The sequence below is a fragment of the Salmo salar genome, chromosome ssa14, assembly GCF_905237065.1.
Source record: "Salmo salar chromosome ssa14, Ssal_v3.1, whole genome shotgun sequence".
Taxonomy (NCBI): Eukaryota; Metazoa; Chordata; class Actinopteri; order Salmoniformes; family Salmonidae; genus Salmo; species Salmo salar.
The window spans coordinates 12,141,622-12,258,023 of record NC_059455.1 but is presented as its reverse complement, the minus strand read 5'-3'; the positions used below and the strand labels follow the sequence as shown (position 1 = coordinate 12,258,023).

The window sequence follows — 116,402 nt, the reverse complement described above, 5'->3', positions numbered from 1 at the left end:
TCAGTTATCTTGGCCTATAGACTACTTTCAGGGTTGTGGAACCATCTAACATTAAGTTGTAAAATAGTGAACTACTCCTTTAAATGGTTGAAAGCCACAGTGATACAATTGTGTGACAACTAAACCAGAAATCCCACATTGTTTTTTCATTGGAATTTGGTTGTGCTCTTCGATGGTTGAAAGCATAATGATAAACACATTGGAAATTCTAACTTTTAGCTGTCTTTTTGAGTGGGTGAATATAGGTTGTGATGTCATTGATCAACGTCTCAACAAAATATTATCCATTGAATTATACATTTTTGGGGGGTATTTTTTAATATATATATTTTTTACCCCTTCTCCCCAATTCCGTGACATACAACTGGTAGTCCACGTTGAAATGACATGTGTGCACAGTGGGATGTGAGGAACATGATGTTGAGCAAGATGGTTTGGAGAAAAAAGAACGCGGCGCGAGCGAGTGGTCGCGTGATATTTAAAAAAAACATTTTTAGGGAGATTTTCTGAAGTCTGAAGGTCTTCAATTCTGCTAAACTGAGTTCTCGGGATTAACATGATGATGGTCGGTAAAGGAGGGGGGATACGGTGGCGACCTCTTCGTTGTTTAAACTAGTCTAGCCTTTTCTCAACAACGGGCAAATCTGAAAGAGAGGCTGAGGTAACGACCAAAAACGAATCTGTTTTCTTGTAGCCAGCTCGATGTATTAGGGAGAAGGTCCTGTTTTTACACGACGTAGGACATAGGTGAATGTTAGCTAGCGTGTTATTTGAGACAACCGCTATCTTGCCTGGCTTCCAAGCTAAGTGTTTAGCTAGCTAACGTACCTTGGGTAATGTTTTTGTAAATGACTATCGTGAATACAGTTTACAGTGGTGATTGCAATAGCTATATTCAATAACTCATTATGGAACCTCACAAACCCAAGGCAATTTCACTACAGTGTATTTGATTTCACTGTGTAGCTAACGTTAGCTAACAAGCCAAGAGTTAGCTGAAGAAGTTAGCTATCCGTACTAATTTTCTTTTCTGTGGGTTTTGTGGGTGCCAACCCGACTGCTACTAGGGAAAGGTAATTTTATGTCCAACAAGCTGCCTACATAGTTTTTATTGAGAAACGGCTGCATTTCTGCAAATAGAAATTGGAATTAATGGACCGTTATTTTCCTACGTGACGTTACGTGCTAGAACAAACCTTGGATGTAGTAATCGTTAGCCAAACAGTTTCGCAACTAAAACGAGAGTTTCCATGGTGGGACACATTCAGGTAGGTCCCTCCCGTTCCGTTTGCTTCCGTTTTAATACGTTTTTTTGTAACAGAATCGGCGTAATGACTACGGACGGACTGGGACTACAATTCGGCCCTGACATTTTATCCACTCCAGCCCACATCCACTGCCTGCTCCGTACTCCAGCACCCTACACTTGTGAGGAGAAAGACATTAAAAAAAAAAAGTTTTATGCGATTGGAGAACACATTGGGAGGTATCTTAGACCATTCCTCTATACACAATTTTTCCAGATTCTTAATATCCTACCTAGCCTGCGTTTATGGACTGTCCTCTTCAATTCAAACCACAGGTTTTCAATGGCGGAGACTGAGATGGCCATTGCAAAATGTTGATTTTGTGGTCAAGTAACCTTTTCTTTGTGGATTTTGATGTGTGCTTGGTTATTGTCTTGCTGGAAGATCCACTTGCGGCCAAGTGTTCACCTCCTGGCAGAAGCAACCAGGCTTTTGGCTAAAATGTCCTGGTACTATGGGGCTATTTTGCTTCCACTGGTTCTAGGGCCCTTGTTAAGGTCAACGGCATCATGCACTTTACCTAGTACCAGGATATTTTAGCCAAAAACCTGGTTGCCTCTGCCAGTAGGCGGACAGTTGGCCGCAAGTGGGTCTTCCAGCAAGACCGTTACCCCAAGTACTAATCAGTCAACCATTTCTGTACCAGTGACTGGTGAGACATGGTCCTAATCCTGTTTTAAAAAAAAAAAATTATTACCAGCTGATGTTTAAAACCATTGCGATATGTAAAAACACCAACTCACCACTATAACTGTGCTTCTGCTCTAGCCATTTTGTTTGCCTCCTTGTTATGCTGTCTTATTTGTCTCAGCACCTTCTCTGATGTCTCTCTGTTTTCTCTCTGCCAGTCTGCTTAAGCCTTATGTTATAAAAGCCAAGCTAACAACATAGGCTATATTGCAAATTAGTACCTGTCATGTATTCCCCTGAATCAACAGCTACTGTACCCTAACAGCCTGGCCTCATAGCCATACAAAACATAATTTATGTATTTCTGATACCTACTAAAGGTTACTTAAGACAAACAAAAGTAGGGAAGTTGGACACACCAATATCATACCTCCCCTCTTAATGTAATGGTGAGAGGTTAGCATGTCTTGGGAGGTATAACATTTGTGTGTTTAACTTTCTCACATCATTCACGATTCATTGAGGATTATCCGTAATCATGGAAGCATCCACATTAAGTAGCTGACAAGCTGGGTGTGCTTTACCTGTTAAAACAGACTTCTTTATCTTCCCCATGAGCACTGATCTTAGCATAATGGAAAAGTGAAACTAATAGCACTTTCTGGTGATCCACCTTATTGCATAAACACCGCATTGGGTAGTTGTGGTTGTGCAATAAGGTTGTGGCGCCGCTAAGTATGGCCGAGGGGGGCAGAGATTTTTGCGTGTTTGAACACTGTAACTGCCATTTTCTGCAATCTAGAGCAACAAAATTGCCTTATAACAAATGTAAAAAAGCATTGGTCTAGATTACAATGCCTCTCTTACATTCTTTGGGCAGAGCCCAAGAGTAGATTGGGTAAGGTTTGACATAGCCTAAACCAGGGATCATTTTTTTTTTCTTCCCATGAGTGGATGGTGGGGAGCCGGAACAATTTGTACTGCAAATTGACTGCAAGAAGCCTGGACAGATATAATGTTTGACTCAAACGAAGTCATTTCAAACCTTGCTTACCTTTTCATATATGATCACGTGTCTCTTTATTATGTATGAGAATACTTGTACAGTTTTCCAAAATGTAAAATCAATTGGAGCTGATATCCTGGTGTCTTATGTCCAACAATGAAAATGCAAAAAAAAAATATATTTCTTTGTTGCTCAGAACTTTGTGGGGGGGGGGGCGGAGCAAATAAAACACACCAGGTGGGGAACCCTGTCCTAAGCCATTTCTCACAGCCAGACAGCCTATTTGCACACAACATTGACTCCTTCATCCTCAACTCCCTTTTCCTCCTCTGCATCTGTCCTGTAGGCGATGTGCCATGTGAATGACTGAGAACCACCATGAAGCCCTCACACAAGCTGCTGTTCGTCCTGTGCCCCATGCTGGTCCTGGGCTTCATCTACTACTCCTCTGGGAAGCTACACCTGCACATATGGGGCCAGAAGCCACGTGAGTTACACTAGACAACCTACACCTCTCTCCAATCATCCATCCATTCGCCTGTCTATTTGCTAGACTGCTGGTCTGCCTCTTTTTCAATTGACTTTTCAGTCTGTTGATTTACCTGTCTTTGTGTGTCTGTCTCCTTGTCGGTCAAGCTACTGTCTCTCTGTCTGTCAACCTGTGTGCTTGTCAGTCAGTCCGTTGTTCACGGATGGTCTCGTCTGTCAGTTTGTGTGTCAAGTCTTCCTCACTTCCTGTTGCCGTTTTGGACCACAAGCGTATATCTCGATTTGCCCGCTAGTCCCATCAGTCAATGCCTCCCCCGGTCCCCTTGGGAGAGCTTAATTAGAGTTGATGTACAGCCGCTCAGACTCCCTGTCTGACTTCCTGCTACTAGAGAGGATTGCAACAGACCATGCAAGACAGGTCTAGCTGTTAGCTATATACTGTACATGTATTACTATTCCATAGGTAGCCCATTTCTCTCATCCATTTCCTGTAGTTGACGAGGACTACATTTCCACCTGGACGGTACTTCTACAGCAGGGTTTCCTAACTGGCGGCCCGCGGGTTTTATTTTTTTTTATTTCTGAGCAAAAAAAAACATTTTTACAATTTTATTGTTAGACATAAGACTAAGAACACCAGGAAATCATCTCCAAGTGATTTTAATTTTGTAAATCTGTTTACAAATGTAAGCAAGGTTTGATATGTTTGTTTTATGCAAATATTATATCTGTTTGGGTTTCTTGCGGTCAATTTGCCATTGACAAATTATTTGTAATCATGTTCCGGCCCACCGACCATCCGCTGTGGTCAGCGCCCAAACCCACCTGGCATTTTTGGATTTTGGCTGGTTATGAATCAGGGTGATGGAGAGGGTTATGTAACGGTGGAAAATCTGAAACCTGACACGGCGTAGATGGTGGTGTGATGTTTCACTAGTGCGGGTCCCTGAAACTGTTCTTTGTAACCAGTAGAGAGGGCTAAAAGTTTTCCAATTAACATGCCGTGGAAATATTTGAACTGGTAGGTGGAGGTGTGGTTCATATCAGCAGGGAACACTGTATTTGTGCTTCTCAGTGGAAAAAGTTTTCATTTTGTGCTTTAGACTATGGTTGCCTCTGAGAAACATGTAGCCGGAGACGTTGTGTTGAAGAAAGCTTGAGGGGCTACAAGAATATCAGTTTGACACTTCAAGTTTTGGGGTCTTGTCCACCGGAGGGTACAGTAACAGCACAGTGAGACAAGGCGTCCGACGGGACGGCTAGCTTTTGGATGCCATCCTAAGTATCGGACTTCCTCAAGTTATCGCCGCGGCTCCAATAACTTGTCTTACTCTTTGTATACTCCTCCCATTAAATTAGTAATAAACATTGGAATTTTAGATGGGTGTGTTCCTTGAAAGAAACTTATTTGAGTCTTTCATTTTACTCCCTTGAAGTTGTATTTTTTTGTCATTCGAGTTATTCCAAAATGATGAATTGGTTATTTGAAATATATTCAGAAATGATTTATGAGGGTTCCGAAGTCACTGTTTCCAATTATATTTCTCACAACACCAAGGTGGAAAATATTTATTCCAGAAAAATACTTTTTGGGAGTTGGTGCTTTTTGCACGCTGCTGCCAGATGTTGAGGTCCTGATGTTTTGTTTGTCCAAGAGGACAGGTAGCATGTTGACAAGTCCCTTTTGTGTGCTCTCCCAAACTCTGACCTTGTGATCTGTTATTTCACCAGAGAGAATCAAACAGGATAATCCCTGTTCTACACTTTTGAAGTATTCTACTCTGGGAGTCTTTGAGTCACCGTTCAAGGTGCATACCTTTTTAACTACTGTTATGTAAATATGTATCCTTACAATGAATAGGCTACATTTTATTTTGGCGTTTTACAATGTAGGCCTAACACTAAACTGGTGTGTCACAAACCCTGAAATGGTCAACCGAGCAGGTAGGCTATAGGGCTGAGTCCTCATGTTTGAACCCTGATTTGAAGGCTATTTTGGCCTTTGACATGACCTACCTGACCCCTTGAACTTCAAACAAGTTAATATGAATGTTTTCATACCCGCTGTGGCAACTCGAGAGGATGTTTGACACTTCTGAAGTTGCCGTGACAAGACCCCTGTGTGCATCGCCTTACACCGTCAATATTTAGGGTCCCCGGTTTCCCTCTCTGATTTCATTACTCTCAAGGATTAGAGCAATGATGCCCACATTGCCCATATACTACACTTGGTTATAGTGTCAGGAGACTGAGCCCCCTCTCCCAAGTCCAATTGCACGTCACTGACTAAGGGGTCTTTATTCATCTCTCATAAAGATGCCTTGGCTGGATTTGAGTGAGTGCGTCAATTTGACAGTCAGTCTGTATCCGTTTAATATCAGAGCCTCTCGAGGCCTGTAAGGGGTCCTCCACTACAGTCAAATTGAATTAACTGTGACAGCCGGAAACGGCTTGACGGTGTGCAGTAGGAAGTGAGACTATTAGCCCCCGTTGACTTATGTATGATTAAGGCTTAGTTAGCATTGGAGAAGAGGACATCTTGACATGTTATCGTTTCTCCCAGCCCTCATCACTGCTGTCTGCCACCCTCGGCACTGTCACGCAGGTGTGACTCAACTGTGAAAGACCACACCTGTGTTTGAAGTATAACCAGTTTGTAGTTTGCGTCGACGACAATCTATGCAGCACATTAGCCACCTATGGTTTAATAGACGGCTTTTGTTCTTTCTACACAGCTAGGTTTTTATCTAGGCAAGGCAGCAAGCACGCTTGGCTATATGGTTACAATTAGTTCAGCTCCTAATTGGGAATTGTATTTGTTAACACGGACTTGTTGTACCATTTGAGAGAGAGTTTGGTTAAAATGCCAGTTTATGGCATAGGTATGTGCATCTTTCCCTTCTATATACATGCTTTCCAATACCGGAACGATATGTTTTAGTTTGAAACAAATCGATGCGATATGAGGATTTGTTGCATAAACACATTGGGAAATTAATCTAAATTCAAATCTGCTGCTGATGGAGCTCATGAGCTGGGCCTCTGAGCTGGATTTGTCTGAGCTGACTTCTCTCTCTCACTCACAGAGAGAGAAAATTATGTTTGTCTATGGTATGTACTATGTAGAAGCCTGATTTGAGCCATAAATCAGACTAGGCATCTACCACTCCACTGTCAGATTAGGGGACGCAGTAATGTTCCCTCGACCCAAGGTTCTGAAATCCCATCACCCACTAATTAACTTGTCATTTTTGCCAATTTAATTGTTAGCGGTTTGCAGTAACAGATTGAGTTGGAAACGATGATGCATCTTCAACTATCATTCTGAAGACTAAGATGCCTAGTTTATGGCATAGTGTTTTATTTTAAATACGTTTGATCTTTTTCCTGAATTGTGTACATTTTCACCTCAGATTCTTATTACCCAAATGTTTCCAGATTAAATTCTCTGGTAATTTTATCCAATTTTGCATTTAGATTTTTTTTGTTGTTGAATAAAACACTGTTACTGTTGTTTGTCCATAAACCATAATGTTATGCTACTTGAAGTTTACATTAAGCTATAATATTTATTACATAAAAACATTGTCTATGGACATGTTTCTCATTACCGTCATTGCTGTAAAAACTCTATTTTTTAAATAAAGTTGTAGTCACCCATGATGCATCCTCTAGAGCAGGTATTCCCAAACATTTTCAAACAGTCCATTTTATATTTCCCAACGGGCTATACATGTGGGTGAGGTTTTTTTGTTGCCCGAGAAGCCTCATTTTACTGCCAGAAATAAAATGAATCCATCTAGTGTTCAGCGAAATAACAACACAATGTCAAATACATGTAGCCTAGTCAAATAATGAACATCCAATCACATTAACCGTTACTCTCTCGCGGGAATTACACTAACGGTCCGTATGTAGCCAAACGTAGCTGCTGCTCATATTGGTATCTGTACTGATGGCGCAAAAGCCATGACACGGAGACATATTTGAGTGGTAACGCACGTGCAAGCAGTTGCTCCCGACGCCACTTGGGTACACTGCAGCATCCACTGAGAGGCTCTTGCTGCCAAGGGAATACCTGACAGCTTGAAAGACATTTGACACACCAGTGAAAATGGTTAACTTTGTTAAAGCAAGGCCCCTGAACTCTCGTGTATTTTCTGCACTATGCAGTGGTATGGTCAGCGACCATGTAACGCTTTTTCAACATACAGAAGTGCGCTGGTTATCAAGAGGCAAAGTATTGACACACCTTTTTTTGAATTGAGACGAGCTTAGAGTTTTCTTTACTGACCATAATTTTCACTTGTCTGACTGCTTGCATGATGACGAGTTTCTCACACGACTGGCCTATCTGGGTGATGTTTTTTGTCGCCTGAATGATCTGAATCTAGGATTACAGGGACTCTCCGCAACTATATTTAATGTGCGGGACAAAATTGAGGCTATGATTAAGAAGTTGGAGCTCTTCTCTGTCTGCATTAACAAGGACAACACACAGGTCTTTCCATCGTTGTATGATTTTTTTTGTGTGCAAATGAACTCAAGCTTAAGGACAATGTCAAATGTGATATAGCAAAGCACCTGAGTGAGTTGGGTGCACAATTACGCAGGTACTTTCCTGAAACGGATGACACAAACAACTGGATTCATTATCCCTTTCATGCCCTGCCTCCAGTCCACTTACCGATATCTGAACAAGAAAGCCTCATCGAAATTGCAACAAGCGGTTCTGTGGAAATGGAATTTAAATCAGAAGCCACTGCCAGATTTCTGGATTGGGCTGCGCTCAGAGTATCCTGCCTTGGCAAATCGCGCTGTTAAGACACTGATGCCCTTTGCAACCACGTACCTATGTGAGAGTGGATTCTCGACCCTCACTAGCATGAAAACTAAATACAGGCACAGACTGTGTGGAAAATTATTTAAGACTAAGACTCTCTCCAATACAACCCAACATTGCAGAGTTGTGTGCATCCTTTCAATCACACCCTTCTCATTAACCTGTGGTGAGTTATTCTCAATTTTCGATGAACAAATCAGGTTTTATATGTAAGATGGTTTACTAAAGAGCAAAATTATTGATCATTATTATTTGTGCCCTGGTCCTATAAGAGCTCTTTGTCACTTCCCATAGCCGGGTCATTCATTCTTATGTTTAATAAAGGTATCGTATAGTGTGTGTGTGTGTGTGGCAGGCTTACAATGATGGCAAAAAACATTTGAGAGTGCGCTGACCCTGGTGCTAGAGGGGATACGCAGCTGGAGGTTGAATGTTTGAAGTGGTACGGGACTATAAAAAGTTTGGGAACCACTGCCCTAGGGCAGTGTATTGCTTTGACTTGACTGTTTGTCTTTGAGAAACAACAAAAAAGTGTGTGTGTCAGTCACGTTACACCGTTTTATTGAATGTAATCTTTCAATGATTAGTCCTGTCACAGGCGTAGAATCTTCAAGTCCTATAGTATGCCTTTGCTTTTAACCCCTCATCATCTGTTACTTTTTCAGCTGCTCCATCGCTTTTCTAGTGGTCCCTGTAAAGAGAAGTAATGTAATCATATTTCAACACTAATTCAGCTCAGTGCAGTTGCCTCGTCCGCAGTGGTTTTTGAAGACAATTGTTTGCACAAGCCGTTAGCTGTTCTGCGAGACAGAAAAAAGGATAGTGAAATGGAATTTGAATTGTGGCCCAGTTGTACATATCACGCCCAAAATCCACGCTGTGTAATGTGTCTCGACAGGTTCTGTGAGTGGTAACAGTCAACGAAGATTATTGGAATTTGCAGGTGAGACAAAATTTGCATTTTTGTATTATATTTTTTTTAACATTAGGGGCCGGGGTAATTTGGACATGGCACAGTATATTGTAGAAGATATTAAAGGAATGGTTTCATTATCCAGATCCAGCCACTGTTTCTTCGTTCTTCGGTGCTGCGCTCAGATCTCAGGGCATAGTGGCTTTTCCTTTGTCTCAGTGGAAACAAGGGAACCGATGGTAGAGGAAGCCAGTTGGATAATATTACCTCAGTTATGGAGAGAATGAGACAATTTTTTTTTTATGTTTTGGGAAGTTAAAAAACATATGTCTCTCACAAGACTATACTCTATGATTAGCCTAGTTTGGGTGTTGGCTCAGCATAAAATCTTTCTTTAACTACACAGTGTCGACCACTTTCAACCATTGCAGTTTCTTAAGTAGCAGACAAGCAGGGTGTGCTTTGCCTGTTGTTATTAAAACAGACTTCTTTATCTCCCCCCTCCCCATGAGCACTGATCTTAGCATAATGGAAAAGTGAAACTAATAGCACTTTTTGGTGATCCACCTTATTTCATAAACACCGCATTGGGTAGTCTTAGATCGGTTGTCTCTAAAGAGCGTGAAGGGTTCTCCCGAGGATTTTTTTAACAAGGTTGTGGCGCCGCTAAGTATGGCCGAGGGGGGCAGAGATTTTTGCGTGTTTGAACACCTGTATCTGCCATTTCTGCAATCCAGAGCAAACAATGTGCCATATATATATATATATCTATCTCTATCTATATCTCGCTATCTCTATCTATCTATATCATTGCTCTAGATTACAATGCCTCTCTTACATTCTTTGGGCAGAGCCCAAGAGTAGATTGGGTAAGGTTTGACATAGCCTAAACCAGGGATCATTTTTTTTTTCTTCCCATGAGTGGATGGTGGGGAGCCGGAACAATTTGTACTGCAAATTGACTGCAAGAAGCCTGGACAGATATAATGTTTGACTCAAACGAAGTCATTTCAAACCTTGCTTACCTTTTCATATATGATCACGTGTCTCTTTATTATGTATGAGAATACTTGTACAGTTTTCCAAAATGTAAAATCAATTGGAGCTGATATCCTGGTGTCTTATGTCCAACAATGAAAATGCAAAAAAAAAATATATTTCTTTGTTGCTCAGAACTTTGTGGGGGGGGGGAGCAAATAAAACACACCAGGTGGGGAACCCTGTCCTAAGCCATTTCTCACAGCCAGACAGCCTATTTGCACACAACATTGACTCCTTCATCCTCAACTCCCTTTTCCTCCTCTGCATCTGTCCTGTAGGCGATGTGCCATGTGAATGACTGAGAACCACCATGAAGCCCTCACACAAGCTGCTGTTCGTCCTGTGCCCCATGCTGGTCCTGGGCTTCATCTACTACTCCTCTGGGAAGCTACACCTGCACATATGGGGCCAGAAGCCACGTGAGTGACACTAGACAACCTACACCTCTCTCCAATCATCCATCCATTTACCTGTCTATTTGCTAGACTGCTGGTCTGCCTCTTTTTCAATTGACTTTTCAGTCTGTTGATTTACCTGTCTTTGTGTGTCTGTCTCCTTGTCGGTCAAGCTACTGTCTCTCTGTCTGTCAACCTGTGTGCTTGTCAGTCAGTCCGTTGTTCACGGATGGTCTCGTCTGTCAGTTTGTGTGTCAAGTCTTCCTCACTTCCTGTTGCCGTTTCGGACCACAAGCGTATATCTCGATTTGCCCGCTAGTCCCATCAGTCAATGCCTCCCCCGGTCCCCTTGGGAGAGCTTAATTAGAGTTGATGTACAGCCGCTCAGACTCCCTGTCTGACTTCCTGCTACTAGAGAGGATTGCAACAGACCATGCAAGACAGGTCTAGCTGTTAGCTATATACTGTACATGTATTACTATTCCATAGGTAGCCCATTTCTCTCATCCATTTCCTGTAGTTGACGAGGACTACATTTCCACCTGGACGGTACTTCTACAGCAGGGTTTCCTAACTGGCGGGTTTTATTTTTTATTTTTTCTGAGCAAAAAAAAACATTTTTACAATTTTATTGTTAGACATAAGACTAAGAACACCAGGAAATCATCTCCAAGTGATTTTAATTTTGTAAATCTGTTTACAAATGTAAGCAAGGTTTGATATGTTTGTTTTATGCAAATATTATATCTGTTTGGGTTTCTTGCGGTCAATTTGCCATTGACAAATTATTTGTAATCATGTTCCGGCCCACCGACCATCCGCTGTGGTCAGCGCCCAAACCCACCTGGCATTTTGGGATTTTGGCTGGTTATGAATCAGGGTGATGGAGAGGGTTATGTAACGGTGGAAAATCTGAAACCTGACAGGGCGTGGATGGTGGGGTGATGTTTCACTAGTGCGGGTCCCTGAAACTGTTCTTTGTAACCAGTAGAGAGGGCTAAAAGATTTCCAATTAACATGCCGTGGAAATATTTGAACTGGCAGGTGGAGGTGTGGTTCATATCAGCAGGGAACACTGTATTTGTGCTTCTCAGTGGAAAAAGTTTTTATTTTGTGCTTTAGACTATGGTTGCCTCTGAGAAACATGTAGCCGGAGACGTTGTGTTGAAGAAAGCTTGAGGGGCTACAAGAATATCAGTTTGACACTTCAAGTTTTGGGGTCTTGTCCACCGGAGGGTACAGTAACAGCACAGTGAGACAAGGCGTCCGACGGGACGGCTAGCTTTTGGATGCCATCCTAAGTATCGGACTTCCTCAAGTTATCGCCGCGGCTCCAATAACTTGTCTTACTCTTTGTATACTCCTCCCATTAAATTAGTAATAAACATTGGAATTTTAGATGGGTGTGTTCCTTGAAAGAAACTTATTTGAGTCTTTCATTTTACTCCCTTGAAGTTGTATTTTTTGTCATTCGAGTTATTCCAAAATGATGAATTGGTTATTTGAAATATATTCAGAAATGATTTATGAGGGTTCCGAAGTCACTGTTTCCAATTATATTTCTCACAACACCAAGGTGGAAAATATTTATTCCAGAAAAATACTTTTTGGGAGTTGGTGCTTTTTGCACGCTGCTGCCAGATGTTGAGGTCCTGATGTTTTGTTTGTCCAAGAGGACAGGTAGCATGTTGACAAGTCCCTTTTGTGTGCTCTCCCAAACTCTGACCTTGTGATCTGTTATTTCACCAGAGAGAATCAAACAGGATAATCCCTGTTCTACACTTTTGAAGTATTCTACTCTGGGAGTCTTTGAGTCACCGTTCAAGGTGCATACCTTTTAACTACTGTTATGTAAATATGTATCCTTACAATGAATAGGCTACATTTTATTTTGGCGTTTTACAATGTAGGCCTAACACTAAACTGGTGTGTCACAAACCCTGAAATGGTCAACCGAGCAGGTAGGCTATAGGGCTGAGTCCTCATGTTTGAACCCTGATTTGAAGGCTATTTTGGCCTTTGACATGACCTACCTGACCCCTTGAACTTCAAACAAGTTAATATGAATGTTTTCATACCCGCTGTGGCAACTCGAGAGGATGTTTGACACTTCTGAAGTTGCCGTGACAAGACCCCTGTGTGCATCGCCTTACACCGTCAATATTTAGGGTCCCCGGTTTCCCTCTCTGATTTCATTACTCTCAAGGATTAGAGCAATGATGCCCACATTGCCCATATACTACACTTGGTTATAGTGTCAGGAGACTGAGCCCCCTCTCCCAAGTCCAATTGCACGTCACTGACTAAGGGGTCTTTATTCATCTCTCATAAAGATGCCTTGGCTGGATTTGAGTGAGTGCGTCAATTTGACAGTCAGTCTGTATCCGTTTAATATCAGAGCCTCTCGAGGCCTGTAAGGGGTCCTCCACTACAGTCAAATTGAATTAACTGTGACAGCCGGAAACGGCTTGACGGTGTGCAGTAGGAAGTGAGACTATTAGCCCCCGTTGACTTATGTATGATTAAGGCTTAGTTAGCATTGGAGAAGAGGACATCTTGACATGTTATCGTTTCTCCCAGCCCTCATCACTGCTGTCTGCCACCCTCGGCACTGTCACGCAGGTGTGACTCAACTGTGAAAGACCACACCTGTGTTTGAAGTATAACCAGTTTGTAGTTTGCGTCGACGACAATCTATGCAGCACATTAGCCACCTATGGTTTAATAGACGGCTTTTGTTCTTTCTACACAGCTAGGTTTTTATCTAGGCAAGGCAGCAAGCACGCTTGGCTATATGGTTACAATTAGTTCAGCTCCTAATTGGGAATTGTATTTGTTAACACGGACTTGTTGTACCATTTGAGAGAGAGTTTGGTTAAAATGCCAGTTTATGGCATAGGTATGTGCATCTTTCCCTTCTATATACATGCTTTCCAATACCGGAACGATATGTTTTAGTTTGAAACAAATCGATGCGATATGAGGATTTGTTGCATAAACACATTGGGAAATTAATCTAAATTCAAATCTGCTGCTGATGGAGCTCATGAGCTGGGCCTCTGAGCTGGATTTGTCTGAGCTGACTTCTCTCTCTCACTCACAGAGAGAGAAAATTATGTTTGTCTATGGTATGTACTATGTAGAAGCCTGATTTGAGCCATAAATCAGACTAGGCATCTACCACTCCACTGTCAGATTAGGGGACGCAGTAATGTTCCCTCGACCCAAGGTTCTGAAATCCCATCACCCACTAATTAACTTGTCATTTTTGCCAATTTAATTGTTAGCGGTTTGCAGTAACAGATTGAGTTGGAAACGATGATGCATCTTCAACTATCATTCTGAAGACTAAGATGCCTAGTTTATGGCATAGTGTTTTATTTTAAATACGTTTGATCTTTTTTCCTGAATTGTGTACATTTTCACCTCAGATTCTTATTACCCAAATGTTTCCAGATTAAATTCTCTGGTAATTTTATCCAATTTTGCATTTAGATTTTTTTTGTTGTTGAATAAAACACTGTTACTGTTGTTTGTCCATAAACCATAATGTTATGCTACTTGAAGTTTACATTAAGCTATAATATTTATTACATAAAAACATTGTCTATGGACATGTTTCTCATTACCGTCATTGCTGTAAAAACTCTATTTTTTAAATAAAGTTGTAGTCACCCATGATGCATCCTCTAGAGCAGGTATTCCCAAACATTTTCAAACAGTCCATTTTATATTTCCCAACGGGGCTATACATGTGGGTGAGGTTTTTTTTGTTGCCCGAGAAGCCTCATTTTACTGCCAGAAATAAAATGAATCCATCTAGTGTTCAGCGAAATAACAACACAATGTCAAATACAGGTAGCCTAGTCAAATAATGAACATCCAATCACATTAACCGTTACTCTCTCGCGGGAATTCCACTAACGGTCCGTATGTAGCCAAACGTAGCTGCTGCTCATATTGGTATCTGTACTGATGGCGCAAAAGCCATGACACGGAGACATATTTGAGTGGTAACGCACGTGCAAGCAGTTGCTCCCGACGCCACTTGGGTACACTGCAGCATCCACTGAGAGGCTCTTGCTGCCAAGGGAATACCTGACAGCTTGAAAGACATTTGACACACCAGTGAAAATGGTTAACTTTGTTAAAGCAAGGCCCCTGAACTCTCGTGTATTTTCTGCACTATGCAGTGGTATGGTCAGCGACCATGTAACGCTTTTTCAACATACAGAAGTGCGCTGGTTATCAAGAGGCAAAGTATTGACACACCTTTTTTTGAATTGAGACGAGCTTAGAGTTTTCTTTACTGACCATAATTTTCACTTGTCTGACTGCTTGCATGATGACGAGTTTCTCACACGACTGGCCTATCTGGGTGATGTTTTTTGTCGCCTGAATGATCTGAATCTAGGATTACAGGGACTCTCCGCAACTATATTTAATGTGCGGGACAAAATTGAGGCTATGATTAAGAAGTTGGAGCTCTTCTCTGTCTGCATTAACAAGGACAACACACAGGTCTTTCCATCGTTGTATGATTTTTTTGTGTGCAAATGAACTCAAGCTTAAGGACAATGTCAAATGTGATATAGCAAAGCACCTGAGTGAGTTGGGTGCACAATTACGCAGGTACTTTCCTGAAACGGATGACACAAACAACTGGATTCATTATCCCTTTCATGCCCTGCCTCCAGTCCACTTACCGATATCTGAACAAGAAAGCCTCATCGAAATTGCAACAAGCGGTTCTGTGGAAATGGAATTTAAATCAGAAGCCACTGCCAGATTTCTGGATTGGGCTGCGCTCAGAGTATCCTGCCTTGGCAAATCGCGCTGTTAAGACACTGATGCCCTTTGCAACCACGTACCTATGTGAGAGTGGATTCTCGACCCTCACTAGCATGAAAACTAAATACAGGCACAGACTGTGTGGAAAATTATTTAAGACTAAGACTCTCTCCAATACAACCCAACATTGCAGAGTTGTGTGCATCCTTTCAATCACACCCTTCTCATTAACCTGTGGTGAGTTATTCTCAATTTTCGATGAACAAATCAGGTTTTATATGTAAGATGGTTTACTAAAGAGCAAAATTATTGATCATTATTATTTGTGCCCTGGTCCTATAAGAGCTCTTTGTCACTTCCCATAGCCGGGTCATTCATTCTTATGTTTAATAAAGGTATCGTATAGTGTGTGTGTGTGTGTGGCAGGCTTACAATGATGGCAAAAAAACATTTGAGAGTGCGCTGACCCTGGTGCTAGAGGGGATACGCAGCTGGAGGTTGAATGTTTGAAGTGGTACGGGACTATAAAAAGTTTGGGAACCACTGCCCTAGGGCAGTGTATTGCTTTGACTTGACTGTTTGTCTTTGAGAAACAACAAAAAAGTGTGTGTGTCAGTCACGTTACACCGTTTTATTGAATGTAATCTTTCAATGATTAGTCCTGTCACAGGCGTAGAATCTTCAAGTCCTATAGTATGCCTTTGCTTTTAACCCCTCATCATCTGTTACTTTTTCAGCTGCTCCATCGCTTTTCTAGTGGTCCCTGTAAAGAGAAGTAATGTAATCATATTTCAACACTAATTCAGCTCAGTGCAGTTGCCTCGTCCGCAGTGGTTTTTGAAGACAATTGTTTGCACAAGCCGTTAGCTGTTCTGCGAGACAGAAAAAAGGATAGTGAAATGGAATTTGAATTGTGGCCCAGTTGTACATATCACGCCCAAAATCCACGCTGTGTAATGTGTCTCGACAGGTTCTGTGAGTGGTAACAGTCAACGAAGATTATTGGAATTTGCAGGTGAGACAAAATTTGCATTTTTGTATTATATTTTTTTTAACATTAGGGGCCGGGGTAATTTGGACATGGCACAGTATATTGTAGAAGATATTAAAGGAATGGTTTCATTATCCAGATCCAGCCACTGTTTCTTCGTTCTTCGGTGCTGCGCTCAGATCTCAGGGCATAGTGGCTTTTCCTTTGTCTCAGTGGAAACAAGGGAACCGATGGTAGAGGAAGCCAGTTGGATAATATTACCTCAGTTATGGAGAGAATGAGACAATTTTTTTTTTATGTTTTGGGAAGTTAAAAAACATATGTCTCTCACAAGACTATACTCTATGATTAGCCTAGTTTGGGTGTTGGCTCAGCATAAAATCTTTCTTTAACTACACAGTGTCGACCACTTTCAACCATTGCAGTTTCTTAAGTAGCAGACAAGCAGGGTGTGCTTTGCCTGTTGTTATTAAAACAGACTTCTTTATCTCCCCCCCTCCCCATGAGCACTGATCTTAGCATAATGGAAAAGTGAAACTAATAGCACTTTTTGGTGATCCACCTTATTTCATAAACACCGCATTGGGTAGTCTTAGATCGGTTGTCTCTAAAGAGCGTGAAGGGTTCTCCGAGGATTTTTTAACAAGGTTGTGGCGCCGCTAAGTATGGCCGAGGGGGCAGAGATTTTTGCGTGTTTGAACACCTGTATCTGCCATTTCTGCAATCCAGAGCAAACAATGTGCCATATATATCTATCTCTATCTATATTGCTATCTCTATCTATCTATATCATTGCTCTAGATTACAATGCCTCTCTTACATTCTTTGGGCAGAGCCCAAGAGTAGATTGGGTAAGGTTTGACATAGCCTAAACCAGGGATCATTTTTTTCTTCCCATGAGTGGATGGTGGGGAGCCGGAACAATTTGTACTGCAAATTGACTGCAAGAAGCCTGGACAGATATAATGTTTGACTCAAACGAAGTCATTTCAAACCTTGCTTACCTTTTCGTATATGATCACGTGTTTCTTTATTATGTATGGGAATACTTGTACAGTTTTCCAAAATGTAAAATCAATTGGAGCTGATATCCTGGTGTCTTACGTCCAACAATGAAAATGCAAAAAAAAAATATATTTCTTTGTTGCTCAGAACTTTGTGGGGGGCGGAGCAAATAAAACACACCAGGTGGGGAACCCTGTCCTAAGCCATTTCTCACAGCCAGACAGCCTATTTGCACACAACATTGACTCCTTCATCCTCAACTCCCTTTTCCTCCTCTGCATCTGTCCTGTAGGCGATGTGCCATGTGAATGACTGAGAACCACCATGAAGCCCTCACACAAGCTGCTGTTCGTCCTGTGCCCCATGCTGGTCCTGGGCTTCATCTACTACTCCTCTGGGAAGCTACACCTGCACATATGGGGCCAGAAGCCACGTGAGTTACACTAGACAACCTACACCTCTCTCCAATCATCCATCCATTCGCCTGTCTATTTGCTAGACTGCTGGTCTGCCTCTTTTTCAATTGACTTTTCAGTCTGTTGATTTACCTGTCTTTGTGTGTCTGTCTCCTTGTCGGTCAAGCTACTGTCTCTCTGTCTGTCAACCTGTGTGCTTGTCAGTCAGTCCGTTGTTCACGGATGGTCTCGTCTGTCAGTTTGTGTGTCAAGTCTTCCTCACTTCCTGTTGCCGTTTCGGACCACAAGCGTATATCTCGATTTGCCCGCTAGTCCCATCAGTCAATGCCTCCCCGGTCCCCTTGGGAGAGCTTAATTAGAGTTGATGTACAGCCGCTCAGACTCCCTGTCTGACTTCCTGCTACTAGAGAGGATTGCAACAGACCATGCAAGACAGGTCTAGCTGTTAGCTATATACTGTACATGTATTACTATTCCATAGGTAGCCCATTTCTCTCATCCATTTCCTGTAGTTGACGAGGACTACATTTCCACCTGGACGGTACTTCTACAGCAGGGTTTCCTAACTGGCGGGTTTTATTTTTTTTTATTTCTGAGCAAAAAAAAACATTTTTACAATTTTATTGTTAGACATAAGACTAAGAACACCAGGAAATCATCTCCAAGTGATTTTAATTTTGTAAATCTGTTTACAAATGTAAGCAAGGTTTGATATGTTTGTTTTATGCAAATATTATATCTGTTTGGGTTTCTTGCGGTCAATTTGCCATTGACAAATTATTTGTAATCATGTTCCGGCCCACCGACCATCCGCTGTGGTCAGCGCCCAAACCCACCTGGCATTTTGGGATTTTGGCTGGTTATGAATCAGGGTGATGGAGAGGGTTATGTAACGGTGGAAAATCTGAAACCTGACACGGCGTAGATGGTGGTGTGATGTTTCACTAGTGCGGGTCCCTGAAACTGTTCTTTGTAACCAGTAGAGAGGGCTAAAAGATTTCCAATTAACATGCCGTGGAAATATTTGAACTGGCAGGTGGAGGTGTGGTTCATATCAGCAGGGAACACTGTATTTGTGCTTCTCAGTGGAAAAAGTTTTTATTTTGTGCTTTAGACTATGGTTGCCTCTGAGAAACATGTAGCCGGAGACGTTGTGTTGAAGAAAGCTTGAGGGGCTACAAGAATATCAGTTTGACACTTCAAGTTTTGGGGTCTTGTCCACCGGAGGGCACAGTAACAGCACAGTGAGACAAGGCGTCCGACGGGACGGCTAGCTTTTGGATGCCATCCTAAGTATCGGACTTCCTCAAGTTATCGCCGCGGCTCCAATAACTTGTCTTACTCTTTGTATACTCCTCCCATTTAAATTAGTAATAAACATTGGAATTTTAGATGGGTGTGCTCCTTGAAAGAAACTTATTTGAGTCTTTCATTTTACTCCCTTGAAGTTGTATTTTTTTGTCATTCGAGTTATTCCAAAATGATGAATTGGTTATTTGAAATATATTCAGAAATGATTTATGAGGGTTCCGAAGTCACTGTTTCCAATTATATTTCTCACAACACCAAGGTGGAAAATATTTATTCCAGAAAAATACTTTTTGGGAGTTGGCGCTTTTTGCACGCTGCTGCCAGATGTTGAGGTCCTGATGTTTTGTTTGTCCAAGAGGACAGGTAGCATGTTGACAAGTCCCTTTTGTGTGCTCTCCCAAACTCTGACCTTGTGATCTGTTATTTCACCAGAGAGAATCAAACAGGATAATCCCTGTTCTACACTTTTGAGGTATTCTACTCTGGGAGTCTTTGAGTCACCGTTCAAGGTGCATACCTTTTAACTACTGTTATGTAAATATGTATCCTTACAATGAATAGGCTACATTTTATTTTGGCGTTTTACAATGTAGGCCTAACACTAAACTGGTGTGTCACAAACCCTGAAATGGTCAACCGAGCAGGTAGGCTATAGGGCTGAGTCCTCATGTTTGAACCCTGATTTGAAGGCTATTTTGGCCTTTGACATGACCTACCTGACCCCTTGAACTTCAAACAAGTTAATATGAATGTTTTCATACCCGCTGTGGCAACTCGAGAGGATGTTTGACACTTCTGAAGTTGCCGTGACAAGACCCCTGTGTGCATCGCCTTACACCGTCAATATTTAGGGTCCCCGGTTTCCCTTTCTGATTTCATTACTCTCAAGGATTAGAGCAATGATGCCCACATTGCCCATATACTACACTTGGTTATAGTGTCAGGAGACTGAGCCCCCTCTCCCAAGTCCAATTGCACGTCACTGACTAAGGGGTCTTTATTCATCTCTCATAAAGATGCCTTGGCTGGATTTGAGTGAGTGCGTCAATTTGACAGTCAGTCTGTATCCGTTTAATATCAGAGCCTCTCGAGGCCTGTAAGGGGTCCTCCACTACAGTCAAATTGAATTAACCGTGACAGCCGGAAACGGCTTGACGGTGTGCAGTAGGAAGTGAGACTATTAGCCCCCGTTGACTTATGTATGATTAAGGCTTAGTTAGCATTGGAGAAGAGGACATCTTGACATGTTATCGTTTCTCCCAGCCCTCATCACTGCTGTCTGCCACCCTCGGCACTGTCACGCAGGTGTGACTCAACTGTGAAAGACCACACCTGTGTTTGAAGTATAACCAGTTTGTAGTTTGCGTCGACGACAATCTATGCAGCACATTAGCCACCTATGGTTTAATAGACGGCTTTTGTTCTTTCTACACAGCTAGGTTTTTATCTAGGCAAGGCAGCAAGCACGCTTGGCTATATGGTTACAATTAGTTCAGCTCCTAATTGGGAATTGTATTTGTTAACACGGACTTGTTGTACCATTTGAGAGAGAGTTTGGTTAAAATGCCAGTTTATGGCATAGGTATGTGCATCTTTCCCTTCTATATACATGCTTTCCAATACCGGAACGATATGTTTTAGTTTGAAACAAATCGATGCGATATGAGGATTTGTTGCATAAACACATTGGGAAATTAATCTAAATTCAAATCTGCTGCTGATGGAGCTCATGAGCTGGGCCTCTGAGCTGGATTTGTCTGAGCTGACTTCTCTCTCTCACTCACAGAGAGAGAAAATTATGTTTGTCTATGGTATGTACTATGTAGAAGCCTGATTTGAGCCATAAATCAGACTAGGCATCTACCACTCCACTGTCAGATTAGGGGACGCAGTAATGTTCCCTCGACCCAAGGTTCTGAAATCCCATCACCCACTAATTAACTTGTCATTTTTGCCAATTTAATTGTTAGCGGTTTGCAGTAACAGATTGAGTTGGAAACGATGATGCATCTTCAACTATCATTCTGAAGACTAAGATGCCTAGTTTATGGCATAGTGTTTTATTTTAAATACGTTTGATCTTTTTTCCTGAATTGTGTACATTTTCACCTCAGATTCTTATTACCCAAATGTTTCCAGATTAAATTCTCTGGTAATTTTATCCAATTTTGCATTTAGATTTTTTTTTTGTTGAATAAAACACTGTTACTGTTGTTTGTCCATAAACCATAATGTTATGCTACTTGAAGTTTACATTAAACTATAATATTTATTACATAAAAACATTGTCTATGGACATGTTTCTCATTACCGTCATTGCTGTAAAAACTCTATTTTTTAAATAAAGTTGTAGTCATCCATGATGCATCCTCTAGAGCAGGTATTCCCAAACATTTTCAAACAGTCCATTTTATATTTCCCAACGGGGCTATACATGTGGGTGAGGTTTTTTTTGTTGCCCGAGAAGCCTCATTTTACTGCCAGAAATAAAATGAATCCATCTAGTGTTCAGCGAAATAACAACACAATGTCAAATACATGTAGCCTAGTCAAATAATGAACATCCAATCACATTAACCGTTACTCTCTCGCGGGAATTCCACTAACGGTCCGTATGTAGCCAAACGTAGCTGCTGCTCATATTGGTATCTGTACTGATGGCGCAAAAGCCATGACACGGAGACATATTTGAGTGGTAACGCACGTGCAAGCAGTTGCTCCCGACGCCACTTGGGTACACTGCAGCATCCACTGAGAGGCTCTTGCTGCCAAGGGAATACCTGACAGCTTGAAAGACATTTGACACACCAGTGAAAATGGTTAACTTTGTTAAAGCAAGGCCCCTGAACTCTCGTGTATTTTCTACACTATGCAGTGGTATGGTCAGCGACCATGTAACGCTTTTTCAACATACAGAAGTGCGCTGGTTATCAAGAGGCAAAGTATTGACACACCTTTTTTTGAATTGAGACGAGCTTAGAGTTTTCTTTACTGACCATAATTTTCACTTGTCTGACTGCTTGCATGATGACGAGTTTCTCACACGACTGGCCTATCTGGGTGATGTTTTTTGTCGCCTGAATGATCTGAATCTAGGATTACAGGGACTCTCCGCAACTATATTCAATGTGCGGGACAAAATTGAGGCTATGATTAAGAAGTTGGAGCTCTTCTCTGTCTGCATTAAAACCTCTTTGGGCTAGGGGGCACTATTTTCATGTCCAGATGAAAAGTGTGCCCAAAGTAAACTGCCTGCTACTCAGGCCCAGAAGCTAGGATATGCATATAATTGGTAGATTTGGATAGAAAACACTCAAGTTTACCCTGTATATTTATATATTTTTTTACCATATACACTGATTATTTAAAGCAAAACTAAGCTGATGGTGATCCTGAACCATCAAAATAAAATCTATTGTAAGTCTCGTTCAGCAGATATAACCAGATGAGATGTCTCCGGTAGTGTTTATTTTGGTAAACCACAATTTAACAGTGCATAGATAACCTGTTCCGCCAGCGGAACCCCTAGCCAATGGAATCGCATGGCGTGAAATACAAAAACAACTAAAATACCACAATTCAATTTTCTCAAACAATCAACTATTTTACACCATTTTAAAGATAACTCTCGTTAATCTAACCACATTGTCCGATTTCAAAAAGGCTTTACAGCGAAAGCAAAACATTAGATTATTAGGAGAGTACATAGACCAAAATAATCACTCAGCCATTTTCCAAGCAAGCATATATGTCAATAAAACCCAAAACACAGCTAAATGAAGCACTAACCTTTTCATGATCTTCATCAGATGATACTCCTAGGACATTGTTATACAATACATGTATGTTTTGTTATATCAAGTTCATATTTATATCCAAAAACAGCTTTTTACATTGGCGTGTGATGTTCAGAAAATGTATTCCCACCAAAAACCTCCGGTGAATTTACAAAAATACTCATCCTAAACGTTGACAAAATACATAACAATTATTTTAAGAATTATAGATACAGAACTCCTTTATGCAATCACTGTGTCAGATTTTAAAATAGCTTTTCGGCGAAAGCACATGTTGCAATATTCTGAGTACATAGCTCGCCATCATTGCGAGCTATTTTGACACCCGCCAAGTTCGGGGAAAACTAAACTCAGAATTAGTATTAGAAATATTGTATTACCTTTGCAGATCTTCGTCAGAATGCACTCCCAGGACGGCTACTTCCACAAGAAATTTTGTTTTTGTTCAAAATAATCCATATTTATGTCCAAATACCTCCGTTTTGTTCGTGCGTTCAGGTCACTATTCAAAGGGTAACGCGTGAGCGCATTTCGAGAAACAAGAAGTCAAAATGTTCCATTACTGTACTTAGAAGCATGTCAAACGCTGGTTAAAATCAATTTTTATGGTATTTTTCTCGTAAAATAGCGATAATATTCCAACCGGACAATAGTGTATTCATTCAAGGAGGAAAAGAAAAAACAGTGTGCTCGCGGGAACGCGCATATCCAATCCCTTTGTCCTCAGGCAGACCACTCAGAAACGGAGCTACTATACTCTGCCCAGAGACAGGAGACGGCTAAATCCGCTTTCTGAACGCTTTAGACAGCCAATGGAAGCCTTAGAAAGTGCAATGTAACCCCACAGATACTGTAGTTTCGATAGAGAATCAAAAGAAGAGCTACAATTCTCAGACTTTCCACTTCCTGCTTGCAATTTTCTCAGGTTTCTGCCTGCCATATGAGTTCTGTTATACTCACAGACACCATTCAAACAGTGTTAGAAACTTCAGAGTGTTTTCTATCCAAATCTACTAATAATATGCATATTCTCATTTCTGGGCAAGAGAAGTAACCAGTTTAAATCGGGTACGTTTTTTCATCCGGCTGTGAAAATACTGCCCCCTATCCTAAACAGGATAACAGTAACCTGGCAAATTACAAAGGTTGTCACTCAACTAATGAAGCCTAATATCACGCAAGCCATTTCAGAGGTTGAATGCTGAAGGTGCCGCACAGATGTGCAAGATCAGGAACAGTCTGCCTACCTCGCGTTGATCAGCACGCGAATCTGGGCACAGTGTGCAGTTTGACTAGGTTACTGGTATTCCCTGGAGTTGTTCTGCATGCAGAATTACTTGTAGATCAATGACTGTCAACACAGTTACAATGCCTTAAAGTATTCACACCCTTTCATCTACACAAAATACTCATGTCAAAGTGGAAGAAATACTAAAATTTCAATTTTCATTGGTCACATACACATATTTAGCAGATGGTATTGCGGATGTAGCGAAATGTTTGTGTTCCTAAATTCAACAGTGTAGTAGTATCTAACAATACACATATCTAAAAGTAAAAGAATGAATTTAAGAAATATACTGCTCAAAAAAATAAAGGGAACACTTAAACAACACAATGTAACTCCAAGTCAATCACACTTCTGTGAAATCAAACTGTCCACTTAGGAAGCAACATTGATTGACAAATTTCACATGCTATTGTGCAAATGGAATAGACAACAGATGGAAATTATAGGCAATTAGCAAGACACCCCCAATAAAGGAGTGGTTCTGCAGGTGGTAACCACAGACCACTTCTCAGTTCCTATGCTTCCTGGCTGATGTTTTGGTCACTTTTGAATGCTGGCGGTGCTTTCACTCTAGTGGTAGCATGAGACGGAGTCTACAACCCACACAAGTGGCTCAGGTAGTCCAGGAAGGCACATCAATGCGAGCTGTGGCAAGAAGGTTTGCTGTGTCTGTCAGCGTAGTGTCCAGAGCATGGAGGCGCTACCAGGAGACAGGCAAGTACATCAGGAGACGTGGAGGAGGCCGTAGGAGGGCAACAACCCAGCAGCAGGACTGCTACTTCCGCCTTTGTGCAAGTAGGAGCAGGAGGAGCACAGCCAGAGCCCTGCAAAATGACCTCCAGCAGGCCACAAATGTGCATGTGTCTGCTCAAACGGTCAGAAACAGACTCCATGAGGGTGGTATGAGGGCCCAACGTCCACAGGTGGAGGTTGTGCTTACAGCCCAACACCGTGCAGGACGTTTGGCATTTGCCAGAGAACACCAAGATTGGCAAATTGGCCACTGGCACCCTGTGCTCTTCACAGATGAAAGCAGGTTCACACTGAGCACATGTGACAGTCTGGAGACGCCGTGGAGAACGTTCTGCTGCCTGCAACATCCTCCAGCATGACCGGTTTGGCGGTGGGTCAGTCATGGTGTGGGGTGGCATTTCTTTGGGGGGCCTCACAGCCCTCCATGTGCTCGCCAGAGGTAGCCTGACTACCATTAGGTACCGAGATGAGACCATATGCTGGTGCGGTTGGCCCTGGGTTCCTCCTAATGCAAGACAATGCTAGACCTCATGTGGCTGGAGTGTGTCAGCAGTTCCTGCAAGAGGAAGGCATTGATGCTATGGACTGGCCCGCCCGTTCCCCAGACCTGAATCCAATTGAGCACATCTGGGACATCATGTCTCGCTCCATCCACCAACGCCACGTTGCACCACAGACTGTCCAGGAGTTGGCGGATGCTTTAGTCCAGGTCTGGGAGGAGATCCCTCAGGAGACCATCCGCCACCTCATCAGGAGCATGCCCAGGCGTTGTAAGGAGGTCATACAGGCACGTGGAGGCCACACACACTACTGAGCCTCATTTTGACTTGTTTTAAGGACATTACATCAAAGTTGGATCAGCCTGTAGTGTGGTTTTCCACTTTAATTTTGAGTGTGACTCCAAATCCAGACCTCCATGGGTTGATCAATTGGATTTCCATTATTTTTGTGTGATTTTGTTGTCAGCACATTCAACTATGTAAAGAAAAAAGTAGTTAATAAGATTATTTCATTCATTCAGATCTAGGATGTGTTATTTTAGTGTTCCCTTTATTTTTTTGAGCAGTGTATATAAATATTGGGACGAGCCATGTCGGAGTGGCATTGACTAAAATACAGTAGAATTCGGTATATACATATGAAATGAGTAAAACGGTATGTAAACATTATTAAAGTGACTAGTGTCCCATTTATTAGAAAGTGACCAGTGATTCCATGTCTAAGGTGCAGGGTTGAGTAACCCAGTGGTAGTCGGCTAGTGATGGCTATTTTGTCAGTCTGATGGCCTTGAGATGGAAGCTGTTTTTGTCTCTCGGCCCCAGCTTTGATGCACCTGTACTGACCTCGCCTTCTGGATGATAGCGGGGTGAACAGGCCGTGGCTCGGGTGGTTGATGTCCTTGATGATCTTTTTTTGGCCTTGTGACATCGGGTGCTGTAGATGTCCTGGAGGGCAGGAAGTGTGTCCCTGGTGATGCGTTGGGCAGACCGCGCCACCCTCTGGAGAGCCCTGTGGTTGTTGGCGGTGCAGTTGCATCGCCCGCATGGTGGCCCGTCGGAAAGTTCAGTGTGGGGTTCAGACCCAGGGCCCTGAGCTGAATGATGATCTTGGAGGGTCCTATGGTGTTGCAGCCTGAGCTATAGTCCATGAACAGCATTCTTACATAGGTATCCCTCTTGTCCAGATGGGATAGGGCAGCGTGATGGCGACTGCGTCGTCTGGATATCTATTGGGGCGGGATGCAAATTGAAGTGGGTCTAGGGTGTCAGGTAAGGTGGAGGTGACATGATCCTTAACTAGCCTCTCAAGCTACTTCATGATGACAGAAGTGAGTGCTACGGGGTGATAGTCATTTAGTTCAATTGCCTTTGCTTTGCTTTCTTAGGTATAGGAACAATGGTGGACATCTTGAAGCAAGTGGGGACAGCAGACTGCCATAGGGAGACATATGTCCGTAAAGACTCCAGCCAGGGGTTATCACGCTTAAATGTCTTACTCACGTCGGCCACAGCGAACGAGAGCCCACAGTCCTTGGGAGCGGACCTCGTCGGTGGCACTGTGTCATCCTCAAAGCGTGTGAAGGTGTTTGGCTTGTCCGGGAGCAAGACGTCCGCAATGTGGCAGGTTTTCCCTTTGTAATCCGTGATTGTCTGTAGACCCTACCACATTCGTCTCGTGTCTGCGCCGTTGAATTACGACTCCACTTTGTCTCTGTACTGACGTTTTGCCTGTGATTGCCTTACGGAGGGAATAACTACACTGTTTGTATTCAACCATATTCCCAGTCACCTTGCCGTAGTTAAATGCTGTGGTTCGCATTTTCAGTTTTGCGCGAATGCTGTCATCTACCAACGGTTTTTGGTTTGGATAGGGTTTAAGTCACAGTGGGAATAGCATTCCCTGTACATTTCCTGATGAACTCAGTCACCGTGCCTGTGTATAGGTCAATAGTATTCTCAGAGGAATCCCGGAACATATCCCAGTCCGCGTGATCAATCTTGAAGCATGGATTCCGATTGGTCAGACCAGCGTTGAATAGACCTTAGCACGGGTACATCCTGTTTGAGTTTCTGCCTATAGGAAGCGAGAAGCCGAATGGAGTCGTGCTCTGATTTGCCGAAGGGAGAGTCGGGGCAGGGCCTTGTAACTATCCCGGAAGGGAAAGTAACATTAGTCGAGAGTTTTTGAAGCGCGAGTACTAGAGGCAATGTGTTGATAGAACTTCTGTAGCGTTTTCCTCAAATTTGCTTTCAAATCCTCAGCTACTATAAATGCAGCCTCAAGACGTGGTTTCCAGTTTGCACGAAGTCCAATGTAGTTACTTGAGGGCCGTCGTGGTATCTGCTTGAGGGGGAATATACACGGCTGTGACGAAAACCAAATAGAATTCTCTTGGGAGGTTATACGGTCGGCATTTGAGGTATTCTAGGTTGGGTGAACAAAACGACTTGAGTTCCTGTACGTTAGAAAACATTTTTTTTGTGAAACAATTGAGGAAAAATAAAACGCATTCATCTTGATTAGATAGGTATTCAACCCCTTGAGTCAATACCTGTTAGAATTACATTTGGCAGCGATTACAGCTTTGAGTGTTTCTGAGTAAATCTTTCCACACCTGGATTGTGAAACATTTGACCATTATTCTTTTCAAAATTCTTCAAGCCCTGTCAAATTGGTTGTTGATCATTGCTAGACAATGATTTTCAGGGCTTGCCATAGATTTTCAAGTAGAAGACATTCACTGTCTTCTTCTGGTAAGTGTTACAAGCCTTGGTTTTTATATTTTGAGTTTGGTGCACTGATTTGTTGTCACCTCGTTAGTCAGTATGTGTTGCACTTGTGCTGGCATGTCATCTCATTTAGTCAGAAGGTCTTTCACCTGTGATATTTAAGAGCGGCTGGCCCAGTGGTCTTGCGAGATGTGGAGGGTTAACACATTTAATTGTCTCTCCCATTTTGATTGTATTTTTTTTTTTAAAGAACGTTTTTCTGACCTTCCCTGTTTTTGTTTTTCTCCCCCTTTTGGTTTGGACAGGGGTCACCAAAACCTTTTCTGAGTGGTTTTTCTCCCCCTTTTGGTTTGCTCCCTGTCTTTTAAGCTTGGAGTGGGTTTTTATTTTGTTTGCCTGTTCTTGGGAAAATGTAGTAGTTGCTCATGGTGGATGTCTTTTAGGTCCCAGTTGTTGCTAGTCAACTTTCAGAGGACACCCCCATGTGAGTGTCTTTCAGAACACCTCCTAGAACCCCACTGTTAGTTCCCCCTTCTGTTTGAGCGACAATTTTTGGTTTCTTGCTGGGGAACGTAACAGTAAGCAACTTCAGTGTAGGTTTGGCTTTGGGGTTATTGTCCTGCTGAAATTCATCTACCAGTGTCTGGTGGAAAGCACACTGAACCAGGTTTTCCTCTAGGATTTGCCTGTGCTTAGCTCCATTCCGTTTCTTTTTTTTTTTTATCCTGGAAAAACTCCCCAGTACTTAATCATTACGAACATACCCATAACATGTTTAGGACACAAACTGAATTGCTTCACCAATTTTTTTGCAGTATTACTTTAGTGCTTTGTTGCACACAGGATGCCTGTTTTTTGAATATTTTTATACTGTACATGCTTTCTTTTTTTCTCTATTTTAATTAGGTTATAATTGGGGAATAACTACAATGTTGATCCATTCTGTTTTCTCCTCTCAGCCATTAAAATCTAAAGTCCGCATTGGCCTCATGGTGAAATCTCTGAGCGGTTTCCTTCCTCTCCGGCAACTTAGTTAGGAAGGTTGCCTGTATCTTTGTAGTGATGGGGGGGATTGATACACTATCCAAAGTGTAATTAATAGCTGCACCATGCTCAAAGGGATATTCAATGTCTGTATATTTTTTTTTAATAAGTGCCCTTTGAGAGGCATTGGAAAACCTTCTTGGTCTGTGGTTAAATCTGTTTGAAATTCACTGCTCGACTGAGGGACCAGTGGGCTACAGAGATGTAGTTACTCAAAAATCATTATTAATGCACAGAGTGAGTCCATGCAACTTACTATGTGACTCGTTAAGCAAATGTTTTACTCTCGAACCTATTTAGGCTGGCATAGGAGTTGAATACTTTTTGACTCAAGACATTTCAGACTTCATTTTAAAAATTAATTTGCAAAAAAAAAACAACACAAAAAAAACATTCCACTGACATTATGGGGTATTGTGTTTTGTCACTGACCTAAACATCTACATTTAATCCATTTTAAGTTCAGGCTGTAACACAACAAAATGTGGAAAAAGTCAAGGGGTGTGAATACTTTCTGTTGGCACTGTATAAAGGGAATCGGGGATTCTTAACGTTTCAATAAATGGATTTTTTTTTTTGACCGATGCATGGTTAATTTGGTTCGGTTTGGGGTCTGCGGACCGATGCATCTTAAACATTTGAATTGGGGACCGGTGCGTACCGGTGAATCGTTACATCCCTAGTATGGCCGTTTTTGGTGCAGTCTCCACTTCAATACTAGGCTAGTACCAAACAAAACCCAGGGTTTGCCTGCCTAGAATAGCCATGCCTCCTGCTTTGCTTTAATGATCAAACAGAATACAATTCATGACTCCCGTCTCATTGTTCAGCAGAGGTCTGTTGGTTGTGCTTAATCATCAGCAGTTGAATAAAAGAACACGACAGCTGTCCTCTGCTTATTTTGATAGAGGAACATTTTGTTGCTTGTGAAGACATGGGATGGTTCTGTTTGAACCTGATCCTCGGTATGCAAGAGTTGGCCATATTTATCTCTTTGAAATATAAATTAAAAAGACAAATCTTTAAGGGGAAGTGGAAAGGAAATGTGGACCTGTTGCCAACTGCTAAAGATGACAAACCCTCATAAACAGGGCAGGGGGATTCAAAGGTCAGGGTTGGTCCGCAGTTAATTTAATTAAGTTAAACAGTTTTACATGGCCTGATAGGCAATGGTTACATTTATAAGCCCTCTGTAATGGGCCAGTCCAACCTGCCTGAAAGTCACATGGACTTTAGGAGTAGTCTCCTCTGTCTTGAGAATATTTTGTAGGGCAAAAAAAAACAATATGGTCACTTTGAGCCCAAGCTGTGTGTGGCTGTGTCTCTGTTCATTCGTTTTCTATCCGTCTCTGTGCTTGTTTATGTGCTTGTTTATCTGCTCTGTCTCCCAGGCCTACTCTTCCTTTTCCTATCGAGCCCTCTTGGTCTCAGTTGCTCCAACAGCTCACTGGTGATGGCACGAGTGCCATTCTGGCTCCTCTGATGTCCTCTAACCCATTTTGTTTGCAGAGATTGATTCTGAGCCCACTATAATATTCCAGTCTAAAGGTCAAAGCACCACAGGTAGAGGCGCTAGCCCTCTTTCATTGGGTGACAGTGGGAAAGTGGCGCAACCGGGATGCTTAGGGGCTCACGTTGGAACATCAACAACTCTCTGCTAACACTACAACAAAAGCCTTGTTTTATCCTCTCCTTATGTCTTTCTGAAGAGAATGTACTCATTCACTCTTTACTGTGGTCTTTGCATTCAGAAACCACAATAACAAACACTAAAATAAGGTGCATTTCATATATATATACACACACTACCGTTCAAAAGTTTGGGGTCACTTAGAAATGTCTTTGTTTTGAAAGAAAAGCAATTTTTTTGTCCATTTTTAAAATAACATGAAATTGGTCAGAAATACAGTGTAGACATTGATAATGTTGGAAATGACTATTGTAGCTGGAAACGGCTGATTTAAAAAAAATGGAATATCTACATAGGCGTACAGAGACGCATTATCAGCAACCATCACTCCTGTGTTCCAATGGCACGTTGTGTTAGCTAATCCAAGTTTATAATTTTAAAAGGCTAATTGATCATTAGAAAACCCTTTTGCAATTATGTTAGCACAGCTGAAAACTGTTGTCCTGATTACAGAAGCAATAAAACAGGCCTTCTTTACACTAGTTGATTATAGGATAAATAAAATAAGATAAAAGGATATCAAAGTGAAACAGTTCTCTAAAGACACAGGAGACAATAATACAAGAAACAACACTTCTGTAGCTTGTCAACTATGTGTCTGTCTATCCCTGTTCTCTCCTCTCTGCACAGGCCATACAAACGCTTCACACCGCGTGGCCGCTGCCACTCTAACCTGGTGGTCCCAGCGCGCACGACCCACGTGGAGTTCCAGGTCTCCGGCAGCCTCTGGAACTGCCGGTCTGCAGCCAACAAGGCTGCGTTCATCTCAGCCTATGCTACCCTCCAGTCCCTAGACTTCCTGGCGCTGACGGAAACATGGATTACCACAGATAACACTGCTACTCCTACTGCTCTCTCTTCGTCTGCCCACGTGTTCTCGCATACCCCTAGAGCATCGAGCCAGCGGGGTGGTGGCACTGGAATCCTCATCTCTCCCAAGTGGACATTCTCTCTTTCTCCCCTGACCCATCTGTCTATCTCCTCATTTGAATTCCATGCTGTCACAGTTACCAGCCCTTTCAAGCTTAACATCCTTATCATTTATCGCCCTCCAGGTTCCCTTGGAGAGTTCATCAATGAGCTTGACGCCTTGATAAGTTCCTTTCCTGAGGATGGCTCACCTCTCACAGTTCTGGGTGACTTTAACCTCCCCACGTCTACCTTTGACTCATTCCTCTCTGCCTCCTTCTTTCCACTCCTCTCCTCTTTTGACCTCACCCTCTCACCTTCCCCCCCTACTCACAAGGCAGGCAATACGCTTGACCTCATCTTTACTAGATGCTGTTCTTCCACTAATCTCATTGCAACTCCCCTCCAAATCTCCGACCACTACCTTGTATCCTTTTCCCTCTTGCTCTCATCCAACACTTCTCACTCTGCTCCTACTCGGATGGTATTGCGCCGTCCCAACCTTCGCTCTCTCTCTCCCGCTACTCTCTCCTCTTCCATCCTATCATCTCTTCCCTCTGCTCAAACCTTCTCCAACCTATCTCCTGATTCTGCCTCCTCAACCCTCCTCTCCTCCCTTTCTGCATCCTTTGATTTTCTCTGTCCCCTATCCTCCAGGCCGGCTCGGTCCTCCCCTCCTGCTCCGTGGCTCGACGACTCACTACGAGCTCACAGAACAAGGCTCCGGGCAGCCGAGCGGAAATGGAGGAAAACTCGCCTCCCCTGCGGACCTGGCATCCTTTCACTCACTCCTCTCTACATTCTCCTCTTCTGTCTCTGCTGCTAAAGCCACTTTCTACCACTCTAAATTCCAAGCATCTGCCTCTAACCCTAGGAAGCTCTTTGCTACCTTCTCCTCCCTCCTGAATCCTCCTCCCCCTCCCCCTCCTCCCTCTCTGCGGATGACTTCGTCAACCATTTTGAAAAGAAGGTTGACGATATCCGATCCTCGTTTGCTAAGTCAAACGACACCGCTGGTCCTGCTCACACTGCCCTACCCTGTGCTTTGACCTCTTTCTCCCCTCTCTCTCCAGATGAAATCTCGCGTCTTGTGACGGCCGGCCGCCCAACAACCTGCCCACTTGACCCTATCCCCTCCTCTCTTCTCCAGACCATTTCCGGAGACCTTCTCACCTCGCTCATCAACTCATCCTTGACCGCTGGCTACGTCCCTTCCGTCTTCAAGAGAGCGAGAGTTGCACCCCTTCTGAAAAAACCTACACTCGATCCCTCCGATGTCAACAACTACAGACCAGTATCCCTTCTTTCTTTTCTCTCCAAAACTCTTGAACGTGCCGTCCTTGGCCAGCTCTCCTGCTATCTCTCTCAGAATGACCTTCTTGATCCTAATCAGTCAGGTTTCAAGACTGGGCATTCAACTGAGACTGCTCTTCTCTGTGTCACGGAGGCTCTCCGCACTGCTAAAGCTAACTCTCTCTCCTCTGCTCTCATCCTTCTAGACCTATCTGCTGCCTTTGATACTGTGAACCATCAGATCCTCCTCTCCACCCTCTCCGAGTTGGGCATCTCCGGCGCGGCCCACGCTTGGATTGCGTCCTACCTGACAGGTCGCTCCTACCAGGTGGCGTGGCGAGAATCTGTCTCCGCACCATGCGCTCTCACCACTGGTGTCCCCCAGGGCTCTGTTCTAGGCCCTCTCCTATTCTCGCTATACACCAAGTCACTTGGCTCTGTCATATCCTCACATGGTCTCTCCTATCATTGCTATGCAGACGACACACAATTAATCTTCTCCTTTCCCCCTTCTGATAACCAGGCGGCGAATCGCATCTCTGCATGTCTGTCAGACATATCAGTGTGGATGACGGATCACCAGCTCAAGCTGAACCTCGGCAAGACGGAGCTGCTCTTCCTCCCGGGGAAGGACTGCCCGTTCCATGATCTCGCCATCACGGTTGACAACTCCCTTGTGTCCTCCTCCCAGAGTGCTAAGAACCTTGGCGTGATCCTGGACAACACCCTGTCGTTCTCCACTAACATCAAGGCGGTGACCCGATCCTGTAGGTTCATGCTCTACAACATTCGCAGAGTACGACCCTGCCTCACACAGGAAGCGGCGCAGGGCCTAATCCAGGCACTTGTCATCTCCCGTCTGGATTACTGCAACTCGCTGTTGGCTGGGCTCCCTGCCTGTGCCATTAAACCCCTACAACTCATCCAGAACGCCGCAGCCCGTCTGGTGTTCAACCTTCCCAAGTTCTCTCACGTCACCCCGCTCCTCCGCTCTCTCCACTGGCTTCCAGTTGAAGCTCGCATCCGCTACAAGACCATGGTGATTGCCTACAGAGCTGTGAAGGGAACGGCACCTCCATACCTTCAGGCTCTGATCAGGCCCTACACCCAAACAAGGGCACTGCGTTCATCCACCACTGGCCTGCTGGCCCCCCTACCTCTGAGGAAGCACAGTTCCCGCTCAGCCCAGTCAAAACTGTTCGCTGCTCTGGCACCCCAATGGTGGAACAAGCTCCCTCACGACGCCAGGACAGCGGAGTCAATCACCACCTTCCGGAGACACCTGAAACCCCACCTCTTTAAGGAATACCTAGGATAGGATAAAGTAATCCTTCTAACCCCCCCTTTAAAAGATTTAGATGCACTATTGTAATGTGGTTGTTCCACTGGATATCATAAGGTGAATGCACCATTTTGTAAGTCGCTCTGGATAAGAGCGTCTGCTAAATGACTTAAATGTAAATGTAAATGATTATCTGGAGCATCAGCATTTGTGGGTTCGATTTACAGGCTCAAAATGGCCAGAAACAAAGACTTTTCTTCTGAAACTCGTCAGTCTATTCTTGTTCTGAGAAATGAAGGCTATTCCATGCGAGAAATTGCCCAGAAACTGAAGATCTCGTACAGCGCTGTGTACTACTCCCTTCACAGAACAGCGCAAACTGTGCTTTTCTTTAAAAAACAAGGACATTTCTAAGTGACCCCAAACGTTTCAACGGTTGTGTATATATATAAAAACTTTGGGTACTAATGCCACTAACCTCTCCTCCTCCTCCTCCTTCCTCCTTGGCTGCGGACACTTTGCCATGGTAACCCCCACCGACTGGGTCTATCTGACCCTCTTGTGTTTCAGAGTTGGAAGCGGACATTGCTCTCACCGTGGGACAAATAGTAGGCTCAGGTACAAACCTTTCCCCTCTTTCCTCTCACCCCTCTTCAACAATACACTTCCAAGTGCCTCCTGAAAAGCATATTATACCTCAGCAGCCATGTCTGGGGGGGGTTCCTCATCTCTAAAAAGTTCACGCTTCTTTTGTTTCGTGCCAATAGAGCTTCTCTGCAGTCGACATCATCCCAATTAGAAAGTAAAATGCTTACATGGAACATGTCGTGGTATTGAAAGGCAAGCAGGGGAAGATGAAACGATCAGTAAATCTGGTCTTTGATAGACGGTATTACAGAGTAGGACAGTTTTTCATTTGATAGTTGCTGCTCATCGTTATTGGACTGTGTCGCCTCCCAACATCGTGCATGGCCAGACTCCCTGCAGGGCTCTGTGTCGCTGCCCACTGTTTTTACAAAGGCCCCACACTTAGCACCCTTTTCTCTGGAAAGGGCTACTGGACATGCTCCCAAACCGTTTTTGAAAGGCGTCCTATTGAGATGGGATGGCGAGCGAGAAATTCGTTTTACAGGCAAATGTGGCACCATCTCTCTCCAACCTTTTGAACCCAGTCAACAACCACGTATACCTTAGACATTGGATGGACCCCAGACACGGGTGAGTGGGTGAGTTTCAGCCGGCCGGATCCGAAAAGAGCACAACTGAGCTGCACGTAGACTCCTCTCGACTTTGACCACATATCCCCAAACCCAATGTGAATGGAGCAAATAAAGCACAGCTCAATTATTCATGTCGCTTGTATTAAATGTGATTCAACATCGCCCTCTGTTGATCACCAGAATAGTGCCTCTTGATCAGTCATGGAAAAGGGGCATAAAGTAAAGGTTAGGTGGCAACACAGAGTCTGAAGGCATCTGGCGCTTGGTGGTTTCAGTGACCAAGGTTTGTGCTGTACAGGCAGGGTCCCGCTGCTTTCTCCGCTCAGCTCAGGCTACAACGAGCTTCCTTCCACTGACACACATTCATAGCCGCTACATTAAAACCCATGGCCCCATCCACCCGTTCCTCTCTCTCTCTCTTTCTCTCCTCTAGCATCCCTCTGAAGGCGTAGCACAACCACAGGAGTGGTGAGAACTGCTTCCCTTTCGCCCTTTTCTCCCCAATTGCTAATTGTATTGTTTTGATGAGGTGTCATTTATGTAACAGGCATGTTTTTGAAATGGCTGTCCTTCCATGTTTATTGCATCACAGATATAGCCTATAGTATTTACTGGCTTCATTAGAAGATGCTGTTCAGTTGTGAGTAATGGTAAAGATATGGATAATTGAAGAACGGTGTAGCTTTTAGAGATTCACTAGTAATGTACTGTAAGTCTTTGCTGTATTTCAGAGACATGGCAAAATGTCAATACTTCAGTAACAGTTGGTTCCAGAGACCTGGGGCATTCTGTTGGCCTAACGGTTTGACAGAATGACATATAAACGAAGTCAGCATGCCTCGTAGTAGATTGCCGTCATGCCGAGTCACGTCCAGGTCACAATGATGGATACATGTGTACACAAACGGACTGAAGTGGAATTCAAATAACTGTCTTGCGGAATTAATTTCCATGTTGAAGGACACGCTATTACTAAGCTGTTAACAGTTTTCTCTTGTCTCAGGGAAAAACAGCAGGTAGATCTTTTTAAAGGCACATTTGGCTTGTGCTTCTTTCCCCCTCTCTACTGAAAAAGCCTAAACGCCGACTACGCTTGAAACGACACCTATGGACCGACCCCACACGGTCCTCCATAGGTGAAACACAACTGCTGTTTTTAACTTTTTTTTAAATTCACAAGCCATTTTAACTCCTGTATGTTAATTTCAGTTTTCTCTCTTTCTAGTGTATGATAAGCAGGGCTTTCTGCTGAAGCTGGATGGACAGTTGTAAGTAAAACGACGTTTTTGGTAAAGTACAATTTTATCATTTTAAACCATTAGGGTTTGGTTACTCATCTCCGATTGATTGTTGTAGCTGGTTGTCCGAGGCTATTTTTTTTAAGGAATGGGCTTAGCTATAACCAAGACGTCTCCCCTCATAAGAATGGGCCGTATTCAGTTTGAACAAAAACAAATCAGAAACTGAACTGGAGATGGTGTCCTGAATATTAGTTGTATTCTTAGATAGACTCTGATTCTTAGATGACACGTAGCCCAATAGATGAAATCAATGGGATAATTAATCAAATGTGACATTGAACTTGTGACTTATTAATCTCACATCCACCAGTCCATTCAAATAAACATTAATTGGGATTATTTTAGCCAATTTGACACCAAGCAGGTGTGCTGGGTCGAATTGTAATGGCCATATTAATCTCTATATGGCTAATGAGTGTCAAGGTTTGTTTGATGGTTTAAATGGAGGTGTGGGTTCTGGCTTATATGCAAACTTGAGTAATTGTATTTTGTTGGCGTGAGAGCTCAGCTATGTGTGTGTGTGTGTGTTGCACTCCCACTGTAAACTTTCATATGAGGCCTCAGTCCCTCGTCCCCTAGCTCACAGGCCATATTCTCATCACCACTCCGGCCTCTCAGAGGACATATCTGTCCTCACCATACATTCACACTATAAGCACAACTTCAGGACAGGGGTTATGCTGGTTCTTATCTGGGGCTGCTAATACAACTGCCTACAGCAGTGGTCACCAATTCTGATCACTCCCTCTGACCTAGCAAAGATAGCATGTCAGCAAGAGACCCCAGTCCTCTCCAGCTACAGCCTGTCCATCCACGCCCCTCCTCCACCCTGCCATACCCCCCCCCCATCTCATCAACACTGACTTGGTGTGTGACAGATAGGCCTCCCATAACGCTGGGACCTCCCTCCTTTCCCCCTGTTTATTTGAACTTGTCTCATGCCATATAGCAGGTAATTAATGAGTATGATTGCAGTGAGGAGGAGATACAAGGGGCTGGTTTGAACTTGATCTTCTTAGTCCCTACTTTACCTTTTTAAATTGGACAGGAACAGCATAGGGCGGGCTTAAGGGGACATATCAAACTGTTTTTAGTTCTATCTTCCAGGGAGATCTTTGTCTAAATTGGATTATGTGTAGAAGTGCAAACACTGCTTGTTATCAGGTCACGTTGTCCTCAGTCTCATCTAATCCCCTTTATCCTCCCCTCTTGGCGACACTTACAGGCCAGCGGAGTTGGCGTACAAGTATGGCAACCTCAGCGAAGGAGTTTGCAAGCCGGGCTACGCAGCGGCAAAGATGACCGCCATCTATCCCAAGTGAGCAAAACTCCTTCTGTTCTCTCTTCAGGGTTTGATTAAAGCCATTTGGTGCATCTCAAGAGTCTTAACCTCTTGGGGCTATGTGGGACGCTAGCGTGCCACCCGTGGTGCACCCTATCAACAGCAGGTGCATTTCAAGAGCGGCAAATTTGAAACCAAATAAATGTCAAAATTCAAATTTTTCAAACATACAACTATCTTACACCCTTTGAAAGATAAACATCTCCTTAATCTAACCACGTTGTCCGATTTCAAAAAGGTTTTACGGCGAAAGCATAAAGTTAGATTATGTTAGGAGAGTACATTGACAATAGCTGTGTGTAATGTTTTGTCAATTCAAAGACAGGCGTCACCAAAACCATAAAACCAGCTAAAATGATGCACTAACCTTTTACAATCTCCATCAGATGACACTCCTAGGACATTATGTTAGACAATGCATGCATTTTTAGTTCTATCAAGTTCATATTTATATCCAAAAACAGCGTTTTACTATGGCATTGATGTTGAGGAAATCGTTTCCCTCCAATAACCGGCAGTCAAGTCAGCACCACAAATTAAATAATTAAAATTAGAAAACATTGGTAAAATATTATATTGTCATTTAAAGAATTATAGATTTACATCTCTTGAACGCAATCGACTTGCCAGATTTAAAAATAACCTTACTGGGAAATCACACTTTGCAATAATCTGAGCACTGCGCCCAGAAAAATACGCTTTGCTATACAGACAAACGGCCATGTTGGAGAGATCAATCGAAAATACTATGTAAATAATCCATTACCTTTGATTCTCTTCATCAGATGTCACTTCCAGGAATCCCAGGTCCATAACGAATGTAGTTTTGTTCAAAAAAGCTCATCATTTATATCCAAAAAGCTCCGTGTTGTTAGCACATGATCTAAGCCCGCCGGACTTCGCGTCATGAACGAGGGGAAAAAAATATATTTACGTTCGTTCAAACATGTCAAACGTTGTATAGCATAAATCATTAGTGCCTTTTTAACCAGAACATGAATAATATTCAAGGTGGACGAATGCATTCTCTTTTAAAACGTTTTGGAACGAGGGTACCCAACATGACCTCGCGCCAGAGTCTAATCGGCCATCACCGTTCCAAGGCTCTTGTTCGGTCAGATCTCATAGTAGAAGATTCAAAACACTTTGTAAAGGCTGGTGACATCTAGTGGAAGCAATAGGAAGTGCCAAAACATTAATCAGCCCCTGTGTGTTTCAATGGCATTGGCTTAAAGGTAATTCAACACATCAGGTATCCACTTCCTGTCAGAAAATGTCTCAGGGTTTTGCCTGCCAAATGAGTTCTGTTATACTCACAGACACCATTCAAACAGTTTTAGAAACTTTAGGGTGTTTTCTATCCATATATAATAAGTATATGCATATTCTAGTTACTGGGTAGGATTAGTAACCAGATTAAATCGGGTACGTTTTTTTATCCAGCCGTGAAAATACTGCCCCCTAGCCCCAAAAGGTTAAGAGGCTTCCTCTCCTTGTCTCCACCCCTTTTGTACTTTGCACTGACTTGAAAACTTGGGGTGGCAGGTAGCGTTGGGCCAGTAACCGAAAGGTTGCTAGATTAAATCCCCGAGCTGACAAGGTAGAAATCTGTCGTTCTGCCTCTGAACAAGGCAGTTAACCTGTTGGGGCTAGGGGGGCAGTATTTTCACGGCTGGATAAAAAAACGTACCCGATTTAATCTGGTTACTAATCCTACCCAGTAACTAGAATATGCATATACTTATTATATATGGATAGAAAACACCCTAAAGTTTCTAAAACTGTTTGAATGGTGTCTGTGAGTATAACAGAACTCATTTGGCAGGCAAAACCCTGAGACATTTTCTGACAGGAAGTGGATACCTGATGTGTTGAATTACCTTTAAGCCTATGCCATTGAAACACACAGGGGTTGATTAATGTTTTGGCACTTCCTATTGCTTCCACTAGATGTCACCAGCCTTTACAAAGTGTTTTGAGTCTTTTACTGTGAGATCTGACCGAACAAGAGCCATGGAACGGTGATGGCCGATTAGACTCTGGCCGCGAGTTCATGTTGGGTACCCTCGCTCCAATACGTTATAAAAGAGAATGCATTCGTCCCACCTTGAATATTATTCATGTTCTGGTTAAAAGGCACTAATGATTTATGCTATACAACGTTTGATATGTTTGAACGAACGTAAATATATTTTTTCCCCTCGTTCATGACGAAGTCCGGCTGGCTTAGATCATGTGCTAACAACACAGAGCTTTTTGGATATAAATGATGAGCTTTTTTGAACAAAACTACATTCGTTATGGACCTGGGATTCCTGGAAGTGACATCTGATGAAGAGAATCAAAGGTAATGGATTATTTACATAGTATTTTCGATTTTAGATCTCTCCAACATGGCCGTTTGTCTGTATAGCAAAGCGTATTTTTCTGGGCGCAGTGCTCAGATTATTGCAAAGTGTGATTTCCCAGTAAGGTTATTTTTAAATCTGGCAAGTTGATTGCGTTCAAGAGATGTAAATCTATAATTCTTTAAATGACAATATAATATTTTACCAATGTTTTCTAATTTTAATTATTTAATTTGTGGTGCTGACTTGACTGCCGGTTATTGGAGGGAAACGATTTCCTCAACATCAATGCCATAGTAAAACGCTGTTTTTGGATATAAATATGAACTTGATAGAACTAAAAATGCATGCATTGTCTAACATAATGTCCTAGGAGTGTCATCTGATGGAGATTGTAAAAGGTTAGTGCATCATTTTAGCTGGTTTTATGGTTTTGGTGACCCTGTCTTTGAATTGACAAAACATTACACACAGCTATTGTCAATGTACTCTCCTAACATAATCTAACTTTATGCTTTCGCCGTAAAACCTTTTTGAAATCGGACAACGTGGTTAGATTAAGGAGATGTTTATCTTTCAAAGGGTGTAAGATAGTTGTATGTTTGAAAAATTTGAATTTTGACATTTATTTGGTTTCAAATTTGCCGCTCTTGAAATGCACCTGCTGTTGATAGGGTGCACCACGGGTGGCACGCTAGCGTCCCACATAGCCCCAAGAAGTTAACCCACTGTTCCTAGGCCGTCATTGTAAATAAGAATTTGTTCTTAACTGACTTGCCTAGTTAAATAAAGGTTAAACCAATTATTATAATTTTTTTTAAACATGTAAGATGAAGGCAAATTCATAGTAGGCATATGCCATATTTCAGCTCAGTGCAGATGAAGATGGAGAGATGAGGAAAGGCAGCCACTCTAGACTTTTGAGACGCTCCCCTGGAGACGTTATGTCATTACTCCAGCCAGCATGGCCTACGGGGAACAACTCGTAAAACATAAAAGCCCCACTTTTCCACACAATCTTTTAGGTTTCAGTCATGTTTCATTCATTCATTTCCTCACCACAAACTTCATACCATTTCCTCGTCAGCCCTCCGAACACAAAAGCATCTCTGTTGGGAGAGCGTAACCCCTCATCCTACCCCCATTTGAAATGGTTGCCAGCGGTGCCTCAGAGGCTTATTGTCAGAGGGGCACCGACTTCCTGTCCAGGAGGGCATGACTCACTTCCTCCTTCAAACACAATCCACGGAACACTTGACGGCCCTCCGTGATGTCACTGGGCCTTTGATGCCATCCCTCCACCCTTCTCTCCAGCCATAGGTCATTATTCCATGAGGGCTCATCAGCTATGGCCAATAGAGGGACATTTTCCACATAGCAGAAGATTTTCCCAAGGCATTTTACTCAGCTGCTCCTAAATGTGGAAGATGGTGACGCCATCTTAACATACGATGAGGTTGTGTTGATGCTTAGTCTGCGAAAAGATGGCAAATAGTGTCTCATAATGCTCATATTCGCTTAGACCAGCAATGACTGTGACAGCTTTATTATAGATATCCTGAAATTTCTTGTATTCTGTGTGTTGTTTTACTTTCTGAACAGAAATGACTGGCATTTTTGTGTAGATAATCGATTTTTGTACGGAAACCAAAAGGGGCCGTCGAGGCGTGTTACACAAATAGGCTTATGATTATTATGACTTGAGGGAAAAGGGCTTACTTGGAAGAGGTACGTTGGGAACTGCCCTCCCAACTAGGAGGCTGTGTGTTAACGATGTCTCCCAACCACTTCCTCTAATCAGCCACACGTTTTCAGATCAAAGTTCCCTACAACAGAGAGCACCTGCTTGGGACCGCATTGATTACTACCACGTTCACTTCAGTCCCACACAGTTCAATTAGCACTATTAATAGCTTAGAGTGACAAAGTTGGGTGTATCTGTTAGATGTCCTAGAGTTTGAGGTTTGTCATGTGTGATGGGGGAAAGCAAAACGTGATTGGTCGTACATGACATGTACAAACACAGATGCCAAACCGCTTGACTTTTTTTTTCTCTCAAAAACTGTTACAGCCTGAATTCAAAATGGATTAAATATACTTTTTTCTCACCCATCTACGCATAATACCACACATTTCTTTAACATTCACACCCATGATTCAATACACCTTTTGCAGCGATTGCAGCTGTGAGTCTTTCTGGGTATGTCTCTAAGAGGTTTGCACAACTGGATTGTTTAATATTAGCATGTTATTCTTTTGAAAATTCTTCCTCTGTCAAGTTGGTTATTGATCATTGCTAGACAACTGTTTTCAGGTCTTCCCATAGATTTTCAAGCCAATATAAGTTTAAACTTTAACTTAGCCACTCAGTAACATTCAATGTGGTCTTGATGAGCAACTCCAGTGAATATTTGGCCTTGTTTTAAGTTATTGTTCTGCTGAAAGGCAAATTCATCTCCCAGTGTCCAGTGGAAAGCAGACTGAGCCAGGTTTTCCTCTAGAATTTGGCCAGTGCTTAACTCTATTCTGTTTTATTTTTTATCTCTCTAGTCCTTAACGATTACAAGCTTACCCATACCATGATGCAGCCACCACTATGCTCGAAAGTATGTTACTCAGTAATGTGTTGTATTGGATTTGCCCCAAATATAACTTTTTGTCCTGAATACAAAGTGTCAGTGACACAAAATCTCAATTTAATCCATTTTAAATGTACGACACATTTTTTGTTGTTGATGAAAAAGTCAAGGGGTGTGAATGCTTTCTAAAGGCACTGTATGTCTGTAAACGGCTACCTCTTCTTGGCCACTTTTCCATGTCAGGCCACTCTCATAGAGGAGTTTCAACCCCAGCTCTGAATGCCAGATCTGAATCCCGTCTTTGGTCTCTCATGGCCAAATTGGTTAATAATGCATGTAAAGATGTAGCCAACATTTTCTTTTTGGCAAATTACATTTTTGGCATAAATTAATTTAGTCTGTAGTAAAAACAACTGATGGTTATTTACTTGGCCAGATCCCTTAACCCCCTGAATTTGAGGTCCCTCCCTAATCATCTCCATCCTCCATGTTTGTCCTCTTCCAAAAGGCCCTGCCCAGTGGAATCCAATTTATTTTCAACGCTTCCTCTCCCCTCACGCCAAACTGTTTGTATTGGAGCTCTAAATCAAGTGTTGGCGGTGAACTTGGGCGGCGCGGTTATGAAAATATGGCCCCCAGTGAGAGGAAATGAGCACAATGTGCCTGGGCCTCCTGTTTTGGGAGCACTCTCTCTTTAAGACAAGCAAACTATCCCCTATCTGTCCATCCATAGGCTAGGATACTCTTGACAGTTATTTAATGCCCGGCTCGGCCCCTGAAGCCACACATTAATGAGTCACGGTTTGTTTTGTCAAGGGTCTTTGCCCGTCTGTTTCTGTCAGGTGATGTGTGGAGAGAGAGACAGACATGACTGTTACTCTTTCTTTCTTGGTGCATCAAGTGCAATTAAGGAGTTTGGAGGACGAGGACAAGTGGCTCCTCTTGTAAACTGTGTTTGCTCATTGAGTTCAGACACGATCATTAGGATGTGAAGTTTGGTGACCTGATAGCGGAATCGGATTCCTTTGGTGTTAGTAGCCAGCTTGACTGGGTGCACTGTGGGCAGCCAGCTGAAACTAGTGGTTGGTTAAGTCAACCCGTGGATGTAGACGCAGCCCCCCTGGGGGTTAGCCTAGTGAAGTCAGCCTGAGTTCCTCCTCCAGATGTTGTGGTTTTGCGTCCCAGGCCTGTGTGAGTTGTAGAGAATGTCTTTTTGCTGTCAGTGTAAACACCATGGGGGCCTCACTGTGTAATCACAGCGAACTAGTAGTCTCACACACTGACACTCGCTCTCACATTGGTCCTCTATGCTGTGTAGGTTTTCATAGGATGCAAAAAGATTTTCCCTGTAAGTACTTAAAATGGGCTTACAATATAGTATAGCATGTCATGTTTATCCATACACATTTTTATGACTAGAATCACCTAAATCTAATCTCAGATGACTTTTCTACCACAACCACATTTTTCAAAAGAGCTTCTAATCATACAAAGAATTTCTCCACAAGAATCACTTCTGACATATAAACCGTCCTAGGACCAGTAATACCCTTGTTTAAACCCCAATCTGCGACCACGTTATGAGTACGTTAAGTGCGAGCTGTAAAAGTGGAGCGTTGGAGGCGCGGGCTTGTTAAACGAGGACACTGGTTCTTTCCCCAGCGAGACAGCGGGTCATAAAAACAGACATCCATCGTCCGGCCACACTTCCAGAAGCAGCACGTACAGCCCAGGTCTGAGGCCTGACCAGGGGAAGTGGCTCTTTTTTGATTTGAGAGGAGTGCTTTATCAAATAGTGGTTGGCGTAGGAGCACTTTGTTCGTACGCTGGCTGTTTCTGCAAACATTTACCAATCAACACTGCCTACTTCAGTAAGACATTTCCTTGAAACATCCCTTCCCAAATCGTCTGGGACAGATTAACACTGACATCAATACATCGCCAGGACACGTATACCCAGACTGTGTCAAGAATGGTTTCGGCCTTTTCCTGGGAAGAAACATTGTCGATAAGAGTACATGTAGCAGACTTGTTCTCTATTTTTCCCTTCTTCCTTGAGTCAACCCATTTTGCACCCTGTGTGCACGGGATGGGTTCGGTGAACGGGGGAGTGGAGAAGTGGGATGACGCGGTTAGATTGAGTGGAACAAGCGTCTCCTCTTACGGCCCAGTGTCTTTAACTCCTGGCGGGGAATTAACACCAGAGCCCCAGGGTCACGGTAGAGTTAAGTGGGGGCCACGGGCTTCTTAGGGAGGAAGAAACGCTTTTAGAAAAACTGTCAGCTTCTAAGTTAGTGTCCAGAGAGACATCAGGGTTGTGCACCCCCAGACCCACGTACTCTGCTTGATAACTCACTCACCTGTGTATTGGGTTATCAGGTAAACTCTGTTGCTCATTGGCAAGTCTCAATTCAACTTGATGAACACAGCAATCGATCTATGGTGAATCTCTCACTGAACATTATCTGGAGCAGGAAAGGGCTCGCTGTTGAACTCTGCATCTAGAAATGAGAGGACATCGCAACACAGTAGGCCTATTTTGGTTATCTTGAGTCATGCTGGACTTCTCATGAGTGGACAGACGAACTGTTTTACAAGTTTTATATTATTTGACTTCAATTAAATGCAGTCTCAAATGGCCGCCTGGCCCTTTTTAATAGCCGGGCACATATTTCAGCAAATAAACAAGTTTTCAAATAAATGCTGGGTTTAAAATAATTATTCACGAGGTTACAATGGACACAGCTCTGATATTCCCACAGTCATGTGCATTAAACATGTATTTTTTATTCTGTCATTGTTGCTAGCCGTTGCCTCCCCCGTCCCTAATTATTTTTTTTCCATGGTGCTGAAGCGCAAAATCAGGTGTATGATAGGCAGCCTAGTCTTTGCACATCTGATCTGCGATGGATTTGTTGTTATGTTTATACAAGTTATACGGGTCACAATAAATATTGCGGTAGTCTTTTTAACATTTTATTGAGAAAATGCACACAGCTTTTGAAGTAAATAGACGCAAGGCTCAAATAGGAGCCCGTCTCTAATTAGTGCCGTTTTTCTTCAGCGATTGAAACGCCAGGCTATTTATTGAAGTTTTACAGTAATCTCTCCTGTTTTTCTTTCTACTGTTCTCACAGGTTCATGAAGCCAGCTCCCATGTTTCTCGACCGGAACTTCAGGCGGCTGGCCAAAGTCTGCAATTACTTGCCTCCATTTGGATTCAAAACACAAGGTACGACAAATTGTGTGTCTAACGTTAGACAGATTTGATTATTCCATGTATCTCATTGATGGCAATGGATATGTCATTAACTTGTCATGGTGGATTTGGAACTGCGTATAGATGATGATTTGGGCTGGATATGTAAGCTAAAGAGAAGAGGGTGCCAGAGCTCTACCATCCTTATCACCACGGGCCAGTTAGCGCATCTTCACGCTTGGTGATATATAGCTGGCAGAACATCCCTCCTGGCCTACTTGGGTTGATCTCACGCTGCTCCTGTCATGCTCTCTGATGGTTACACACACTGCCACTGACTGTGCCTTTTTGCCTGGGTTGGGGCAAAGGGTCGAGGGTGAGAATGGGATGCTTGGATATTACAGGACGTTTCTTGCTACAGCAACATCTAGACAGTGAGACAACACTTCAGTTTCTCTGAACTTATACAAACTTTTCTTTTCTGGCCTTTTCTTCAACACCCATCCTAAAGGTGAAATGCATCAAAATACTTAAGTCTTCATTCTTTCCTCGGTTGTGAAACAGTAGGGCTAGCACAATAACCAACTGTTATGGATGAAGACCGTCATGAAAATAAAATTAGAATAAAATAAAAAATTATATTGAACAGCTGACTGAATGACCAAAATGCAGGAGCAGCACACATAGAAATAGAGTGAATAGAACAGGCTTGGAACCTCTAACCCTGGCAATTTGACTGGCATACGCATACTCATGGGTACAATCCCAATGTCTGCCTGCTATTGTGATGTAATAATTTCCATGGAAATGTAGAATGTTCATTGAAATGATGTGGCTCATGCAATGGAATGTACTTTTTTGTAATGTGAGTTGAATCAACAAATCATAGCACATATTTGACTTCCTAATTTGCTCATAGGTCGAACATATACAGGTTAAGACAACGTCGTCACAAATCTGAGGCCAGCGCCGTTGTTAACTGGAATAGCCGGTCCCATTGTTGCAAAGAGTTATGGGATATTAGAATCCCGTTGTCTCAACATAGCTTTGCTTCTATGGGTACACTCGTAATGGCTGCCAGTCCACCCATTATTCCATCATTGACTTGAATGGGGACTCCTGTTTTATTTCATTTTTTTGTCAGATTTTATTTTATAAACATTACAAACGACAAAATCATACAAACATCAACTACAACACACCTGCCCAGACCCACTAGCACTCACCTCCATCACCAGCGCCCGCATCACTTTCCGCCACATGGCCTGAAACTGCATCATTTTGTTACTCTCCCTAGCCTACGCACTTTCAATATTTAAAAAATGAATCCTTCAATTTTCCCATTTGTTATTGTTGGCGGATTAATTTCCACTGTTTTAGTATTAAAACATTTATTTTTTTAAAGAGAATTGGCAAATCCATCGGGTATCTCACTACACCCCCATATGCCATGTCTTGAAATATGCAGACAGACGGTTTAAAAGTAGGTTTACATTGTGGTAGGTTTACATTGTGAGGGGAACGGCACCTCCGTACCTTCAGGCTCTGATCAGGCCCTACACCCAAACAAGGGCACTCCGTTCATCCACCTCTGGCCTGCTCGCCTCCCTACCTCTGAGGAAGCACAGTTCCCGCTCAGCCCAGTCAAAACTGTTCGCTGCTCTGGCACCCCAATGGTGGAACAAGCTCCCTCACGACGCCAGGACAGCGGAGTCAATCACCACCTTCCGGAGACACCTGAAACCCCACCTCTTCAAGGAATACCTGGGATAGGATAAAGTAATCCTTCTAACCCCCCCCTTAAAAGATTTAGATGCACTATTGTAAAGTGGTTGTTCCACTGGATATTATAGGTGAATGCACCAATTTGTAAGTCGCTCTGGATAAGAGCGTCTGCTAAATGACTAAAATGTAAAAAAAAAAACATGTAAAAATGTATTTCTGACAGCCAACTTTCTAGTGCCGCCCAGAACTTTCGGACTTAATAGCATTCCCAGAAAGCATGGATTATTGAGTCATTCGTTTTACACTTAAGACATTACTCTGCCCTTGTCTATACATTAGCCCATTCTTTTCAATTAATTATATTTCTGTCAGCACATGCGGCCAGAAGAGGGGGAGAAAATGTGCCCCCCTAATATGTTTCTTTTTACAACAAAACAAAACAATTTTAACGGTTATTACCGTCATCCAAAATTCCACCTAGTCACATCTCAATACGGGTTTAGGTAGCTCACTGACGAGGCCGTCAAGAATCTATGCATTTTACGAATCAAACATGAGCACATCATGCGATCGGAATTGGGAAGATAGAGCATGAATTCAGTCTACCCTTTATCATTCAATTTCCAACACTTAGGAGCGAAGTGCATGTAAAGGTACACTGAATGTTACCTTTGTGCTCTGGCAAGAGCCCTCTACCCCACACTCACACCCTGGTTTTCAAAGGCAAGTGCGCTACACCTGGTTTCTGTTTTCTCCACGGTTTGTGACTGCAGTGGGGTTTCCCTTTTAGCTGTATTCATGTGGAGAGGTGATACGTGTGGACCTTGAATAGAACTCCACAAAGGATTCCAAATTAGGAGCAAAAAAAATAGAAACCTTGAAAATAAAAGTTTATTTGTACTTTTTTTTGCGACCAAGCAGCCTTGTTTGCTAGACTTAAAAACACAGGGGAAACCTCCATTCTTTATGTGGTTTCTAGCCTCTCCATCATACTATAAGCAAGCATCGGGGGGCAGTTTTTTCACACAGACCTTTTTGACACCTGGACCTATATATTGGTATTAGCTTTTGGATTGCCTAGACCAGGTATTCCCAAACTGGGGGGGTACGCGCAATGCCGTCGGGGGTACGCCAAATAAAAATGTGATTCACATGTTATATATTTTCTAAAAAAAATGTTTTTTAAACTTTGCTTTTTTTTGTCATATTTTTCAAACAGTCCATTTATATTTCTCAACGGGGCTATACATTTGAGTGAGGGTTTTTTCTCACCCGAGTAGTCTCGTTTCACTGCCAAAACTAAAATCGAACCATCTAGTGCTTAGCGAAATAACACAATGTCAAATACAGGTAGCCTAGTCAAATAATGAACATCCAATCACATTAACCGTTACTCTTGCGGGAATTCCACTAACGGTCCGTATGTAGCCAAATGTAGCTACTGCTCATGTTGGTATCTGTACTGATGGCACAAAAGCCATTTGCTCCCGACGCCACTTGGGCACACTGCAGCATCCACCGAGAGGCTCTTGCTGCCAAGGGAATGCCTGACAGCTTGAAAGAGATTTTGGACACTACAGTGAAAATTGTTAACTTTGTTAATGCATGGCCCCTGAACTCTCGTGTATTTTTGCAATGATATGGTCAGCGACCATGTAGCGCTTTTTACAACCTACAGAAGTGCGCTGGCTATCAAAGGGCAAAGTATTAACACATATTTTTGAATTGGGAGACGAGCTTAGTTTTCTTTACTGACCATAATTTTCACTTGTCTGAACGCTTGCATGATGACGAGTTTCTCATTCGACCTATCTGGGGGATGTTTTTTCTCGCCTGAATGAATCTAGGATTACAGGGACTCTCCGCAACTATATTCAATGTGCGGGACAAAATTGAGGCTATGATTAAGAAGTTGGAGCTCTTCTCTGTCTGCATTAACAAGGACAACACGCAGGTCTTTCCATCGTTGTATGATTTTTTTTGTGTGCAAATGAACTCAAGCTTAAGGACGATGTCAAATGTGATATAGCGAAGCACCTGAGTGAGTTGGGTGCGCAATTACGCAGGTACTTTCCTGAAACGGATGACACAAACAACTGGATTCATTATCTCTTTCATGCCCTGCCTCCAGTCCACTTATCGATATCTGAACAAGAGAGCCTCATCAAAATTGCAACAAGCGGTTCTGTGGAAATGTAATCAGAAGCCACTGCCAGATTTCTGGATTGCGCTGTGCTCAGACTATCCTGCCGTGGCAAATCGCGCTGTTTAGACACTGATGCCCTTTGCAACCACATACCTATGTGAGAGTGGATTCTTGGCCTTCACTAGCATGAAAACTAAATACAGGTACAGACTAGACTGTGTGTGGAAAATGATTTAGACTGACTCTCTCCAATACAACCCAACATTGCAGAGTTAACCTCTCTTGGGTAGGGGGCAGTATTTTCACGTCCGGATAAAAAACGTACCCGATTTAATCTGGTTATTACTCCTGCCCAGAAACTAGAATATGCATATAATTGATTTGGATAGAAAACACCCTAAAGTTTTCTAAAACTGTTTGAATGGTGTCTGTGAGTATAACAGAACTCATATGGCAGGCCAAAACCTGAAGATTCTATACAGGAAGTGCCCTCTCTGACCATTTCTTGGCCTTCTATAGCCTCTTTTATCGAAAACAGAGGATCTTTGCTGTAACGTGACATTTTCTAAGGCTCCCATAGGCTCTCAGAAGGCGCCAGAATGGGGAATGATGACTCTGCAGTCCCTGAGCGAAAAACAGTAGGGGTTTTGGATAGTGGTCGATCTGAGAACAATGAGACTGGGGGCGCGCGCGTGCATGTGAAGACACCATTTTCTTCTTTCAGTCTTTGAACGAAAACAACGTCTCCCGTTCGGAATATTATCGCTATTTTACGAGAAAAATTGCATAAAAATTGATTTAAACAGCGTTTGACATGCTTCGAAGTACGCTAATGGAATATTTTGAAATATTTTGTCACGACATGCGTCCACGCGTCACCGTTCGGATAGGGACCTTGAATGCACGGACAAAACAGAGGATATTTGAACATAACTATGGATTATTTTGAACCAAAACAACATTTGTGGTTGAAGTAGAAGTCCTGGGAGTGCATTCTGACGAAGAACAGCAAAGGTAATCCAATTTTTCTTATAGTAATTCTGAGTTTAGTGAACGCCAAACTTGGTGGGTGTCAAATTAGCTAGCCGGTGATGGCGAGCTATCTACTCAGAATATTGCAAAATGTGCTTTTGCCGAAAAGCTATTTTAAAATCTGACACCGCGATTGCATAAAGGAGTTCTGTATCTATAATTCTTAAAATAATTTATGTTTTTTGTGAACGTTTATCGTGAGTAATTTAGTAAATTCACCGGATGTTTTCGGTATGTTTGCTAGTTCTGAACGTCACATGCTAATGTAAAAAGCTGTTTTTTGATATAAATATGAACTTGATTGAACAAAACATGCATGTATTGTATAACATAATGTCCTAGGAGTGTCATCTGATGAAGATCATCAAAGGTTAGTGCTGCATTTAGCTGTGGTTTTGGTTTTTGTGACATTATATGCTAGCTTAAAAAATGGGTGTGTGATTATTTCTGGCTGGGTACTCTCCTGACATAATCTAATGTTTTGCTTTCGTTGTAAAGCCTTTTTGAAATCGGACAATGTGGTTAGATTAACGAGAGTCTTGTCTTTAAAATGGTGTAAAATAGTCATATGTTTGAGAAATGGAAGTTATAGCATTTTTAAGGTTTTTGAATTTCGCGCCACTCGATTCCACTGGCTGTTGACTAGGTGGGACGATTTCGTCCTACATACCCGAGAGAGGTTAACCTACCAGTCAAAAGTTTTAGAACACGTACTCATTGAATGGTTTTTCTTTATTTTTACTATATTTTACATTGTAGAATAATAGTGAAGATATCAAAACTATGAAATAACACATATGGAATCATGTAGTATCCAAAAAAGTGTTAAAGTGGAAATATATTTGAGCTTCTTCAAATAGCCACCCTTTGCCTTGATGACAGCTTTGCACACTCTTGGCATTCTCTCAACCAGCTTCATGAGGTAGTCGCCTGGAATGCATTTCAGTTAGCAGGTGTGCTTTAAAAGTGGAAGTACATATTATGTCAAGAACAGCTCAAATAAGCAAAGAGAAACAACAATCCATCATTACATGAAGTTCAGTCAATATGGAAAATGTCAAGAACTTTGAAAGTTTCTTCAAGTGCAGTCGCAAAAACCAACAAGCGCTATGATGAAACTGGCTCTCATGAGGACTGCCACAGGAATGGAAGACCCAGAGTTACCTAAGCTGCAGAGGGTAAGTTCATTAGAGTTACCAGGCTCAGAAATTGCAGCCCAAATAAATGCTTCAGATTTCAAGTAACAGACACGTCTCAACATCAACTGTTCAGAGGAGACTGCGTGAATCAGGCCTTTGTGATCGAATTGCTGCAAAGAAACCACTACTAAAGGACACCAATAATAAGAAGAGAATTGCTTGGGCCAAGAAACACGAGCAATGGACATTAGACCGGTGGAAATGCGTCCTTTGGTCTCGAGTCCAAATTTGAGATTTTTTTTGTTCCAACTTCCGTGTCTTTGTGAGACGTCGTGTGGGTGAACGGATGATCTCTGCATGTTTATTTTCCACCGTAAAGCATGGAGGAGGTGGTGTTATGGTGTGGGGGTGCTTTGCTGGTGACACTGTGATTTATTTAGAATTCAAGACACACTTAACCAGCATGGCTACCACAGCATTCTGCAGCGATACGCCATCCCATCTGGTTTGCTCTTAGTGGGACTATCATTTGGACAAAGACCCAACACACCACCTGGCTGTGTAAAGGCTATTTTACCAAGGAGAGGGATGGAGTGCTGCATCAGATGACCTGGCCTCCACAATCCCCTGACCTCAACCAAATTGAGATGGTTTGGGATGAGTCGGATCGCAGAGTGAAGGAAAAGCACCCTGCAAGTGCTCAGTATATGTATGAACTTCTTCAAGACTGTTGGAAAAGCATTCCAGGTGATGCTGGTTGAGAGAATGCCAAGAGTGTGCAAAGCTGTTATCAAGGCAAAGGGTGGAGCTTTAAAAAATCTCAAACATAACAACATATATTTTGATATGTTAACACTTTTTTGCTTACTACAAGATTCCATATGTGTTATTTCATAGTTTTGATGTCTTCACTATTATTCTACAATGTAGAAGATGATTAACTAAAGAGCAAAATGATGTATTTCTTTGTGCCCTGGTCCTGTAAGAGCTCTTTGTCACTTCCCATGAGCCAGGTTGTGACAACTCTCACTCATTCTTATGTTTTAATAAATGTATTATATTGTGTGTGTGTGTGTGTGTGTGTGCAAGCTTACAATGATTGCAAAAAAAAAACAGGGGATACGCACCTGGAGGTTGACTGTTTGAAGGGGTATGGGACTGTAAAAGTTTGGGAACCACTGGCCTAGACAACTGAGCAGACCATAATGATCTCTTTAAGAGACACCTAGAATAGATAGCTATATTATAAAGTTGAGTTATTTCTGGCCTGGGTGCCGTTATGTTCTTTGGAAATCCCTAATGATTCAATAAGCATTGTATATTTGTATGTATTTCTTCATGTCCAGTCTCACTTGTCTCCCTTTACCTTGTGTAAACTCTGCACTACAGCAGCACGCTGTAGCAGAACATTGAGATCATGTTCAGTGACATCTCCAACCCCTCCTCCACATTTCAGCTGAAGATTTTCCTCGCCAGAAAAGTGTACTTCAAGACGACGGCCATTTATCTGAGCTGCCGCCTAGACATACTTGGCTGAAGTGTTTATCCTGCGTGCTAATAACAATTAGCCGCCATGTCTCTCCTCTTCGAGAAACCTGTCCCAATTTTTTTTTTCTGGGGGGGTGGGGATTTCACCCTATTGAGTCGGGTGTGGTCTGGTCCTCTGTTTATGCTGACCGGGATGATGCTTGATGCCAGACTTCGACGCCGCGTCCAAACAATGGGCCACTGCTCATTTTGTGATGTTTAATCACGAGGCTCGTTAGAGGTGATAAAGCCTTCTGCATTACTCTTGCAAGAAGCAAAGGAGATGCCTACATGGGGTTGTGGTTGAGCCTAATGACATTTCATATCAGTTGTTTAGCAAATGGATCCAGCACGCAACTGAAATGTGGTTATACAAGCGAGTGATTCATTTGGATAATACCTTGTTGGATAAATTGGACACACAACCTAGATATAAATCTCCCAATCTATGGTAGACCTATGACTAATATGAGAAGGAAAGAGTCAAGAGGTGCTAGTGGGCTGTGTGGGGGTGGGAGGGTGCGAAGACATGTCTTAAACACCAGAGTCATGACTCCGCCAGAATACCCTCTGGAACATGGCAGGAATGCACGCTATGGCTAAACAACCCCGTATCTCACACCACCAGACCCAGTTCCACGTCCACACTGAGAGAGCCCTTGCACAGCACACTTCAACCGGGAGAATGTGCTTGTTTGAAAACGGCATTCCTCACTGAGGGGTTTTATGGGCAGCGTTTTTTTTCCTGAAGTGCCATTTCACCCGGATTCATCCGTCCTGAAAGGGCTGATGGTTTTCCAATTTTACTGTCACTGGGCCTGTGGCTTATCCTTATCTGTAATTTTAATAAACGGTTAGGAACGTTTTCTCCTCCAGACCTTCTCCCAAGGACCACCTAGCTTGCTACATTGTTTTCTGGGCGTTGAAGTCCTCGACAGTTTGTTATTAAAGAGGAGCTATTAATCCTTTTCATGAGGGGTTTTGTCTGTGACCTAGCAAACAACAATGAACTGTAGTTGATATCTAAACTGTCTTTTTCTCTCCCGTTTCATTTTGCAGAAAGAATCATAGACCGTATTCTAACTGCCACAAAGAACTATGGCTTGGGTGAAGACCTTGACAGGTAATTGCCATGGGAATTAAGTAGCGCACTCGTGTGCGGACACACTTTTTAACCCCTCAGATGTTCTTCTCTTTCAGTCATGGTTGTAAAAGATGCATTATTGTGGGCAATGGTGGTATCCTGGCCAACAAGTCTTTGGGCTCGCGCATAGATGATTACAACATTGTGGTGAGGTGAGTCTACTTCCAATGGAAGGGCAACATGATGCCAGTTAAGAGGGTAAAGATGATAGTTCTGCTGAATGTCAGTTCCTCCTCTTGAACTCTTGACACTGGTTAGACTTTAATGGACTTGGGGTTAGTTTGGTAGCCTGGGTGCCAGCCGCAGATTATGTTATGATGTCAACACACAATGTATTCGCCCCCATAGCATTTCTTCTCTAACCGCAGGTTGAACGATGCTCCTGTGACTGGTTTCAGCAAGGACGTGGGCACCAAGACCACCATGCGCATCACCTACCCCGAGGGGGCCATTCAGAAGCCTGAGCGCTACGAAAAGGACTCGCTATTCGTGTTCTCCGCCTTCAAACCGCTGGACTTCAAGTGGCTCAGACAAATGGTCTTCAAAGAGAAACTGGTGAGGCATACCTCAAGGCTGACTGTTACCTTTTTTATTAATTTGGACCGCTAAGAAAAAGTTAGTTGGTCATGTTTGTTAGTGGTTGGGTGCACTTCCGCTGCCCTAAAAGAGTATGCATTCTTCTGCAAAATGTCCAGTCCCACCTCCTTTCTAGGTCTCTTGCATTGCTTCTCCATCTGTCATAACATTAAGGCGACCACATAAACTTGAATCCCACTGGATGTTTTGGATAGTTTGAGTGCTTTCTGTGGCACCACGTGACTAGGGGTGTTTTAGAAAAGCCGTTATGGTCATAGATATACGTGCATCTTCTGTTGCAGTCATTTGCTCGTCTTGTGACATTTAGTGGATGTGGTTATGGGTTCTCACAATACTTTCCCATTTCCTCATGATTATGAATAACAGGGTTTAAATTGTGCTTTATTGAAAAACCAATCTGAGCAAATGTTCTCTCCACTTTTCATTCTGCCCTGGTGAGAAATAAAACACGATTTTCCCATTTAAGGACCTTTGTCCTTTCTTTTGACGAGCCACTGACTGCCATGCTTGAGTGACAGCCTGCGAATTGGCCTCTTAATCCGAGGGTCTGGCTGTCTGAATGAGCTTTTCCTTATCTCTGCCAGGGAGAACGGCAGACAATCCTGTATCACTGAAAGAGCTTGCACAAGCACTCTCGTCAGTTACTCTACCACAGTCAGAGTAGGGTAGCTAAATTCAAGGACATTTGCAGTCTCTCCAGATGGAGTAAAAAATTGTGTCTGCTGTTGAACTTGCCGGTCAGGCATTCAATTTTGGCCGTGTTGAGTTTCTCCCAATAGTGGGCTGCTAAATTTCTGAAGGGATTCTTCTGGTAAATCTGGCAATCCAGCGTCTGGGACATCCACTTCCTATCCAGCACAGCTTTGTGACTTTCAGGGACCAGCAGGAATTTTTACTAGGTGACATTTGTCAAAATACAAGACTCTGGAGAGATAAGAGGGGTTAATAGGAGGGAGAGTGAGAAAGAGGGGGTAAAATTAGGGTAAGGGAGAGGGCCATAAGAATAAGGGAAAACGTAAAAGAGTTGGCTGTTCGATGGTGCCTTTGAATTGGGCAGATTTGTCTGGACTGTCAGCTGGTAAGTAGCGGGGACAGTGGAAATGGCGGACATGGAAAACATTTATCTGATCTCTGGCTCCTCACAGATCAGCCTTTGATCTGCAGGGAAAGGAATACTTTCACTCATTAAATAAATCACTGGTCAGAAGTCCTCTGTCTTCCATGACGGCACTGTAGTTGGGATGCATGCACGCACACACGCTTAACTCAGTCACACCAACTCACTATTTTGGGTCGAACGTGCCTCATGCAGCTCAATGTAACTCACAAACTATAGGTGTTGGTTAACACTTTTACATTGCTACTAATGTACAGTGCCTTCAGAAAGTATTCATATCCCTTGACTTCTTCCAATCTTTTTTGTTTTACAGCCTGAATTCAAAATTGATTACCTTCATTTTTTTCTCATTGATATACACACACTACCCCATAATTACAGTAAAAATAGGTTGTTAGACATTTTTGAAAATGTATTGAAACTTAAATACAGAAGTGTTCACACCCCTGAGTTAATACTTTGTAGAAGCACATTTGGTGGCAATTACAGCTGTGGGTCTTTCTGTGTGAGTTCTAAGAGCTTTCCACACCTGGATTGTGCAACATTTACCCATGTATTATTTTCAAAATTCAAGCTCTGTCAAATTGGTTGTTGATCATTGCTAGGCAACCATTTTCAGGTCTTGCTATAGATTTTCAAGTAGATTCAAGTCCAAACTGAAACTCTGCCACTCCAGAACATTCACTGTCTTCTTGGTAAGAAACTCCAATGTAGATTTGGCCTTTTTTTTAGGTTATTGTCCTGCTGAAAGGTGAATTAATCTCCTAGTGTCTGGTGGAAAGCAGACTGAACCAGGTTTTCCTCTAGGATTTTGCTTGTGTTTAGCGCCATTCTGTTTCTTTTTTATCCTGAAAAACTCCCCACTATGCTGGAAAATATGGAGAGTAGTACTCAGTAATGTGTTGTATTGGATTTGCCCCAAACATAACACTTTGTATTAAGGACAAAAAGTTAATTGCTTTGCCTGACAGGATGCATGTTTTGGAATAAAAAATTAAAAAAAACTTAATTCCACTTTGACATTACGAGTATTGTGTGTAGCCCAATACCCCCAAAAATCTAAATGTACATTTTAAATTAAGGGTGTAACACAACAAAATGTGGAAAAATATAGCCTAACCTATACAAATGTGAATTCAGCAGCTGACCTTTTATTGAAGCTGCAGAAATTCCTGACAACCACAACACTTGGCTCCTGAGTGGCGCAGTGGTCTAAGGCACTGCATCTCAGTGCAAGAGGTGTCATTACAGTCCCTGGTTCAAATCCAGGCTGTATCACATCCGGCCGTGATTGGGAGTCCCATATGGTGGTTCCCAATTGGCCCAGCGTCGTCCGAGTTTGGCCGGGGTAGGCCGTCATTGTAAATAAGATTTTGTTCTTAAACGGTTTAGGATAGGGGGCAGTGTTTTCACGGCCGGATGAAAAACGTACCCAATTTATACTGGTTACTACTCTTGCCCAGAAATGAGAAGATGCATATTATTAGTAGATTTGGATAGAAAACACTCTGAAGTTTCTGAAACTGTTTGAATGGTGTCTGTGAGTATAACAGAACTCATATGGCAGGCAAAAACCTGAGAAAATTCCAAGCAGGAAGTGGAATATCTGAGAATTTTAGTTCTTCTTTTGATTCTCTATCGAAACTACAGTATCTGTGGGGTTACGTTGCACTTTCTAAGGCTTCCGTTGGCTGTCTAAAGCCTTCAGAAAGCGGATTGAGCCTTCTCCTGTCTCTGGGCAGAGTATAGTAGCTCAGTTTCTCAGTGGTCTGCCTGGGGACAAAGAGATTGGATATGCGCGTTCCCGCGAGCATGCTGTTTTTTCTTTTCCTCTATTGTCCGGTTGGAATATTATCGCTATTTTACGAGAAAAATACCATAAAAGTAGATTTTTAAACAGCGTTTGACATGCTTCTAAGTACGGTAATGGAACATTTTGACTTTCTGTGTCTCGAAATGTGCTCGCGCGTTACCCTTTGGATAGTGACCTGAACGCACGAACAAAACGGAGGTATTTGGACATAAATATGGATTATTTGGAACAAAAACATTTTTTTTTGTGGAAGTAGCAGTCCTGGGAGTGCATTCTGACGAAGATCTGCAAAGGTAATACAATATTTCTAATACTAATTCTGATTTTAGTTTTCCCCGAACTTGGCGGGTGTCAAGCTATGTACACATAGCTCGCCGTGATGGCGAGCTATGTACTCAGAATATTGAAAAATGTGCTTTCGCCGAAAAGCTATTTTAAAATCTGACACAGCGATTGCATAAAGGAGTTCTGTATCTATAATTCTTAAAATAATTATGTATTTTGTCAACGTTTATGATGAGTATTTTTGTAAATTCGTCGGACGTTTTTGGTGCGAGTACATGTTCTGAACATCACACGCCAATGTAAAAAGCTGTTTTTGGATATAAATATGAACTTGATTGAACAAAACATACATGTATTGTATAACATAATGTCCTAGGAGTGTCATCTGATGAAGATCATCAAAGGTTAGTGCTTCATTTAGTTGTGTTTTGGGTTTTATTGACATATATGCTTGCTTGGAAAATGGCTGTGTGATTATTTTTGTCTATGTACTCTCCTAACATAATCTAATGTTTTGCTTTCGCTGTAAAGCCTTTTTGAAATCGAACAATGTGGTTAGATTAACGAGAGTCTTATCTTTCAAATGGTGTAAAATTGTTGATTGTTTGAGAATTGAATTGTGGTATTTTAGTTGTTTTTGTATTTCGCGCCATGCGATTCCATTGGCTGTTGGCTAGGGGTCCCGCACAACAGGTCGGACTTGCCTAGATAAAAAATATTTCAATATTGTGATGTACAGTTGAAGTTGGAAGTTTACATACACTTAGGTTGGAGTCATTAAAACTTGTTTTTCAACCACTCCACAAATGTCTTGTTAGCAAACTATAGTTTTGGCAAGTCGGTTAGGACATCTACTTTGGATACCACAAGTCATTTTTCCAACAATTGTTTACAGATAGATTATTTCACTTATAATTCACTGTATCACAATTCCAGTGGGTCAGAAGTTTACATACACTAAATTGACAGTGCCTTTAAACAGCTTGGAAAATTCCAGAAAATGATGTCATGGCTTTAGAAGCTTCTGACAGGCTAATTGACATCATTTGAGCCAAGGCCTGCCTACCTTCAACCTCAGTGCCTATTTGCTTGACATAATGGGAAAATCAAAAGAAATCAGCCAAGACCTCAGAAAAAATTGTAGACCTCCACAAGTTTGGATCATCCTTGGGAGCAATTTCCAAAGGCCTAAAGGTACCACGTTCATCTGTACAAACAATAGTACGCAAGTATAAACACCATGGGACCACGCAGCCGTCATACCGCTCAGGAGGGAGATGTGTTCTGTCTCCTAGAGATGAACGTACTTTGGTGCAAAAATCCCAGAACAACAGAAAAGGACCTTGTGAAGATGCTGGAGGAAACAGGTACAGAAGTATCTATATCCACAGTAAAACGAGTCCTATATTGACATAACATGACATTGACATGAAAGGCTGCTCAGCAAGGAAGAAGCCACTGCTCCAAAACTGGCATAAAAAAGCCAGACTACGGTTTGCAACTGCACATGGGGACAAAGATCGTACTTTTTGGAGAAATGTCCTCTGGTCTGATGAAATACAAATAGAACTGTTTGGCCATAATGACCTTTCGTTATGTTCGGAGGAAAAAGGGGGAGGCTTGCAAGCCAAAGAACACCATCCCAACCGTGAAGCACGTTGCATCATCATGTTGTGGGTGTGCTTTGCTGCAGTAGTGACTGGTGCACTTCACAAAATAGATGGCAACATGAGAAAGGAAAATTATGTGGATATATTGAAGCAACATCTCAAGACATCAGCCAGGAAGTTAAAGCTTAGTCACAAATGGGTCTTCCAAATGGACAATGACCCCAAGCATACTTCCAAAGTTGTGGCAAAATGACTTAAGGACAACAAAGTCAAAATATTGGAGTGGCCATCACAAAGCCATGACCTCAATCCTATAGAACATTTGTGGGCAGAACTGAAAAGGTGTGTGCGAGCAAGGAGGCCTACAAACCTGACTCAGTTACACCAGCTCTGTCAGGAGAAATGGGCCAAAATTCACCCAACTTATTGTGGAAGGCTACCTGAAACGTTTGACCCAAGTTAAACATTTTAAAGGCAATGCTACCAAATGCTGACTGAGTGTATGTAAACTTCAGACCCACTGGGAATGTGAGGAAAGAAATAAAAGCTGAAATAAATCATTCACTCTACTATTATTCTGACATTTCACATTCTTATAATCAGTGGTGATCCTAACTGACCCTAAGAAAGGGAATTTTTACTCGGATTAAATGTCAGGAATTGTGAAAAACTGAGTTTAAATGTATTTGGCTAAGGTGTATGTAAACTTCCGACTTCAACTGTATGTACTGCCACTGAGCACAAAGTGAGGCATTACAGTAGTTAAAGGGTTATTTTGGCAATGAGGTTACAGGTCGTTTTAACGAGCCAGCACTAACTAGCGTTACCCATAGACTTCCAGTCATTGCGCCGCTATTATGCTTAGTGTCTTTTTAAGTGTTTGTTGCTTGACAAATGAGGCCCATCATTGTTGTGAATTCCTGTTGATGAAAGATTATCCAAGAAGCTCTGTTCGCTCCTAGAGCTAGATTAGCATCGAACGCATACATTCCGTCTGTTGCGGCAAACAGTTTCTCTTTGGACGTGTTTATTCTTTGGCAGGTAAATAAAAAGCAACGTCATTTAGATGTTCAACCAGACATTCAACTAATATCAGGTATTCACGTTCATTCAATTACCCTGAGTAGGTATTTCTCTACGCATGATATGGGGGAAATGAATGATGAGATGCGGTCCGGTCTCCAAACATGATTAATTCTCTCAGTAAACAACCTGTAACCCTGGTAACAAGGTAGTCAGTCAGATAACTGTTGACTGGAAACTGTAATCTTCTGTTTAGTCATTTTGGGAACCCTCATCAAAAGACAAGTAATCCTGTTGATTGAATATTATCGTCACTTCATTGCTACCGGAGTAACTGCATCATAAGGGACCTAAACTATTGCAGTGGAAATATAACACACTTTGTATGTCTTTAGCGACTGCGGCTAGCAAGCCCCTTTGTGCTGTCATGTTTTTAACCCCTCACATTTTCACCTTGTTAATACCAGTTGGCAGGTTGTACAACGGTAAAGCCATGAGTAACTGTACAAAGAAAACAAGCTTCAGAAAACTCATGTTTTTGGACTCCTGTTACACTAATCCCTACACATAGCCAAGCCCTGTGCACTCTCTCCTTTTTTGTCTGGCCCACAGGGAGACTTGTATGTAACTTTGAACAGTTGCTCTGTGGGAGCTTTGATGTCTTTGGTCTGGCGGGGGCTCCTTTGTGTGGCGTGGGCGCTCACAGGTGGAAGGAATGCAAGGCCCTTTCAGGATGCCTCTCTCACCAGGTTTGAAAGGGACGGTTTCTCACTGCTTCTTTTATGTGGGTGGGAGGTGCGCTTTCGTAATAGTGCTTCTGAAAGTGACTCTCACCTGTGCTGTCATAGCCGTCCCCTTTTCTCCCCTCTCTCCTGGCAGAATTGTTTTGATGAGTGACTGACACCTCTGAATGTAATGTCTTTTAAAGGTTGGAGAGTTTACCAACATTTCTTGCCCAGAGGGAGTTGGAATTGACATAATAAAAGTGTAATGACGGCCGATTGTACTATTTTGGGTATTTTTTTAAAGCTGATCTTAACTTTCTTTGTACATAATGTTTTCACCATCGTTTCTATGACTGAAAGAGCTTCTGGACCATCAGAACGGCTAACACTAACCTCGATTTGGACGAGGACTTCTACTTCACTGAGTTGGAGGCGAATGACATATTCATTATTCCGGACGTGGCGTTGATCCCCGACACTCGTAGAAGGCGAAGACTGCGCTATATAGGTGGGCGCACGGACACCCTGGTGAGACTATGGCGGCGAATGAATAAATCGCCTCTACCCTCTGTTCTATTGGCGAATGTGCAGTCGTTGGAGAATAAATTGGACGAGCTTCGCTCAAGACTATCCTATCAACGGGACATAGACTATGCTTCTTGGAGTCATGGCTGAACAAGGACATGGATAATATAAAGCTATCTGGTTTTCTATGCATCGGCCGGACAGAACGGCAAAGTCCAGTAAGATCAGGGGTGGTGGCTTGTGTCTCTTTAACAACAGCTGGTACGGAATCTCTGATATTAAAGAAGCGTTAAAATACCTCCATGATAAGCTGTAGACCATACTATTTACCAAGAGTTCATATTATTATTTTTTTGTAGCTGTCTATTTACCACCACAAGCCAATACTGGCACTAAGACCGCATTCAACAATCTGTATAGGGCCATAATCAAACAAGAAAATACTCATCCAGAGGCGGCGCTCCTAGTGGCAGGTGATTTTAATGCAAGAAAACTGAAATCCATTTTTACCTAATTTCTACCAGCATGTCACCTGTGCATCTAGAGGGATAAAAACTTTGGATATCATTTACTCCACACCCAGAGACTCATACAAAGCTCTCCCCCACCCTTATTTGGCAAATTGGACCTTAACTCTTTCCTCCCGACAAGCAAAAACTCAAACAGGATGTACCAGTGACGTGCTCTATTCGCAAGTGGTCCGATGAAGCGGAGGCTAAGCTACAGTACTGTTTTGCACAGACTGGAATATCTTTTTACATTCATTTGACAGCATTGAGGAGTTTAACATATCAGTCACCGGCTTCATTAATAAGTGTATCGATGACATTGTCCCCGCAGTGACCATACATGCATACATATTCCAACCAGAAGCCATGGATTACAGGCAACATCCGCACTGAGCTAAAGGCTAGAGCTGCCGCTTTCAAGGAGAAGGACACTAATCCGGACGCTTCTAAGATATACCCTTGCCCTTGGAACCATCAAACAGGCAAAGTCTCAATACAGGACTAACATCGAATCCTACTACATTGGCTCTGATGCTCGTCGGATGTGGCAGGGCTTGCAAACTATCATGGATTACAAAGGGAAACCCAGCTGAGAGCTGCCCAGTGACGCGAGCCTACCAGAAGGGCTAAATGCCTTTTTTATGCTTGCTTCGAGGCAAGCAACACTGAACCATGCGTGAGTGCACCAGCTGTTCTGGGCGACTGTATAATCACGCTCTCCGTAGCCGATGTGAGTAAGACCTATAAACAAGTTAATGTTCACAATGCCGGATGGCCAGATGGATTACCAGGATGTGTACCCCCGAGCATGCGCTGGCTAGTATCTTCACAGACATTTTCAATCTCTCTCTGACCCAGTCTGTAATACCTACATGTTTCATGTGAACCACCATTGTCCCTGTGCCTAAGAACACCAAGGTAACCTGTCTAATTGACTACCGCCCCCGTGGCAACATTTGTAACCATGCTTTGAAAAGGCTGGTCATGGCTCACATCAACACCATCATCCCAGAAACCCTGGCCCCACTCCAATTTGCATACCGCACCAACAGATCCACAGATGACGCAATCGCTGTTGCACTCCACATTGCCCTTTCCCACCTGGACAAAAGGAACACCTACGTGATAATGCTGTTCATTGACTACAGCTCACTGTTGAGCCCTCCAAGCTTATCACTAAGGTAAAGACCCTGGTACTGAACACCTGCATCTGGATCCTGGACTTTTTTGACGGTTAGCCCCTAGGTGGTAAGGGTAGGGAGGAAGTGAGGCCCTGGCAGAGTGGTGCCAGGAAAATAACCTCTCAACGTCAAAAAATCAGAGGAGCTGATCGTGGACTTCAGGAGACTGCAGAGGGAGCACGCCCACATCCACAGTGGAGAAGGTGTAAAGCTTAAAGTTCCTTGCCATACACATTACTGACAATATGAAATGGTCCTCCCACACAGACGGTGTGGTGAGAAGGCTCAACAGCAGCTCTTCAACGTCAGGAAGCTGAAGAAATGTGGCTTGGCCCATAAGACCCTCACAAACTTTTACCGATGCACCGCTGAGCACATCCTGTCAGGCTGTATCACCTGGTACGGCAACTGCACTGTCTGCAACCTCAGGGTTGTGCGGTCTGCCCAACTCATCACCAGGGGCACACTGCCTGTCCTCCAGGAAATCTACAGCACCCTTTGTCACAGGAAGGTCAAGAAGATCATCAAAGACCTCAGCCACGCGAGTCACGGCCTGTTCACTCCTCTATCATCCAGAAGGTGAGGTCAGTACAGGTGCATGAAAGCTGGCACAGAGAAGCTGTTTTTCAGTTTCTATCTCAAGGCCATCAGACTGTTAAATAGTCATCACTAGCCGCCCTCCACCCGGTTACTCTACCATTCACCTTAGACTATGTGCATAGTCATACAACACCGGTCACTTTAATGTTTACATACTGTTTTAACCACTTCGTATGTACAGTGTATTCGGAAAGTATTCAGACCCCTTGACTTTTTCCACATTTTGTTATGTTACAGCCTTATTCTAAAATGTATTAAGTTGTTTTCCCCCCTCATCAATCTACACACAATACCCCATCATGACAAAGCAAACAGTTTTTTTTTAGAAATGTTTGCAAATGTACAAAAAAATCCAAAATAACGGAAATTACGTAAGTAATCAAATTGTATTAGTCACATGCGCCGAATACAACAGGTACAGTGAATTGCTTACTTACGAGCCCCTAACCAAAAATGCAGTTTCAAAAAAAGATGGATAAGAATAAGAGATAAAAGTAACAAGTGATTAAAGGGCGGCAGTAAAATAACAATAGCGAGACTGTATACAGGGGGGTACCAATACAGAGTCAATGTGCGGGGGGCACCGGTTAGTTGAGGTAGTATGTACATGTAGGTAGAGTTATTAAAGTGACAAGGCATAGATGACAACAGAGAGAAGCAGTGGCGTAAAGAGGGGGGGGGGGGGCACTGCAAATAGTCTGGGTAGCCATTTGACTAGTTGTTCAGAAGTCTTATGGCTTGGGAGTAGAAGCTGTTTAGAAGCCAACTGAGTTGCAAAGAAAAATCCATATCTTAGACTGGCCAATAAAAAGAAAAGATTTAGATGGGCAAAAGAACAGACACTGGACAGAGGAACTCTGCCTAAAAGTCGCCTCTTTACTGTTGACGTTGAGACTGGTGTTTTGCGGGTACTATTTAATGAAGCTGCCAGTTGAGGACTTGTGAGGCGTCTGTTTCTCAAACTAGACTCTCTAATGTACTTGTCCTCTTGCTCAGTTGTGCACCGGGGCCTCCCACTCTTCCTATTCTGTTTAGAGCCAGTTTGCGCTGTTCTGTGAAGGGAGTTGTACACAGCATACGAGATCTTCAGTTTCTTGGCAATTTCTCGAATGGAATAGCCCTCATTTCTCAGAACAAGGAATAGACTGACGAGTTTCAGAAGAAAGGTCTTTGTTTCTGGCCATTTTGAGCCTGTAAATCAAACCCACAAATGCTGATGCTCCAGATACGCAACTAGTCTAAAGTAGGCCAGTTGTATTGCTTCTTTAATTAGCATATCAGTTTTCAGGTGTGCTAACATAATTGCAAAAAGGTTTTCTAATGATCAATTAGCCTTTTTAAAATGATAAACTTCGATTAGCTAACACCATTGGAACACAGTAGTGAAGGTTGCTGATAATTGGCCTCTGTACGCCTATGTAGATATTCCATTAAAAATCTGCCGTTTCCAGCTACAATAGTAATTTACAACATTAACAATGTCTACACTGTATTTCTGATAAATTTGATGTTATTTTAATGGACAAAAAATTAGCTTTTCTTTAAAAAAAACAAGGACATTTCTACGTGACCCCAAACTTGTGTGTGTTTGTAAAACCAGGAAAGACACATTGAGTCTATCAAGGGAAGCCTGGCCAAGAAGGCAGCAACAATCAATAAATTACAGAATTCAAACATACAACAATTCAACAACATGATCCAGCCAAAAAAAAAGCATTTACACTCCTTTGTAACATAGTCTCCCATCAAAATGTTTCATTCATTCAGTGGCACTAACATATCTAGATGTAGCATGGATTGTAGACTATTCCATGCCTCTGGTGCACAAGACGACAAGGCAGTCTTGCATAATACTGTAAATGTCCTGGGGACTCTAAGTAGCAACCACCTAGCAGACTGGGTGTGGTGAAAGAGACCAGACTACGGAGGTAAAGAGGGATTTTACCCTAAAGGGCTTTGTAGATGAACACTAAAAAGTAGCTTTCTGTGCATTCAAAGTGAGGTCCAACCCACTGTTTGGTACAAGGTGCAATGGTGGGTGAGGGACTTGGCATTTGCAAAAAAGTCCAGACAGAGGAGGCTGCATGCATATACAAGAAGACACCATAATCAATTACAGAGAGAAAAGTGGCCTGAACAAGCTTCTTTTTAGCCATAAGCGGGAAGCAAGCCTTATTACAAAAATAAAAACCCAATTTCAATTTAAGCTTCGTCGCAAAATTATCCATATGAACTTCAGAGGACAACTTGTCATCCAACCATATACCTAGGTATTTGTAGGATGACTCTCTTTCAATGGATAAGCCACCAGATTTGACAACGCTAACCTTCTCTGGCTGAGTGCAAGCTCTGGTAAAGGTAATTTTGTTATTTAACCTGTTGGGGCTAGGGGGCAGTATTTGCAAGGCCGGATAAAAACTGTACCCGATTTAATCTGGTTACTACTCCTGCCCAGAAACTAGAATATGCATATAATTAGTAGATTTGGATAGAAAACACTCTGAAGCTTCTAAAACTGTTTGAATGGTGTCTGTGAGTATAACAGAACTCCGAGTGTTTTCTATCCAAATCTACTAATAATATGCATATTCTAGTTTCTGGGCCAGAGTAGTAACCTGTTTAAATTGGGTACGTTTTTCATCCGGCCGTGAAAATACTGCCCCTAGCCCAGACAGGTTAAGTGGTCACTAACAGGTTAAGTATATTTAAAACCTTTTTTTTTTTTTACTTTTACTCAAGTAGCATTTTACTGTATGACTTTAACTTGAGTAGTTTTCTATTAAGATATTTGTACTGTAACACAAGACAATTCGGTACTTTTTCCACTACTGCACCCAGTCACTACAAAGATACAGTACAGGCGTCCTTCCTAACTTTCAGAGGCCAATGGTGACTTTACAACAGTTTAGAGTTTAATGGCTGTGATAGGAGAACACTGATTGATTAAAATTGTAGCCACCATACTAACTTAATTGACAGAGTGAATAGAAGTAAGCCTGTACAGAATAAACCTATTCTAAAACATGGGTCCAGTTTGCAATAAGGCACTAAAGTAAAACTGCAAAAAATGTGGCAAAGAAAGGAACTTTATGTCCTCAATACAAAGAGTTATGTTTGGGGAAAATCCAACACATCACTGCGTACCAATTCATATTTTTAAGCATAGTGATGGCTGCATCATGTTTTCCTAGAGACACTGGGAGACAAATTCACCTTTCAGCAGGGCAATAACCTATACACTGAAGTTGCTTACCAAGATGAAATTGAATGTTCCTGAGTGGCCTAGTTACAGTTTTGACTTAAATCGGCTTGAAAATCTATGGCATGACTTGAAAATGGCTGGCAATGCTCAACAACCAATTTGACAGAGCTAGAAGATTATTTTTAAATAATAATGTGCAACTATTGTACAATCCAGGTGTGCAAAGCTCTGATTTACCCAGAAAGTCTCACATCTGTAATAACTGCCAAAGGTGATTCTATCATGTATTGACTCAGGGGGTTGAATACTTATCTAATCAAGATTTATTGTTATTAAAAATATATATATATATTTGTAATACTTGTTTAAAATGTTCTACCACTTTGTCAGAGTATTTTGTCAATTAAATCAATTTTAAACCCACTTTGTAACAAGAAAATGTGGAAAAACACTATACAGAAACATTTACCTACCAGTAAACAAGGATTAAGAACATTAGCCAAGCAGTATCTGTGTATATGCAAGATGTCAAATCCAGATTATTATAAACAAAGCAGAATCAGTAATTTAGCCTGCTAACTTTTGATACACCTTCAGATGTAGGCTAGCTCTTAATTCCCTGGTTTTGACAGAAGACTGAGTTATTGAGAATATCTTGATGGAGAGGCTTCTGAATATTATTTTGATAATTTGCTAAAGTACTCATTTAACTGCTATGAGAACCATGCTGTAGGTCTGCTGTAGTCTATTTGCTGTAAGTAAACGGCTCCAGACTCTGCCAGTGGAACAAGGGTTGTCTAAAGACACCCTCTAAACCGCTCTGAGGCCACATAGTTCACACAAGTCCTCCTTTGGCTCGGAATGCTGTTAAGTGTTCCCATTGTTTTCCCTGTTTGCCGTCATGGGAGTGCGAAGGCACGGGTTTCACACACCGGATAACCCCGGCACGACCGGGAGAAGGGAAACTGACGTGACCCCCAGAGAGGGCAGAGGTCGTAGTGCGTGTCAAGAAAAGCAAATTGGCAAATGCTTCAGATTTCTCCTGAACAAAGGAAGAAAGAATCTATGTACCTCATAGAGTTTGGGTTGTTTTGGATTTTTGGTAACTGGAACCTTGGTCTGTCTGGCCAACCTGGTTTTCTCGTGGCAAGAGCCCTTCAAAAACTTTCTCCCCCCCCTTCATATTTCTTTCTCAAGTTCCTCCTCCGTGGGACATTGTGATGAGACACTGTGAACCTCGTAAACTCTGAGTTAAACATGTACACAGCGCTAATGACCTCCAGACAACCTTAATTGGGTTTGTTTGTAGCTTGGTGCTGCTATTTAGACCTTTAGTTACACTTAGTAGTACATTCCTGTGACCTGCTCTAGCCTGGTCCATAAACAAGTCCTGACGACTACCCCTTCAGTGATAGCAGATCGGAAGGAACCTGAATGGTGCAAGCAAAAAGGCAGAAACTTTCCTAAGCCCATTGGAAGCCCAGCACCTATTGCTTACAGGACATCTACAGTGTATCGGGTCCTTCCAGACCTTCAGAACATCTAAAGAGTAGCCTACTGGGAGGGGGTATGGGGTTGTTTTTGGACAGGGAGTCAGTGTCCATCTCTCTGGTGTGCTCTTACCCTTTCCAGCTTGGTCCAAGGTCTCGCCTAGCTGCTTGTGGCTGGGCGCAGGGTGAAGCGTGTTTTGTTTTTATTTGCATAGAAGGGCCTTATGACCATCTGTGTATGGCCTGCAGGTGTGAGCTGTTCAACTCGCTTGCTTGCCCTTCTTTCCCTCTCTCGCCCTTTAGCCTTTTCTCCATGATCTCCCCCTCTCATTCGGTCCCTCAAGCAATGGTTGTGAACTAGAACATGCACAGTGTAAAAATAGCTAATTTTACTTTAACAGCGTGGGTTCCAGAGGTTTATCTACCTCGGCTATACATGAACTGAAATGCAAACAGGAAGCCGTAGAGGCTAGACATCTCCAGGGTGTTTTACTGAGGCCTATTGAGGAGCAGAGCTTAACTTCATCACTTCAATTGTACATCTATGGAGTGAATGCACCACAGGAGGTTGGTGGCCCCTTAATTGGGGAGAACAGGTTCGTGGTAATGACTTTAGTGGAGTGCTATCAAATACATCAAACATGGTTTCCAGGTGTTTGCTGCCATTCCATTAGCTCCGTTCCGGGCATTATGAGCCGTTCTCCCCTCAGCAGCCTCCACTCGAAATGCACAGTATGTTATATCATTGTGTTTATGTGTACGTGCACATTATGTACTTGCCTCCGAAGCACCTGGGGCTACTATTAGGCATCTAATGGTATTTCTATGTGCTTTAGAGATGATTTGTTATCATATACACTACATGGCCAAAAGTATATCTCTCTGTGTGTTGTCTAGGTGACAGGCAGGAAGCTATATGGTGTGTGTGTGTGTCTAGGTAAGTGTTGCGACCAAGTATTTTTACACGCTTTCACACTCGGCGGCCCCGTTCTGTAACCTTGTGTGGGCCAACCACTTCGCAACTTGAGCCGTTGTTGCTCCGAGACGTGTGGCTGAAATAGCAGAATCAACTCGTTTAAAGGCGTGTCCACATACTTTTGGCCACATTGTAGAGGGATGTGTGGGCCGTAGAGGTTGAACGTGTTATCGCTGCGATTACACATCGGTCAGGAATGTACAAACCTTTTGAGATAGTCTTCCATATACTTCAGGTGTTTAGATGCTTCTGTTACTCCGCAACTTTTTCCAGCGAGGGATTTAGAAATCTTCTTGGGGGTTTTGGATCTTGTGTTAAGTGACATTCAGTCTTTTCAATACGACTGTCCTTGAGCAACACTTTCATCAGACTGTTGGTTGCAAGAATTTTTCCTATTCAGATCGATTCCCCCCCTTCTTGGTACACAGCTCTATTCTTCCCCGGCCTGGCATTGTCTTGCTTTAATCCTGCCCTTGACTCTTGTGTAGGTTGATTTGTATTTTCTTATGACTTGGGAACTTGGGACTAGACAGAGCCACTTACCAGAGGCTCTGTTGTAGAGCGCTCACATAGGTTGATTTGCCAGACTGCCAGTGAATGTTTTTCAAGTATCAGACTATTTGTGGAAAGTCACAAACCGTATCCAGCCATTCCTTTGATGGTGATCAACAGAAATAGTTAGTCTCCAGAAAAAAAACACACCACTTGACATTTCGATATGATTTGTTAGGTCTACTCAACATACTTTCCCAGAAATGCTCCCATTTTATAAAATTATCTCCTCCGGGTCAATGGTGTTTACCATCCATACACATTATGTTTTCCACAGACGCCTGTTTCTCATCATGGGAAAAGTGTTTACCTTACCAAGTCTTACACCTGTTTTTTGATTGTTGTTGAACTGTTAGGCAGTTAGAGCAGATGCCTTTTGGAAAGTCATTTCATATCATCTATTTGTTTTGTAACTCAGATTTGTTAAACCAAGCGGCCTTTGTTTTTTTATGCTGTGTTGAAGAGAAGATTTAGAGATTGAGTCAGAGGCTAGACTGAGGGAAGAGGCCAAGAAAGTTAGTGAAGGAAAGAGTGAGGTGAGAGAGAGCGAGAGAGGATGACTACCCTCTTGCTGTGTGACGTTTATAGAGTGATTTAACATTGGGCTGGCACGCTGCGGGGCTAGTTTAGAGGGTCACCGGCAGGAGTGACATCCATTGACTGGTGCAGGAGGAAGGCGACTTGGCCAAGAAGCCTCACTCACCCGCTGGGTTTTGGGTCGGCTCAGTTACACATCCCACCGCAAGGGAAGAAAGCGGGCGGTCGTTAGCCTAACTCTCTTGTATCGCTTACGGGCTCAACGATCAATCAGGTTCCCCTTTCTCTCCGCAAAGTTGAAATTCCCAAACTGGAATGCTGGTGGGAGTTCTGGCCTCGTGCCAACCAGAGAAGACAGCTGGGGAATGTGGAAGATTTTGAAATAACCAGAGGCTTGAATGGGAAAAATCAGACCCTGGCACAGACACCACAATGAGGACATAGAATAGGAATGTGAGCATTGATCTCACTGAGATGACAACATGTAGTATGGACTCATTCAACACTGTGTAGCATCTTAGATGGCCATGTAATACAATGATGTTCATGTCTTTCCGTTTTGTGGGTCGGTCCCTGGGTGACAACATATTTGCTTTCGTTTTCTGGTATGTTGAAATTAAACACTGGATGTTCGGCTAGCAGGCCTGTTATAAGTCTCATTACTGTGTGACCGGTGACCCACCCATAGCTCCCATGTCTGGTTATTGAGTTAACCGGGGACCCACCCATAGCTCCCATGTCTGGTTATTGAGTTAACCGGGGACCCACCCATAGCTCCCATGTCTGGTTATTGAGTTAACCGGGGACCCACCCATAGCTCCCATGTCTGGTTATTGAGTTAACCGGGGACCCACCCATAGCTCTCATGTCTGGTTATTGAGTTAACCGGGGACCCACCCATAGGTGCCATGTCTGGTTATTGAGTCATTCCCCCTTTTCGACCTTTAAGATATGACCAAGAGGCGACATCTGTCAGGGCACACAGCCTTGTGCACGCACTTAAAGTAACTGTGCAGTGTTTCCAGATTTGCTGAATGGGTGTAGACAAAGAGGGCTCTCCAATAGTAGTACCAAAACATTGAAAGACTGTTCTCAAAAGTGAGTTTACAAGTTGATCAACTTTCAAAGCAGAATTACTTTCCCATTGTTTCCTCAAATGCGGTGTATTGTATACCATGTTGTAGCTCTGAGTCTCTACTTTTATCCAATGTAAAAAATAAAAAAAATTCTAATGTTGCTACATAAGACCGACTCCAGGTGGTGAGTCACATTTTGTTGTTACAAAGTGGGATTAAAATGGATTTCATTTTTTGTCAACGATCTACGCAAAATACTCTGTCGAAGTTGAAGACAAGTTCTAACATTTGTATAAAAAAAATATGAAAAACAAAACACTCTTGATTAGATAAGTATTCAACCCCTGAATCAATGCATGTTAGAATCACCTTTGGCAGCAGTTACAGCCAAAGGTGTAAGTCAGCAGTAAGTCATTCTTGGTAATTTTTTTTATCCTGAAAAACTCCCCAGTCCTTACCAATTACAAGCATACCCATAACATGATGCAGCCACCACTATGCTTGAAAATATGGAGAGTGGTACTCCCTAATGTGTTGTATTGGATTTGCCCCAAACATAACATTTTGTATTCAGGACAACAAGTGAATTGCCTTGCCACATTTTTTGCAGTATTACTTTAGTGCCTTGTTGCAAACAGGATGCATGTTTTGTAATATTTTTATTCTGTACAGGTGTCCTTTTCTGTCAATTAGGAGTATTGTGGAGTAACTACAATGTTGTTGATCCATCCTCAGTTTTCTCCAATCACAGCCATTAGACTCCGTAATTGTTTTAAAGTCACCACTGCCCTCATGGTGAAATCCCTGAGCGGTTTCCTTCCTCTCCGGCAACTGAGTTTGGAAGGACACCTGTAGTGACTGGGTGAGCTGATACACCATCCAAAGTGTAATGAATAACTTCACCATGCTCAAAGGGATATTCAATGTCTGCATTTTTATTTCTTTGACCCATCTACCAATATAGGTGCCCTTTGCGAGTTATTGGAAAACCTCCCTGGTCTTTGTGGTTGAATATGTGTTTGAAATACTCTGCTTGACGAACCTTACAGATAATTGTATGTCTGGGGCACAGAGCTAGTCATTCAAAAATCATGTTAAATACTATTGCAGAGTCCATGAAACTTATTATGTGACTTGTTAAGCACATTTTCACTCCTGAACGTATTTATGCTTGCCATAAAGGGGTTAAATACTTATTGACTCAAGACATTTCAGCTTTTCATTTAAATTATTTGTAATAACCTTACTTCCACTTTGAGAGTGTGTGTAGGCCAGTGACACAAAATCTTGATTTATTCAATTTAAAATTAAGGCTGTAACACAACGAAAAATTCTAGGTGTGTGAATAATTTCTGAAGGCACTGTATAATTAATTAGTGATAATTTTCCTTATAAATTTTTCACATTTTTATTTAACTAGGCAAGTCAGTTAAGAACAAATTCATATTTACAATGATGGCCTACCCCGTGCCAAACCCTAACCTGGATGATGCTGGTCCAATTGTGCGCCGCCCTATGGGACTCCCAATCATGGTCGGTTGTGACACAGCCTGGAATCAAACCAGGGTCTGTAGTGACTTCTCTAGCACTGAGATGCAGTGCCTTAGACCGCTGCGCCACTCGGGAGCACTTAACATAATTATGTTAAAAAGCGGCTTTTCTGTGTTGGAATGGTGTGGGCGTACCAACAACAGAGTGGTGTGGGGGCGTATACCAGCCATTAAAAATATTCAGGTGAGTAGACTGCTGATTGGCCAGCCCATCCTCCTCTAGACCGTGGATTGGCCAGTTCATCCCCCTCAGGAGTATGACATCATTTTTTAAACCGCCTGTTTGAGATACACGTTTATGCTTTGACTGGAATAACACTATAGGGTGAGTCAACAACGTTATTTGGGTATGAATTAGCAGAATATGAACTTTTAAAAGGGATATTTTCACTTGACAGTTACTTAATCTAATAATCCAGACCAATTTAACCATAAACCTGTCACGAGAGAAGGGGGAACAGCCATTTCCTTTAGGCTATACCACAACCCAACACAGTCACCGCCCTACACAAGCCATACACGTCTGCTCACCCCATAGTGTATGTGTGTGTTTGTGCTCGCACATCCATATGTGCGTATGTATGGTTGACTCAGGTTTAGCATGGCGTGTGAGCGAGTAGGACAGGATCATTCTGCAGCTTCCTGTTTTATCTGTTCAAACGGCCCATCTCCTGACTCACCGACCCATGTCACAGCGCAGGGGAAATCACTTCCTGTCCCCCAGGGGCCCATTCAGAGACAGTTCTTTGGCTTCTGAGTGATAGAACGTCATTACATACAGAAACCTGTAGAAATAGGCTATATCTCTCATTTGATGCTATAGGTAGCTTTATTGGAAATTATCAGTGTTTATTGAAAAGCACTGCTGTTACCTGCTAATTGGATGTACCTTTTTCCAGCACTCTCTTAATACTTGTATGTCTGACTCAGACATGACACTCTTTTCTCAGTGTGTGTGTGTGTGTGTGTGTGTACGTGTACCGTCTATTTGAGTCGGCACCATGCTCTCCACAGTAAAACAAATTACTTACTGCTGCTACACCTCTGCCAAACAGATCCCCTAACACAAGCAGCGTGTTGACAGTAGAGATTAGGTTTTCCTGCCACGGCTTGCGGAGGGCTCGGAGGCCCCTGGTTGAAAGCATGCGATCTAACCACCTCTTCCATTATTCTCCCCAATATCAAGGCGGCAGGGCGGGCGTCTGAATATTTGAACAGGTTTCCCATTTACATCTGCCGACCCCTTTGAATTGTGTGCAAGGTAGTCAGTCAGGCAAACAGGCAGGCTAGTCAGTCAACCAGTGCTGTTTGTGGCAGAATGCTACTGTTAGAGTGTGTGTGTGTGTGTGTGTGTGTGTGTGTGTGTGTGTGTGTGTGTGTGTGTCGCATCACAGTACAGGCATGATGCCTGAGGGATGTTTTCAGAGGATTTGGCAGATATTTGCGAAAAATTACTTACTTATATTCTGGCTTTACATTCACGTGTAACTCCAACTTTCATTGTCTTGAGTGAAGTATGCGCGAAAGTCTGTTTTTGGCATTCTGGAGCATATGAAGTCAGACAACAGGCCAGTACGTGTCCTTAGATTTGGGAGTATTCTACCTCCGGTGTGGTGTAGCCAGTCGGGTCTGGTCTCTGGTGATTGGAGTAGGAGGTACCAGAGGGATGTGAGTGCTCCCGGAACCCATGCTGAGGTCAGGGTGTGATTTGGCTCACTTCCTGTAACACTTCCTAGCTGATGAGGGGGCGCTGCTGTGGTCGTAATTATGGTCGATTGGCCATCCTCCATGTTACCCCCGAGGCACAGAGCCATTTTCTTAGTCCGGGAAGGGAGTGAGTTTGTAGGTGGGCCTCTCTGGGTGATGTGACCTTTTGTGTTCTATGTCAATGTTATAAAAGATAATCCCTTTGTGTTTGAAACTCTGGCTACCTCATACTAAGAAGTGCTCCTTTGACACCCCCTAAAATTACAAATGGGATTAACATTTCTACTTTGAATGTCTTTCCTGAAACTCACCATCTCTCTTCCCCTCTCAGCGGGGTACACAGGGCTTCTGGAAGTCTGTGGCACACTACGTACCCAGGGAGCCCACAGAGATGCGCATCCTCAACCCCTACTTCATCCAGGAGGCTGCCTTCCAGTTCATTGGCCTGCCGCTCAATAACGGCCTCATGGGCAAAGGGGTGAGTGACACTCAAACAGAAACCCGCTCCAGTTTAATGAAAATATTAAACTGGGAAGAATGTCTTTAAAAAAAACATGTATGATGCTATGTTTGCGGAAAATGGCATATTCAGTCACCTGGATTCAGGTCGATAAGATTCATCTCGGTTTGCAGTCTGCACGCAAACACATATGCAGACATGCATTCACACATGCAGTACAAAGTGCATAGACTCTTAATTTTTTTTTTTTTTAAGTTCATGAATACACACACAGGCACACCCTGACAGAGTCGCATTCTTGCTTTCACTCTCTCACACATGGGACGAAACGGTACAACGGCTCCACGGGCAGCCGGGGGCCGTTGACCGACCGCGCGGTCATAACCAAAGTGTGTTTGACACACTTCAGGCCCCAAACAGTATATTCGCTGTTCCTATGACAACCACCGCAACGCAGCACCTTGCCATACAATCACAGGAAATTAAACCGTTAAGGGGATACGGTGAGATTCTGGCATTTTAACCCCTTTTATTTACCCAGAGTCAGATGTGCAGTATGAAGGAAGTTATTGGCTGATTTGCGAGGCTAACTAGCGTTAGCTCAATGACTGCAAGTCTACAGGTACGGTAGCATTATCCCGCAGTATGAATGAATAATTATAGATTTTCATGGAGCCACAAAGGAGCAGTTAAAGAGCGACAAGGCTCCAGGCAGACTCCTGCTCTAGATTATTTAAAAAAAATTAAACGAACTGTTTACGGAGGGAAAATGAAGCGTCAGACGTATTACCTCCTTAACTTCTTGGGGCTATGTGGGACGCTAGCGTGCCACCCGTGGTGCACCCTATCAACAGCAGGTGCATTTCAAGAGCGGCAAATTTGAAACCAAATAAATGTCAAAATTCAAATTTTTCAAACATACAACTATCTTACACCCTTTGAAAGATAAACATCTCCTTAATCTAACCACGTTGTCCGATTTCAAAAAGGTTTTACGGCGAAAGCATAAAGTTAGATTATGTTAGGAGAGTACATTGACAATAGCTGTGTGTAATGTTTTGTCAATTCAAAGACAGGCGTCACCAAACCCATAAAACCAGCTAAAATGATGCACTAACCTTTAACAATCTCCATCAGATGACACTCCTAGGACATTATGTTAGACAATACATGCATTTTTAGTTCTATCAAGTTCATATTTATATCCAAAAACAGAGGTTTACTATGGCGTTGATGTTCAGGAAATCGTTTCCCTCCAATAACCGGCAGTCAAGTCAGCACCACAAATTAAATAATTAAAATTAGAAAACATTGGTAAAATATTATATTGTCATTTAAAGAATTATAGATTTACATCTCTTGAACGCAATCAACTTGCCAGATTTAAAAATAACCTTACTGGGAAATCACACTTTGCAATAATCTGAGCACTGCGCCCAGAAAAATACGCTTTGCTATACAGACAACCGGCCATGTTGGAGAGACCTAAAATCGAAAATACTATGTAAATAATCCATTACCTTTGATTCTCTTCATCAGATGTCACTTCCAGGAGTCCCAGGTCCATAACGAATGTAGTTTTGTTCAAAAAAGCTCATCATTTATGTCCAAAAAGCTCCGTGTTGTTAGCACATGATCTAAGCCAGCCGGACTTCTCGTCATGAACGAGGGGAAAAAATATATTTACGTTCGTTCAAACATGTCAAACGTTGTATAGCATAAATCATTAGTGCCTTTTTTAACCAGAACAATATTCAAGGTGGACGAATGCATTCTCTTTTATAACGTATTGGAACGAGGGTACCCAACATGACCTCGCGCGCCAGAGTCTAATCGGCCATCACCGTTCCAAGGCTCTTGTTCGCTCAGATCTCATATTAGAAGATTCAAAACACTTTGTAAAGGCTGGTGACATCTAGTGGAAGCAATAGGAAGTGCCAAAACATTAATCAACCCCTGTGTGTTTCAATGGCATAGGCTTAAAGGTAATTCAACACATCAGGTATCCACTTCCTGTCAGAAAATGTCTCAGGGTTTTGCCTGCCAAATGAGTTCTGTTATACTCACAGACACCATTCAAACAGTTTTAGAAACTTTAGGGTGTTTTCTATGCATATAGAATAAGTATATGCATATTCTAGTTACTGGGTAGGATTAGTAACCAGATTAAATCGGGTACGTTTTTTTTATCCAGCCGTGAAAATACTGCCCCCTAGCCCCAACAGGTTAACTCCTCCACATAGATTCATTTTGTTCTCATTTTGGTTTTGAGGGGGGCATCAGATGAGGCTGTAGATTCTGGACTGCCGCAAGGTCTGCTGGTTTTCATCTCTCCTTGGCACGTAACTATTCAATCAAATGAATTGATTGTCTTAACGTGGCCACTTACCTGGTTTACTGGGACCGTGGCTGGCTGATCAAAGGGATAGGTTAAAGTCCAGCAGATGCTGTCACCCTCCAGGATAGGAACTGTACAGCAGACTAGCTTGAAATGCTAAAGTTCCACAGAGGAGAGCAAGGGAGATGGGTTAGGCCGGGGGTAGGGAGGTGGGCTGCAAAAGGGGTTAGGGAGTTGGGAAGGGGTACAACAAATGTACAGCCTTCTGCCCTGAACACCTGGTCTACAGGAACATGTGGGGAGCCCTGGTACCCCCTCCGTGTGTGTGTGTAGGTGGGGGGGATGGGGCTGTCCCAAACAACAATGCTGATCAAGGCAGGGTGCAGCCTGACACATAATTCCCCTAAAATGCCCACCTTTCTTGACCCTGATTAGTACTTGTGTGTGTTTGCGGGCTCACGCAGCAGGGGGGGACCCTAAGTTACACCTGCCCTAGGGCTCCAAATCAAGCTGATGATGTAGAGGGGGCCTCATCCCCTCCAATCGTCCTCCCCATGTACCCCTAGGCTTTGAGGAAGTGGAGGTCTGCCCTCTCAAACTACTGTGACATTGGGGGGGCGGCTCTTTTGAGCAAATTGTTGATCATGTTCAGATCAGGACAAGTTAACAACTCTGGCCCAGAACAAAGCCATGAGCAACGGGGAGTGGGAAAGGAGGGTGGTGCCAGACCAGTCACAGACTAGGAACAAGATTGCAGATTTAAAGGAAGAGGAGAATACAACGGTTCATATAGGCATTTTCGGTTTTGATTTGATTTCCAATGCTTGCTTGTACTACCTGCCATACAACTCTCCTTCCGTGGTCTCCAACTGCTCCTAAATACAAGTAAAACTAAATGCATGCTCTTCAACCGATCGCTGCCTGCACCTGCCCGCCTGTCCAGCATCACTTCTCTGGACGGTTCTGTCTTAGAATTTGTGGACAACTACAAATACCTAGGTGTCTGGTTAGACTGTAAACTCTCCTTCCAGACTCACATCAAACATCTCCAATCCAAAGTTAAATCTAGAATTGGTTTCCTATTTCGCAACAAAGCATCCTTCACTCATGCTGCCAAACATACCCTCGTAAAACTGACCATCCTACCAATCCTCGACTTCGGCGATGTCATTTACAAAATAGCCTCCAATACCCTACTCAACAAGCTGGATGCAGTCTATCACAGTGCCATCCGTTTTGTCACCAAAGCCCCATATACTACCCACCACTGCGACCTGTACGCTCTCGTTGGCTGGCCTTCGCTTCATAATCATCGCCAAACACATTGGCTCCAGGTCATCTACAAGACCCTGCTAGGTAAAGTCCCCCCTTATCTCCGCTCACTGGTCACCATAGCAGCACCCACCTGTAGCACGCGCTCCAGCAGGTATATCTCTCTGGTCACCCCTAAAGCCAACTCCTCCTTTGGTCGTCTCTCCTTCCAGTTCTCTGCTGCCAATGACTGGAACGAACTACAAAAATCTCTGAAACTGGAAACACTTATCTCCCTCACTAGCTTTAAGCACCAGCTGTCAGAGCAGCTCACAGAGCACTGCACCTGTACATAGCCCATCTATAATTTAGCCCAAACTACTACCTCTTCCCTACTGTATTTATTTATTTTATTTATTTTGCTCCTTTGCACCATATTATTTATATTTTAACTTTGAACTTTCTTCAAATAACAAATATACCATTCCAGTGTTTTACTTGCTATACTGTATTTACTCTGCCACCATGGCCTTTTTTGCCTTTAACTCCCTTATCTCACATCATTTGCTCACATTGTATATAGTCTTATTTTTCTACTGTATCATTGATTGTATTTTGCTTTACTCCATGTGTAACTCTGTGTTTTTGTATGTTGTCGAACTGCTTTGCTTTATCTTGGCCAGGTCGCAATTGTAAATGAGAACTTTTTCTCAACTTGCCTACCTGGTTAAATAAAGGTGAAATAAATAAATAAAATAAACCTACTGCTCTTAGTGGAAAGGGTGTTGGCTTGTTGACGACAAACTCTCATCTCACCTTCTAATAATGCTTTTTTTCCTATATTGCACCCCAACATAAGATACGACACACTATAAAAAAGTGACATGGCCACTAGTGAGGCGACTCATAACCCACAGTCCCCACGGTTACCGTAATTTCCGGACTATTAAGCGCACCTGAATATAAGCCACACCGACTGAATTTTTTTTTTTTAAGTATTATTTTGAACATAAATAAGCCGCACATGTCTATAAGCCGCAGGTGCCTACCGGTACATTGAAACAAATGCACTTTACACAGGCTTTAATGAAACACGGCTTGTAACAAAAATAAATAGGCTTTAATGAAACACGGCTTGTAACAAAAAAATAAAACATTTGCAGTAAGCTTTAGTTGTCTTTTTGCACTGAGTCAATTCCTCACGCTGCCGTTTCCAACGTCTTATCATCGACTCATTAAGACCAAGCTCCCGTGCAGCAGCTCTATTTCCTTTTCCAACAGCCAGATCAATTGCTTTCAACTTGAAAGCTGCATCATATGCATTTCTCCGTGTCTTTGCCATGATGAGGGTGACAAAATGACTACTGTAATCAGAATGATGGGAAGTGTGAGAGCGCTCGATTTAATCTAAACAGTAAACAAAAAAGTTGTTTGACCTTAACCCGTTCGTCAATTTCATTGGTCTAATGAAAGCTTCATGCCGCCAAAAAACTGAGCACGTCACAGAATGTAGTTTTTTTTTTAAAAAAAACATTTGAAAGCGGGAAAAATCCATATATTAGCCGCGTCATTGTTTAAGCCGCGAGGTTCAAAGCCTGGGAAAAAAGTTGCGGCTTATAGTCCGGAATTTACGGTATATCTGCTGGGCGGGTGGGTTTAGGGTCATGAAATATTGTGTGGATAATGGCCGTGTGGGTGGCGGCCGGGTTGAATAAAGAAAAAACAATACATCAAAAATTAATTATGTGTATATACAGTTGAAGTCTACATATACTTAGGTTGGAGTCATTAAAACTTGTTTTTCAACCACTCCACAAATTTCTTGTCAACAAACTATAGTTTTGGCAAGTCGGTTAGGACATCTACTTTGTGCATGACACAAGTAATTTTTCCAACAATTGTTTACAGACAGATTATTTCACTTATTCACTGTATCACAATTCCAGTGGGTCAGAAGTTTACCTACACTAAGTTGACTGTGCCTTTTAAACAACTTAGACATTTCCAGAAAATGTCTTGGCTTTAGAAGTTTCTGACAGGCTAATTTACATAATTTGAGTCAATTGGAGGTGTACCTGTGGATGTATTTCAAGGCCTAACTTCAAACTCTGCCTCTTTGCTTGACATCATTGGAAAATAAAAAGAAGTCTGGTTCATCCTTGGGAGCAATTTCTAAACGCCTGAAGGTACCACGTTCATCTGTACAAACAATAGTATGCAAGTATAAACACCATGGGACCACGCAGCCGTCATACCGCTCAGGAAGGCGACACGTTCTGTCTCCTAGAAAGGGACGTACTTTGGTGCGAAAAGTGCAAATCAATCCCAGAACAACAGCAAAGCACCTTGTGAAGATGCTGGAGGAATAGGGTACAGAAGTATCTATATCCACAGTAAAACGAGTCCTACATCGACATAACCTGAAACGCCGCTCAGCAAGGAAGAAGCCACTGCTCCAAAACCGACAGACTAAGGTTTGCAACTGCACATGGGGACAAAGATGGTACTTTTTGGAGAAATGTCCTCTGGTCTGATGAAACAAAAATAGAACTGTTTGGCCATAATGAACATCATTATGTTTGGAGGAAAAAGGGGGATGCTTGCAAGCTGAAGAATACCATCCCCAACTGTGAAGCACAGGGGTGGCAGCATCATGTTGTGGGGGTGTTTTGCTGCAGGAGGGACTGGTGCACTTCACAAAATAGATGGCATCATGAGGGTGGAATATTATGTGGATATATTGAAGCAACATCTCAAGACATCAGTCAGGAAGTTAAAGCTTGGTCGCAAATGGGTCTTCCAAATCGACAATGACCCCAAGCATACTTCCAAAGTTGTGGCAAAATAGTCCTTAGGACAACAAAGTCAAGGTATTGGAGTGGCCATCACAAAGCCCTGACCTCATCCTATAGAAAATGTGTGGGCAGAACTGAAAAAGCATGTGCGAGCAAGGAGGCCTACAAACCTGACTCAGTTACACCAGCTCTGTCAGGAGGAATGGGCCAAAATTCACCCAACTTATTGTGGGAAGCTTGTGGAAGGCTACCCGAAATGTTTGACCCAAGTTAAACAATTTAAAGGCAATGCTACCAAATACTAATTGAGTGTATGTAAACTTCTGACCCACTGGGAATGTGATGAAAGAAACAAAAGCTGAAATAAATCATTCTCTCTACTATTATTCTGACATTTCACATTCTTAAAATAAAGTGGTGATCTTAACTGACTTTAGACAGGGTGTTTTTATTAGGATTAAATGTCAGGAATTGTGAAAAAAAATTAGTTTAAATGTATTTGGCTAAGGTGTATGTGAACTTCTGACTAAAACTGTATGTATAAATTCTTGTGCAATTTATATCTATAGGCTACATTGAGGTTTTTCGTTTTAGGCTATCGGTCATTAGTGCTTAAGCTTTAGGGCCTAACTTTACGCGAGCCAAATAGCCTACACGCCAATCACCAAACGCTTTTTGGAACAGGCAGAAAAGTTAGCATCAATCCACTAAGGTAAAAAGGACAATGCCTGAGTTTAATTAAATAAGAAATGGAGATTTGAAAATAGAAAAGGAGGACCAGATTGTATTAAAACCTCTGGCTTTCATCAAGCTGCCCACTCAAGAAAAAGCTTCAAACTATAACCAGTGGTTCAGGTTATCAGTCAACCAACCAGGGTAGTTAAACAGCACAGGAGTGAAATCATCAACATGTATTGATCACATCTTTACTAATGCTGCAGATCCATCGGATATAGTGATCACAATATAGTAGGCATATCTAGGAAAACCAAAGTTCCAAAGGCTGGGCCTAATATAGTGGTATAAAATGTCATACAATAAGTTGTGTAGTGATTCCTATGTTGTTGATGTAAAGAATGTGTTTGTGTATAATCCGTGGTGTATAATGAGGAGAAAACAGATGTTGCACTTGACACATTTTATGAAATTGCTTATCCCAGTTACTAATAAGCATGCACCCATTCAGAAAATGACTATCAACTGTTAAATCCCTGTGGATTGATGAGGAATTGAAAATTGTATGGTTGATAGGGATGAGGCAAAAGGAATGGCAAATAGATCTGGCTGCACAACTGAATTAAAATAAACTATACTATGAACCAAAGATAAATGACAAAGAATGATAGTAAAAAGCTTTGGACAACCTTCATTTACATTTTGGGAAAAAGGTGAACTCAGCTCCATCATTCATTGAATCAGATGGCTCATTCATTACAAAACCGACTGATATTGCCAACTACTTTATTTATTTTTTAATTGGCAAGATTAGCAAATTTAGGCATGACATGCCAGCAACAAACGCTGACACTACACATCCAAGTATATCTGACTAAATTGTGAAAGACAATTGTAATTTTGAATTCCGTAAAGTGAGTGTGGAAGAGGTGAAAACAACATTGTTGTCTATCAACAATGACAAGCCACCGGGGTCTGACAACTTGGATGGAAAATTACTGAGGATAATAGCGGACAATATTGCCACTCCTATTTGCCATATCTTCAATTTAAGCCTACTAGAAAGTGTGTGCCCTTAAGCCTGGAGGGAAGAAAAAGTAATTATGCTACCTGAGAATAGTAAACCCCCTTTACTGGCTCAAATAGCGACCTATCAGCCTGTTACCAACCCTTGGTAAAGTTTGGAAAAAATTATGTTTGACCAGATACAGTGCTATTTTACAGTAAACACATTTACAACAGACTTTCAGCACGCTTATAGGGGAAGGACATTTAACAAGCACAGCACAGAAATTGATAATAAAAAGATTGGGGGGGCTGTTAGACTTCAGTGCTATATTGTGGATGACGACTTACCTGTCTAACAGAACACAGCGGGTGTTCTTTAATGGAAGCCTCTACAACATAATCCAGGTAGAATCAGGAATTTCCCAGGGCAGTTGTCTAGGCTCCTTACATTTGACATTTTAGTCATTTAGCAGACGCTCTAATCCAGAGAGACTTACAGTCGTGAATACATACATTTCATACATTTTTTTTCCCGCGTACTGGTCCCCCGTGGGAATCGAACTCACAACCCTGGCGTTGCAAACACCATGCTCTACCAACTGAGCCACACAGGACCTTACTTTTTTCAAGCCTTACTAACGACATTTGAGTAAAGCCAGTGTTTCTATGTATGTGGATGACTCAACACTACACGTCAGCTACTACAGAAACTGAAATGACTGCAACACTTAACAAAGAGCTGCAGTTAGTTTCAGAATGGGTGGCAAGGAATAAGTTAGTCCTAAATATTTCAAAAACTAAAAGCATTGTATTTGGGACAAATTATTCACTAAACCCTAAACCTCAACTAAATCTTGTAATAAATAATGTGGAAATTGAGCAAGTTGAGGTGACTAAACTGCTTGGAGTAACCCTGGATTGTATACTGTCATGGTCTAAACATACAACAGTAGCTAAGATGGGGAGAAGTCTGTCCATAATAAAGTGCTTCTCTACCTTCTTAACAGCACTATCAACAAGGCAGGTCCTACAGGCTCTAGATTTGTCGCACCTGGACTACTGTTCAGTCGTGTGGTCTGGTGCTACAAAGATTACATTTGGCTCCGAATAAAATTACAATTGGCTCAGAACAGGGCAGCACAGCTAGCCCTTGGATGTACACAGAGAGCAAACCATTAATAATATGCATGTCAATCTCTCCTGGCTCAAAGTAGAGGAGAGATTGACTTCATCACTACTGTGAGTGCTATAGACATGTTGAAATCACAGAGCTGTCTGTTTTTAAACGACTAGCACACAGCTAGCACACACATCACTAGCACACAGACACCCATGCATACCCCACAAGACATGCCACCGGAGGTCTCTTCACAGTCCCCAAGTCCAGACCAGACTATGGGAGGCGCACAGTACTACATAGAGCCATGACTACATGGAACTCTATTCCACATAATCAGGTAACTGATGCAAGCAGTAGAATCAGATTTTAAAAAACAGATAAAAATACACCTTATTAAACAGCGGGGACTGTGAAGCAACACAAACATAGGCACTAAACACATGTACACATGGATTTTGTGTTGTAGATATTTGGTAGTGGAGTATGGGCTTGAGGACACTCACTTAGTGTGTTGTGAATTCTGTAATTAATGTTTATAAAATTGTATAACTGCCTTAATTTTGCCGGACCCCAGGAAGAGTACCTGCTGCCTTGGCAGCAGCTTATGGGGATCCATAATAAATACAAATACATAAAATATGCAACCAAGCAGAACTGAAATCCTATCAGAAACATGTTGGGTTGTTTTCACAGCTTTTGTATTTCCTTACAACTGGTCAAACTGATGTCATTTGGAAATTTGGCACTGAAAATGTTTCCCATTTTTCTTTTTCCCCGGTCCCTAAATGTCTTTGGTCCGCGACAGAATCAGGGATGACATTACTTTACTGATGTGAACTAGATTGAAGCATTCATTCTATAATTTATGACATTCTGGTGAGCAAGGGTTTATTTAGTCTTCTAGGTTAATGTATACTGACAGAAGAGAAGCTGCATGTATTTAATTATAGACAATTTGACTAACAAATGACAGAAATTCTAAGCAGAAACATATGTAAATAAGGCAAAGAAAATCCTGCATCCCCTGTCACAAAATCATTCCTCCGTCTCTGACTATATTTACTATATTTGGGGGTCGCGTGCGGGCCTCAGATTTTCACTTCATCACATATTCAGGCGTTTGCAGATGGGTTATTAACGATTGCAGGCGGGTGCAGGTGAACAAACAGCTGACCCGTGCACCACTAATGGCCACCTCTGTGCTTTTCCTTCTCCAGAACATTCCAACCCTGGGGACCGTCGCCATAACAATGGCGCTGCATAACTGTGATGAGGTGGCGGTGGCCGGCTTCGGTTATGACATGAACATGCCTCACGCACCCTTGCACTACTACGAAACGGTCAAGATGTCTGCCATCAAAGAGGTGCGTGTTTTTGTTGCATTCATATCAACTGGAAATGGGTGCATCTCAGTAGTCTTCGAGTGGCTTGTCCTCTCCTTGTCTACGCTAAGTCAATGTGAAAGAACTGGAAGGGCGAAAACGCATTGTCAGTGCACAAATCCACCGTATTGCTTTCCCCGATCCTGTGTTTTCAGGAGAGTGCAGATGAGAGAGCGGAGACTACATTGGCTCCCCACTAGACCTGTTAGACTGACGAGAGTATTATTCCATTATCTGTGTCTTTTGATTGTCTCTCGCATCCCTCCTCCTCCCTTTGAACTATGACCAAATCAATTACACCAAGAAGGAGCGTTTTAATCCTCCACTACATACTGCATCAGTGTTCTGTTATTACAGATGTCACAGAGGGGAGCTGACGTAGGAACTATGAGCTCAGAATGATAACCTTTCTCTAAACTCCCAGTGAACTCCTGACATTTGCCATGTTGAGCAATGCAATCAATGGAAACATCATCTAGTAGGTCTATCGTCATTGGAACACTAAAAGACTACCGCTCCCTCATGTCCTTCCGCTGGTGGTAATGTGCTGAGGTCACCTCTGAGGGGGTGATGAGATGCAGTAGTATCCTTACTCACTGTCTGACGTGAACTAGTCCCCTCCTTCAAACAGCGTTACCCACCGTAGACACGAGATGGATCAAGGTGCACTTTGGGGTGTTTTTCAACTTTCTCTAGCTTAGTGTAAAGGGGTCGTACAGGAGTGAATGTAGAATACCACACTGTGCAGCATGGCTGTACACACCATTTGTATGTGTGTGTTATGTGGATGCAAAGATGTTAAAGCAAGAGGGAGGTTGCTTCCATATCTACTTTCTGAACTATCTCTTCATCCCTGGACTTTCAGCCTGAATCAGATAGCAAGGCCTGAATACACACACCGGTGTTACCGCTCAAATGGGTTTTCCCGGCCATGCTCCCTGTAGAGCATTGAAACCCTAGCCCTGGTTCCGTGTGAGTGAGATCCGTCAGTGTCTGGGTTTGGACGATGGTGAGGGAAACGCGGTGTGGCTCCATACACACACACACACACACACACACACACACACACACACACACAAACGTGCGCGCGCACACACTATAATCTATCGCACATTTTTCAGAAAAACAATGCATGCTTTTACTAAAGTGCCTATGGCAAGGCTCTTAACCAGGTCAAGTGAAATGTTTTGATGCAGAGAGAGATGATGCAAACAGAATAGAATGCACGGAACGTCCTTCAAGTTTAGGCTGATGAGAACAGGGTCGTTGAACCTGACCTGCATTCATCTGACAATCTTCTTGTTTCTGATTGTGTTCCCTTGCACCCCCACAGTCCTGGACACACAACATATCCAAGGAGAAGGAGTTCCTCCGCAAGCTGGTGAAGGCCAACGTCATCACGGACCTGACTAACGGGATCTGAGTCTGACCATCCAAGGGGTTTGCCTTTTCACAAAAGAACTACAGAACAGAGGATGCTGGGAATGAACCTGGGTGTTGGGGGCGGGAGAGGACCCTTAGAACCTGGACCCTGGTGGTCTGCACACTGCCTGAGTTTTTATGTAGAGGAGATTTAAGCGGATGACTCGGTGGAAAGGCGCACATACAGTGGGAAGAACAAGTATTTGATACACTGCCGATTTTGCAGGTTTTCCTACTTACAAAGCATGTAGAGGTCTGTAATTTTTAGCATAGGTACACTTCAACTGTGAGAGACAAACAAAAATCCCGAAAATCACATTGTGTGATTTTTAAGTAATTAATTTGCATTTTATTGCATGACATAAGTATTTGATCACCTACCAACCAGTAAGAATTCCGGCTCTCACAGACCTGTTAGTTTTTCTTTAAGAAGCCCTCCTGTTCTCCACTCATTACCTGTGTTAACTGCACCTGTTTGAACTCGTTACCTGTATAAAAGACACTTGTCCACACACTCAATCAAACAGACTCCAACCTCTCCACAATGACCAAGACCAGAGAGCTGTGTAAGGACATCAGGGATAAAATTGTAGACCTGCACAAAGCTGGGATGGGCTACAGGACAATAGGCAAGCAGCTTGGTGAGAAGGCAACAACTGTTGGCGCAATTATTAGAAAATGGAAGAAGTTCAAGATGACAGTCAATCACCCTCGGTCTGGGGCTCCATTCAAGATCTCACCTCTTGGGGCATCAATGATCATGAGGAAGGTGAGGGATCAGCCCAGAACTACATGGCAGGACCTGGTCAATGACCTGAAGAGAGCTGGGACCACAGTCTCAAAGAAAACCATTAGTAACACACTACGCCGTCATGGATTAAAATCCTGCAGCGCATGCAAGGTCCCCCTGCTCAAGCCAGCGCATGTCCAGGCCCGTCTGAAGTTTGCCAATGACCATCTGGATGATCCAGAGGAGGAATGAGAGAAGGTCATGTGGTCTGATGAGACAAAAATAGAGCTTTTTGGTCTAATCTCCACTCGCCGTGTTTGGAGGAAGAAGAAGGATGAGTACAACCCCAACCGTGAAGCATGGAGGTGGAAACATCATTCTTTGGGGATGCTTTTCTGCAAAGGGGACAGGACGACTGCACCGTATTGAGGGGAGGATGGATGGGGCCATGTATCGCGAGATCTTGGCCAACAACCTCCTTCCCTCAGTAAGAGCATTGAAGATGGGTCATGGCTGGGAATTACAGCATGACAATGACCCGAAACACACAGCCAGTGCAACTAAGGAGTGGCTCCATAAGAAGCATCTCAAGGTCCTGGAGTGGCCTAGCCAGTCTCCAGACCTGAACCCAATAGAAAATCTTTGGAGGGAGCTGAAAGTCCGTATTGCCCAGCGACAGCCGCGAAACCTGAAGGATCTGGAGAAGGTCTGTATGGAGGAGTGGGCCAAAATCCCTGCTGCAGTGTGTGCAAACCTGGTCAAGAACTACAGGAAACGTATGATCTCTGTAATTGCAAACAAAGGTTTCTGTACCAAATATTAAGTTCTGCTTTTCTGATGTATCAAATACTTATGTCATGCAATAAAATGCAAATTAATTACTTAAAAATCATACAATGTGATTTTCGGGATTTTTGTTTTAGATTCCATCTCTCACAGTTGAAGTGTACCTATGATAAAAATTACAGACCTCTACATGCTTTGTGAGTAGGATACACTGCCGATTTTGCAGGTTATCAAATACTTGTTCTCCCCTCTGTATGTGCCTTCTCACCCAGAGGCTCCTGTCTGACACAGCCAGGAGGGACGGGCATGGATCGAACGCCAGTGAGCGGACAATCGGACAACCGTGTTTACCATTTTGAAACCAGCGAGCATCGAATGAACGCATGAGTGGTATGGAAGAGGAGGACCGAAGGTCTGACAGACAGATGTAGACTGACAGACTGCAGGAGAGGGACAGATAGTTACAGCAGTGCCAAATCGACCTCGTTCCAAAGGGGGGAGGAGAATACCTCTCCCTCTACTGCCTGAATGTGTTTACTTTAACAGTGTAACTGTCAAAGATTTTTACTATGCTTTTTAACAAGCTCCAGCGACCTCCACCCCATCCCCAGTTCTCTCAGTACTGTCTATTCCGGCGAGCGTCCATCCAGGCCTGGCGGGGAGAAACCTTTTTCAAACCTCTCTCCCCCTTCTCACTTCCATATCAGCAGGCGTTTTTGAGGCCACCGTGCGTTTTGAGATTAGCATTTCAGATTTTAACAGGAAGTTTAGGCCTGGATTATTTTATTTTGGTTGAATTTATTTATAATTTAAGGCTGATAGAAGGAAAAGATAGTTAGTGCTCTAACAGTTCGCCATAACTTGCTTCCTCAATGACTCACTGTGGTGTCATAAGTTGTTGAGCGGATGTCCCTCAAATCCTAGTATTTCTATTATGACTCTTCACAAAATCAGAACAACTATATTTCCGGTCAAAAACGTTCTAAATGAAAATACCATATTTTTTTGTTGTACGCTTGTTGAATTATGTTGTGAATACCATTATGTGAGTGGTGAGGCAGACAGCCTAGGCCTAGGTTACCAGCCAAGCAGTGAGAGAGTGGAGATGGGAACTCTCCATTATTTGTGTGGTGCTGAGAAACATTCCTAATTTGTCCACATGCAGAGCTTATGTACCATTCCGCCATGTTCCCTTCCGCCATGTTGCCAAGTTTATTTTCCCTGACTCGTAGCACATGCGAAAATTGTTAACTTAACCTTTATTTTTATTTCTCCTGTTATGATGGTTGAATATACACCATCGTGGAAACAGTGAAATCCCCGTTTTAGAGACAACAACCCGGTAGATGGATACACAGCAAAAGTGCAAGCAGGTGTTTGTTTACGATAATTCTGTTTATTATCAGTTCATTATTACATTAATTAACCTTGCACAGGCTATATAAAGTTTAAACCTGTGTGGCTGATAAAAGTTTGAGTAGCCAATTTTTGCAGCCTTATAGCCTATTCGATTCTGGGAATTGTTTGTTTCAATTAAACAATATTGAATGTAAAGGTATTGTTTTATGTCGGCTATAGGCTTTCATTAGTTAAGAAGGCTAATTGGAAGGCTCTTTTTAAAAGCGATTTGAGTTGTCAACGTGCTGTATTGTGATTTATAAGAGAGGCTTATTATCGTTCTTAATTCATGGCATTCTTCTATCCAAATCTTGAATAGACATGCAGACAAATTAATACAGGGAAGGGGAACACCTATTACCCTCCTACTCTGGAGTCATAAAAACAATTTAAATATATATACTTTTTTTGGCGGGTCATGGATCGGCTCTCAGAACAATTCTATGTGGTTGGTTCGGGTTGTGGAGAAAAATCTGTCCTGATGTCAAATATCGGTTGGGGCTCGGAATTGATGTGCCTGACCCTTGCAACACTCTAGAATGCAGTAAATTATCCACAGGAGTTGTATCATAATATCCTTTTGACTTGCATTATTAAACCCAGACTGGTATTACAATGTGAAAGCTTACTGGTCCCAAGTTTCTCAGCAAAAACGCCAATTTTTTTATGTTAGTTACTGTTCAGTATTTAAGTGTTGCTCCGTGCATAGCAGTGGTTCAGTAGTGACCAGATAAGACCACGCTATGGTTGCATTTTCTGCCTCCCTCGCTGCTTCCCTCAACATCGTCAACAAAACTTAAGAATGTCAATTTTAAGATTTGAATATTTAAAAATGTACCGAATGTAATAATCAGCTTTATATGGTGAATTTTATTCTGACATGATACGTTTTTTGTTTGTACCTTTTTTTGGGTGACATTTGAGTTGTGTTTTTGAAAGTCAGTCATTTTCTATGAGGCTTTTTTAAATTAATAGTAAAAAAAAAAAGTGTGCTTCCTGGACTGGACAGGAATTTAAACAGAATTGACCCCAACCCTGTTTTTCCAGCCTGGTCACTAAGCAGAATATAACTTTTAAAACTGGAGACAACAATGACATCATACAGGAAACCTCACCATATCACACATTGGGAGAGGTCTATAGCAGTTATCACCTTGCCCTGAGCAATCAATCACTGGCAAGGTCGTTACACTTCAAATCACAAGTGTTGCTGTTTCATTTTATATTATATATACAGTGCCTTCAGAAAGTATTCATTCCCCTTGACTTATTCCACATTCTGTTACAGCCTGAATTTAAAATAGATTTTCTCGCCCATCTACACACAATATCGCATAATGACAGTGAAAAAATGTTTTTTAAAAATGTATCACATTTATTTCAAATAAAATACATAAATATCTCATTTACATAAGTATTCACACCCCTGAGTCAATACTTTGTAATCACCGCCAAAGTTGCTTCTACATCGGCTTTTTGGGTAAGTTTCTAAGAGCTTTTCACATCTGGATTGCCCATTATTCTTTTTCAAATTCTTCAATCTCTGTCAAGTGTGTAGTTGATCATTGCTAGACAACCATTTTAAAGTCTTGCCATAGATTTTCAAGACGATTTAAGTCAAAACTGTAACTAGGCCACAGAAGCATTCAATGATGTCTTGGTAACTCTAGTATAGATTTGGCCTTGTGTTTGAGGTATTGTCCTGTTAATAGGTGAATTTGTCTCCCAGTGTCTGTTGGAAAGCAGACTGAACCAAGTTTTCCTCTAGAATTTTCCCTTTGCTTATAGCTGTATTCCTCTTATTTTTATCCCCCAAAAACTCCACAGTCCTTGCCAATGACAAGCATACCCATAACGTGATGCAGCCACCACCATGCTTGAAAATACGAAGTGGTAATTGGATTTGCCCCTAATGTAATGCTTTGTATTTAGGACAAAAAGTGAATTTCTTTGCTACATTTTTTTGCAGTATTACTTTATTGCAAACAGGATGCATGTTTTCTAATATTTTTATTCTGTCCAGGCTTCCTTCTATTCACTCTGTCAGTTAGGTTAGTATTGTGGAGTAACTGACTGGGTGTAATGATGCACCATCCAGAGCCTAATTAATAACTTAATGCTCAAAGGGATATTCAGCGTTTGCTTTTTTTTTTGCGAGGCATTGAACAACCTCCTTTGAATCTGTGCTTGTAATTCACTACTCGATTGAGGGCCCTTAGAATTATCTGTATGTGTGGGGTACAGAGATGGGGTAGTTACTCCATAATCATGTCAACCACTATTATTGAACATGGAATGAGTCTGCAACTTATTATGCGATTTGTTAAGCACATTTTTATTCCTTAACGTAGGCTTGCCATAACAAAAGGCTTAAATATTTAAGACATTTCGGCTTTTAATTTTGCAATAATTTCAAATATTTTCTACAAACAAAATTCCACGTTGACATTATGGGATATGGAGTACCACAGTATGTGTCAAAATACCAATAAAACGTCAAACAGGGAAATGGTTCTAATTGTTTCTCCACCATTCATTTTCCCCATAGGGGATTTTGGAAACACTTCAAATAAAGGGGCCGTGTTTCGTGTAGGCTTACCCTGGCGTGACATTTTATTAACCATGTAAATCTCTCTCGGACAAAGTGACTTTTTATAAATATATATTTACCTGTATTTGCCCCCCAAAATGAAATAATTAGCTGCTAATGTGGCTATCATAAAGGAGTACAAATGCCAAGATGATCTGGATTGAGACTGCAAAATCGAGGCAAAGGTAAAAATCTCTGGATTAACCATCTAATGCTAGCTAAGTATAGTAATGAATAAATAGGCTACATTTCTTTAAATGGACAATAAATTGACACAATACCCGTCAGCAAAAGTATCAGCTAGAAATGACGCGCAGGAGTTTTGCATGATGTCTACTTTTATGCCTATTAGCATTTTTGAATCTGAGAGTAAGTAGAGCCAGATATATTGATGAAAGTCACCTTGTCCGAGAGATTTACATGGTTATCAAAACGTTATGCCAGGGTAAGCTTACACGAAACAAAGCTCTTATTTTAAGTGTTCCTAAAGTGAATGGTGTAAAAATTATTGGAACCTGTTTTGACCGCTAAGTTTTATGGGTATTATGACACCTCCACTGTGGTGCCCTATTGTGTGTAGATCAGGGACACAATCTCAACTGAATCAATTTTAAATTCAGGCTGTAACAACATTTGGAAAGAGTAAAGGGTTGTGGATACTTTCTGAAGGCATTGTATAAACGTCTGTGTGTGTATATATAGACTTTGTCCTATCTGCGACTTATTAATAAATATGTTGACCCTTTGGTCGCTTGGTAAGGTGACTGATGGATGGTGTGTATTTATTTGTTTTGTATGTTTTTTGTTAAAACATAAAGGACTGTCAATGGGTGGTCTAGTGTGCAGGTAACTATCTGTGCAGGCCTTAGTTAGGTTACAAAGGCTCTGGTGTTCTTTCCTGTTGTGCAGCCCCCGTACTATAGCTGTGTCCATTATTCTTTTATAGAGATTATAGACTCCACAAGAAACATACTGTTAAGTTAAAAAAGCATTGGTCTAAGCCTGGAGCAGGATTTCCTGATTCCTGCTACCTGCTGAGAGACAGGAAATAATTTTTAAAGCCCTATCCACTACTTCCTCTTGCACACTTTCTCTCTCTTCTTCACCTGCCAAACCCTTATGAAGATCTAGTTTCATTGTACAGTTGTGGCCAAAAGTTTTGAGAATGACACAAATATTAATTTTCACAAAGTCTGCTGCCTCAGTTTGTATGATGGCAATTTGCATATACCCCAGAATGTTATGAAGAGTGATCAGATGAATTGCAATTAATTGCAAAGTCCCTCTTTGCCATGCAAATGAACTGAATCCCCCAAAAACATTTCCACTGCATTTTAGCCCTGCCACAAAAGGACCAGCTGACATCATGTCAGTGATTCTCTCGTTAACACAGGTGTGAGTGTTAACGAGGATAAGGCTGGAGATCACTCTGTCATGCTGATTGAGTTCAAATAACAGACTGGAAGCTTCAAAAGGAGGGTGGTGCTTGGAATCATTGTTCTTCCTCTGTCAGCCATGGTTACCTGCAAGGAAATATGTGCCGTCATCATTGCTTTGCACAAAAAGGGCTTCACAGGCAAGGATATTGCTGCCAGTAAGATTGCACCTAAATCAACCATTTATCGGATCATCAAGAACTTCAAGGAGAGCGGTTCAATTGTTGTGAAGAAGGCTTCAGGGCACCCAAGAAAGTCCAGCAAGTGCCAGGAACGTCTCCTAAAGTTGATTCAGGTCAATCCTCAAGAGGCGGGTGGACAAACAAAAACCCACAAATTCTGACAAACTCAAAGCATTGAATATGCAAAAATGGGCTGCCATCAGTCAGGATGTGGCCCAGAAGTTAATTGACAGCATGCCAGGGCGGATTGCAGAGGTCTTGAAAAAGAAGGGTCAACACTGCAAATATTGACTCTTTGCATCAACTTCATGTAATTGTCAATAAAAGCCTTTGACACTTCTGAAATGCTTGTAATTATACTTCAGTATTCCATAGTAACATCTGACAAAATATCTAAAGACACTGAAGCAGCAAACTTTGTGGAAATTAATATTTGTGTCATTCTCAAAACTTTTGTCCACATCTGTAGTGGCCCGTAGTGACCCATCCAAACCAGGACACAGACTGTTGTAAGGATACTCTTAAGATGCGCACACACACAAATTATCTGGCACACATACATTGCCTAGTGAAAGTCGACACACCTCTTGGACAGTCTTCACATTTTGCGGCCTTACAATTCAATCTAAAAAGGGATTAAATCCGATCTTACTGATCTACACAACCAACTCCACATTTACAGAGTGAAAAATGGTCTTGATTGCGTGTCTTCACACCCCAGAGTTTACACTTGGTGGAAGCGCCTTACAGCTGTGAATCATTTTGAATAAGATTATACAAACTTTGCACAACTCTTAGGGCAACATACAGTGCCCTTTGTAATTATTGGGACTGTGAATATTTTTTCTTCTTCTTTTGGCACTATACTCCAAAAGTTTTGGGATTTCAAATCGAACAATGACTGAAGTCCAGACTGTCAGCTTTAATTTGAGGGTGGGGAAGAGAGAGACTATGTACAAAAATGTCATTTCTAAACGGTTAAACCAATATGGATGAAAATACCCTCAAATTAAAGCTGACCATCTACACTTTAACCTCATAGTCATTGTTTGATTTCAAATCCAAATTTTTGTAGTATTGAGCCAAAAGAAGAAAAAAAGTTTTTTGTCAAAATTGCACAAACTCAGTAAATTTGGTTGGGAATCATTAGTAAGGTTTCCAGTGACCCAGGTTTATTCGACAAAAGCAATGTCGCAGAATCATTGCCTCATGTAATGGAAACGGCAGTTATAGGGGACATTTTCTAAAGATCGACAAAAATGTTATCTGTTCGAAGGGTGGATTTGTCTTTTGTAAAACTTCACTGCAAAAAATGATGGTAATTGTTTTTCAAGGCACGTCATCACGTAATTAAAGTTTCACGCCACATTATTTTCTAATTCTACTGCCTGCAAAAACTTTTTTTTCAACTATTAAGGATTGTCCTGACTTTAATGAACTCCTGAATAGCTTTTCTGGTTGGCTGGCAAGTTTCACCATCCAATTATTTCAGATCTACAGGATTGCAAGTTTTACCATGGCACCGACTGTGGCGATACGTTGGCACATGAGAATTAATAGTGAAAGAGAGCGACCCCGTCTCTACGTGTTTTACTGGTTTGTAACTCACTGACACTGCCCCCGGTTAAAGGGGGAAAAAGCAGCCCAATAGTCTAAACACAAGGAAGAGGAACATGGGGATGGAAAGTGGGAGAGGTAGTGGAATGATAGTGGTTCTGGAACAGAGGTAATGAATACACTGTTCATAATACTATAACTGATAGCACAGGTAGTGCAACAAGGCAATTGAGAGCATCCTGTCGGGCTGGATCATCGTCTGGTAGGGCAACTGCACCGCTAACAACCGCAGGGTCTCCAGAGGGTGGTGCGGTCTGCACAATGCATCACCGGGGGCAAACTACCTGCCCTCCAGGACACCTACAGCATCCGATGTCACAGGAAGACCAAAAAGATCAAGGACAACAACCACCTGAGCCACTGCCTGTTCACCCCCCTTTCATCCAGAAGGGGAGGTCCGTACAGGTACGTCAAAGCTGGGATCAAGATAGAAGCTGCACGCACACCATCCCACAAGTCCGGAGATGTGAGTGAGTCCAGTTGTTGATGGGCAGAGACAGAGATGTTGCTCTCTGTCACTGCTTGAGGGAGACTGCAAGTATTGTGGGACGTGCAGAGTCAAGAGGATGTGCAGATGTCCGGCCCACTAGTAACCTCCTTAGCACCTGTCAGGGCTCAGGTCAAACAGGTCAGAGAGAGTTTGAGAGGCAGGTTTATGGTACCCCCTAGACTCTCAGTCTCCGGTCAGTCATGGGGGATGGGGAGTGCAGTGTGCAGCTCGGTTGTGAGGTGCTAATAATAGTCACTGGCAAGGACTTTGTAATAGCCACCCCTAAATATGAGCAGCATATTTACGAAATAAGGAATTCCCTGCTGGAATGTCAGTCTAGAGCCCGCTGGGTCCAAGGCAGGTCCGGCCACCCCATCAGAGGCGGGCAAGGAGCAGCCAGGTTCAGAGCGCTGAGGGCGTCCATAGGGTGCCGAGGGGTGGCTCCCCCACAGAGGTGGGCCAGACCCCCAGGAGGGCCCCCGTGTCCAGGGCCAGGGAGGAGAGCAGGCCCAGAAGCAGCTGCTCCCCAACAGAGGCAGGCCAGGCCTCAGCAGTGGAGAACAGGTGTGGGCGGTGGTTCCCCACAGAGGTGGGCTGTGCCACAACAGAGGAGAGCAGGCACAGCGGTGGCGGTTCCCCAACTGAGACAGGCAAGTCTCTGGTGCAGGAACCAGAGGAGGGCCCAGGGCAGGCCCCGGAGCAGGCCCCAATGATAGACCCAGGGTAAGGGCCTGATCAGGACAGTGCTGGTGAGTCCAGGGCAGATGGTGGATTAGTTCGGACCCCAGGAACAGGAATAGGTAGTGCTCCTGGAACAGGACACTGTGGGGGGGAAGTCTGGTGTGTCAGCCCCATCCCGTCGGGGTTGAGTCAAGCAGCAGCAGGACCAGGATTGGAGCTGGGTCAGGTGGTGCAAACTGGGTAGGGGCCATCCTGGACACCCCGAACAGGACCCAGGGCTGTGTCAGGTGAAGCGGTACTGTCAGTGTCTGGTGACAGGGGTGTGGCTGGGTTCCCCCATGGGCCCAGGTCAGCGCTGGACCGGTCATCGGAGGTAGCAGCAGACAGGTCTGGTGCTGCTGGAGGGTCCCCTAGTGCAGGGATAGGCAGAGAGTCAGAGGCAGACACGGCCTCTGTCGCTGGCGACAGCTCGCCAGGTAGCTCTGGCTGGTGATGATCTGGTGGCAGTGAGGAATAGACTCCAGTCAGCAACATAGGCACACTACCGTGTGGCGATGCTGCTGGAATCGCATAGACCGCCCAAAGCCAGGGAGAGGGTTCCCCCAGAATCCCCAGCAGTGGAGGGGGGATTGGTAATTACATCTGGTGTGGGCTCAGTCTTGAGGACCAGCGAGGGCTTAGGACATGACGTGTCCCTGCCCGGTCACAGCCATGCCCGACAACGGTGCCGGGGATGGAGAGGCAATGGATAGTCACACCCGACAGTCACAGTCACACCTGGCAATGGTGCCGGGGTCGAAAACACATTCTTGCTGCTGTCCTCCTTGTGACTGGCCGATGTTCTCCACTGCAAGCTGTTGGAGAGGGCTCCGCTGACAGGAAGAATCACGGGATCTGGTCATCTGTTGATAATTGCGAAGAACACAATTTTCTGCTCAATACGGGCAAAACGTGCTTCCTGTACTCCATGTGATATTTGCAGCATTGTCCACGGCGCTGCAACTTCCCAACGTAGAAGAATAATCCACACGCTGGGTTGTTGGGGATGCGACCCCACCTGGTCCTGAGTAGTATCACACAGGTGGAGGAGACGGGCTATAGGATCCATGCTGCACCGTTGGCAGGTGTGGGGCTCCCATAGACTACACAGAGGGGGTATATTACACATGGTCGTAGTTCACTGGATACCCCAGAGCCATACTCCACTGGACTACAGGTGGGCTGTGTGGAAAATACCCTGTGTGGTCTCTGGGCCGCCACTGTACGGCGGCCCAGAGTCACATTGGGGACATAATCAGAGTCACAAAGTCACAAATCCGTCTCGAAGGACCAAAACACCCCGTTGGCATATCAGAGTCACAAAGTCACAAATCCGTCTCGAAGGACCATAAAAGAGAGCGACCCGGATCTACGTATTTTACTGGTTTGTGACTGGTTAGAGGGGAATAAAGCATTTCAAGAGTTAACACAAACAGGAACTTGATTTAAACACTCTGAGGAAGATGCACATTGGGATAAAAAGTGGGAGAGGTAGTGGAATTGTAGTGCTTCTGAAACAGGAGAAACAGAGGTACTGAATACACTGTACACAATACTATAACTGATAGCACAAGTAGAGCAACAAGACTATTAAAGGGAAGGATGAAAATGTATATGCTGCCTGCACATATGACAATGCAGCTATACACAAGACGCCATACAACAATAGCAACAACTAACTATTAAGAACTATATATACATGTCACACAACTCACTTTGGGCACGCACACCATCCCACAAGTCCAGAGATGTGAGTAAGTCCAGTTGTTGATGGGAGAGACAGATATTGGTCTTTGCCGCTGCTTGAGGGTGACTGCAAGTATTGTGTGACGTGGAGTCAAGAGGATGGGCAGATGTCCGGGGCCCTAGTAACCTATCAGGGCACAGGTCAGACAGGTCAAAGAGCGTTTGAGAGGTAGGTTTATGGTACCCCCTAGACTCTCAGTCTCCGGTTGTGGGGGATAGGGAGTGGAGTGTGCAGCTCAGGGTTGTGGCAAATATTAATACATTTTTGCATTCTATCTATGTTGGATTTCACGGGCAACATGAGACATGAAACGGATAGGTGGGAGGGCATTTAGTCTGTCACCAATTTATTAATGCACAATTTGCCTAAATGGGTAATGGAACAGTAGTGGTGCGTGGGTAAAATCACTGGGGAAGCTAATCCAAAAAAAAGCCATATTACTACCTATGTGTTGTGATTATTGGGTTCTTTTCTATTTAAAACCTGTTAGTTCATATGCCTTGCGACCGTGATATGTAGGCTGAAGGCAGAGACAATAAGAATACACAGTGGCAGAATAAATTCAACCACACATTTGTTTCATTACAAAACCGGAGAGCAACATCTGTCCGGTGAAGTCCACAAATCATATTGCATGTAACAAACAGTTACATGACCTACAGCATGGTCAAGCAAGTTAATGTTTCCAACATTTTTGGGCAACTTAATAACTATTGATTTAAAACCACTGAGAGTTACCGCAAGTCGCAAAGAAAAGAGGAGCTGCCGCCACTATTCCAGCACCATTTAAAATTCAACATTTCAACATCATCTATCTAATCACCTATGCTTAGTCTAATATAGTGACAACTAAAAGATACCAAAAATAATTTTTCCCAATCAAGGTAAGCTAAATAGGATGTAGCTGTCCATGGTTTTAATTGTGTGTGTGCGTGCGCGCAAGTAGAAAAACATATTGACTCACCCTACTTGTAGAGAAACGCCATGTTGAACTTCCATCCTCTCAGGCCAGGGGCACAATGTATGAATTTATGGTTGGATCAGAATCGGCGTTATAATTGGCGTTATAATCATTGGCCAGTATGGGAAATTAGGTAAAACCACAAGTCCAAATCCCTATCTCCATCCATGGCTAATTTAGGAAAGGGATTATTTTAGCTAGCTAGCCACTGGACGAAAACAACACAATGAGGTGCAACAATTCAAGTTTTTCTCTGTCAATAATGACTGTTAATGATGACATTTGGTCTGAAGCCAAATCCAAACTGGCTTCCCTTTACACTTTATTTTGGGTGTGCAAGGACCATTCACAGCTGAGCTCGCTCAGTTTAGCTCAATGCTGATTTGGCTATTATTATTTATTCATTTTTATCAAGGGAGGCCAAATGATCGCTGGCTTCCCTTGCATTCAATGCTATGGGCGGCAAAGATGTCATACTCTTTCTGTCCAGGCTACACATACTGAGACAGAGGCGCGGTTTCGTTCACTCTGATGCTTACTCCAGTGAGATACATTCAGCCTCTTGCGAATTGAAGGACATTTATTAAACACAGAAGAGAGGAAAGCTAAATACTTATATCTTTTTTTCTTGGTACCTTTTTTGAGGAAGGCAGGCTTCTTTTGGCATCCATGAATACACAACACAACACCGTAATGGAATCACTTCAACCACTTCATTTTTATTCGACACTGCAGGATTTAGCTAAACGTTTTTTTGTGATGTCATTACGTCCAGCTGTTTTTATTGACACAATAAATGGTTAAACATTTTTTATTTAACTAGGCAAGTCAGTTAGAAACAAATTCTTATTTACAATGACGGCCTACCGGGGAACAGTGGGTTAAATATCTTGTTCAGAAAGACAGGTGTTTATCTTGTCAGCTCGGGGATTCGATCCAGTAATCTTTTGGTTACTGGCCCAACACTCTAACCACCTGCCGCCCCAGGTTAAATGTAAACGCACTGTAGCAGGCAATGTGAAGTCTCTACTTTCTGAAGGCACTGTAAAGTCTGCCCGAAGGTGCTTTCCCCTGGTATTAACTCTGGCGTGTAGACTTTCACTAGGTACTGATCTATGCAAACGGAAGTGGGAGCGAGTGAGAGAAATTACTTCAGCACAGCTGCTGGTGCTGTAAGCAAATTGCGAGTGGGGGACGCTGGAGCATTTTAAAAGGCCAGTGGGGGTGTTCCATCCTGTGGGTGCCAGCAACACCGGGCCCATTACGCGCGGCTGGCCACTAACACTCCACTCTCACAGCTCTGTTGGCTGTGATTCAGCAGACTTTACTATCACCACGGCTAGCCCCAACCACGCTCTGCCTCCTGGGTGGCGAATATGTGCGCCTGCGGCCCTTCAGCGGACTCCCCTTTTATTCCCGGCGACAGATTCTGCACTCCGCCTCCTCTCCGTGGGCTTGGAATGGGAAGGGTGTGACCCCTGGGCTGAAACCTAAACTCCTCGTAAATGTCGAGGACGTGTGAAAGGGAAAGAAGGCACGCACACACAGACAGGAGAACAACATCCGCCTTTCACTCTGTTTACTTTAGAGAGGGTAAACTGAGACAATGGAGAACACCCTCTCTGTCCTCATTTTCTCACTCTCTGACCCGCGCTGTCCCTCCTTTTTACCCATCCCTCTCTTTGGTCCATGTCATTGGGGATATAATCAGTGTCAGGTTTACGGCTTTTTAGGAAATACTGGATCAGTAATGTGATAAACGATCTTCAGAAAATGTTTATATACAGTATCTCACAAAAGTGAGTACACCCCTCACATTTTTGTAAATATTTGAATATATCTTTTCATGTGACAACACTGAAGAAATGACACTTTGCTACAATGTAAAGTAGTGAGTGTACAGCTTGTATAACAGTGTAAATTAGCTGTCCCCTCAAAATAACACAACACACAGCCATTAATGTCTAAACCGCTGGCAACAAAAGTGAGTACACCCCTAAGTGAAAATATCCAAATTGGGCCCACAGTGTTAATATTTTGTGTGGCCACCATCATTTTCCAGCACTGCCTTAACCCTCTTGGGCATGGAGTTCACCAGAGCTTCACAGGTTGCCACTGGAGTCCTCTTCCACTCCTCCATGACGACATCACGGAGCTGGTGGATGTTAGAGACCTTGCACTCCTCCACCTTCTGTTTGAGGATGCCCAACAGATGCTGAATAGGGTTTAGGTCTGGAGACATGCTTGGCCAGTCCATCACCTTTACCCTCAGCTTCTTTAGCAAGGCAGTGGTCGTCTTGGAGGTGTGTTTGGAGTCCTTATCATGTTGGAATACTGCCCTGCGGCTCAGTCTCCGAAGGGAGGGGATCATGCTCTGCTTCAGTATGTCACAGTACATGTTGGCATTCATGGTTCCCTCAATGAACTGTAGCTCCCCAGTGCCGGCAGCACTCATGCAGCCCCAGACCATGACACTCCCACCACCATGCTTGACTCTAGGCAAGACACACTTGTCTTTGTACTCCCGCCACACACGCTTGACACCATCTGAACCAAATAAGTTTATCTTGGTCTCATCAGACCACAGGACATGGTTCCAGTAATCCATGTCCTTAGTCTGCTTGTCTTCAGCAAACTGTTTGCGGGCTTTCTTGTGCATCATCTTTAGAAGAGGCTTCCTTCTGGGACGACAGCCATGCAGACCAATTTGATGCAGTGTGCGGCGTATGGTCAGAGCACTGACAGGCTGACCCCCCACCCCTTCAACCTCTGCAGCAATGCTGGCAGCACCCATACGTCTATTTCCCAAAGACAACCTCTGGATATGACGCTGAGCACATGCACTCAACTTCTTTGGTCGACCATGGCGAGGCCTGTTCTGAGTGGAACCTGTCCTGTTAAACCGCTGTATGGTCTTGGCCATCGTGCTGCAGCTCAGTTTCAGGGTCTTGGCAATCTTCTTATAGCCCAGGCCATCTTTATGTAGAGCAACAATTCTTTTTTTCAGATCCTCAGAGAGTTCTTTGCCATGAGGTGCCATGTTGAACTTCCAGTGACCAGTCAGTATGAGGGAGTGTGAGAGCGATGACACCAAATTTAACACACCTGCTCCCCATTCACACCTGAGACCTTGTAACACTAACGAGTCACATGACACCGGAGAGGGAAAATGGCTAATTGGGCCCAATTTGGACATTTTCACTTAGGGGTGTACTCACTTTTGTTGACAGCGGTTAAGACATTAATGGCTGTGTGTTGAGTTATTTTGATGGGACAGCAAATTTACACTGTTATACAAGCTGTACACTCACTAATTTACATTGTAGCAAAGTGTAATTTCTTCAGTGTTGTCACATGAAAAGATATACTCAAATATTTACAAAAATGTGAGGGGTGTACTCACTTTTGTGAGATACTGTGTATATATATATATATATATATATATATATATATATATATACGCTACCATTCAAAAGTGTGGGGTCATTAAAATAACATCAAATTGATCAGAAATACAGTGTAGATATTGTTAATGTTGTAAATGGCTACTGCAGCTAGATTTGTAATGAATTTCTACGTAGGCGTACAGAGGCCCATTATCAGCAACCATCACTCCTGTGTTCCACTGGCACGTTGTGTTAGCTAATCCACAAATGCTGGAGCATCAGCATTTGTGGGTTCGATTACAGGCTCAAAATGGCCAGAAACAAAGAACTTTCTTCTGAAACCCATCAGTCTATTCTTGTTCTGTGAAATGAATGCTATTCCATGCGAGAAATTGCCAAGAAACTGAAGATCTCGTACAACACTGTGTACTACTCCCTTCCCAGAACAGCACAAACTGGCTTTAACCAGAATAGAGAGGAGTGGGAGGCCCCGGTGCACAACTGAGCAAGAGGACAAGTACATTAGAGTGTCTAGTATGAGAAACAGAAGCCTCACAAGTCCTCAACTGGAAGCTTCATTAAATAGAACCCGCAAAACGTCAATAGTGAAGAGGCGACTCCGGGATGCTGGCCTTCTATGTCTAATGTCCACTGCTCGTATTTCTTGGCCCAAGCAAGTCTCTTCTTAATATTATTGGTGTCCTTTAGTAGTGGTTTCTTTGCAGAAATTCGACCATGAAGACCTGATTCACACAGTCTCCTCTGAACAGTGGATGTTGAGATGTGTCTGTTACTTGAAATCCGTGAAGCATTTATTTGGGCTGCAATTTCTGAGGCTGCTAAAGAACTTATCCTCTGCAGCAGAGGTAACTGAGTCTTCCGTTCCTGTGGCGGTCCTCATGAGAGCCAGTTTCATCATAGCGCTTGATGGTTTTTTGTGACTGCACTTGAAGAAACTTTCAAAGTTCTTGACATTTTCTGTATTGACTGACCTTCATGTCTTAAAGTAATGATGGACTGTTGTTTCTCTTTGCTTTTTTAAGCTGTTCTTGCCATAATATGGACTTGGTCTGTTACCAAATAGGGCTATCTTCTGTGTACCAACCCTACCTTGTCACAACACAACTGATTGGCTCAAACGCATTAAGAAGGAAATAAATTCCACAAACTAACTTTTAACAAGGCACACCTGTTAATTGAAATGCATTCCAGGTGACTACATCATGAATCTGGTTGAGAGAATGCCAAGAGTGTGCAAAACTGTCATCAAGGCAAAGGGTGGCTATTTGATGAATCTCAAACATAAAATATATTTAGATTTGTTTAACACTTTATTGGTTACTACATGATTCCATATGTGTTATTTCATAGTTTTGATGTCTTCACTATTATTCTACAATTTAGAAAATAGTAAAAATAAAGAAAAAACTTTGACCGGTAGTGTATATGTCAGTAAACGTCGCAAAAAAGCATAGTTAAATTGTTGCCAGAAGCACAGCAAGTCACCAAAGCACTGGATAACATGAAAACAGCCTTGCAAGCTCTGTTAGGGCAATTTAAAATTGTCAGAGTGAGGTGTTCTGTCATTTGTTTCTGGAAGTAGCAAGCAAGCCAGCCAATGTTAGCCAGTTAGCTTGGGTGCTTGACTGCCGTTGTGAGGTCAGAACGCTCAGATCAACCCTTCTCCTGGGCCAGAGCGTCCAGTGTGTGCTCTGAACACTCTGAGAGCTAAACGCTCTGAATTTACAAACGGACAATCTGACAACGCTCTGAATTTACGAACTTCCAGAGCACACTCTGGCACTCCAGAGTGAATTTTACGAGCACACCCTAAAATGGCAACAACAGGAACCCTTCAGAAGCAAATAGATAAACATCTGGAATAGCAGCCTTCTGGTATCATCTGTCATTACTGGAACATTCTCTAATTACAATTGCGGTGGTTAAAGTGCTACCAAGGCTTATAAACAACTTAACAGGCTTATGGGGAAAATAAAAATAAACACAAAGTGACAGGTTTGGTTTGTTAGCATTACCATGACCATACTGGGACTACAGCCTTTCTAATGAAGCCATTATGAACAGTACCTTCAGTAAGTATGCAAACCCCTTGACTTTTTCCGCATTGAATTTAAAATTGATTGAATTGAGATTTTGTGTCACTGACCTACACACTCCATAATGTCAAAGTGGAATTAAAAAGGAACATCTTTATTTAAAATGTATTTAACTCAGCAAGTAAGTTAAGAACAAATTTACATTTACATTTAAGTCATTTAGCAGACGCTCTTATCCAGAGCGACTTACAAATTGGTGGATTCACCTTATGATATCCAGTGGACAACCACTTTACAATAGTGCATCTAAATATTTTAAGGGGGGGGTTAGAAGGATTACTTTATCCTATCCTAGGTATTCCTTAAAGAGGTGGGGTTTCAGGTGTCTCCGGAAGGTGGTGATTGACTCCCTGTCCTGGCGTCATGAGGGAGCTTGTTCCACCATTGGGGTGCCAGAGCAGCGAACAGTTTTGACTGGGCTGAGCGGGAACTGTGCTTCCTCAGAGGTAGGGAGGCGAGCAGGCCAGAGGTGGATGAACGCAGTGCCCTTGTTTGGGTGTAGGGCCTGATCAGAGCCTGAAGGTACGGAGGTGCCGTTCCCCTCACAGCTCCATAGGCAAGCACCATGGTCTTGTAGCGGATGCGAGCTTCAACAGGAAGCCAGTGGAGAGAGCGGAGGAGCGGGGTGACGTGAGAGAACTTGGGAAGGTTGAACACCAGACGGGCTGCGGCGTTCTGGATGAGTTGTAGGGGTTTAATGGCACAGGCAGGGAGCCCAGCCAACAGCGAGTTGCAGTAATCCAGACGGGAGATGACAAGTGCGTGGATTAGGACCTTCGCCGCTTCCTGTGTGAGGCAGGGTCGTACTCTGCGAATGTTGTAGAGCATGAACCTACAGGATCGGGTCACCGCCTTGATGTTAGTAGAGAACGACAGGGTGTTGTCCAGGGTCACGCCAAGGTTCTTAGCACTCTGGGAGGAGGACACAATGGAGTTGTCAACCGTGATGGCGAGATCATGGAACGGGCAGTCCTTCCCCGGGAGGAAGAGCAGCTCCGTCTTGCCGAGAGTTCAGCTTGAGGTGGTGATCCGTCATCCACACTGATATGTCTGCCAGACATGCAGAGATGCGATTCGCCACCTGGTTATCAGAAGGGGGAAAGGAGAAGATTAATTGTGTGTCGTCTGCATAGCAATGATAGGAGAGACCATGTGAGGATATGACAGAGCCAAGTGACTTGGTGTATAGCGAGAATAGGAGAGGGCCTAGAACAGAGCCCTGGGGGACACCAGTGGTGAGAGCACGTGGTGCGGAGACAGATTCTCGCCACGCCACTTGGTAGGAGCGACCTGTCAGGTAGGACGCAATCCAAGCGTGGGCCGCGCCGGAGATGCCCAACTCGGAGAGGGTGGAGAGGAGGATCTGATGGTTCACCGTATCAAAGGCAGCAGATAGGTCTAGGAGGATGAGAGCAGAGGATAGAGAGTTAGCTTTAGCAGTGCGGAGATATGCGAGGTATGCGAGAACACGTTGGCAGACGAGGAGAGAGCAGTAGGAGTAGCAGTGTTATCTGTGGTAATCCATGTTTCCGTCAGTGCCAAGTAGTAGATGTGCTGGAGGGTAGCATAGGCTGAGATTAACTCTGCCTTGTTGGCCGCAGACCGGCAGTTCCAGAGGCTGCCGGAGACCTGGAACTCCACGTGGGTCGTGCGCGCTGGGACCACCAGGTTAGAGTGGCAGCGCCAACGCGGTGTGAAGCGTTTGTGTGGCCTGTGCAGAGGGGAGAGAACAGGGATAGACAGACACATAGTTGACAGGCTACAGAAGAGGCTACGCTAATGCAAAGGAGATTGGAATGACAAGTGGACTACACTTCTCGAATGTTCAGAAAGTTAAGCTTACGATGCAAAAATTGTATTGACTAAAAATGACGAAGATGATACAGTACTGCTGGCTGGTGAAGTAGGCTAGCTAGCAGTGGCTGCGTTGTTGACTTTGTTTGAACGTGTAGCTAGCTAGGTAACCTATTTTCGTCGCGGGGGACGAAAATAGCTGGCTAGCTAACCTCGATAATTACTCCAAACTACACAATTATCAAACTATGACAAAGTCAACTAACACTGCACTAGTCAAATCGTTCCATTGTAATGTATTAGTTTCTACAGTGCTGCTAGTCAGTCAAGGTTGGCTAGCTAGCAGTGGGTTAGATGATGACTAGGTGTGTTGGCTAAGTCTGGAGTCTGGACACTGACAGCCTAATGGGGAACAGTGGGTTAACTGCCATGTTTAGGGATAGAACAACAGATTTTTTTATCTTGTCAGCTTGGGGATTTGATCCAGCAACCTTTTGGTTACTGGCCCAACGCTCTAACCACTAAGCTACCTCCCACCCCAAAATGTTGTAAGCCTAAATATGTTCAGGAGTAAAAATGTGCTTAACAAGTCATATAATAAATTGCATGGACTCACTTTGTGTGCAATAATTTTTAAATGACTACCCCATCTTTGTACCCCACACATACCATTTTCTGTAAGGTCCCTCAGTCGAGCAGTGAATTTCAAGCACAGATTTAACCACAAAGACCAGGGAGGTTTTCTAGTGGTTCACAAAAAAAGGCACTTATTGGTAGATAAAACAAATTTTAAAAAACAGACATTGAATATACCTTTGAGCATGGTGCAGTTAATTACACTTTGGTTGGTGTATCAATCCACCCAGTTACAATAGATACAGGCTCCCTTCTTAACTCAGTTGCCGGAGAGGAAGGAAACCACTCAGAGATTTCACCATGAGGCCAATGGTGATTTTAAAACAGTTAAAGAGTTTAATGGCTGTGATAAGAGATAACGTACAGTAAGATGGATCAACAACATTTTCGTTACTCAACAATACTAACATAAATGACAGAGTGAAAATAAGGAAGCTTGTACATAATACACATATTCCAAAACATGCATCCTGTTTGCAATAAGGCACTAAAGTAATAGTGCAAACAATGTGGAAAATAAATTAACTTTTTGTCCTGAATACAATGTGTTAGGTTTAGGGCAAATCCAACACAACCCATTACTGAGCACCACTCTTCATATTTTTTGCATCATGTTATGGGTATGTTTGTCATCGGCAAGGACTAGGGAGATGTTTAGGATAAAAATAAATAGATCTAAGCACAGGCAAAATTCGAGAGGAAAACCTAATTCAGTCTGTTTTCCAACAGACACTGGGAGACAAATTCACATTTCAGCAGGACAATTACCTAAAACACAAGGCCAAATAAATATACACTACTTACCCAGATAACATTGAATGTTCCTGAGTGGCCTAGTTACAGTTTTGACTTAAATTGGCTTGAAAATCTATGGCAAGACTTGAAAATCTATGGCAATGATCAACAACCAACTTGACAGAATAATGGGCAAATATTGTACAATGTAGGTGTGCAGAGCTCTTAGAGACTTACCCAGAAAGACTCACAGCCATAATCACTGCCAAAGGTGATTCTAACATGTATTGACACAAGGGGTTGAATACTTATCTAATCAAGATATATTCATATGTTCCATACATTCCTTAAGAATGTTCCATTTTTTTCTTCACGTTGACATTACAGAGTATTTTGTGTAGATTGTTGACAGAAATTATAATTAAATCAATTTTAATCCACTTCGTAACACAACAAAATGTGTAAAAAGTTAAGGGTTGGGAATACATTCTGAAGGCACTGTAAGCTGTATTTGTTGTCTGTTTGCATAAATACTGCCATAACAAGCCTTGAGAGACCATTCATGAAATGAAAACCCCTCCAAAATATTTTATGGGAAATGTTCAATTCATTATTTATTTAATAAATTGACAAGCGCTAAAATGGCATTGACCTAAATTGGGAAAAAATATAATACATGTAATTTAGCAGACGCTCTATCCAAAGCGACTTACAGTCATGCATGCATACATTTTATGTAGGGGTGGTCCCGGGAAGCAAACCCACTCTATCCTGGTGGCCTTTATATTACCTTGTCCTTCAACCTAGATTTGATGGAGGTCCACACTTGTAAAGCGAAAAGAGAAAGCAAACTTGCACATGACAGTTGGACAAGACCCAAGGAGGAAAGGCACCTTGGGATAGAGGTGGGTGGGGGCAGTGAACAGACCTGTGCACTAGATGAAACTGGAGAAACCCAAAGGAAAGCGAACTCTCTTAAAAACTGTCTCTCACATCTGGAGGGTGCACCACACTCCTACCCCCCTCCAACCTTCTCATAATCCCCCCCATCCGGGACTGGGACTGCCCTCTATCCTGTCTGGAAACAGGGCGGGACACGGTCAGGTCCAACAGCCCAGACGTCCATCCGGTAACCGTGGAAACTGCTCTGGACAGCTGCATGCTGAGCAGTACAGGTACTTGAGAACTCTGCGTCTGCTAAGAAACATTTCGGTAATAATAAAGTGTCCTGTGTGCGCTGGACTGGAGCGAAAAGCCCTCTTAACAGGACAATGACTTTGCCTTGCAGCTGGCCGGTGACTTGCTGGCATAACTACATAACTAACTATTAAGTCATTCAGCTTTTCATCTCGGGCATCTCTTTTAGGTGACTATCTAAGACATTTAATGAAAAGTGTCGATGAGGAAATGAGTTTGAAACTATAAGTAGGCATTAGAAAAGGCATGTGAAGTAGCCTATCAGATTAAGTGTAGTACAAAGTACGGATTTGTCATTGCAGGTTGAGTCAGTATGTCATATTCATAAGAGGTAAGAAGTAATGTCTGTTTGTATTACAGTTTGTATTGTTCCACAGCCAATTCAGTTGCAGGTAAAAGGTTGGCAGTCATGTAACTTGTCATTTATCCAAAACCTTAGTTGACTACATTTCTCTGACTTGGCTATTCTTGGGAATACTGGAGGACGCAGGGCTCAGAGTTACTGGTAGAGATTTCACCTATTGAGGTTACCGTCTTGTGGGGATGGGAGGAGCAAGGTGACACGGCATATTACGTGAGGTGACTTGCAGCATATTATGCCCAAAGTAGTGTTCGGAGTGTGTGTGTGTGTATGTGTGTGCGTCTATGCGTACATGTGTCTGTGTGCTTTAGTGTGTGTGTGTGTGTGTGTGTGTGTGTTCTTGGTGCCTGAGAGTTTGTTGTCCTTGTGTGCATGGGCTTAACTCTGGGTATACACAAAGCTGTGCTGTGAAGTCGCACACAATGCCGTACAAGTTCATTACCATCTGTCAAAGTGATGGCTTAGTACCCAGTACCACAGAGAGGGGACTGCTGTTGGCTCTTGTCATAAAACCATGCATTTCAAAGCACATTTTTGGTTATTTAAAAGCCCAGTGCAGTCAAAAACATGTTGTTCCTGTGTTTTATATACACTGCTCAAAAAAATAAAGGGAACACTTAAACAACACAATGTAACTCCAAGTCAATCACACTTCTGTGAAATCAAACTGTCCACTTAGGAAGCAACACTGATTGACAATACATTTCACATGCTGTTGTGCAAATGGAATAGACAACAGGTGGAAATTATAGGCAATTAGCAAGACACCCCCAATAAAGGAGTGGTTCTGCAGGTGGGGACCACAGACCACTTCTCAGTTCCTATGCTTCCTGGCTGATGTTTTGGTCACTTTTGAATGCTGGCGGTGCTTTCACTCTAGTGGTAGCATGAGCTGGAGTCTACAACCCACACAAGTGGCTCAGGTAGTGCAGCTCATCCAGGATGGCACATCAATGCGAGCTGTGGCAAGAAGGTTTGCTGTGTCTGTCAGCGTAGTCTCCAGAGCATGGAGGCGCTACCAGGAGACAGGCCAGTACATCAGGAGACGTGGAGGAGGCCGTAGGAGGGCAACAACCCAGCAGCAGGACCACTACCTCCGCCTTTGTGCAAGGAGGAGCAGGAGAAGCACTGCCAGAGCCCTGCAAAATGACCTCCAGCAGGCCACAAATGTGCATGTGTCTGCTCAAACGGTCAGAAACAGACTCCATGAGGGTGGTATGAAGGCCCGACGTCCACAGGTGGGGGTTGTGCTTACAGCCCAACACCGTGCAGGATGTTTGGCATTTGCCAGAGAACATCAAGATTGGCAAATTCGCCACTGGCGCCCTGTGCTCTTCACAGATGAAAGCAGGTTCACACTGAGCACGTGACAGACGTGACAGAGTCTGGAGACGCCGTGGAGAACGTTCTGCTGCTTGCAACATCCTCCAGCATGACCGGTTTGGCGGTGGGTCAGTCATGGTGTGGGGTGGCATTTCTTTGGGGGGCCGCACAGCCCTCCATGTGCTCGCCAGAGGTAGCCTGACTACCATTAGGTACCGAGATGAGATCCTCAGACCCCTTGTGAGACCATATGCTGGTGCGGTTGGCCCTGGGTTCCTCCTAATGCAAGACAATGCTAGACCTCATGTGGCTGGAGTGTGTCAGCAGTTCCTGCAAGAGGAAGGCATTGATGCTATGGACTGGCCCGCCCGTTCCCCAGACCTGAATCCAATTGAGCACATCTGGGACATCATGTCTCGCTCCATCCACCAACGCCACGTTGCACCACAGACTGTCCAGGAGATGCTTTAGTCCAGGTCTGGATGGAGATCCCTCAGGAGACCATCCGCCACCTCATCAGGAGCATGCCCAGGCGTTGTAGGGAGGTCATACAGGCACGTGGAGGCCACACACACTACTGAGCCTCATTTTGACTTGTTTTAAGGACATTACATCAAAGTTGGATCAGCCTGTAGTGTGGTTTTCCACTTAAATTTAGAGTGTGACTCCAAATCCAGACCTCCGTGGGTTGATAAATTGGATTTCCATTGATTATTTTTGCGTGATTTTGTTGTCCGCACATTCAACTATGTAAAGAAAAAAGTATTTAATAGGATTATTTCTTTCATTCAGATCTAGAATGTGTTGTTTAAGTGTTCCCTTTATTTTTTTGAGCAGTATATATTTCCACACAGGTTGGAATAATACTGTGAAATTGGGATTATGACGAAAATGGTGACATCACCAGGCAGTAAATTAGTTAATAGACCAATAAGAAAGAGGGTTCCAAACCCCTCTGCCTATCATAGCTCGTTTTCCGTTTTCCCCTCCCCAATCAGACCACTCCCAGACAGTCCTAGCAAAATTCTAGCTTGACAAATTGCTCTTCGCAAAGAAGCTATTTTGTTTCCTTTTGACCATTTTAATTGAAAACAATCACACTAAGGTACTTAATTGTTACTCAGATATAATTTGAGACAAAAAAAAGGTTGCATTGGACCTTTAAGTAGCAATGCCGATGGAAGTGATGTCACGGCTGTAAAGTAAAGTTGCCAGTGAGAAAACGTATATGTAGGCAGCACCTTTTGCCAAAGGCATGTTCGAAGAAAACATTGTCAAGCTCCTCTTCAAAAAGCTTTGAAACTGTCATCCATTAGTTTCCATGTTCTTGTGGTTCATTATCACTCTTCAGCATTGATGCGGTTTTATGCCTATGGTTTCACATTTCCGTCTCTAACTGTGTGAGGGTCATCCAGAGAAATGTAGTAACCATGTATTGCTTAGTCCTCCCCATCTCCCCTTACCCAGGTTTCCCCTTGCTTGACGGTCCCTCTCTGCCATAGGCACAGAACAGTCCACGGGTCCCACTTGTTGTTGAACCTGCCATGAGGTGCTGTACACATTCCTGCCTCCCACAGTCAGCTGTGTGTATTGTTACCCAGGTTCTATTTATAGGGACCGCGGATCCTCCCCTGCGTTTGTCTCTGCCTTGTGTGTGGGGGAGCGGGGTGAGCAAGGCTCTGTTTTCTCAGGATTTGTGAACTGCAGGCCCCACTGTTTGCCCTGGAGGGAGTTCCCCCATTGTGCAGGTGCTGGAGGGTGTTTGGGCTGGCCTGGTAAGGGGGTGGAAGCAGGGGCGAAAATCTGATATCAACTTTGGAGGGGACAATTACATGACATTTTCTCAAGAGCAATTCCTGAGGGGGACACCAAAAGTAGTGCTGTAACACATAGCCTACATTGTAATATGGTAAATGTATATTGAGGAACCAAAGAAATAAGGTGTTTGCTGTACTCCTAACTACCGGTACCCAAAACTACACAACTAATCACAACAGCAATACCATTGCCTTTAACAAATCTTAGTTCAGTCACTAGTTTAAGTTGAGAGTGGGTGTATCCATGGCATTTTCCAATTATGTTCCTATTTTACAAGTAAAAAAAATTGAGAACCTTTCATAATGTTGCCAAACAAAGACTCAACAAACTTACCTGAGACTCCCTGTCTCTGCCAGTCTGTCCCTGCATATCTGTCCACAACTCTGCTGTCTGTGTGCCATCTGTTGCCTGCTCTGCCTAATGACATCATTGTGAAACATTTCCATTAGCATTTCACTTCTTTCTTATGAACATTTTATCAACTAGTCTGAGATATTAGGCTACTAGGGTTCTTACTTTGCGTTTTGGTGTATTGAAAAATACTCTGATGTCCGTCTTTTTTCTGCCATTTTTCTACCTGGCTGGCTACACACACACAGTATGTAGGTTATTTACAGTAGGAGATGGGCTTCTATCATCTTATCTTCTATCATTCTATATGGGCTTCGTTCTAAAAGGTAGCTAGCAAATGTGAAACGGATTGCAGTGACAAGAGTTGACAGCTGTATGAGTTCACCATTTACACAACATATGCTGCAACCTTTTGTAATTTTAATCGTTTGCTTCATATTGGCTGGCTTCCAACAATAGCAGAATTTGCAAAGCTAGCGAGCACCAATTCAGTGGTGTTTGCTATAATCTTTGCTACCCGGGTTAAATAAAGGTGAAATAAAATAAATAAATAAAAGTTCCCTTGCGACAATTTAGCTTTTGCAACGAGACCATTAAATATATTTAAAACAATGGTAGAAGAGAGTGTAGTTCTGTTCAGTTTATCGCTAACCTTATCACAGGGACTTTGAAGCACTAACTTACATGCATGCTGATCTTGGAATAAATTGACGATAGCAAAGATTCCATCTTTGACGACGCCACATAAATGGAATAGGTACTAGCTAGCTTAATTGTTAATATTTGCGCGCTAGCTCTGCAAATTCAGCTAGGGTGTGTGTGAACCCTGGCTCGATTGACTGGATTAACCAGTCAGTTACGTGCATTGAGTGCCTTTCAGACAGTAGATACTAACACTCTGTTACATTGACAACTAAGGAACTGGCAGTGGATCAAACCATTGTGAGACAAAAACGCGCTATCAAGTGTCTATAATCAGCACAATTGCTTTCATTGCGTATTATTAATATTATTTAAATTACATAGTTATGTTTACAGTGATATATTGGGGGGGGCAAATCATATTTTTCCCAGGATGGGGGGGTCGTGTCCCCCCCGTCCCCCCTGGGATTTCCGCCCCTGGGTGGAAGGTGGGGTGGGTTGGGGCATGAGGCCCTGGAGTTGAGGTGCGTGCTGTACGGTGCAACCATAAGCCTGGCCTGAAGTATGTCAGGCAGGTCCTTTCTGAAGGAATCCCACTCACTGCCTCTGCCTTCAATCTATCCCTCTCACCATGGGTGACAGTAGACTTGGTGACACAGTCTGTAAGGTAGGCCATGTGTGACTATGCAAACATGGAGTGGAGGTTGGCAAACATTAATGAGTGTGTGTG

At 42.9% G+C, this 116,402-nt stretch overlaps 1 protein-coding gene across 8 annotated transcripts; it reads left to right on the top strand.

The window, feature by feature from the left end:
* The first annotated feature begins 362 nt into the window (after positions 1–362).
* LOC106568969 (CMP-N-acetylneuraminate-beta-1,4-galactoside alpha-2,3-sialyltransferase) lies at positions 363–89,169 on the top strand. Of its 8 annotated transcripts, none has more exons than XM_045693887.1 (15): positions 363–661; positions 1,322–1,486; positions 3,290–3,430; positions 10,508–10,648; positions 17,704–17,844; positions 34,998–35,045; positions 36,873–36,915; positions 38,174–38,266; positions 46,355–46,449; positions 55,045–55,108; positions 55,186–55,281; positions 55,498–55,684; positions 76,536–76,682; positions 87,069–87,215; positions 88,567–89,166. In XM_045693887.1, exons 5-15 carry the CDS (start codon positions 17,736–17,738, stop codon positions 88,654–88,656), a joined length of 1,119 nt encoding a protein of 372 aa, XP_045549843.1. In that variant the 5' UTR covers positions 363–661; positions 1,322–1,486; positions 3,290–3,430; positions 10,508–10,648; positions 17,704–17,735; the 3' UTR covers positions 88,657–89,166. The 8 variants fall into 8 exon arrangements, with proteins under 8 accessions (XP_045549843.1, XP_045549844.1, XP_045549848.1 ...); XM_045693888.1 differs by lacking the exon at positions 1,322–1,486 and adding an exon at positions 16,386–16,430 and having other exon boundaries at positions 382–661; positions 88,567–89,169; XM_045693892.1 differs by lacking the exon at positions 1,322–1,486 and adding an exon at positions 9,174–9,218 and having other exon boundaries at positions 383–661.
* Positions 89,170–116,402: the final 27,233 nt, after the last annotated feature.

Bases quoted from the DNA above. Each gene is read 5' to 3' on its own strand.
- LOC106568969 (XM_045693888.1), top strand. From the start codon at position 17,736: ATGAAGCCCTCACACAAGCTGCTGTTCGTCCTGTGCCCCATGCTGGTC. The intron at 17,845-34,997 runs GTGAGTTACACT...CTTGTGTTTCAG, and splicing joins CATATGGGGCCAGAAGCCAC to AGTTGGAAGCGGACATTGCT. The intron at 46,450-55,044 runs GTACGACAAATT...TTCATTTTGCAG, and splicing joins ATTTGGATTCAAAACACAAG to AAAGAATCATAGACCGTATT.